Here is a 144179-nt window from a genome sequence, read left to right on the forward strand (position 1 = left end):
ATTCCAGTCTATGTTTTGCTAATCTGTTCATCATTTGAGTACTTGAGTTGTTCTACTTTTTGGCTATTATAAATAATGATGCTGTGAACATTTGTGTGAACATATGTTTTCATTTCTCTTGGGTAGACACCTAGAAGTAGAATTGCTGGGTTTTATGGTAGCTTTATATTTAACTTTTTGAGAAGCTGCCAAAATATTTTCCAAAGTGGCTGCACCATTTCCCATACTTGCCAGCAATATATGAGGCTTCCTGTTTCTTTACATCTCAACAGCACTTGGTACTGTCTTATATATCATAGTTGCTCTAATATGGGTGAAGTGGTACCTCGTTGTGGTTTTAATTTGTATTTTTCCTAATGACATACGGTGTTAAGCATCTTTTCATATGATCAAATCAAAACTTATAAAGGCTCTGCTTGGATAATGCATTAATTAAGATGCAGGATGTAAGAAGATAAGTGGAATCTGCAGGAAGGATAATAGAGTTGCAGTAAACTGTCTGCACAGCACTGGGTTGCATTTGTCCAGAAGCCAGCAAAAAATTTGAGGCAGTACCTTAGAATTTAAGGCAGGGGATGTAGGTTTGGGATGCAGCTACACAGAAAAGGCAGTTGAAATCAGGAAACTAGGGACAGCTGGGTGGCTCAGTGGTTGAGCATCTGCCTTCGGCTCAGGTCATGATCCCAGGGAGGGATCCCACAGGGAGCCTGCTTCTCCCTCTGCCTATGTCTCTGCCTCTCTCTGTGTCTCTCACGAATAAATAAATAAAATTAATTTTTAAAGAACCCTAAAATCAAACAAAATAAATCATAAAAAAAGAAATAGATGAATGGTATACAAAGTTTTAGGAGACATAGGAGAAACTGGTGTCATGGATGCCATGGGAAGAAAAAAATATTTTTTGCTAATGTTAATATTTTATTGCACTTTAACAAAAATTATTTATTTATTTATGAGAGACACAGAGAGAGAGGCAGAGGGAGAAGCACCCTGGGCTGAAGGTGGCGCTAAACCGCTGAGCCACGGGCTGCCCTTTTATTGCATTTCTTTGCAGACTTTTCTTTCATATATAAATAAATAGCAACATCGGATATCATATCATACATGTTATTTTATAAAATTCCATTTCCACTTAACCTTACATCATGAACATTTTTCCATGCCATTAGTCATAAAGTTATATCTTTCTAAAAAGGATTTTATGTATGTATGTATGTATGTATGTATGTATTTATTTAGAGAGTGAGTACGAGGAGGGGAGGGGCAGAGGAAGGACAAGCCGACTCCACATTTAGTGCAGAGCCTAATGTAGGGCTCAATCCTAGGATCCTGAGATCATGACCTGAGCTGAGCTGAAATCAAGAGTCAGAAGCTTAATAGACTGAGCCACCCAGGCACCCTAAATGTTATGTTTTAATGACTATTTTTAAAGTATTTCATTGCAGTTAGATACCATAATTAATTTTTCCCTTTTATTATATATATATTTGATATATATATGTGTGTGTATGTCTGTGTGAATATATATATATATATACATATATATATTTTTCCCTTTTTTGGACCTTTTATTTGGTCCAAATAAATTCATTTTTATTTGGATTTTTAGGTTGGTTTCTTCTGGGGGGACTGTTTTATTTTATTTTATTTTATTTTTTATTTTATTTTTTTTGTAAATTTTTTTTATTGGTGTTCAATTTGCCAACATATGGAATAACACCCAGTGCTCATCCCATCAAGCGCCCCCCTCAGTACCCGTCACCCAGTCACCCCCACCCCCCACCCACCTCCCCTTCCACCACCCCTAGTTCGTTTCCCAGAGTTAGGAGTCTCTCATGTTCTGTCTCCTTTTCTGATATTTCCCACTCATTTTCTCTCCTTTCCCCTTTATTCCGTCACTATTTTTTTATATTCCCCAAATGAATGAGACCATATAATGTTTGTCCTTCTCCGATTGACTTACTTCACTCAGAATAATACCCTCCAGTTCCATCCACGTCGAAGCAAATGGTGGGTATTTGACGTCTCTAATGGCTGAGTAATATTCCATTGTATACATAGACCACATCTCCTTTATCCATTCATCTTTCAATGGATGTTTTAACATAAATAATAAACATTCTAGCCTAACAATATTTGTGTGGCTCTTCAATGACTTCCCCAATATAAGTTCTTAGGTATGGGAATATTTTGGTCAAAACTTATGAAAACGACTTGAAGGTTCTCTTTACATGCATTGCCAAATTCTCTTCCAGAAGTATTTTTCTCTCCCCATCAATGTATGGAAGTAATGAACATCTGCTGACTGCTTTTGAGCATTTGTGTGTTTTTTTTTTAGTTTTTGAAATTATTGTATTTTTAAAGATAAAATTTGTATATTTTTAAGATGCACACCATGATCATTTGTCATACATCTACATAGTATGACAAATCATTACAATCAGATTTTGAAAAAAACAGGGGGAAACCAACAATAGCAGATACCTCACAACAGCAGAGAATGCTGAAGAAGAAATGAATATTGGCTTCAGCAACTAAATATCCATTGGTGGCACCTGAGAGAGTACTTCTTGCTTGGAGACAGATACTGTTTTGTAGTTCCCAAGTACAAATGGTTTTTGCAATTTTTTTTGGTTACAATAAATAAAAATAAATAAAATAAATTTTATTGCAATTTATTTTGATTCCTGTGAATGCCTTGTAGTTTTGGAAATTTTTTATTATATCAGGAAAATTTTTTAAACCTTCAATTTAATTTTCCATTTTTTTCAGGGATGTCAATTTTTATTGCCACTATTTTTTCTTCATTTCTCCTTTATCCATACTCCCTCTACAACATCTCATACTTCATTTCCTATTTGAGGGCTTGAATTGAAGTTCTCAGGTAAACAGCTTCATAAGTGATGCTGTAGAGACAAACCAGAGATAGGCTGTCATCTGTATAAAGAATAAGCCTTTGGGATTCAGTCTGTGGGCTTCCATAAATATCAAAGTTGATTTTTGTTTTTGCGTGTGATGAGAATAGCATTTAATGTCACCGTTTGAGTCATTGAATGGATGTCTGTTGAGCTCATTACTGTTTCTTGTTCAGAGAACCCTTTATGGACATCCACTCCATAAATTTATTACCATTCGTGGGAAAATATTTGACCCAAATACTCTCTGCTCCTCTGTGACATGGTTCATAATTCTATCACAGTGAGCTGTTTCCTTTTCAACCGCAGAGATACACAATCCAGTCATTCCAGATACACATAAATGCTGTTATTTCTTTTATATAGTCTCAAACTTGAGCATGAATCTCTTGTTTCTTTTCCCTCCTTTCTGGTTTCCAGTTTGAGAAATATCTCTCCCACCTTCATGTTCAACAAGGTAGCCGGTCCTAAAGCTAGTCATTCAGGAAAATCCAGAATGGCCAGAATTCTGAAAAAGAACTTCTCTAATTCTCTTTGGATGGTGCATATTTAGTATGATGTAGGAAGCCAAGTCTCAGTGGATTTCTATTTTCTCTGGGTGGTTTAAGTGAAGATCCTTGCTCCTTGGTGTCCCTTTGTTGTGCATATTTAGTATGATGTAGGAAGCCAAGTCTCAGTGGATTTCTATTTTCTCTGGGTGGTTTAAGTGAAGATCCTTGCTCCTTGGTGTCCCTTTGTTATGTTGGCATAAAAAATCCAGACACAGTAATTTCTGAGAAGTTGTAAGGTCAAATCTATTTTATGACATCTTTTCCCAAGTTTTGATAGATCTTCTTTATCTCTCCCTCAAAAGGGCTCCTTAAAATTTCCCAATCGTTTCTTTATAGTTACTCCCAGGTAACTCTTAAAATGTTTCTGGTTGAATAATAAAGATCTAAAGGTCTGAAGCTTCTTGGGGAAGAGGTTCAGGATAAAAGTAATATCCTAGCAATTATTTCTAGTCATATTCTGACTCTTGCTGAAGAAACACTATTCCAAGGCATAGGGTTTTTTTGAGTGCCTATTTAAATTCATTATATTTTAAGGCCATGTGATTTTCAAAAATGAACTAGAAGTGTTTGGTAAGAGATGTTTTTCCAAATATTTCTTTGTAGGACACATCTGGATATTAAATGAACTCATAATCTATAACATAACTCTGAAAAGAACCTAACTAATGCATATAGTGTGAATTAGCTAGTTTCTTAAGACTTGTGTTACAGACACACAGTTTGCTTAAGATAAAATAAGAGCTTAAAATCACTTTGTTCTTTTTTTGAGGTATAATTGACATATAACCTTATATTAGTTTCAGGTTTATAGCATAATGATTCAGTATTTATATATATTGCAAAATGATCACCCACAAGTCACCATACTAGTTACAGTATTTTTCTTGTGATAACACTTTTAAGATCTACCCTTGGCAACTTTCAAATATGCAATGCAGTTTTATTAACGGTAGTCACCATACTGCACATGACATCCCCACGACTTATTTATTTTGTAACTGGAAGTTTGTACCTTGTAGCCCCATTCACCAATTTTACCCTCTCCTACTCCCCACCTCTGGCAATCTCTTTTCTGTACCTAAGAGCTTTATTATTTTTTCTTCTCCAAATTTTTATTTAAATTCCAGTTACTTAACATACAATGTAATTTAGTTTCATGTATAGGATTTAGTGATTCATCACTTACATACAACAGCCAGTGCTCATCACAAATGGCCTCCTTAATCCCTATCACCTATTTAACCCAACCCCCTGCCTACCTCCCCTGCAGTAAACCTCAGTTTGTTCTCTGTAGTTGAGTGTTTCTTGGTTTGCTCCCCCCCCCCCGCCATGTTAATTTGTTTTGTTTCTTAAATTCTACATGAGTGAAATCATATGGTGTTTGTCTTCCTCTGACTTATTTCACTTAGCATTAGCATTATTCTCTCTAGCTCCATCCATATCTTTTTGCAAATGGCAAGATTTCATTCTTTTTATGGCCAAGTAGTATTCCATCGTGTATATAAACCATATCTTTTTTATCCACTCATCAGTTTATAGTTTGGCTTTGTAGATGATTCTGCTATAAACATTGGGGTGCATGTATCTCTTGAATCAGTATTCTTGTGTCCTTTGTGTATCCATGAACTTTAAAACCACTAAGAATCCCAGCAATTCATCCAATATGGAAATAATAAGAAATTAGCTAAAGACTATCTCAGTGAAAATAGGATAGTCAAATTAAAGTGGGCCTTTTCCAATAGAATATTTTTAGAATCACAGGAATGATAATTAGAAATAAAACAATTCCCAGTTTAGAATATTTAAAAATTTGGTCACTGTAAGAAAGACCACAGATGTGTTTCTCCTAGTTTAACAGGAGAGGCATTAGTATCTGAGTCAGACAGAATTCAATTATGCTATTTTTCTAAAGACTTTATTTATTTGTTCATGAGAGACAGAGAGAGAGGAGAGACATAGGCAGAGGGAGAAGTGGGCTCCTCGAGAGGAGTCCAAAGTGGGACTTGATCCCCCATAAATCCCTAAAAGAATTTTGAGGAATTTGTACTATGTAAATCAATTCAGCATAAGAAATTTCTGAAAGTGACAATTAGTAAAATAAGTAAAAACTGCATTAATATTATCTATAAATATATTTGAGAATAATTTATGTGCTTGGTTAAATATATCTAAGACATACTATAACAACATTTTCTTATTTAAAATATAAATTATCAGTACACCAAGTAGATTACAAAATACCTTTTTCCTTAAATTCAAAAGTGGTATGACTAAAATCAGACACATGTTTTTCGGTTGATTTTTAATTTGTGGTTCTGTATTTCACAACAATTTTTAACCAACACCATTTGTGACAGTGTTATGCATTTTCACAATGGTTGGCCAATCTTTCATTCCGATGAACAACTTAATGTTTCTTGTTTTTTTCTCAATTTTTAAAATAGTTTAGTGACTGTGTAAGTTTTGAATCCATGATGGTACCGTCATACTTGGCTTAACCAAAGAACCTATATTTTTCTAATATAACATATTTGTGATCTTGTTAAGGGAAAATTGAAGCCATAATAACACTCTACCTGTTATTATGGAAACAGAAATTCTTTTCTACATTTTTCTTTGTCATATTTAATACTAACATGATAACATAAAATACATTGATTTGTTACTTGTATTCTCATCTCTTGGCTTGCATTACCCATTGCTTCTTCTCTCTTTTCTGTAGCCACTCACCAAATGTGCTACTGCGTTAAGAGATGCAGCCTTTGAAATCTTGACCTCTTCAGTTCTAGGCCATACAGAATCATTAGCATAATGTTCCTCAAACACTGTCATCATGCTTTTCTCCTTTATTTAAGAGCAGTTAGTAACTTTCTAGTGCCTGTTGTATCAAATATAAAGCTTTTATCCTAAGAGTTAATATTCTGTCTTCATCTGACCTTTTTCTCTTTTAGCTATCTCATTTCTTCTTGCTCTTTGGCACAGTCTCTCTGATACTTCCAAGCCATCTGGTTGTTATTAGCACACAGGATTGGCTTCTAACTGCTTCTCTGCCTGTGCAGATGTCACTCCCTGAATCACTGGATGCCCACTGCTTCCTGAGGCACTCTGGTCCATCTTTGGATAGGTCAGAGAGCTTTTCTCTTTACTGACCCGAAACCAATTATAGTACACAGTGTAAGATTTTTACTTTCATCTTTGTATGTATGGCAGTCTAATGAGATCTTCCTTCTTAATTGTTTTGCGTATGCATCTTACGTCCACAGTGACACTGTTGATCAGCTATAGGGAAGAGCTTTATATCTGGCAATGTCGCATTTCCATACCCTGATCTACCTTCCCACCACCCCAGAACCACAACAGTCTGAATTCTAACTCTATGAACAGTACATGTTTAATACATATCTGATAACTAAACTATTTTCTAACTATGGAATTATTTACATGTGAAAATATATATATTTAAGTATACATATCAAAGCATAACAGAATCTCTATCCCAGAAATGATTCTATGAATTTTAACAAAACAGATAGGATACAAGCCTGATCATGTGCCTACTCACTCCCCACATGAGGGAAAATGCTTAAACAGTACTAATTGTTTCAGAAAACATTAGATTTTGCATGTTTTTCTATAATTGGTTAACAGAGACAATGTTACATTTTGTATATGTATCCAGACCTAAAAGGGCTTGATTTTCTAAATATATGTTCTAGATCATGGAACAATTGGTGTATTTAGTTCTATATGTGCAGTTTCAAACAATGCAGCAAAAATATTGATAGCTTTACCTACTTTTTATACTGTGAATGTGAGAAATTATCTTGGTATTGTTACTGCAAAAAAAAAAAAAAAAAAGACAATTATCTTTTAAAGAGCCTTTGTAGCCTGACCTCTTATTAGCAGCTCTAAATTGTTAACATCCTCAAACGTCCTTGCATTTTGAACTATTTCAAAAATTGTTTCCATAACAATTTTAATTGCATCTTCTGTGATACTATTTTAGTTATTGTAATCAGCTACATCATATAATTAAATTTCAATCAGAACCTTTAATGCTATGCGGTGATCTGAGAGTTGACACTTATGAAAATGTTATGTTTGTGTGGGTTTCTTCTCCTGACCTTCCCCTACCCCAGCAAAGTGACACTTACATAACAAGGACGACAATTGACCATGGAGAAAAAAGGTTGCTTTCCATTTGTCCCTCATTATGTGGAAAATATTGCCCAGGAACAGCTTGGTATGGCCATCATCAGTTGACGTCTGGTAGAAAGCTATGGATATATGGTGATAGAATTTTCACTAAGGCTGTTACTTCTCTTGTGACCAATAAACACTGAATTATTTATAGAATGGCTGCTTAAGGTTGGGAATGTACCTCTGGGCCACACAGGTGATTGGAACTCTCGGGTTATGGTTGGCATGGGGTGCAGTGGATGGCACAGGTATGGACACACAGTGGGGAGGGCTCATCTATAGCCCACATTGCTCTATTGTACTGCTTTGCAGGTCCTGAATTATCAGCAGTGAATTATTCTTTTTCAGTTCTTATTATTACTAGAGTTTGTGAAAGCCCACTTTTATGTCTTCCCATTAATCATCTATGTAATTTTAGAAGGCAAATTCATGAAGCTCAGAGCTAATTATGCATTCTATTATGCTTTTAGATATCTGGATGAAAGTCATGTTCCAACGCTCAATCCCTTCCCTAAAACTCATTTCCACAAGTGATGACTTAATGATCTATTTACTTTAAAGGTTTGCCTTTGGGGACAATGATTATCCTGGTTAGCTCATTTGAAAGAATAGACTTCTCTTTCATGGAATCTGTAAGTATTTAGAAAAATCATTGTGCGCTTTGAAAATGCATTTGATACAACGTGTTGAAACCTGTGCTTTGACAATCTCTAGATAGAGAGGACCCCTTTATACCCATGCAGAGTAGGAGAGCCATGATGTCCAAATTCTCATTTCCATTTGTTAAACATGGAACCAACCAGCTGTGGAAGCAGTGCGGAATAGGGCAAATTGCAGGTTTCTTTTGCAACTCCAAAGGCAGTATGTGTGAATAAAAGAATGATAAAATGATAGAATTCTCAAATAGGGTGATTACTAATCAGTTTTCCCTGACCCATTTTGTTCTTCTACCACAAATAGCTAGTCTATCTCATTATATATAACTACCTAGCTAGGAATGCAAACTAGCTTCACATGTGACTGTCAATTTAGTCCCTTACTTTCCTTTTCTTCTGTGCAGTTTTGAAAAACATCAGTCTTTGGTAATAACATCCATGACTTCTAGGTATAGGTTATATGTTTGATTAGACTAAAGCAATATTTTCCTATGTTTTTAACAGCAGAGTGCAGTATTTTGCAAGGAGAGATGCCTTGTGAGTTAGGATACACTCAATTCTTTTAGACTGTGCTTTTTCTGAGCTCTTGTGATACAGCTGAAACAGAATGTGTGCAAAAATCCTTCTGCTATAAACTCTACATTAATATTTGCTAAAACTTATTTCACAAGCACTACTTCAAGCAAGTTCTGGATTTAGTGTGAACAAAACCAGAGTGGATTTCAGGTGAGGAAAGATCGTCTTCCTCTAGATGTCGGTGTCCAATCCAGAACCACATTTGCGGCAGAAGATTTCCTTGTTCTGGGTCAGGAAGCCTTCCCCCACCAAGGAGACTGAGCACTTCCCACAGTTAAAGCATTCACTGTGCCACTGGCGGTCTTGAAAGCAGATAAACTTGGCACCTGTGAGACCTGTAAAGGAATTGGGGGCAAAGAATATTCTTCCAAATGAATAGATTAAGCATTCTATCAGGTACTCTTCTAGGAACTGTTGATAACAGTAGTGAGCAAGACTACACAGAGGCAAGGAACCTAAGAAGGAATGTGGCTTCCCATGTTCCTGTGTCCAACTGGGAATGTCACCAGAGGAAGTTCCTCCGTTGAGATCCAGCCTGATTCCCAAATTTTTCCATAATCTACAAAAGTAGGTAAGAATCTGAATATACAAACAGATAAAGATCGCCTAAGGCAGATAAAGAAGTACAGTACAATGTACAAAGTACAGAGGGCATAGATTTCAGTCAGGGATATCTACGTATGAATATCTTCTTTCTCTTTTTGTGACCATTTTCCTACAAGCAAAATCAAGATACAATAAAATAAATGTATACTTCCTAGCCTGCTGTCTGATGTTTTAATGACTTTGAGTTCTCTTTCCTCTATTTCTGCTTAGTTTTACTTAAGATAAAGTTCTCTGGTCATACTGTGGTTTGGGACACAATTTCCAAACACTCCAATAGAAAATTTCATTCTGACCATTATGTAGCTAGCCTAACATGATGACCTTATTACCTTGCCCAAAGACAACCTCAGCCTAGGCTTGCAACAAAGACCTGTGAATCTGATCATTCTGGCCACTGAGGCCATGCTATCCAGTAACTAGTCTTTGCCAAGTGCCTTGTCAGCCTCTACCACTTCCGCTTGGGCTTCACTTGAGCCATAACATTTTGAAGAAAGGTAGTAGAATTTGAGTCTTCAGTGAGAATCTCTTTCTCTATTCCTAATATGCATCCAGGCTATAGTTTAAGAAATTGATTTTGAGGGCTTAAACTATGTTAGCCCTACTCTGTGAGTAATGAGCAAACCATGGGAAATTCGTGGCATGATGATCACTTAGAAAGAGCTTGGGAAATAAAGACCCAAGGCATCCCATCCCTACACCTTTTCTCCTTTTCAACTCCTCAAAACCACATATAATTCTCAAATACTCCATTTGAGGAAGCAAAAAAGGTGAATAAGCATTATTTTCAATAAATGCTCCATAAATATGATAATGAACATTTATTTCCATTCTAGAAATGTTATTTGATGTCTTTACATATAATTTACTGGTTTATAGATAAATGTACATCAAATTTCTTTACTTCCTTTGATTAAATGTATAGCTTGCTTATTTGTGATGCTATCATCATTACTCGCTAATAAATCAATAATGAACCAGTTAATTCCCTGAATGTTATTCAAAACATTAATAAGCCAACTGCAAGAATCATGTTCTATATATGCATGAATTATCTCTGTTCATAAAACTAATTATTACACCTCTTGCATTTTGATGCTCATGAGTTTTTCTTAATTTTATTAGTACGCCTGTAAAAGTGGTAAATATAAAAATATTTTCTAGAATTTTACAAATAAGAGAGAAAAAGAAGCACCTGGTAGTAGGAATTTTAAAAGGCAGAGTCAACATTTGAGACGTTTATAAATTATTTCAGTTTTGGATACATTTATTCCCTCAGGTCATGAGGGTCATTTGCATTAAGAAAGTCCCCTGGGAAACCCATCTTGGGCACCTGTTTTGTTTGGCTTCATTTATCACTGAGAATTTAGTAGAATAAGAGCTAGCGTTTGTTGAGCACTTGAAAGGGAGTCCGTCACTATTCTAAGCCATGTACTGCTTTACATAGTTCTCACCTCACCTTCATGAGTAGATATTATCATCAACTCTACTTTGCAGACAAAAATTGATGAATAGAGAGATTCAATCACTTGCCCAAATCAGCCAGCTGGCTGATCTGGGATTCAATCCTAAGCCATCTGGCTTCAAAACCTATGCTCTTAACTTTCCCAAGTTCAGTCTGAATTTATCTTTTGTAAAGACCATGACCAGAAAAATTAGCATTCCTTTCTGAAGAAATAACATTTGAAATTTCTTTTAACACAAGATAAACAGAAATGGCAGGAGCTAAGATGTTAGCTGTTCAACTCCTCATTTGCAAGTAAGGCAAAGGAGGACCTCAGTGGTAAGTTTTTCACCCATGGTCACACAGTAGTCTGGGACAGAGGCAAGACCAAGGTCTTTACTCCTGAGTCTAGAGCACTTCCCACTACGTCAAGCTGCTTCATCTATCCCAGAAAGTTTGAAAGGCTAATCCTATCTTAGAGGAGAAAAACATTGTTATACCTTGAGTTTGTTCAAATGAATCAAATTTATTCTGATGGGATTTAAAAAATTCACACCTGAGACTCATGGGTAGATTTAGTTAATATAAAAAAGTATTTTGAAAACACCCTAACATAGTTTTTAAAGTGACACATTGTTTGCATGAATGTGCAACTTTCAAAAGATAAACATATAACAGCCTAAGAATTCCCTATGGTACATTAATTCAAAGAGCTTGATTTTAAAGAAATACTATTGCAAAGCATATATATAAAGAATCAAATTAAGAAAACCCATCAAATGAGTTGGAAGTTTTTGCAACCATTTAATCTTAGGTGTCTCTCCTCAGAACCAAGAGATTATGATAATTATTTAAAAAATGATTTTTTTCTAAATTAAATACATAATCCTGTATTTGGATTATTTTTGGGTCAAGTCAGTGGTTCTTGATCATATTTATGTTACATGCAGGGCAATGAGTTTTTTTCTGTCTGAACCTGAAAGGGGCTGGGCTCAGTGATTGACATGAAACAACCCAACAGAAAAGTGTCCCTTAGATACGTGAATCTGTGATGGATCAGAATTGAAACTCCTCAAATCCAGGGCTCACATGGGCTCTTTGCAGGTCAGTATTAGTCCCCTGAGTTCCCAGGAAGTTTTTAAACCCATTTTGAGTTGTTGAATCTTCTCATTTCTTCATGAAAGCACTTTTTTTTTTTTTCTTTTCTGGCTAGTTCAAGAAAAATGTTCTAGAATAGACCAACTGCATGCCTTGGGCTGTAATTGCAGATTTACCAAGGTGATTTTTTTGAGCTCCCGGTACTGATACATTTCTGGAAGTCCCATTTTCTAAGTAAAACTGGTAGACAGCAGATTATTCTTTTGATCGTAGGAGCTGTCAGATGTGTAGAAGCAGGGGAGTAGAGTGGTTAAGAGCCCAAGCTTTTGAGCCTGATAGTATGGGACTGCCAACCGAATCCAGTGCAAGGGCTGGGAAGGTAACAGAGCTGAGGGATGGAGACAAGCTGTGGGGTACAGAGAACTGGGGCAGCCGCTGAGCCAATGACAGAAATCCAGCTGGGGAACGTGAGGACAGTCTGATCACTCTGGCAGGCTCTTCATTTGCTTTTGGCTGCAGAGATGGGTTATAACACTAGTTGTTTCCAAACATATGCAGGCCAAACAAAACACCTGCCCACCAGCCGTAGCCCTGGACCAGGTCAGATGCTGAAAAACATGGTGTCCTGTGCAGACAAATGGGACCTTGTCTGTTTGGGTAACAATCTCCCTCCCCTTGCAGGTCAGTGGAAAACTGCTTAGCTGGCTTTGCAGTGAAACTCTTTTCTTTCTTTGAAGATGTAAGAAGATTCAACTTTTATTTTGTGATATATTTGAAGATGGAGGAGGAGGAAAAGGATAAAATAATCTTTAATTCTGTGTTACATAAACTGAACTATAAGAAATGAAATATGGTCCAAGAATCCTAGGAATAGGGAATAGAAGTACAGTTCTGCTGCATTATTAAGTAGGTGACTATAAATTGCCTAAAAGAATAGCTCCTGGGTTTTTCAGGTCATGCCAACTTCATTTTTTTTTTCAACTATAGGATTAGCACTCTGGAAGTATTTCTTAGGAAAATTTAATGCATCATTTTACCTTGAAAATCTTTTTAACATGAATCAATTTACCCATTTGTGATATTTTCAAATCACGTCACATAAATGTATTCTGTTCCTTCAGCAGAATGCTATCTTGTTTTATTTCATCTATTCATAATTAAAATGTATTGCAAGTGGATAGAGAGAAAAGAGAATGACACACTTGTTGGAAGCATCTTCAAATTAAGTCTAATTAATTCCTGACCTCTGCTAGCCTAATTATTATAGCTTCAGATTTTTGTACAATATTTGCATTTAACTGAAACCTTTTCTATTTTAGGGCCCTTTGGCCTTGTTTGGAATTAAGCAGGATTTTTATTTATAGGTACTTTTCTCCCACTTAAATCTTTAAATGTCGGGCCTCTTCGTGAAGTTCTTCTCTGATCTCTCAGCTCATCCTATTCTCTTTCTCTGAAATATTACTTAAGTCATTACTGTTAGGTTTAGTATTATTTACCCTCTATAGAACATGGCTCTCCTAATTATGCTCTCCTTGAGGGGTCTAATATTTATATTTATGTGTGGGTCCCCTTGTGTGAGGATCTCAAAATATTATCTTTTTTTTCTTTCCTTCCCAAATTAACTATCTATAGCATCTACATGCCATAAATGTCCCGTCATAGGACCATATTAAACTAAAGAACTCACCAGTGATAGGTTTGGTGCAGGCTGCACACTTTTTGGCATAAAGGTGGTTGTAGCAGTCCAAACAGAATGGATAATCATCTCTGGACATAAACTCCTCTTCACACAGCTCTTTCCTACAGCCACTGCACAGAAAACACTCTTTATGCCATGGCTGGTCATGAAACGTTATCCCACCTGAAGTTATCACCTGCCAAAAGATCACAAAAAGGCAGTGACCATGACTATTGCGATTCAAACCTGTCGTGATCCTCTTCTGTGTCCATAAGTGGTACTTTGGACATCCTTGTGTCAGGATGTCCTTTCCCTGTGATTTTTTGGAATCAATATGAGAAGCAAAAGGCTATAGGGATTAAAGGGAACTAGCAAGAAATATCCTAATTTTTTTTCCTACAGTGAAATAGAAAAGATCAGGGCCATAATGGACTCAGGAAAATGAAAAAGAAGCTGACCCTTGATTCCTTTTCCCCTCTTTCTCTAACTTTCTTGTTGGGCTTCAAAGATCTGCCATGAGCACTAAGATCTTTTCTATATCAGGTTCTTATTTCCATGTCTAACGTTTAGACATGCTGAAAAAAACCACTTTCCCCTGAAAGCTGTATTCCAGCCATAGCAGCCCTAAATGGAATTGGTAAGCACCAATATCCACCAATAATGACTAATATTTCTGAAGTGAGCTTTCAGTCCTCAGCGCTGTACTAAAAGGGATGACCTCTTGTTTTGTTCTTAACATCTGACACAGCCAGGACGATTATCTTTTCCCCTTAAAGAGGTGTAGAACCAAGTGTTAGAGTGGTCAGGTCACTTGCTAGGTGACACAGAACGAGCATGCAAACCTACACAGTCTGACTCCGTAGCCTGTGTGCTTAGCCAGTAAAACTATAATACTGAGGCGCAGTTACTTTTCACTAACAAACAGCTGCTAAATCCTTGTTGAAAGAACAAACACCAAGAAGAGAAACATCGGTACAGCAATTCCAGTATTGTGTCTAGCACAAGTGGGGTGCTCTGGCAACTGTGTGAGTTTTCAACTTTAGAACTAAGCAATAAGCACAGCTTGCATGTTGAACCTTAATGGTTAATGTGTGATATGCTGGGGTTTTGTCAGAGATGCTTATTATTCCTCCATTACATTTTTTTTTCTAAACCAGTTTAATCCATGGGTTGTACTTTTTAAAAAGCCGATGCATCTTTATTTAGAATCAGAGGGTAAAGGATGCCTGGGTGGCTCAGTGGTTGAGCATCTGCCTTTGGCTCAGATTGTGATCCTGGGGTCCTGGGATTGAGTCCTGCATCAGGCTCCTCATGGAGAGCTCTGCTTCTCCCTCTGCCTATGTCTCTGCCTCTCTCTATGTGTCTCTCATGAAAAAATTAATTAAAAATCTTAAAAAAGAATCAGAGGGATAAATATTGGACACCTATTCTTGGGTAGCCATTCTTAAATCACAGTATCTTTCGAACCCATGGCTGTTGAGTTCCTGGAGTAGCTGTGGCATCTGGAATGTGTTGATATACTATCCGAGGTGATTCCTGTAATCTCTGTATTAACTGGATATAGAAAATGTAGAGCCTCTTCTAAGCCATCTTATTGCTGAAAAGTTAAAAAAATATTGTCTATGATACATGCTTTTGAAGAGATTATTCTAAAGATATTTTTGAATCTTACAACAAATATATTAAAAATTAAAGATATTTGATAGAAAAGTTATTTTTCCTAAAGGAAAAAAATGTATACTATTCTAAATAAGTAAATGGGAAACATAATGGTGTATGTGAACTAAAGCAATTTAAAATACCCCCTACTGATTTCAAATGCCTCACTGCAGGCACAGCAGAATTCCAGATTCCTTTGATTTGTTTGGTCAAATTATTAGCAGGCGATGCTTAAAAGATTCCAAACTTGAAAAATGTATTCACAACAAAATAAAACTTGATATATATACCAAAGACTGTTTAATTGGGGAGAAAAAACTCTGGAACATTAAAAATAGTTTGCTTATGATTATGTTCCTTCTGAAGAGGCACGCAGGCTAGGATGAAGTCAAATATCTAGACGTGGTTTTTGCCATTGGTTGATTCCAGGATTTGGATCAAGTTTCTTCTCTGGCAAAGTGGAGGCAGTATTGGTTTTGTGCTTAGTAGACCATAGCTGATGAATCAGAGAACACTCTATATGAACTTCGAGGAGGTTGACTTCAGAGCACTTGTAGTTTGGGAATACTTGTTTTTGGTAGAAAGTAGGTTTTATTTATTGATTGATATTTATTTATTTATTTGGGACGGTGGCAAGAGGGAGGGGGAGAGAATCCCAAGCAGGCTCCATGCCCAGCAAGCAGCACAATGTGGGGTTTGATCTCAGGGCCCTGAGATCATGACCTGAGTCAGAATCAAGAGTTGGACCTTTAACTAGCTGAGCCACCCAGGCATCCTAGAAAAGAAGTTATAGTTTCACAAAATAAAAATGTTTGAAAAAAGTTCTAAGGGTCTGGTTGTCCAAATTTATTTTTTTATTTTTTTATTTTTTTGCCTATTTTGTTTGTTTTATTTGGTCTTTGGTTTGAGTCGAAACATTGTTTTTCTTCAGCTTGGATCATTTGGATCAGAACATTTATATCCAGCTTTCCTTAAATGACTTGTGGTTTTAAAAATTAAATAGAAAATAATCTGGCATGTTGTGATCTGTCTACTACCCAATATAAATATTTCACAAAGTTTTGATGACTACAAATCATTCTAAATATAGGACAGGCTCCTATAACTTGGGAAATGCCAGTGCTTTGGCTTCAAATAGTGCTTAGCATGGATGTACTAGAGAAATTCCCCTTCTCAAATCTTTATAGCATTGACAGACACTTTATATTGTATGCCCAATAAATGATTGTAAGATAATTCCAATGTCTCGTTAATATTTTACCTTATCTTTAAGAGACACAATCTGAACATGGCCAACTTGGCTGTCCCACAAAACAGTGAGATAAATCTACCACTTTATTTCCAGCATCTGTTTCTAAAATGTGTGTCATCATGCATGGGTGGCTCAGTCAGTTGAGCATCTGACTCTTGATTTCAGCTCAGGTCATGTTCTCAGGATTGTGGGATTGAACTCTGTGATATAGCTCCATGTTGGGTGTGGAGCCTGCTTAAGATTGTCTCTCTCCCTCTCCCTCTCCCCACCACCATCCCCCCCCCCCACTGTGTGTGCTTTCTCTCTCTTTCTCAAAAAAATCAATCAATCAATCACATGTCATTAATGCTGGCAATTCTTCTGAGTTTCTTTTTAAAAGATATTTTATTTATTTATTCATGAGAGACACACAGAGAAAGGCAGAGACATAGGCAAAGGGAGAAGCAGGCTACCTGCAGGGAGCCTGATGTGGAACTCGATCCCAGGATCTCAGGATCATGCCCTGAGTGGAAGGCAGACACTCAATCACTGAGACACCCAGGTGTCCCTTTTTTTGAGTTTCATATATTGCAGGGTCATAGGATCTGAGGGTTGCTTGAATTCATTTCCTAAGTCAGTGTTTCTGGTTGAATAATGGAAGTCTCTGGGTATAAGATGGTTTTATATCAATAAAATAAAATAAAACCATCAATTGATGGTTACTATCAATTGTAATTTCAGCCATCATTATAGTATGATCTAATCATTATGACTGGAGTTTTATTGATGCCTCTGCAAATGCAGTCCTAGTATTTTCAATACAAGTAGAAAATTGCTGTGCACATGCACTCCCATAGAAAGTGGGAGTGAGATGTCTAGCTGTCCAGATGCAATTATACAAATGGTCTTGAGATCTGCCAAGGCAGCCCATAGATCAAAAATGTTTAGACACGACTGCTTTCCCATCACAATTTATAGTGTTATTTTAAACTGTATGATGCCTCATGGGTCAAGGATTTTTTTTTCAAGCACATCAATATATAGTTTATGAAATACAGACAGGTTTTTTATCAAGGTTATAGAGATGAGGGACTTTTTCACATAAAAGCTTAAAGGCTAAAAAAGAATTGGACAAAGTTTACTTGAAAGCATGATGTTTTTCTTATTGGAAGATATGTTTTGAATGGGTATCCAAGTCAAAAGGTCCTAAATGATGCTTTGGAACTGGAACCAAACCACCTGCTGCCCTTAGTTCTCTTTCTAATGAATTTCCCTAATGATCTTGCCAGTCTCTTGATCTACCTATTTACTCTTTAGAAATATAAAAGCTTCAAGCCAAGAAGACATTTGTGCTGCTGGGATATAATGTGAGAAGTTAAATATCCTGTTAGAATTGGCTCCCTTAGTGACTCTGTGAGACAAATTAATATTTCTCTGAAACTAAATGTATCAAAAACTCTTTTCTAAGAAATATCTTGTATTCACCAAGAGATATGTACCCTCTGCCAAAATACATGAAATCTTGTGTGTAATAGCAGTGACCACAACTGGAATATCTTGAGCTTTTGTGATATTACATTCATGTTCCGGGTGGAGTTTTATGATGATAACAATAGGTGACCATCTTCATTGTGACACGTAGTGTGCTTCTAGACATGTTGGAATTCAAAACTAACATGAATGTCTAAAGACAGACATGACATGATGGTATTAGTTCATTCTGAGTATATAGTGAAGTTAAAAAGCAATGGTCTGGAAGGTTCCACAAGCTTTATCCTTTTTAGATAATTACCTTCTTACAAAAGCTGCAGTAGTGCGCAAACTCCTTCTCAAAACATGGCACACAATAATTGCCACTCTCTTTCGAAATCAAAGGTTTAGTTCCTATTGGCTGTCGGCAATGCTCACACACAAAGCAGGTTTCATGCCAGTAGTTTCCCTTAAATTCCATTTTGCGGGAACCTGTCCCCCCCAGATAAGAACTGTTAGTACAAATGAAGTATCATTTTACTTATTTTAAGTAAAGATATGTCAAATTACTTAAAAAATATATTTTTAACATTAAGATGATAAACTTAATTGCCTTTACAGAAAAATAGTGTTTTGTTGGCTTCTAAGACATTTATCTGAAAAAAAGAAAGGTAGAGTTCAGCCATGATGTTGGTGAATCGCTCTTTTACTGAAAACTGTGCTGTTTAAGCTACAATTTGAGATTTGAAAGTACAACTAGTGGAGACTCTGAAGGGCTGTGTGTGGTTTAGATAGATTGGGCCATAATTATCAGTACTGGGATATTAGGACTGCCTGAGGCACAAACTCTTGAGATTGATGTTGTGTAGTTATGGTCTTCTAGAAGCTCTTTGAATTCTTAATAAGAAAATGAGAGAGAATCGTGTTTTATGCTGCTGTCCATAGGGATTTAGAAGAGAATCAAAATAGAGAAAGTGCTTGCCTGGAAGTATAATGATATACATGAATCCTTGTCTTGCCTAAAAGGAATAAAGATGAGGGGCCCTCAAATCATTTTTTGTGCTGCTACAAAATGATGGTTGGCCCCATTCTCCTATGATGGATTATGCTTCCTGATGCCATTGTTTATGCCTAGGACAGGGTGTTTAATGCTTTGTTAGTGTTATTAGTTTAGATTTTATATTTATTCTATGGCTCAGATTGTGGTTGAAAATGTCTCTATAAATTGACTTCATGAAAATACATAGAACACTGTAATTTACCTATACAGAATAATTACCCAGAAAGAATAATCCTTTTATTTCTAAAATACACAAAATGAAATAAAGAGATAGCAAGACAGATGTCTTTCTCGGAAGTAGGGTTTTCCTAGCTACTATACTCTTCCTGTGCTTGGGTGTAATTCAAAGTGTTGCAGTTTCAGTTAGAGACTGGAACTCCCTTGGGATCTTACCAGGCATGATGGTCTTCTTGCAGTGGAAGCACTTGGAGGAGCACTCATTAGAATAGCACTCCGAGCACAGCAGGCGCTCATCCTTGGCAGCAAAAGGCTTTTCCACCAAAGAGTGATTGCATTTGGCGCAGTTGAAGCATCCTTCATGCCAGTGTCGGCCTTTGTAACAAAGATCCTTTGAGACAGAAAATATGAGTTAATTAAATGTGCTAGTGACAAAATAGGTCATTTTATCAAACAAAACTGAACACTCCTTGGACTCTGGTGTCAGTAGTGTGTGTGTGTGTTACTAGCTTGAGGGAAAGTTGTCATTGATACTATTACCCATGGAGAGGATACTCTCTGGGGAAGTTAAGAGCTAGAGCCTTGGGGTCTCCTTAGTTGGCCACTAAAGACAGATGGAAAATAAACTCTTTCCTGTTTCTTCAAATTACTTCTTGCTTCCTCTTATGAACTATAAGAGGGTTTTTTTTTCCATGGGAGTGATTTTTATTTTTAGGTTGTAATATCCTATCCTTGTTTCAGATTACACAAAATCTCAACACCACAAGACAAAGACAAAAAAGAAAAAGAAAAAAGTACAATAATGTGCATTGCGGGAGGAATGGGCTGTATGAGGGCACAGTGCACTTAGTGGAGATGAACCTAATCTGAAGCCAGAAAATATAGGCTTTTGAATCTCTACCCTTCCAATTATTTATACATTTATTTATGCTCATGTCATTCCAGAGATAAACCAACATCTTAGCTGTATGACTTTGGGCAAATAATGTAACCTCTTTAATCTTTAGCATCTTAAAAAATCATTGTGAGGATTAAAGTATTTGTTATATTTTGGAGTGCTAAACACAGTACCTGGATACAAATGGTAACTGAAAGATGCTTATATCTAGTAGTAGAGCAATTCAGTATTAACAGTTAATATCGAAGGAAATGAGGCATTCCAAAGCATTCGTCTGTCTGTTTGCATGCAGTAAATTGAAGAAAGACCTACCTTGGAATCTGACTCGATTGGTTCTTTGCACTCCTCACAATAGTTAGAAAAGATACGATCGTAACATGAAACACAATATGGATTGTCATTCTTTAGTACATACTTCTTCCCAAGAAGTGATGCTGTGCAGTATTGACAATCAAATCGAGCAGTTGTCATTGTGGTTCAGTCCTGTGAATAAGAAAATGATTCATGTACATGAAAGCAAATTTTTTTATAAGATAAATTATGAAGGAGTCAAGCACTTGAATGAATTTATATCTTAAGCAAAAAACCACCAAATTAGGAAAATATGCTGTAGTCATGGTGACATTCAGGGTGATTTAGGAAAGGCTACTCTCCCATTTTGGCAGTTCCTGTGTGTTTTGCTAACAAAATACATTAAGCCAGCAGCCAGATTGTGAAAAACATCTTGTATTCATCATTCACTGATGTGAACTTCAATGAAGATGTGGTATGTGTTGAAAGAGGATGGTTTCACCTCAAGGATATATATATGAACTGTTGATAGGTCTTTCACTAACTGTCATCACTTACTAACTTGCTGGAGAGTTCTGGAGCCAGAGTTCCCTGGAAATCACAGCAGTCTGAGGTGGAAGTTAATAATCAAGTACATTGTAATCTTTTAGGCTATTCTTTTATTTCTCAGATCTTTACTGGGCATCTAATGAGGGTTTGGCACATTAGTCCCAAGATCTTCCTGTAGTATATACTCTCTTTTGGGACATTGTCTTTACTTGTGGCTTCAATCTCCCCAAATGTGCTGTGGACTCCCAAATCTGTGGTTAAAGTTATCCTTGCCTCCTGGGCATCTCCATTTAGATGACCCATGCTAAACTGGCCAAATAAAACTCCTTAGCAGGTAGGATTTAGTCCAAGTGCTGGGTCTTCATGTTTGCTGTTGAGCAATTGCCCAGATATGGAAGTGCGTGGAAACCATCAGTGGTAGAAAAGAACTCTGTGCTGCTTTGGGTTTTGGGATTAAACTAAAATTATATAGAATGGTTAATAGCAGGAGTATCTTGCTGAATGAAAAGCTGATAAGAAACAGAAATCCAAGGCAAGGATAAGAAAACCATTAAAAAACAGAACATATGGATTTTAAAAGGTTTAATTAGGCATTGAACATGAGTTTTTCATTGTCACCTAATTACTGATTTTCTTGGAAAATGAGATTGGTTATCTCTGGGTTTACTGGAATATATCAGGAACTATGAATATTTTCTAATTCTCTACCTCAGGAATTTTTTTTAAATTTTAGCAAAATCAAAAAATCAAGTAGTTATTGTAATGCTTTTTACAGCATTTTTAATGCTAGTTTTTATTTACTACATTCAAATTGTATTCCCATACATTTTTGTCTTCCTTTATTTTATTTTTTTTAAAGATTTATCTATTTATTCATGAGAGACACAAAGAGAGAGGCAGAGACATAGGCAGAGGGAGAAGCAGGTTCCATGCAGGGAGCCCAATGTGGGACTCCATCTCGAGACTCCAGTATCACGCCCTGGGCTGAAGGCGGTGCTGAACCACTGAGCCACCCAGGGATCCCTATTTTAATGATGTTTCCAGCAGACTGTCTTGCTGACTATATATTGTCATTAATTCTGTATGTAGCAGTTTTGCTATATTGTTCTTCACTAACAGAGAAAAGGCTGGAGATTTGGAACATGTGGGGTTTTTTCCCAGGAAAGATGAAAATTCATAGTAGAAAGTTCCCAATGGAACATGCCAAAATTATCTGCAAGGAACATTGAATTCCCTATTTGATTAATTCCACAGAAATGTCCCTTTCAAGTGAATACAAACACACTCAAAGAGTTATTGAGGGCTTGGAAACAGGAGGAAAATAGATCTGTTTCCCTTGGAAGATTTTAAAATGTGAGTTTTGTTCACATTTACAGTGATCATGCATTTGTCTCTTAATAGTGAAATAAGGGACATACACCTTTAACTTTCATCACTTAGTATAGAAAATGCCATTTTCATTATTAGAACTTATTTGGTGTTAGATGTATATAAAGCATCCTACTTCCATTTTGTGAGGCTTTTAGTAACCTATAAAATGACGCAACTGAAGAGATTACAAAACTGGTAGTATTTCAGCACTTTAAACACAACATTACAATACCTATATCTCATTTGGTGATCAGGTCAGGAATCTAAATATCTAAAATTTGAATATCTGAATAAATATTTATCTTAGAAATATATAACTATTGATACCAAAATATATATCAATAAATAGAAATACTTGTCTAAATAAATAAGTATTTATTTATTTATTTATTTATTTATTTATTTATTATTTGGACTTTTAATACAAGCAGTTCTAAATAAGGTAGGGGCAGGCAGGAGAAGCAAAAGAATTTATCTAATCAGATCATTTTTTACCTAACCTTATTCTTTTCTAAACATCATTCTGTCCTTTTTCCTTTTCTTTATCCCTGACATTAATATTTTAAAATACACTGGGAATAGCTTGTGTCCTAGAGCAGACCAAATGGCTTGCTTTTAGTCATTCCCTAACAGGTAAAGCTGTAAGACAGAGGATGAGGACCATGTGATTCTTGTCTCAGGAGCCTGCCTCTCAGGGTTAATTTGGCAAAGATACTGGGAAATTTTTTTCTTTCAAAGATTTAAAAGCCTTGAGCAAAGCTGATCTATCATTGTGAACCATAAGAAATCTTAATATTGGGCAGCCCCGGTGGCGCAGCGGTTTGGTGCCGCCTGCAGCCTGGGGTGTGATCCTGGGGACCCGGGATCGAGTCCCACATTTGGCTCCCTGCGTGGAGCCTGCTTCTCCCTCTGCCTGTGTCTCTGTGTCTCTGCCTCTCTCTCTCTGTGTCTATGAATAAATAAATAAAATCTTAAAAAAAAAGAAATCTTAATATTAACAATGTAACGCAGTTGGAGAGCATTTAACTTTTTTAGGTATGAACTCAGAAATGCTAATAATATCAATATCAAGTAGACATTTTTGTCAAACTCATTTCAAAGGGATTATAGATATCAGTGAAATAGATTCTAGGCAAACTTCTTGTAAAACTGTTCTGTAATTATACAACAGGTTAAGTACAGAATTTTGATCATTGCATTTTAGAAGACTGCTTTATATATATATATATATATATATATCAAAGAGCTAACATATTTAAAACTAACTAAATACCTCAGAAATCCAATGTCATGACTGGACTTGGCTTTCACTTTCCAGTTCCCTATTTTATTTTATTTTTTTTTATTTATTTTTTTTTCCCTATTTTATTTTAGATTTCTACCTAAAAGGATATAGTTTGTTGGCAATAGTTTTTCCATAGCTGAGAATGCTGTTTCTTAGATGTTATTTTTTAAACCAGGAATAATTTTGCATCGTTATATGTTATGGTGAATTATTGATTAGAAGGCTAATGCTATGAGGAATATATCCACTTATATTTTTACTATGCTGAGCAGAATTAATAGATTCACAAGACATGTACTTGAGAGAATGTCAAACAGGAGAGACGCAGAGACTTGATGCCTGGTATCTTTAATATGCTTTTGTTTGCAAGGTATCATACATCATTCATTTACCCATGCAGTCAATAAACATATAAGTATTTTTTTATTTGCAAAATAATCTGCCAGAAGTTGTGAAAGACATAAAATAGAGCTGATTCAAATCCTATCCTCAGAGAACTTATTATCTATAACTAAGCAAAAATTAGGAAGTGATGAGGGGAAATGAAAGATTGTAAGAATTTAGAGCAGTGGTTCTAAACACAGAGTGCACATTAGAGTTTAAAAATTTCCAAAGTGAAAAAAAAAAATAAATTTCCAAAGTGCAGGCAGCCCGGGTGGCTCAGCGGTTTAGCGCTGCCTTCGGCCTAGGGCGTGATCCTGGAGACCCGGGATTGAGTCCCATGTCAGGCTCCCTGCATGGAGCCTGCTTCTCCTTCTGCCTGTGTCTCTGCCTCTCTCTCTCTCTCTGTCTCTCATGAATAAATAAATAAAATCTTAAAAAAAAAATGTCCAAAGTGTACCCCTACCCCAAACCGATCAAATCAGAATTTCAGGAGGTGAAGAATGAGAAAAGTATTTTTCAGTTCCCAGGTGGTTCTAATGCCCAGTAAGGTTTGTCCAATGGTGGTGAAAACCACCAATTTAGAGGAGGGAGAAGAATTATCACTTTTATCTAGGAAAAATCCAGGAACAACTTGGAGAAGGTGGAGTTGAATGAATCATGCAGTAGATATTATGGGTTGGCTCTTTCAACCTTGGCTTTACCCTCCTCACTGGAGAGACTGGGAAGCTAAAAATATTTCCTGGCTTTTCTTCAGCTAGTGTTCAGGAGGCAAATTTGGCTCTGCTAACTCAAACCATGTGTGTAAACTGGAAGATGGGAGGGAAATGGAGGATATGTGCCTGTTGCTGTTGATGCTGGCAGACTGTGTCAGATATGTGAGTGGTTTCTACTATTTTGAAATGCCTGGACTCAGGTTGTCCAGGGTTCAGTGACTAGAATTTTGGCTGTGAGAGACAGTCGTAATGGTATCAGCAGCAGCTGCAGCTGGCCTCTGGATTACAGAGCAGAATGGAGGTAGAGGTAGGCAAAGAGCAGCCTCTCCTACCCTTGGTATTTCATAATAAAAATACTACCATATTTGGTATCTAGTGTTCCTGTTTCCTGAGTGCCAAGTATTGTATTAACCACTTTATGTGGATCATCTCCTTTAGTTCTCACTTGACTCTATAGGAGGGGGTCTATTTTTATTATCCCCATGAATAACATTATCCCCTTAATAAAGAAACCAAAGCTTAGTGAGGCCAAGAGCACCTAGCTGGTAAAAATGGGAGACCTAGAATTCAAATCTACGCTTGTCAGGAACTAAAGTGTAGAATCTTAGCCTGTGCAAACCTGTCTTTCCCTGGAGATGTGGGGAAGGACATTTAAGATAGAGCAACAGAATTAGGGTAGACATTCCTACTCTATCCTCCACAGGCTCGGGAAGTGGCAAGCAATTTATTCAAAATGGCTTGCAGGGCACAAGAGCCAGATATTGAAGGACAAATTGGAAAGCTAGACTGGGCAAAAATCATCAATGGTTTAAGTTTCAAGCTAGAGTTGAACATTTTTTTTTCTTTTTTTTTTTTTTTTTTTTTTTTTTTTTTCATTTTTTTTCTATAGAAAAGAAAATAACCACTGATGAGGGTGGGGGGAGGGGAAGAGGGGGAGAGAATCCCAAGCAAGGTCCTTGACCAGAGCAGAGTCTGACATGGGGCTCAATCCCAGGACCCTGAGATCATGACTTGAGCTAAATCAGGAATTGGACACTTAACTAACTGAACCACCCAGGTGCCCCAGGAGAATTCTTATTGAAGAAATAATGGCCAGTCTTCCAAAACTGACAGATTACATCATGTTACAAATATTTTTTTAAAGAGATTTTATTTACTTATTCATGAGACACACACACACTCAGAGGCAGAGACACAGGCAGAAGGAGAAGCAGGCTCCATGCTGGGAGCCCAATGTGGGACTCGATCCTGGGACTCTAGGATCAGGCCCTGAGCCGAAGGCGGCGCTAAACCACTGAGCCACCCGGGCTGCCCTCATGTTACAAATTTAAAAAAACAAAACAGAGCAAAAACTACAAACCTTAACCAGGCTAAAAACACACACACTGAGGCATCTCAGGGTAAAACTAATAACCAAAGGCAAATAATATCTAAAATATAGGATTCAAAATATTACTTTCATTGTAACAACATATTAAGAAGCTACCTACTTCTCAATAGAAAAAATGGAAGCTAGGCAATGGGAAGATAAGGTAAAATTACTGAAAGAAATTAGAAGCCCACTTATAGACTCTAGACTTATCTGTCTATACTCAGATAAAATAGCTTTTCATAATGAAGGTGAAAAGAAAAGACATTTTTCAGACAATCAGAAACTGAATATATCCACAGTGAACCCATATTAAAATAAATGCCAAAGACCACTTTTCAGGCAAAAAAGCTTTGATCTCAGATTGAAGCTCAGAGATGAAGAAAGCAGTGAAAAACAACAAAAATTATAAATATGTAGGTATATTTAAATAAATATTGACTACATGGAACAACTTTAAAGAATTAGAAAATTTGGATAAAGTGGAAAACTTCTAAGATAAATAAAACTTTAAAACTAATATAAGAATATAAAATTTCAACTAGTTGGTAACTATCAGAGAAACTGAATTTGTTATTAAAAGCCTATGCACACAGTAAAATGCAAGCCCAAATAGCTTCACCATTGAATTTTACCAAGCCTTAAGAAATGGCACCTCTCTAATAAAACTATGCCAAATATTATAAACAGATAATATGTTAATTTTGAACCCATTAAAACTCTGATACCAAAATCTGAAAACATTAATGAAAAGAATTTATAGGCCAATTACACTTATAATAAATAATAAATTTTGCAGACACACAATATTTCCTCAAATGACTAACTGGTCCTAGTGATATTGAAAATATTAATCATATCATGATAAATTGCTTTTATCCCAGGAATGCAATTTTGGTTTAAAATTAAAAAGAGGGCAGCCCGGGATGGGGGGTGGGGGGTGCTCAGCGGTTTAGTGCTGCCTTCAGCCCAGGACATGATCCTGGAGACCCAGGATTGGGTCCCCTATTGGGCTCCCTGCATGGAGCCTGCTTCTCCCTCTGCCTGTCTCTCCGCCTCTCTCTCTCTCTCTCTCTCTCTGTCATGAATAAATACAATCTTTAAAAAAATTAAAGTAAAAAGAGAATCACTCTATTTCACATTTACCGAGAGAGAGAGAGAGAGAGAGAGAGAGAGAGAGAAAGTCTTAGAATTATCTTAGCAGATTTAGAAAAGGCCTTTTCAATTCATTTAAAAAAGTTTTTTTAAAGGGTTTTATTTATTCATTTAAGAGAGAGATAGAGAATGAGCAAGGGGGGAGAGGGAGAGGGAGAGGCAGACTCGAGCCCAACTCTGGGGCTTGATCCCAGGATTCTGGGATCACGACCTGAGCCAAAGGCAGACACTTAAAACAACTGAGCTACCCAGGTGCCCCGACTTCAATTCATAAAAAAAAAAAAAAAAACTTAGTAAGTTAAGAACAAAAGGAATTTCCTCAATGTAATTTAAAAAAAATATAGCAAACATATTTATCTAATGGTGAATGCTGATAGCTTTTACTCTGAGGTAAGAAACAGGAAAAGAATCCTTGTGATCACCACTTTTATTTAGCTTTATGTGAGAAGTCTTGGTCTGTGCACTAAGATGAGAAAATGAAAAATATCAGAATTGAAAGGGAACAAATAGACTGTCATTATTTACCAATGACCGATTTTGTGTGAGGAAAATCCAAATGATTCTATAATAAACAAATAAAATAAAAAAAAAAACAAATAAAATTTGTAAGTGAGTTAACAGAGTTGCTGGATAAAGCATCTATATACGAACATCAAATTCTTATAACAACAAACAGAAAATGAAGTTTTAAAAATATGTCATATATGGTACCATTAAAAACTCCTCAAATACCTTGTAATAAATCTAATAAGCATATATTAGACTGCTACATAGAACATTTTGAAGAACTATAAAGAAAACCCAATAAATCAGGGAAAGAAAAGATAGGCCATCTTCATAGACTTGGAAATGCACTATTGTGAAGGTGCTATTGCTTTTCTATCCCTTTTGGAATACCAGAAAATGTCTTCATTAGCTTGTAATAGGGAAAATTTTCTTTTTTAAAAAAGATTTTATTTATTTATTCATGAGAGACACAGAGTGAAAGGCAGAGGGAGGAGGACCCTGGGATCACAGCCTGAGCCAAAGGCAGATGCTCAACTACTGAGCCACCCAGGGACCCTAGAAAAAAAATTTCTTAGACAAAGTAGCCACATAGGGAAAATTTAATAAGTTGGATTATATTAAAATTAAGACCACTATTTAAGAAATATTCAAGATAAGAGAGTGAAAATAAGAACCACAGAATCAGAGAAGGTATTGCAACTCATGAATCAACAAAGCAGTCATATCCAGAACATAAAGAAATTCTACAAATCAATAAGGAAAAAATGGACAATCCAATAAAGGAGCAAAAGACTTGAATAGATACTACACAAAAGAGGATGTCTAAACACTAACAAAAATGAGATTGTGCTCAATCTCATTATCACTGAAAGAGGGTTTAACAAGTTTCTTGATAGAAAACCAATATACAAAAATCAACACAATCCCTATGTGCGAGAAATACAATGTTAAAAAATACCATGTTTGGGGCACCTGGCTGCCTCAGTGGTTGAGCCTCTGCCTTTGACTCAGGTTGTGATCCCAGGGTCTTGGGATCGAAACCCACATCGGGCTCCCTGCAGGCCTGCTTCTCCCTCTGCCTATGTCTATGCCTTTCTCTCCATGTCTCTCGTGAATAAATAAATGAAATCTTTAAAAAAAAAATACCATGTTTGAAAGCAATAAAAATAATACTTGTACTAAATGTAGCACCATATATCTAAATTTTATGATTGTGAGAAGACTTGTCATATGAAATCTAAAAACTTAAAGTTGTTAAGGAAATGTAGTTTAGGGGATCCTTGGGTGGCTCAGCGGTTTAGCGCCTGCCTTCTGCCCAGGACGTGATCCTGGAGTCCCGGGATCAGTCCTACACTGGGCTCCCCGCGTGGAACCTGCTTCTCCCTCTGCCTGTGTCTGCCTCTCTCTCTCTTTCTGTGTCTCTCATGAATAAATAAATAAAATAAAAAAAAAAGGAAATGTAGTTAAGAACTGGATAAACCAAGACCAAGTGGGACAGAATGGAGAACCAATCAGATATGAAACAAATCAGAACCAAATCAGGTCAGATAAATATGATAGATTTATTTTTATATACTTATATTTAAAAATAGTGATATATTTGACATACAAATAATGATATTTCAGTTTAGTGAATGTAAAAAAAAATTACTCAATGAATGATCCTAGAATAATTGGTTACAAAAAATTGAGTTGGATTCCTACCTTACATTATACTCAAAACAATTCCATTATCAATATGAAAAGCAAAACTTATAAATATAGGATTAAATTTCTATGATCTCAAGTTAGTGAATGTTTTTTAAAAGATGCAAAAACACAAACTATGAATGAGCAGATTGACAATTTGAAAAAAATATTGGTCATTGAAAGATGCTATTAAAAGAGAACCACAAAATAACAGGTTAACAGATGATATTTGCCACACATATAAATGACCAAGGATTAGAATACAGAATATATAAAACACTCCAATGAATCAATAAGAATTAAAAAATAAGGGATGCCTGGGTGGCTCAGCAGTTGAGCATCTGCCTTAGGCTCAGGGTGTGATCCCGGGGTCTGGGATTGAGTTCCACATCGGGCTCCCTGTGGGGAGCCTGCTTCTCCCTCTGCTTATGTCTCTACCTCTCTCTCTGTGTGTTTCTCATGAATAAATAAATAAAATATTTAAAAAAAAGGGCATAAAAATAAGCTAATGGAAAAATGGGCAAAAGATATAAGCAAGCATAAGTATTTACCCAAAGGATACAAAAATGCTGATTCAAAGGAGTACATGCTCCCCAATGTTTATAGTAGCATTATTAACAATAGCCAAATTATGGAAAGAGCCCAAATGTCTATTGACTGATGAATGGATAAAGAAGATGTGGTATAAATACCACATAGTAACATGGAATATTACTCAGCCACCAAATAGTGAAATCTTACCATTTGCAACATGGATGGACCTAGGGAGTATATTATGCCAAGCAAAATAAATCAGTCAGAGGAAGGCAAACACTGTATGATTTCACTCATATGTAGAACTTAAGAAATGAAACAGATGAACACAGGGGAACAAAAAAAGAGAGGCAAACCATAAAACAGACTCAATTATAGAGAACAAACTGAGGGTTGCTATAAGGGTGGTGGGTGGGAGATGGGTTAAATGGGAGATGGGCATTAAGGAGGGCACTTGTCTTTGAGCACTGGGTATTATGTGTAAGTGAAGAATCACTAAATTCTACTCCTGAAGCTAGTATTACTATATGTTAACTAATTACAATTTAAATAAAACTCAAAACTCAAAAAATCCACACAAATACATAGGAAATGTTTGATTTCTTAGACCAAATTGCTTTTATAGTTTGCATACATATATATTCTTTCCTATATGTGAAATGCTTAATTTTTTTAAGGATTTCAAAACATGAGGTGTCAAATAAGTAGGGTAGTATGCTCACCCTCATAAGAAATTATCCTTTCTTATGTTTGTCAAAAGAGAAATAATCTACATGAGTGTAGCAATATCTAGAGAGAGCTTTGCCTGCTAATGGTGGTCAGGGAAGTTGTTCAAACAGGGAGGGGGGTCTGGGATGCATAGGGACTGAATCAAAATGAACCTGAGGGGGACCATTTTAGATGCAAGAGAGGGGGGAATAGAATACACAGATTTTGTATTCTTTCTCTCTCACAGTACCATGGAAGTGTGCAAAGCAAAAACATGGTTACAATACGCATGAGCTTTGTGCATGAACATTGTGCAAATCAAGGACAACCTGTATGTATCTTATTACTCTCCTGTCATGGATTACAAGTTTCAAAAGTGAGAGGGATTTTCCTTTCTGTGGTGGAGTTGAAATGTACAAAGATATAATTTGAGCCTCTGGTTTCCAACAATGTCTTTATTGTCAGCATATTTTTGAGGAATTTTATTGACTTGAGGTAGTTGAATTACCACCTATTTTTTATTCTAAATATAAACCAAGTACAACTTACACTGTGTTCTGATAACAGCTTTTTGTTCCCCATGGAGGCAGGTAATATATAAAATCATCACATTGATTATAATTCTTAAAATAGAGGATATACAATAAATGGTATTTAAGATTACTTTTGTCTCTAATACAGGATTTGTAAATTTTGCTAAGTAGATGCAAATAATGCAGTAACTACTACTTTGGCACATGTGTAAAAGTCCACTGTTCTTTAATTCAGCGTTTCCTAGAATTTCTGGCTTAATTTCCATCTGATTATTCAAAGGACCTTCGCTCAGTCTATATAAATACATCTATGGTCCTGTGAGAGTGCTGCGTGAGTATTTCAATTGCCCATACAGGCTTTCATTGAATCAGTAAAGTGGTTTTGTTTCTGCTTTTCTTTAGGGAAGAACTTGGGGAGAAATTAAATCTAAGTGGTGTAAGGAATATTAAAATCCCCTTGGGAAGTGTTAGTAGTACCAAATGTTTAAGTCTTTGAAATTTGTGAGTGATATACCAAACTTCAACAGAAACAGAAACTGGATGAAGAATCTGAATTCCAACTCTACTTAACTGAATTTACCTGTGATTTTCCCACTTAGGATTTTAATTTGAATCGTTGCTGGGATGGCCAGTCAGGAGCATTTTGGAGACCTCACTGAACAAAGTCTATTTCTCTATGCTCTATGGTTACAGAAAGCATCTGTAGTGCATAGTTCTATAATCACCTAGTCTCCTGAGGCAAGTGTTTGCATCATTCTCCTCTCCTCCTCCCTGCCCACATGCCCTACATGTTTACTGGGTACCACTTCAGAAGCATCCCTTAGATCTTAGCTTAGGACCTCTTCATATCTCTGATGGGTGGTAGTGGTTTACATTGACCTGAAGAGATTATTAATGATTTCTTCCTCTCTTGAGTAGAACCAAGCACATTTCTATTGCGTGACTTTTGTCCTCTAATGATAAGCTCAATTTCCCATAGGGAGTTCTAGAATATCCTCTACATGCTCAAGAAGAACCTTTTTCAGACTCCTCTGATCATCTCCCCTCACTGGAAAAAACCTCCAACAGCTCAGTTTTGATTATAAAATGAAATCTAAGCTCCATTTGTTAGCATAGAGACCCTTTACTACCTTGCTACCTTCCCCCTTCTTTCCAGCCCTTTCCAGACCCAGCACTGCCCACCACACCCACACCCCACCTATGCATTAGCCACTTCTAGCGACTCTTTATTTTTCAAATACACTATATCCTTTTATGCTGTTGAGGCTCCACTGTGGCTTTTCTTCTATGTCTAATACCTCCCTCTTTGTCACACTGACCTTGTCTGCCTGATGCTTCTCCTCATCCATCAAGGTCCAGTCAAAAATTCTCCTCTCTGTAGTTTTCTCATATCCCTCAGGAAAGAGCTGCTGCTCTCATTAGTTCAGACAAATGTCTATTTTTCTTTTGCCACATTTTGTGATGGTATTTTTGTCTCACGTGTGTGTCTCTCTCACTTGCAAGCTACTCAAAGAGTAAGGATTTGCTTATTTCATTTGTGTACCTCAGATCTAAGCATGGCAGGACCTCACAACATGGTTTATGACTGAAAAAGAAAATGATTGGAAAATGTTTTGGTCTCTAAGGGCTTGGGGTCCAAGACAAGTACTGATGAAAACATATACACCAAGAGAATTCTATAAACAGAATAAAAGATAAAGTCTCAAGTAGGAAAAGAGTTAAGAATTTTTATGCTATATGTCCACTGGAGTAGTGAATTCATTTATATCTCTTATATATGTGGCAAATACGTCAAAGGACTGAAAATGAAGGTGAGGGAACAGAAGGTAAAACCCTAAGGGCCTGTTTGTGGCAAGGAGAGTTCTTTCACTTTCCCTGAGAGGGCAGCTGAAGAAGACAGCTGGATGGCTCTTCCATTACCAGCCGAGGAAGATATCAAAGAAACAGCAGAAATAGAAGGTTGATCTGTTGATATTATTAACGTGTTTTTCTCTAAACTAGGGGCACTAATATGCTTCTATTAACAGTTTGGTTTTTTTTGTTTTTTTTTTTTTATTTTTTATTTTTTATTTTTTTATTTTTTTTAACAGTTTGTTTTTTAAAAATTTATTTATTTGAGAGAGAGAATGCACAGGAGAGGAGGGGCAGAAGGAGAGGGAGAGAGAGAATCCTGAAGCAGACTCCCTGCTGAATGTGGAGCCTGATGTGGGGCTTGATCCCAGGATCCTGAGATCATGACCTGAGCCGAAATCAAGAGTTAGCCACTTAGCCAACTGAGACACCCAGGTGCCCCTATTAGCAGTTTTTGAGCTGTTGGATTAGATACTTCAATTGTCTGTTGGAAGTTACATTGGCTTTTTCGAGTCTGTGCACATAACATTTTGAGACAAACCATGTCTTTACCAAGATCACCAAGGTCTTTGTCTTCTGACATCTCTGATGTTAGTTGAAATGTTGTTTGAGTGACTGAATTTGACAAAGTTTGGGGGAGTTAAATGAGATATATGAAAAAGTAGATCTTCCAAAGTCTGTGTAAACTAGGCCAGATGGGATAAGTGTATGTTCTACAGCAGAATAAATCAAAATGCACATATTTTAAAAACATGAAGGGGTTAGGATAACTGGAAATAAGTTCTACTTTTAGGTTTTTCTTTCTTTTCCTGATTCTGAGGGCTGAGTTCAGCAGACCTGCATGTACTTTCTTACCTGTTTTTGCTTGTAACCCAAGACATAACATATTGAGAAGAACTAGGTTAAAAATCAGAAACTGTAGATTGTTGCACTGGTTGCTTTTGCACTAGCATGTAGCTTATCCACTGTTGTGGAAACCATTTAGCCTTCTGGCCCTTATATTCCTTAACTATAAATGAGAACAACAATAGCTGCTCAGGATCCCACCCAAGAATCGAGTGAGATGAAGAATGGGAAAGTCATGGGTAAGTTAGCTGTAGGTGTACTTGACTTGATGGAAAATGTGCAATGATAATTGTAGTTCCCATTTTGAAGAAGGAGGCTATTTTCTTTCCCCCTCAAACACTACTTTTTAAAAACTCAACAAACAATTTTAAAAATAACTGAAGCCATAACTTCAGGCCATCAATCAAAAATAACCTAAAAGAAGCATCATAGAATTGTGGTGGAATGTTTGATATTAGTCTCTAGGGACATATTTGCAAGCCCAGTTTGTTGGAAGCTGAATGTCTTGTGTGGAGAGGTCAACTACGAATTCTCTTGAGAGCTGATGAACTACTCTCCCATGAAACAAAACAGCTGACAGAGCTTTCCATCTGTTTAATTTGTCCTATGGATACTAACAAAGAAAAGAAAGTGCTTTGATGGTTTTCTTGGGGGGATTACATTCAGAATCACTTAATTAAGGCAGCTATTACTGAAATAGTAAAATATATCATGGTAACATATAACTATATTTTATCAAACATTATATTCTTTAAAAATAAAAGAATTAGAGCTCTTATGAAATATATAAGTTTAATGCTATCCTTGATTTTTTTTTTTCCCTCACTGGGATATAAGAAAATTTTCGAGGGCAGCCCGGGTGGCTCAGCGGTTTAGCGCTGCCTTCAGCCCAGGGTGTGATCCTGGAGACCCGGGATGGAGTCCCACATTGGGCTCCCTGGGTGGAGCCTGCTTCTCCCTCTGCCTGTGTTTCTGTCTGTCTGTCTGTCTCTCTCTCTCTCTTTCTGTCTCTGTCTCTCATGAATAAATAAATACAAATCTTTAAATAAAAAGAAAGAAAAATTTCAAGACCAAAAGAAACCATTCCTTTTATGGTGAAACTATATTATCTAAACCTCTTTCTATTCAGATCCCAATTTTCTGGTTTTAAATTCATCATCAAGTTTGCTTCTACAATTTTGATCACAACGGAACCACAGGCACTTCAGTAGGTATAAATTGAGTTTCTCTTCTACTTCCTGCAAAATTGCTGTTATTTCAGTAAAAGGTGTTCTGGAAGAGTGCATCCAGTTCCCAGGTGGACTTAGGGTCTGAGTAATGATCCACATCATCCTCAAAGTCTGGTTGAGATTCTAATTAAGTGCAGGGTTTGGTAAACAAAGGGACAGCACTAAAAGAGACAGTTTATCTAAAAGTATTTAGCATAGGGTCAGCACATGGTAGGGGTAGGGTGAATATTTCTTATATATGAATCCCCCGAATCAACCCCATTTCCTACAGATGGAGTCTATGAGGACACTGTGGATCTAATATAAATGTTAGAAAGTATTTCCCCTGCCTCCTCTATACTTTTTGGAAAATTCAACAAATTCTCTATGGAATTCCTCAAGGGTAATAATTGTATCAGTTTGTTTTGTTGGTCTTCCTTTCATCTGAAGATTACCTTCATCATACTCATTAAGTACTATCAATATGTAAACACTAATAGCTGTTTTCTGAGCACTGAGGAGGGACCTCCATTGATTCATCTATTTAACACTGTTTCTATCTGCTTCCCCTTGCATCTAATGACAAATACAAACTTATTTAGCAAGAAGCGTGATCTGCCGTTGTAAAAACTAAGTCTACTGAGGAAGGACTGAATCTGGAGCCTTGACCGTGTCTAGACGTAACACACACTAATCAATGGAATCACTGCTATAGGACCAAGTGTTTGAGTGTACGAGATCACATGAAAAATTTGCTATGGTCTGGGGAATTACTTCATCAGAGAGGAAATACAATGTCTTTTTTATTTTTTTTCTTTCCATTTTTGAGTTCAATATCATGTGTTATAAAGAGATTGTGAATTGATCATTGTAAAGCCAAGATGGCTATTTTATTTTCCCAATGTTTTAAAATAGCCTCTAATTTCCCTCCATAATTAGTGATGAGAAAGCTCAATCCTTGCTCAATTAATTCACTTTAAGAGGATGACAAACATGTTCAATTTAAACAATGGCTTGAGAGCAGGTTATCTTAATAACCATGGTTCTAGGCACTGTGCCGAGTGCTCTAATCATCACAGGACCGTCGATTCATCTGAACCTATAAAATCTTAAAATAACTAAAAGTACATACTCCTTATAGGTGAATCAAGCAAAAAAAAATACTTTCTGTGATTTTCTTTAAACAAATATTTTTTTAAAATCAAGAAATATACCATTGTATTCTGATAAAACAGTATTAGAAACTATCCAAGAAAATGAAGAGTGTTCTTTATTTGGAAGGTAGCCAATATAAAATGAGATATGTATTTTTTATCTAACAGAGCCTATAAGGTTGTTTTTAAAATCCATGACTTACTTAAATGACAACTCCAGTTAAACAAATTAGGAAGAACTTTTGGCCATTTAACTAAGACCAATAATTAAGATTTCACAATCACATAATTCTTTCCCGAGAATAAGTCAAGTCTAACCATACAGTGTATTGGCTTTCATATATCCTGGCATTAATGTCCATTATAGATTCTGTTGGTTTATGATCTTCAAATTCATAAAACGCAATGCTGAAAGATGAGCTCCTTTTTGGACCTTCTGAAATAAGGACAACCTGTCAACAAGTTCTATATTTCATCTCAGACTTAAAGCTGACGACACTTCTGAATTTTAAGGTATATAAAGGCACATTTATAAATTGTATTATGAATGTTTAATGATTGCCTTATGTGTTTCTCTTAGATATTGTTTACATTCTACCTTGTATTATAAATGTTCTGGAGGTTTGTTGTATTTCTTATAGTCATAATGTCACTGAGAGCTACCACTGTGTCTTACTCATTTCTGCACTCCATTTGAAGCCTAGGAGTACCTCATACTTACTGGGTCAACTTCAAAAATGTCTTGGATAAAATTGATGGTAATTATTAAAGGATTTCTATTTTATTGAAGTAATGATGGCTCAAGAGCAGCTACAGCACCTCCAGCTTTAGAATTTTCTGCTGGGCGCATCTTATGATTCCTCAGTGACTTGAAGCACTCTCCAGGCTTCTTTTTCTTGATTTCTGGAGCTGAGGCGCCAGATACCCTTTCTTTTCCTCTGAACTGATAGGTCAAATCAAAGGATAACAAGGATCCTATCTCTTTGCAAGCCTATCAGCAGTTTTGCAGATGATTGTAAGCATGGAGTAGGTATTTGCTCTTTCTTTGGATCTTTTTATTCTGTTTTCAAAATTAATAGGTCCTGTAGCTTTTTGATTCCAACTGAGCGTATTGAGGGCTGGAGAGAGGAGGTTTGGACCTTTGATGGGAGGAGCTCATGGACCTGGGAGGATACAATCCCAAGCACTTCCATGAAGCCCAGCAGCCTGTTACTAAGGGCCGGTGATAAGGCATATGCGCTCCTTGTCATATGCATGACACTTCTAATTTATCGCCAAATTCTTTAATTATTTAATTTTAAAAAGTTAAAGTTATTTGAGAGGGAGCAAGAGTGAGAGAGAGAGAGAGAGGTAGAGATAGAGAGAGAGAGGAGCAGATTCCCTACTGACCAGAGAGCCAGACTCAGGGCTCAATCCCAGGACTCCGAGATCACGACCTGAGCTGAAGGTAGACCCTTAACTGATTGAGCCCCCCAGGTGTCCCTATCATCAAATTCTTAACTTTCAGTTGGGTTTTTGGGACGGGTACCAGTAACATTTTATAAAACCAGTTATCAGCAAACTGTTTGGCATTTTGGCAACACCTAAATATACATATAGTAAAAAAAAAAAATGGCATTTTTATTCTGCCTTGCAGAAATAGAATATTGTAAATGATATCCATAAACAATGCTTTGGAGCAAATGAGATAACATATACTGAAATACCTTACAAACAATGATGAGTTATCCAAGTATAAACATTGCTGAGGAGGAAAGTATATAGAGATTAGAGAAACTGTAGATGGAAAATGACAAAATTTTAAGAACATCTATAATTTGTTATCCTAATAATGTAATATATAGTATTGATCAAAACTAATCTTGGCTTCTTATCAACTGACATTTCACTTAAAAAATACTTAGAGTCAGGGGGCCTGGGTGACTCAGTTGGCTAAGCATCCAACTCTTGATTTCAGCTCAGATCATAATCTCAGGGTCATGAGATCCAGCTCTATGTCCTCTGGCTCAGCGCTGGCTGGGCATGGAGTTTGCTTAGGGTTCTCTCTCTCTCTGCCTCAACCCCTACCGCGTCCCCTGGGCTCATGCACTTTCTCTTAAAAAGAACAAACAAACTTAGAGTCATTCTTGAAGAATCCATAAGACCCAGTGTGATGAATAGACAGGCAAGGTGGGGAGATTCACTTTTTGCTCTATATAGCCTTTTGTACCTTTTGTATTTCGTTCCAAATACATTCATGGCCTATTTTAAAAATTAAATAAAATCTTAACAGAAATATAAAGACTAAATTTATTTCACTGTCTTGTTCCTGATCATAGACTATAAGAACTAGAAGAGATAGATCAGTTCAACTCATTTTACAGATATGGAAACTAAATACTGAAGATGGTATTCATAGTTACTTTCCAGAAAGATTAGGAAAAATGGAATATATCTTCTAAATAAAATTTTGTAAGCACCCACACTGCTAATCAAAATGAATTTTAAAAATCTCACACACTACTTTATTTACCATGTTTGTCATTTGCATGCATTTTAGCAAGCTTCTTTTTAGACTTGATTACGACTTTGTAATGAGTGACCTATAAAGGACCAGGTGGTTAAACAAACATGAAAGATTTTAAGATCGGCCAAAACTGGATACCAGTTTCATGGCCCACTTTAAGAATCTTACATTTACCACCATTTTGGTAATTTTTTACAATTTGTTTCTCAGCTCTGCTTTGTGAGACCTTGTTTTCTCAAGGAGAAACAATTCACTTCCACCCTCCAGTAAATTAGTTGCACAATCTTGTCTATAATAGTATACTTAAAAAAAAAAAAACTGACCATCAGAACGAGGAGGGTGAGGAGGGAGAGCCCAGGAGAGAATTTTGGGAAACTCAGTAAAAGGAATCCCTATGGATACAGTAAGATATTCAGAGATAAGGCCTCTTACTGCTGCAGTCATTTTGATATTTTTGCTTCTCTATAAAAGCATGCTTCCGATCCAATCTCATTTTTACAGAACCACTAAATCTAGGAGCTGGGAGGGATGTTTTGAAATTCCCCAGTTTGTTCCTCTCATCTAATAAGTGAGAAAAACTGAAGTTCAGGAAGGCAAACTGACTGTCTTTTAAAGCTGACAAAGTAGTTAGTGGAAGAGCTTCCACCAGAGTTCAGATTTCCAGCTCTAATGGAAGCCGTTTGTTGTTGTTTTCATACATAGATAGACACAGAGCTTGTATGGAGTGACAGCTTTGGTTCCTGCTGTGATTTTTCCCAAAGAAGAAAAAGAAACAAAAGCTCTCCTCATTTGTATCTGGCACTCTAGGGTTGAATTACTGACCAGGTAACAACCTCACAAGCATAAACAGAGAGAGGTGCATCCAGTAGCTCAAGCCAAGCTGCCTCTAGCTGTACAAAAGAAACCAGTTCTCCTCAAAAGCAAGTACATGTCCCCTCCAACATTCAAGGCAATTCAATTTCAATTTGGCTTTTGTTTATTATAGTTATTATTGGTTTACTCTGGAGTTGGGAAAAAAATCCAAAACCACATTTGGTTTCATTTTCTGCATCCTCACCTAAAAAAAAAAAAAAAAAAAAAGAAAGAAAAGAAAGTAATGTGTGTGTACGTGTGGCTTGTATGTTTGTGAATATGTGTGTGTGTACGTGTGGCTTGTATGTTTGTGAATATGTGTGTATGTGTGGCTTGTATGTTTATATGTATATGAATATGTGAGGCTATGTGTGCTGTGTGGTGTGTGTGTGTAGGGGGGGGTAGGGTGTTTGGGTTGGGGATGTGGGGCCGGTGGTGGAAGTTGATGTTAACTAGTTTTTCCAGTGTTTCTGCCTGAAGCAAAATAATCTTCTTCCTACAACAATGTGATTTAAAAAGATACAAGGCAGTACTATATCCTGTGCTTTGGTGATGACACTAATCGATAATTTCAAACTACTCTCTTGACAGTTTAAAATTTATTGGTGATGGAGGGGGTGACAGTGATATTTAAAACCAGCTTTAATTTAATTTTTATCTGTTTCAGTCTCAGAGATTTAGACAAAGTGGGTTCTTGGCATCTGTCAAAGGAAAATGACCGCAGTCCAAGTGCTCACTGGCTCACTCGGCAACCATGGTTTACACCTACATGGTGTGTTGATCTCAGGTTGCTCAAAATGCTAATTTTGTAGAGAAAGTAAATGAGAAAATCTGTTATCATTCCCTTGGAAACCAAATGTTCACAGTATTGACTGACAAACATTGGTTAAGATTTAGCATTATTTTCATTTTCACCTGAAGCATTACTCAGTGTATGCATTTTTAAGGCACACCAGTGTGTCACACACGCAGAAGCAGAGGCCTCTCCTGCCTTGTTCAGGGCTGTGTCCCTGGCACCTGAAACAGAGCTTGGCTCAAATATGTGTTGAATGAATGCAGGAAGAAAGATGTAAGATAGTTTGACCACAGAATCTTAAAAGGTTTAGAGCCAAAGAGCCATTCTCCTCCCGTTTTATAAATAAAGGCCAACCCGGAGGCTTTAAATGCCTGGGGTTTGAATCACACTACTTCCTGTGACCTTCATAATCCAAGCTCGTTGGCATAGCATTCCAGACCTTTCATAATCTGGCTCTTCCATTTTTAAACCCAACAATATCCAACAGCCATGGCCCCTACTCTGAGCCATCCATGATGCTTGGCTCTCCGTACTTCTCACAAACAGTTCACCTTAGCTCTAGTTAATCATCTGTCTTTCCTGCTCAACAGTGAACTTCAGGCAGGACAGATGCTCTGTTCCCACCAGATTCCCGGTGTCTAGCATATTACCAGCATATGCTGAGTATTCAGTAAATATTGCAGATGGAAGAATGAGGGCAGAAAGGAGAGATGAAATGTGGAAATACTTGGACAAATGCATGGGGTGCTCTGGAAGTTTCAGGAAATTTCTAGAAAACTTCCAAGTAAACCTTCTTCTAGAGCTGTGTCTCGAAGGTTGAGTAAGGCAGGTCTCTCTCTAGGAAAAGGTGGGGAAAGGTTCCTAAGCAGTGGGGAGTCCACACGGCTGTGGAGGTGGTGCAGTAGCATGCCGAGGGGTATGGATGACAAGCCGGGGAGCAACTATGAGAGTGGCTTCAAGGACCATACCTGGAGAGCAGCATTTCAACCATAGCTGGACAAAAAAAAAAAAAAAAAAAAAAGTCACTTTGAAACTAAACTATCTTTACATGTAAGAGCTTTGAAAACTCAACATACATTGCTACAAATATTTTTGGCCTACTGTTTTCTTCTTGGTCAACTGAAGATCACACTTTGTAAAAGCAGGTGTATGACATCACTGCTAACTAAAAATCTCTTACTTGGCATTGAGGCAATTCACATTGATGGACTTAAATTTATAAGAAACCAGGAATGCTTTTTTGAATTCAAAATCATGAGAGAAAAAAAAATCCTATAAGAACTCTTCATTTCTTTAGGTTTCTATACTCATCGTTTAAAGGAATTTCTCTTTCGAAATTATGGGAATAAAACATCCCTCCCCTGGATCTCGGATTCTATTACACTTGAGCGACTTAACTGATAACTGGGCAAAGGGTGTCCTCTCGAGGGTAACCCACTCTCTCCCCATCACTGTGGTGGAAATTGCCAGTGCGCAGGTGGCAACTGCCCCCCGCCCTGGAGGGAGCCCACTGCCCTGTTCAGCCCAGGGAAGGAGCCCACGTTCTCTTCCCACCCTGGGCTGGGAGGGGTCGGTCTTGGAAGAAACCTTGTTTTCCAATTCAGCTTTAATAATAATAAAACTGATAATGAGTTGATTCACACAGGACACTGTGTCTACTTCGCAATCGTTTTAGAACTCTAAAAGTAGAGACACATGATTAAATGGGACTTGCAGATCCACACGTATGTCACAATAAAAGTGGTTTTATTCCTCAGTCTGTTATACTGTGTTGAATGCATACACGGGGAAAGGAGAGGAGAGAGGTAATATATATATACACCAGCTTTTATTTTTTTTTTTTATTTTTATTTTTTTTTATTTATTTATGATAGTCAGAGAGAGAGAGAGGCAGAGACACAGGCGGAGGGAGAAGCAGGCTCCATGCACCGGGAGCCCGACGTGGGATTCAATCCCGGGTCTCCAGGATCGCGCCCTGGGCCAAAGGCAGGCGCCAAACCGCTGCGCCACCCAGGGATCCCCTACACCAGCTTTTATTAATTATTTTATAAATTAATTAATTATGGCATTTAAAAATTAGGATTTTCTGGGGGCGCCTGGGTGGCTCAGTCTTTAAGTGTCTGCCTTGTGCTCAGGTCATGATCCAGCCCAGAGACTGTTTCTTCCTCTCCCTCTGCCCTTCCCCGCTGCTCATGTTCTCTCTCTCTCTCTCTCTCTCTCTCTCTGTGCTCTCTGTCTCTCTGTCTCTCTCTCAAATAAATAAATAAAATCTTTTTTTTTAAATTAGGATTTTCTGATTATGTTAGCTTTGTAGTTTAAAACTTAAAAACAAAATGAAGGAATGCATAGCATTCTTTCTAAGCTCTTGGCTCCGTCAAAAACCAAAACAGAATACATATTCTAATTGCCTTATTCAGAATAACTGTTAATTCTTAGTTTAAGTGTGTTTGGGAATTTAACTTAACTATTTTCTCTTTAGGTTATAATTTATAAGGTTTTTGGATTTCAAGTAGCAGTTTCCCAGGTGCATTTTGGATAATGGCATACATTTATTTCTATTAATCAATTTTTTTCAGATCACCTGGGGTTTAATTGAATAACATCATAAGTGAAGTATCAATATGTGTTTTAATAATGATTTATGGTTGGAGTGCCTCGGTGGCTTAGTCAGTTAAGCAGCTGCTTTTGGCTCTGGTCATGATCCAGGATCCTAGGATGGAGCTCCCACATCAGACTCCCTGCTCAGTGGAGTCTGCTTCTCCCTATCCCCCTGTCCCACCCTCATGCTCTTGCACTCTCTGGCTCTTTCTCAAATAAATGAATAAAACCTTTAAAAAAATGATTATGGTTTACAAAGTGCTTTCATGTATATTCTCTGAAACAGTGATTTTTCAACATTCTAGTTTAAGAATTTATTTAGCATCTAATAAAAGCTATTTACCTCTTCTTAAGAATGTATATATATGCTTGTGAACACAGAAGCTTCTCAAACCTGGTGAAGCCAGGGTTCTTGAAACCAGGCTTCAGATTTGAGGTTGCTAACTCTAGCCCAAGGACCAAAATCTAGCCATTGCCTGTGTTTGTATGGCCTGAGACTTAAACACAGCTTTTACATTTTTAAATGATGAAAAAAAAAAAAAGCCCCAAAGAAGAATACAATGTTTTGACATGTTAAATGATATTAAATTTAAATTTCAGTGTCTATAAATGAAGTTTTATTGGGACATGGCCACACTCTTCCATTTATATACAGTCTATGGCTTTTTTTAAATTTTATTTTTATTTTAAGTAATTTCTATATTTACTGTCTAACTCTTTACAAAAAATGTTTACTGATCCCTGATATAAAGTTTCAAAGTATATTTTTTGTTTTTTAGTTATATTTTGTTGACTGCATGCTTAAGTTTAGGATTTGAAAAGGACTTCTACAAGCTGCTTAAAAGAATATAAAATTATTAACTGACTTTTAAAATAATACTAGAAATTATTAATATGGTACTTGAAAAAGTATTTAATGACATGGCAAAATGGTACCGATGTTCATTTTAGTAAAAAAGAAAAAAAAGTATGCAGAGAATAATAAGTGTGATCTCAACCACATAAATACTATTAAAGAGTAGAAAACAAGTTTAGAAAAAATTATGCTCAAATGTTAGGCCTCTTGATTGAAGTTATGGATTTTTAAAAAACATTTTCACTGTTCATTACTTTATAAAAATTGTACAATGCATTACTTTAATAATAAGGAAAAATAAAATATTGAACACACTTAAGAGTACAGTTATTTAATTAAAAAAACTCTCACAGATTAGAATCTTCAGTGACAGTATAACTATAAAAATGTTCAAGAGAATGGATTAATAGAGTGAATGTAATTATAAGACCAGAAATCATTTTGAAAAATCAAATCTTATTTCATTTAGGTAGTATGACAAGTTGGTGTCAGATTCTTTTATTGTTTTCTGGATGCAAATTATACTCATGAATCTGAGAAAGAAATGTTGATCTTCATGTTAAGACACAGTTTTCCACAAAATCGAAGCATTGTTCTATACTGAGAGGCATTTGGTCAAAATTTATGATAGACTATTTCTTGTTCATAGGAGACTCAGGAACTGGCCATCCACTTAATGTAGAGATTCATGCTCTAAAGAAAACTGAACAATTTGATCAGTTTTTCTTTAGGTGCTATACTGGCTTGGTCTACTTGATGAATGAATGAGTGAATATATGAATGAATGAATGACCTCCTGTAGGACTTTTTGGGTCTGAAAAAAAAGTTTGATATCTCGATCTGGACAACTATTAATACTCTTTTCAAACATTAGGAGTTACATGACCATGTTAATTAAATTGTCTTATGAACAGCTATAAAGAATCATTAAAGAGAACAGAGTTAAGCTGGAAGACAGGAACCCCGAAGCCCATTCCCCACCATCTTCAGTGTTATAATTGTGATTAAACTGCAAATAAACTCAGAGAATGTATTCTTTAACATGAAGGGAGAATCTGATACATCAAAGTAATCTACTGAAAAATAAAACTTAGGATCCATTTGGTGAGTACTGCTCTGGCAAAATGAATTAGCAAAGGAGTATCTCAAATCTTTGCTAGTAGCCACAAAAGTATTACAGAAGAATTTGAGAATAAAAATAAAAAATGACTTTTACTGTAATACAAAATTCTACAAAATGGGTGCTTTTATTTCATCTTTAAGGCAGGGAGGCAAACTCATTTGTCTGAGTTCATAGGGCAATCCACAGGAATGGTCCACGTGGACCAGACTTCAAAGCCTTGACTCTCTTCTCTGTATCACACTATGGCCATTTCATTGACTTTTTAACCTTGTTTATTTATTCTGTGAATTTGAAACTTTTCCCTCCCTTTCCAGTGTGTTAACAGTCGAACCCAGAAGAGATTTTGGAGGGTTACATCCAATATTTCCCTTTTTAAATTTATATTTTTTAAGATTTTATTTATTTATTTATTCATGAGAGACATACAGAGAGAGAGAGAGGTAGAGACACAGGCAGAGGGAGAAGCAGGCTCCACACAGGGAGCACAATGTGGGACTCAATCCCTGGTCTTCAGGATCACACCCTGGGCTGAATGAAGGCGGTGCTAAACCGCTGAGCCACCCGGGCTGCCCTATTTCCCGTTTTTAAAACCAGATCTTAAAGCTTTCTGTTCCTTGTCTCCATTTCTCATTTTACAGGTCTTTGGAAATGTATCTATAAAATGCATTCATTCCTTATCGATCCCTGCAGCCTACAAAAGAGTGTGTGAGATACTAGAAAGTCAGCAAGAATTGCCACAGTCCTTTAGTCTACAGACACAGATAGTCTTTTAGGAGATGCAGATAAATAAGATTATAATGTGAGACCAGAGGACACACCAGTAATGTGAGAATACGCAAAAGTGGTACATAATGTGGACTTGGGGGGAGGGTAGTCTGTAAATACTTCCTGAAAGATGCAGCACCTGAACTGTGAGATCTAAAAGATGAGGGTGACTGAATTGAGTTAGGTCTGTGTGCAGAGGGCTCTGCCAAAATATGCCTATAGAAGCTTGACAGAAAAGAGGCATTTGCTCTATTCTTAATTTGCTGAAGATCATTCGGTATGAGTGAGCAGTAGTTTGTGTGAGTGTGTGTGTGCACACATGCACATCAGTGCCATAGTAAAAATTGGTTTGGAGAAGAATGGAGAGGCAATGTTATTTGAGGTCTTGACAAGTGTTAATACTCTGTACTGGGCAATGTTGCAAGTAGTTTTTATATGAGGTGTTTATTCCTCATAACAAACCTAGGAAAAAGGTATAGCATCGTAATCTCCACTTCATATACAAGGAAAAAGAGACACACAGAGGCTACGTGACTTCTTCAAGTTCCCAGACCTAGTGAGTGACACAGGTGAGACTTGAACTCCAGCCAGTGTGACATGAGAAGCATGGTCCTTGGATAAGTATTATCAGCTTCACCTGGAAGCTGGTTAGAAATGTAAATACTCAGGCATCAACCCAGACCTACAGAACCAGAATCTGCATTTTAACAGAGACCAGGCCCTATCTGAGCTCCTTAACCTCTGAAGAGATCTATTTTGATCCCCTATGCTGTTGTTTCTCCTTAACCTTGAGAAGGAATCTGGACATTATCTTAAGGCCAATAGGGAGTCAAGGGAAAGTGTGAAGTGAGAGGTTGGCAAAATTACATGTGTGTTTAGCCCAATTGTTGTAGGTCAATCGTTCTGGCTTCAGAAAGGAGAATGAAGTAGAAGAGGACAATTCTGGAGGCAAGGAGACCAGTGAAAGGGCTACTGTTCACCAAGTGAAGGAAGATGGCAGCCTGAAATCAGACGGTGGTAGTGACATAGGAGAAGTGTAGGAGAATGCCCAAGGCAGCCTTGCCAGAACTTGGAAGATGCTTTGGGTCTCCAAAGATACCTAAGTTGAGGGAGGGTAGGAGTTAGTTCCCCAAGTTTCTGGCTTGAGCAACTGATTTCATCATGGTGTCATTTACTATATAAGAGTCTAGGGGATCCCTGGGTGGTGCAGTGGTTTGGCGCTTGCCTTTGGCCCAGGGCGCGATCCTGGAGACCCGGGATCGAATCCCACATCAGGCTCCCAGTGCATGGAGCCTGCTTCTCCCTCTGCCTATGTCTCTGCCTCTCTCTCTCTCTCTCTGTGACTATCATAAATAAATAAAAATTAAAAAAAAAAAAGAAGAGTCTACAGGAGGGAAGTAAGGTGGGGTGTAGAAGAGGGAAATGATGAATTTACTTTTAGATTAAATCATGAGATTTGAGACTTTGGGGCAGCTAAGTAGAGCTGTTTAGCCAGCTCCTAAAAGTGCACTGGAAACCATAAAAAATGGCAGAGAAACCATGTAACTTAATTGAGCAAGTTGGAATGAAGAACTTGCTCTTAGGGCAAGTCCTGGTTGTCCTTGATGTTCCTCCCTCCTCCTTCATTTTGCTCACTGGAATCCAAGCCTCCTCTGGGTAGTTCTGTATCCAGCGGACAATAGCTCAGAGAAAATATCTCCGATCTAGATTTTGGATTCATTAGCCTATAGAACAGATGATAACTGAGGCAATGGAACTCTCCAGAAAGAGAAAAGGAGTCCAGGATACAGAAGAGGAGAAGGGGAATCTGCACAACAGACCGAGAAGGGTGGTCTTGGTAGGAGAGAACCAAGGGTTTGGGATCATGGAAGCCCTGTGTCGAGAGTGTCTCAAGGTGCGGAAAGTGGGTTAAATTGATTTGAGACACTGAATAGATAATGGGAAATGTCTGCTGGATATAGTGATATGCTAGTGATTGATAAGCTCCATGAGAGCTGGGGAAAACTGGTGAGGATGAAGCAGACTGCAATAGACTGAGAAGTGGGACTCAAGAAGAGGTAGAGATTAATAGAGTGTAGACAACCCTTCAGGAGATTGATCTATGAAGCTGAGGGAGAGGACTGGAGGAGCTCAGTAATGGAGCAGAGGCGTTTTAAGACAGGAAATGTGAGCATGTTTAAGTGCTGATGGGAGGAGCCAATAAAGAAGGGAGGGTTAAAGACTGTGAGCCCTGAAGTGAGGGTGTGAGGTAACGGGCACCTGTTTAGATCTTTCCTTTTATGTTCCAGTAGGCAGGTATGGAGATTGGGAGGATGATCAGAGAAACAGGAAGACCTCTCTGCAGCTATCTGTTCCACAGTCTGGGGTCTTCAGTGGGTTAATCCTATCACCCTTCCATCCTAAGCCTTGCTGTCTACAAAAGGAATTGTTCTACTACTTGAATACTCCACTTTTATTTCCATGACACACAGTATGGCCATGAATGAACTAAGCACCTGCTTTAAAAATTAACCCTTAATCTAAAATCCTCGCCTTAGCCTTACCTGTCTTTGGATGAGGACAGTTTAGAGAGACAGTTGAGGTGTATTTCCACCTTAATCTTTTTAAAGATTTGGTGAACCCCCACACTGGCACCAAGGTATGCCTGAAGCTGAGGTTTCTGGCTTCACAGAAAACAGTGGTTCATAATCAGGACCCCAGAGAATACTTGAGGGCAGATTTCAGGAGTCTATCAACCCCACAAATGTCATTAAAAAATCTATTTGCAATAGGCATTCTTGTTGTTTTGTTTTGTCGTATTCTTAAGGGCATCTGTAGTCTGTGAAGATAGATAAATGCTCAAACTGATCATTTCCAGGGGATCAAAAGGTAACCAAGAAAAATGATGACAATCAGAGAGGAAAAAGACAATTACAAGAATACGGAAATACATGTTAGTTTAACTGACATCTGACTCAGAACTTTCCATGTGAACCCAAGTATCTGGTTTTCAATTCTAAGGAATCATGTTTCCTAGATTGAAAACATAAAAAAACAAATCAAAGTTCTTCCAGTGTGTTCTAGAAGAACATTTATTTTCAATATTACAGTAGAAAGTGACGAGGCTTGCCTAAGGAACCCAAATTAATCCACCTTTTTTCAAAATGTTGTTGGCAAGTATAATAAAAATGAGAGGTAAACTTGTCAGTGAGGTGATGTGACATTAAAATGCAAATGTGCTGCTCTTAGTTAGGTAGGACAGGCTCGGAATTGGCAACTAATGATAACATGTGGAAATAAATAGAGCAAGTGTGGAAAACAGACATCGGAGTTTACCTTCCCCATCAAACATTTTGGATCATGGCTGCAGGCATATATCATAACAAATATGCTATGAAATACCTTGTTTGACACATGTTCGCAGTATTTGTGTTAAATATTAATCTATAGCCTTCGCTAATGAAAATGCTAGCGTTTATACAGGATGATATTGTGGATGTGAAATGACAGCTAAAATGACTTGAGGGTTTTCTTACGTTTTATTTATAAGGATTACACATCTTACTAATGATGTTTTTTTAGTTTCCACATTTTTGAACCTCAAACTGACAGCTGAGGAGTTGCATTCACTTTGCAGACGGCTGACAGACAGTAAAGAGGGCCTGGCTAAAAACTGGTGAGGGAGAAAGTGTAAACATGTGGGATGCGTGTTTTTGCTGAAGTAACACTGTTTGCTTCAAGAAGCAATGCTTTTGGGATACCTGGGCGGCTCAGCAGTTGAGTGTCTGCCTTTGGCTCAGGTCGTGATCCCGGGTCCTGGGATCGAGTCCCCCTCAGGGAGCCTGCTTCTCCCTCTGCCTATGTCTGCCTCTCTCTCTGTGCCTCTCATGAATAATTAAAAAAAAAAAAAAAGCAATGCTTTCGATTCCTATAACACATTATGTATTTGTGTTGGTCAGACACACAGATATTTATTTCACTGCAGTCTTCGAAAACCTCATATTAGGTACGGTCTTTAAGCCTGCATCTGGAAAGTAGGTGGATTTTTCTTGACGATAGCAGGACACTCAGTAACTCACTTAAAAACTGTAAGTGATTTCGAATGTCTCTGGATATATAGACTCAGCCATAAAATAACTGCAGTAATAAAGTTAGTCACTTAAATAAATTAAGCCAAATAAGTCCCCAGAATCCTGCCATCCCCTTTTTTTGGCAACAAAGGTATACCCCCATGTATAAAGACCATTTTCACAACATAGGAGGCAACTCTAAAGAGTTATCTGACCACTATGTGGCCTCCGCATACACATTATTGAAATGTGAAATCTGAAAAACTCAGCTTATAAAATTTGACAACTGCTGGCTCAACTGACTTTTGAAAAGTTTCTGAAAAACTTTGACATACGCACTTACTTGCCAAGTAAACATAAGCAGTCACTAGAAAGTCTATAAGAATGTCTCATACTTAAAAAATAAAATTAAAGCCGAAATACCATCTAAAGAAACACAAAGGAAACATTACAGAAAAGAAAACAAAACTTACTTTTTCTTGAGGCTGCTTTTTCCTGTGATTTAAAGAGTATGAAAGGAGAATATGTGATGACTATTTTTTTTCCTCCAGCACATTTAAATGTCAACTCCAAAAGGAACAGAATGGACCACGAGAACTATCTGAGGGTCCCTCCCAATTGCAGCCTTTTCAGCTTTGCAGAAGGAAATAGGAGGGTGAGTGGGTTTCCTCCAAGTCTTGTGATATGCACATAGCTGACTCCTACTGGGCTGAAAAAGCACTCCTTGTCAATTTTTACTTCGAATTGTAACAAATTCTCTGCAGGATATCCTTAAAGGGAAATCCTGCCAAAATTAGTATTTGGAGTATCTGGATAAGCTCCAAAAAGTTTAAAATACAAAGTGCATATACAGACAACTCACATACATGCTCAAATTTCCACTACCTAGGCTAAATTAAGGGCATATTTAAATTTTTTAAAAATTTCAAAAAGATGCTGTATTTTCTTTTTCCTTGATTTAAAAAAATTTTTTGTTTTGTTTTCTGATAACTCTCTGAACCTACCTTTTTGGTTAGAAATGGTTGCAGTACAGAGTTTTCCGGTTGAACCATCTGGAAAGAGAGGAGGCCCCATGTTCTTACCTGCAGAATTTTTGGTAGCTTGAGAGAGAAGCCCTGGGTTGTGGCCCCTATCACTGCCTTCTTGGGAAGTTTGGGAACTTTGAGCCTTGGATTTGACTAGAATAACTCCAGGTATTTACCTGCTTCCTGAACCTGCACTGTGGACTCACCGTTGCCTGCTTCTGCCTATTGCCCTATGAGCTGGCAACAATTGTTACGTCACAGCATGGCTGTGTGACTTCATTTAAGCAGAGACTTGGTCTTGTGAAATCTTCAATTAAAAAAATAAAAAGTGGATAGAGATTTCGAGAGTTGGATCTAAAGAAATGTTTGAATCTTGAACTAATCCAGAATATGTGGGTCAATTTGATCCATAAAGCAAATGACGTTGGCTCCTGGACTCTACTTGAGGCTGTCTCTTCGTTTTGTAAGATGAGGTGAGAGAAGAAATGTTCTGCCTTAAGTTCATTTATTCCCAGACAAAAGCTGTTCTTATTCAAAGTGCTAATGGGAGTATATACTAATATTTTATGAGATCGAACTCAGGTATATACAATAAAAAATACCTTGAGTTAGGGAAATGCAAAACCGGTTGACTGTGTGCATTGCTCTTCACCCGAATTTGATGATTAAGATATGAAAATTAAAAAAAAAAACTGGTGAGCAGCAGCCACAGATTGATGCAGTGAAAGGACACAAGTATGTTCAACTAGTAATAGATTCTGATCCTCATGATACTATTGCAGGCATTATTTTTATCCTTTCATAGGTGAGGAAGTGGAGTCCTGGAGATATAAAATTGCATATGTTCCCATCTAATTATGGGGCCATTGCCCTTGTTTACGCCTGTGCTCCCTAAGAGGGTGATCTACATTCACTGATAAAACTTCTAATCCTGTTTCCTCCTCAGACAGTTCCAGAGGTCTTCCACCTGGACCATTTCACCAAAAAGCTTCATGATTAAGTTCATCAAAAGGTCTTAATCGGCACTCTCAAGGGCACTGTCATTAAGCTTACCTGAAATTTCTCATTTCTGGACACGTCTGTTTCTTCTTTGAAATTTGCCCTTGGTTCACTAAGTTGCACTGATTTCCTCCTTGTGCTCACCATCCCGAGCCTCCTCTCCCTTTATTCATCTCACCCTTCCCCAGAGCTTCCTCCACAGTTGAGTGTGCCTCTCTGTGCACTGACCGTTGCGTTCCTTAAGGAGACCATTAGTAATGATAGGATTCCCACACCTGTACTCTCAATCGTTATCACTAAGGTCCCAGACCTATATCCTGTTGTCTGTTGGCCTTTGTCTTCAGGTCCTCAGGCACCTCAAACTGGAAAGTCCCTAACAAACCACCTTCTTCACCCCTCTCCAAACCTGCTGGACTGCTGGAGTTCCTCTCTCAGGGTATGACAGAGTCATCCAAGCCATCATCTTAGACTGTCCTCACTCATTCTCCACCAACCTCATTCATCCCCATCCCCAACTTCTGTTGGTGCTACTTCGTTAGATCTCCCTCAAATTTGTCATTGTCCCTGCATTCTGGTCCTCATATTTCTCACTTGGATTACTTTATCAGTCCTAAAATGATTGGTATCTGCCTCAGTTTGGTCCCCTTCTGTCATTTTGTTACATGACACTGTAAAACAGTATTTTAAAATATCAGTTTATCAATTTTATAATTTGATACATGCTTCTTGCAGAAAACCTGTAATAAGAATTGAAAAAATAAAGAAAACTTAAAATGACTTGCAATCTAAGAGACAGTCACAACCCAAATCTTAGCCCAAATCTCTTTAGAGTATTTTGTATGCACGCATAGAACTATAAAACGAAATGTTTTTGTAAATGTATTTATGCAAATGTTTATACAGTATATTTAATTAGAAAACCAAGACATTAGATATAGTTCTGCATCTTCTTTCACTTAATATACTGTGAATGACTTCCCAAATCAAACATTTTTAAAGTGGTTGTGAATAAAGGCTACAATATAATGAAACACATGAAATATATTCTGGAATAGTCCTCTTCTGTTTCCTTCAACATCAGAACTAACCCTGAGCGTTTATAATGTATGAATCACAAGGACTTAGATTTCCACAAGAAAGGGGGAAGGAGAAAAATACACAACACTCATTTTGGGCTAATTTCCATTGATTAGATATTAAACTACTATGTATTCTTACTTACCACGTGTCCTGCCTTCAAGCAATTATCCAATCTCTAAGTCTATGTAACAGAGTGAAGTTAAAGGTACATTTTAGGTGAATAGACAGGCTTAGTAGGAAAGCAATTTGATCAAGTGCTTTTTCTTCACGCTGAATGTCAAGAAACATGAAAGAAAAGGTCCCTTGGGACCTTTGTCTTAGCTTGGCTAGGCAGAGAAAGGGTTTTTTCTTTGGTGGATTAACCTCTAAATAAGCAAGAGTATTTCAGAGCCAAGAAGACCACCTCCCTTCTGTGCAAGACAGGTTGGTTGTCCATGCTCCTCTTCGATTACAGGCTGGGAAAAAAGATTTCCTCACATTAAGTTCACATTTTGCCTATCAGACAGGAGAGACACTGATTTCACAAATATTTTAAAGTTTTTGGTAAGTTGTCAAACTAACTTTGGGAATGGGTGGTTTTTCTAAATGACAAATCTAATTCCCTTCTTTTCCTGGTTAATATAATTGTGAAAACGCTCCCCTTGTTTTCAGGAAAACTGCCAACATTTTTCTTAGCGTACATATGAATTTCAGGATCTCTCTCATCTCTTAGCTTCATCTGATACTACTTCCTCAGACCGTTTTTCATATTTCTCATACTTAGGGTTTCCCAAATGTCTATTTCATATTAGTTCATGTCTTAGCACTTCCAGATCTCTTCTCTCCCAGAAACACCTGCCTGCTCTCCATTCCCCTATTTTCAGGAGGCTAGTCCTACTTTTCTTTCAGGACTCAGTTCAGGTCATCTCTAGCCAGTTTAGTTCCCTCCCTGCTGTGCAAGACAGTTGACTTTCATTTCTTCCCCCACAGCAATCCCTGCTTACTTCTCTCAGAACCTTATTAGTTGTTGATCCTTGCCATCTCCTTGAAAACAAGGTGTAGGGGCAGCCCAGGTGGCTCAGCGGTTTGGCGCTGCCTTCGGCCCAGGTCATGATCCTGGAGACCTGGGATCGAGTCCCACGTCGGGGTCCCTGCATGGAGCCTGCTTCTCCCTTTGCCTTTCTTTCTATGTGTGTCTCCCATGAATGAATAAATAAAATCTTAAAAAAAAAAAGGTGTATTTTTTATGATTTACATTTGTACTTTAGTACTTAGCAGTCAGACAGGATCCAGATTGCTGAGCCAAGGATTTAAATTCACCAGGTCTCCCCTTTCTTTCATCACACCACAACATAATCCCTTCCTTCCTGGTTTTTAAACATGTGCCAAGGTTAAGTCCTACTACTAATCGCTGAAGAGAAATAAAGGTACAAATAGAGGTACAAATAGAGGCAAGGCTGGTAAAATAAAACACAACACTGGGAACTTATAAAAATTTAATACATGTTTCTAGTAATTATTCTTGTTTGGTGATGTAGATGGAATAAACATGGTTTTTGAAAGCTTGAAAGTCAAGGTTTCTTTTTTTTTTTTGATGGTTTGGCATAAGTCTCTCTCGGTTTCTATTTATTTTTTGCTTAGTGCAGTCTTCAAGGTAGAACAACTTGTGTGAATCCTTTGGCCATTTTAATGGCCACTTTAATAGTGGCCCCAGATTTTCATGGAAAATGTACATCCCAGAGTTTACCCATGTGTGTTTCTTTCATCTCCCATATACACTAGAGTAAAGGCTTCACTGGTATTTGTCAAAGAAAGCAAATCTTCCTTTTGTCCCCACCTCTACCCAACTCACAGGTTAGTTCTTGATAGGAAAAAGAAAAAACAAAATCCCATGTGGCCCTGGGTCAAGTAGCATTTCTGGGGAAGGAAGGAACTGTTTCTTCTCAATCTGTAGGCTGCACTAGCACTGGTGCACTTTGACCTCATCCTTGGTACTTTATGGTCTAAAACATATTTTCTAAAAGGTTCAAGATGGTTCTATATTCAGGTTAAGCAACTTCTACACTTATTATTCTGATTCAATATCAATGTATTTTCTGAAAATTCACTGTAATTTTGATAAGATATGCCACAGTTCACTGAATCCTTCTGAAGGCCATAAGTGGGTTTCCCTGGACTCTTCAGAATCACATGGTCTGGAGATGGAACACATTATTCGATTATCTCTATAGTATCTCCAACAGTAGAAAGTAGCAGATAGCTGCACATTTCCTGAAATCCAGCTAACTGAAAATGATTTACTAAGGTGAAATGGTTCATGAAAGGCAAATGCTCAAGAGATGAGATACTGAGGACTATGGAACTATTTTTGTGTAAGAAAAATAAAATCTTTGAAAAATGTTCAGTATAAGAATTTTAAAATGTAAATGTTACATATATGCACAATGCATTCTAGTAATTAAAATAATGGAAGCTTCAAAGTACTACAAAATTTAATAGAAACAGGCAACTTTATTTTTAATAACATTCTTAAATCTGCCCAAGATCATAATAATCATTTAAGAATTTTTATTTTATTGAAATTAGAATTTTACATACAAAATCAGCTATATAACTTTATCTTCAAAAACGATAAAAACCGTTCTTATTTACTATGGAAAATATGAACCATTTTGATAAATGAAAAAAATTAATGTGAACAAGAGAGAATGGTTTTCTTTTCATTTGCTTGTCTCTCATATTTTTACTCCTACAAATTAAGAAAGAAAGATTTTATTTGCTTCGTTGTCTATGATCTAGTGTGATACAAATGTGGATTACTTTGGTATCTGCTGAAACATAGAGGATAAGGTTTTTAAAAGACTGAAAAAAACATGAGGCTCGTTGTTCAATATTTTGAAAGTTGAATAAAAACTAACAAGTTTGTGGTCGCAGAGAATTTGTCATTTTTCTTCCTTTGCCCATATGAAAATACATTAATAGAAAATTATCAATGGAAAAACATTTTTAAATTTATGTTACATTTCTATCAAGTTTAATAATAATGCTTAGTTAACAATTATATCAGTTTCTTTCATTCAGTATTAATACTTCGTCTGGAATTAGAGGTAGACTGATACTGGTATTCAAATATTTTGAAACAAGAGTTTTAAATGATGTATAAGGAATTACATAAAATAGTACTTTTTGTACTTGAGATTTGACTTACTATATTCAAAATAATTTTTTTTGATATATAGTAAATTGTTGCTTAAAACTCATTTGCTTGAAATTATTACTCCAAGGAACTGTTACTTTTAACTACTAATAGTCTTCAGATAATAAGAAATCTATTTTCTCATAAGGATTTTCATTTTGGGGGGAAAAATGTTCCAACGACTTCAATGCACCTAGAGATCCTACCACAACAAAGAATTAGATGCCAGAGTGACTAGTGATATAAAATATAACATTTAGAAATGCAAATTGGGTTAAAGAAAAATACTTGTATCACATTTTTAGTTATTCTAATGTTAAAATGTGACTTATATCTCTTAAGAAGTAACTTTTATCATTCCTCTCACTCTCTAGCATCTTGTGTTAGAATAGACCACAACAGTGTGTGAGCCCCTCTGGTATTCTTCTGCACCTGCAAAGACAGTCCCTCAAACTACCAACCACATAAAAGTCCACTCTTGTCAGGGGAGATGGGAGGCTCTCTGCCAGACCAAGAGTATAGTAATAAATTTTCTTTCTTTCTTTTTTTTTTTTTCCAAATTTCTGTATTTTAGGTTTGAAGCACTCTTTTAATTTTAAAATCCACGATTTTTATTTCTGACACCAAAGGGTTTTCTTTCCTTTTTTTAAAAAACATGACCACATTTTAAGGTTCTGCCTAATATATATATAAATAATGTCACTTGAAATCTAACAACACAACGAATGAGTCCTTTTCTAGACATGACAGATATCAGAAAATTTATTCTTCATTCAGCATCTGAAAATAAAATAAACCTGAAATGGTAATTTTTAGAATTATGTGAAAAAGAAATCTTCCATGGTTGAACCCAATTTACAAAACTTTCACATTTTTATAAGATTTACACTAAATACAACACTACTATTTAAACTGAATTATGTGTGTGTGTGTGTGTGTGTGTGTGTGTGTGTGTGTGTGTAGGGGGGTGGTGACTGGGGCGAACCGAGGATTGTGAAGTGAGTATTTTTTGGTAACCAGTCACCTTAAACTTTGGAAAAAAATTATTATTATTATGACAAAAGTAAATTATGGTCATTATTCTTCTGTCACAGATGATTTCCTGGATTTGAGAATAAGGTCTTTAATGGATGAAGAAAGTTCTTGAAGCTCTTTACGAGTAGCATTGCTGATATCTTCTTGTTCTTTGTCTAATTCATCACTTATAGGATCATCTCCCTGTCCAGTCTTCTTATTCTGACTAACTAAATGCTTTACAACTAAACCTTGATACTTTACCAAAAGAGCATGCTGATCCTGTGGAAAGATAAAGGAGAAGAAACTTTAACAAACATCATTTAATTTTCTGTGGAACAAGTGGATTTGTTAACCAATACACAAAGAAAGTCTTCATTTTTACAAATCACTGGCCACATAAGTAGAAAGCTAAATCCAGCAAGGTCCTTTGCTGGCAAGTGGTTTACAGGTTAGGGATGATAAACATGAAAACAGATCATTTAAATGTAAACTGACTTAGCTAGGTTCTATCACCAGAGATTAAGTCAAAATGATTATGGAAGCTCAAAGAGCCAAATTATTTTTGGCTGAGAAATCTCTCAGAAGAATTTGTGCAGGGTAAGACTTTTTGAACTGATCCTTGAAGGACAGGTTACATCTGCATAAGCTGCAATGAAAGACTTCTTTTTTACCATAGATCTTATAGAATCCCGAAAGATTCCTAAGCTATGCTAAGTTTTTAAAATCAATCTTCTGATTCACTGTTCACATTCTTGGAACAGGAAATCACATTAATATGTTTTGTGTCTTATTGTTCATAATGATTCATATCTACCCGTTCAAAATATTCAGAATCTGAAAGCTTTAAAAGTTTCAAGTGCATGCAAAATGTAATACCTCTGGAATTTTACTATTAAGAAAAGCAATGATCTGTGGGACACATCTTCCAGGTGCATGGAGCATGCTGTGGGTTGAGAACTGAAACAGAAGGACTGCTGTGAGGTGCAGAATAAGAGCAGGGTCTTCTGTGACTTTTAGCTGCTCAACCAGTGCTTGTCGATGCTGGAACAGTATCTGCCTAAACAAAAATAAAATCACAAAAACACATTCTCGTATTTTAACAAGCTCTCACCAATTTTAGTTCTTCCCTTCTGTATTCATTTTTAGCTTCTCTAGTTTAATTATCTAGCTCCATGAACATCTTAAGGGACATTTTAAATATGAAATATAGACACACTTAACCCTAAATGGTGTGGATAAACTAATATGCTAGAAAATGATAGGAGAAAACTATATAGCAGGGATCTTCAAAGTGTACTTTTTATTTTGAGTTACTGGGGATCAAACAGAAGTGCACTGATGTAAGTAAGATGTCCTGTGAAGAAGGTCTCAAAGCTAGTAGAAAGTTCCCAGGCTTGATCAACTATGGCATTAGGGGAACCTTGCTACTTTATCAACATGGGCCAGAGGGGGACATCTACGCATTGAATTTGAATATGCTTGAAGGTTTGTAGCCATTTGGATACAAGAGTTCTCTGTGCAAGATTCAGATAGTCAAATTCCACCTTCATGTCACACATCTAAGAATTTATTAATCATATAAGATTAATTCGATGTTACCTTTCCCTTTTTTTGTCTCCCCTTTTCACCATAATATCACAAGCTTCTGCTGCGGAATCCAGACAAGAAAGAAAGTCTTCTATGCTCTGAAATAGTATTTAATGCCATGATTTACTTTTATTAACAGGCTGCCTAAAGAAATATAGTCATTTAATAATGTTTTATAATTTTACACCCTTAAATACAATTTTTAAAGAGGTCATTTTGTCATTAAACTTGAAATTGTGATTTAGGACTAAAGAGGATAAAATGTTCCCAGCCTCATCTCTCAGAGAGATTTAGTTTACATTTATCCTGATAAAAATCTACTCAAAGACCACAAATTCTAGCCCGATTATCTAAACAGAATCAAACTTTACTTACCTTTTCATTCAGAGAGCTATGGAGTTTTGTGAGAGCTACTTTGGTTTCTTCTGATAATTTACTTAAAATTTTTTTTCTTACCTGTAAGGGGAAAAAATTCTTTTGGGATTATGACTTTGACATGTTGTAGATATAAGATTAAACAAAAGAAAACAAAGTATATTTATTATTATAATAGGACACTGAATGGAACTTATCTTTGTTTTTGAATTTTAGCTTTCAAACTAGGAACAAAAATATGTTAAAAACATTCTACAATCTGAGAGCTAGCTGATAGCCCATCAGACAACCAGGCTAGATAAAGCCCTACTAGCCCCTTTCTGGCCCAGCAGTGTTAAGAAGATGGGGTGGCGGTGGAGGGAATGGGGATAGACAAAACCATTCATCCTGTGGGAAAAAGAGAATTTGGGGTAAGAGGCTACTCTCTCTTTTCCAATGGAAAAAAAGAGTATTTCTCCCTAATGCCAGATGAGGGGGTTCCTACTCCTAAGTTTAAGAATGCCTATAATAAACTAGAGAACTTGCTCCATGGATGGCTGCTTTTTATACTATATGGTGTGTGGAATCTTTTCAGCACCCCTCTCCACATAGATGTGCCTCATGAAATTTGGTGGCATTCTTCATGAGAGTCTGATGGCCCTATCAAGTGTGAAATTTCTAGTGGAGGACTAGTGGAATGGTTTGGCTAGTGGGCCCTGAACATTATAGTGAGTCTTGGAAGTGCGGGGAAACCTACTGACTCACTGTCACATGCCACACCAGTTCTTCTGTAGGCCCTGAGGGCATGGGACAGGACCCCATGTATTTCCCACAGCAGAGATTGGTACAGAGGCAGGTTACATGGAATTATCCAGGCAGTTAGTTGGGAGATTCACTGGTCAAGGTGAAGAAGGGAAGGGGGATAGTACTTTGCTAGGGCAGAAGAGAAAAATAAATGTATCTCTGTTTGGAGGTTTACGGGGAGGTTCTTGCTATGAGGGGAAGCCACATGCTGAAAAACAGCCCCCAAAACAACCTACACCGCCTATGTGGCAACAGACACATCATGAGGTCACACAACATTGGGCCTAGATCATAAATAGTGATATGCAGTCATTCCTATAAAACACTTATGCCTCCTTCATTTTTCCTAAATCTCCAGCTTTAACTGGAACTATAAGGATATAGAAGAGAAGGAGGAGTGTTAGGGACAGAACACATAACTGGGAGCCACAGCTCTACCTCACATTTTGAAAAAGGAAGAAATGAACTTTGAATTTAGTTTGATATTAGCATTTTAACAAGTAAACTACAATTCATCTAAATATTGAAATGAGATGGGGTCACTACATTAAAATGATTGTAAAGTTATGAAATCTGGCCAGAACATGGTCAAGGGATCAGCAACTCAGCAGAAAAGGGGATGTAACATGACAATGATTAGGAAAAAATAAAAATGTTGATTCCAAAGGAATTAAGCATCATTATTTTCAACAGACTGGTTATATTACCAATTTAAACTAAAAATCTGATGGATATTTTTCTTCTTAAAAATCCTTTCCTATATTTTATATACTTTCCTTTAGACTACTTCCAATGTGAGAAAATAAAATATGCTTTAGTTTCAAAACATAATACATCAAGAATGCAAGAAAATCACTATCATACTTCACTTGTAATAGCTGCAGGATCGTCTACTGCCATCATTAAATCCGAAGCTAAGAAGTTGAAAATGAGGTTAGTGATATCAGTACACACTGTCTTCAGCAAGTGCTTTGTAAGCGCAGCCTGTGTATCATCTGGAAAATAAAGGTGCTTTATTAAAATGAATGTCCAAGAACAACTATGAAAATCAATGAAAAAATAGTATTAAGTATACCTGTAAAGAACTTCACCCCTTTTTCAAACAGCCGTATATTATTGTACAGGTTTGAAACCTCTTCTTGCAAGTCCTTTATTGTGCGCTTTCTACCAGTTCCAGAGGCAGAAGTTGAAGACATGAACACTGAACGTACCACCTCGAGATAAGCTTTGTTAAGAGGTCTGTGCACAAGATAAATATATTTAGTGTAGTAAAACACACTGTGTTTATACATATAAGAAATTTTGCTTCTATGGAAATAAGCCTTAAGAAAAGACCTCTATACTTTTTAAACAAATAAGATGAATTTGGAGAATAACTCACAAGAATTTGTCTTCAATCCTAGGATTTATAACTTAAATGCATTATTTTTCTCAATTTTAAAGTACTCAAAATTATTGCACTAAAGACAGTAAGAACAGCAGTAACAGAAGTTTAATTCAAATTCAATTCAAAGTAGTTTTTAGAAGTTAGTTTGGAGAACAGACTATAAATCTGTTCCCCATCCTTAGGAATATTCCAATAAATTTTCAATTTCTGAAGTACTATAAAAGATATTAAAAACTTTTTTTAAAACCTTTCATGCTCAACAACTTCAGAATAGATTGTTTTAAGTAATGGTAAATGGTTAGTAGTAACTACTCTACTTTTCAAATGTGAAAAATATGATTATGTACTGTATACATGCACAAAAAATATTCAGTGAAATGAAAAACATCTCACTACAAAAGCTGTTTCTAAATTCAAAGTCAGATGCACTGGGTTCATGGATTACATTTATAGATGCTTACACACTGGAACTAACTTGAGGGAAAATAATGTTAGTTAGTAATGGTCAAGTTATTCACAATTTCTTTTACTTCTTTTTTTTTTTTTTTTTTAAAGATTTTATTTTTTTGAGAGAGAGGGAGAATGTGAGAGAGAGATCACAAGCGGTGGGGAGAGGCAGAGGGAGAAGCAGACTCCTCACTGATCCCAGGGCCCTGAGATCATGATCTGAGCTGAAGGCAGACACTCAACCAACTGAGCCACCCAGGTGAGCCATAATTTTTTACTTCTGTATAATAATAATAAATTTAGCTTGGCTCAATTGCGAGCTACTGCTGTCTAAATTTATTCTTTGAAGGCAGTTTGTTACATTATTTCTCCCTAAAAGTGCACTGTTTACTCTCTGTCAAATCTAGATAGAAACTGGTCTTTTCTTTCTTTTTAGCTGTTACCTTTCATGCTACATCAGTGAGCATCCAGTGATGGGTGGTAGTGTTTTTCTCCTAACCAGGACTGCAACAGCAGTGATGGAGGATGCCTTTACACTCTCACCTTTTATTTCCCACACTGCCTCGCCCAAAGCACTTACATGTTTGTTGACACGAACAGCCTTTATAGGCAAACAAAAGCTGGAATTTGGTGGCTACATTAAATTCTAAGCTTTGAAGAGATCTGAAATTCTGTAATTCTATAACCTTTGTGAAAATTTTAGTTAATAACATTGAATTTCTATCATAAAACAGAAAAATACTTTTTTATACTTACTTTATTAAGAACTCAGCAAGTTCAGAAATACATTCCTCTGGGGCATCTTGTATATGTTTTCTTAAAAAGTCTTCAATCTCATCCTGGAGCATGAAAGTGATCTCTGGCTTCTTCTTTCCTAGAGTAGAAATGAGCAATGGGAAAAACAATGAAAACATAAAGCAACCTAAAAGCAAAGGAGGTTCATTAACATATTTACTAAGGTAGTAATTCATTCACAGCTTGCCTTAAAGACTCTGATATTGCCAGTGTCAGATAGCAATAAGCAATGAAAACAATTTTTGAAATAAGATATATAGAGGTATTTCTTTTGAGTAGTAACTTTCTAACTTTATTTAATGACTATTTACTGAGTTAATCAAAAAATAGTAAAGATGAATTAAACTTCTGTTTAATCATCCCTAACTTGGATGATGCAAATAAGTGGCAAATCAAAACAATGAGCTGGACGGAAAAAAAAATCTTTTAAGAAAAAGATAACTTCTCTTTGTTGAACAATGTATACCGAGCAGAATTTCCTTCTTTACGAAAAAATGATTAGTTAGTAAAAATCAAATCATCCTTATAATTTACGGATCTTCAGAAAAAGTCTCTAATCATGGTAAAGTACATCTCCTGTAGAATTAAGCTAAAAATTGTCTCTTGGGAAAGGCACAGATGAAAAAAAAAAAAAAAAACCTCATAATTTTACACTTATAATTTATTTTTCTTCTTACAAAAATAATTCCATGCCGGAGACAATTTGTATGCAGCTACTGTAATGGAAATAATTGTTAAGTGTGGAAATGTCATGCCTTCTCACCAACTTGGATAAGCATGGGTTGCAGACAAAGAAAGCTAACAATATTTCCTATTATTAATATGGTACAAATATAAAAGTGATTATTTCCAGCTAAATTTGGTTTTTGCAAAACCTTACAAATAAAAACTAATGAAATAAAATAAAAAATAGCTCAAAAATCAATCTTCACTATGTGTCAAGATCTAAGCAGCTGACATTACAGCTTTAGAACAGATACTTTAGAAGATATACACTAAGGTGGTTCTCCTTTCTTTTTGAGAGCTGCTATCCATTCCTGATCTTTCACATCACATAGTTTCTGCTTTCTCTGTTTATTTCCTGCATGTGTTTTACAAGTTATTAAATTATATTTCCATATAATTTAATCTTTCACACTGAGTTGATGCTGTATTTTAGCTGAGAACCTAATTATATCCCCCATTTCAGAGATTATAACACAACTCCTTTTCAAAAGCACTTGAAATTATATTTTTTTAGGTAGAATGGTTTTACTATCTTTATAGCTCCTCTCCATAATTTGTGCACAAAAGAAGTATCATATGCCTCATTTAATGATTTCTTAAGGCTACAGATATTAGAGAAATATTTTATTAAATGCCCCTTCTCTCCCACCCCTAGTACATCTGGAGAATAGAGAAAGTCATTAATCAATGAAAAATTAAAACCGACACAGGACAGTCTTAATACTATTTAAAATAAGAACAGGGCCAGTAGTTTCTATGAAGATAGTTTTAATTAATTAATATTGTTTTATGCATGTTGAGAAGAGTAGCTATTTTTTACCTATCTTAGAATACTTTAAAAATCAATCTTAAGCAATTCTGCTATCACTAATAGTAGCACATTAATAGCTGAAGCCATGGCACCTGATATCTACACCTCCCAGCTCTAGCCCATATATAATGACATCTGTGGAAGGGGGAAAAAAAAATTCAAATTATCATCATTTCAAGTTTTCTTTTATTAGGGAAAAGGTAGAGGGAAGAATCATAGTTTCATTAAGTAAGTTTATTTAAAACACAAGCATAAAAGAATCATAATTTTGCTTAGAAAAACTAACATGTCTCTTGCTAACTTAACAGTACCAAACACTAACAAGTCTCCAAAAAGGAAGATGCATATACTTGATTTTCCCCCTTACATAGAAGCAACCAATTACATGTTACCCTAAAACTTAAACATGCATAAAACAAATGTTTCCTACTTAGTCAGAAATTCACTATTTACAAAATATTGTAATTTGTTTTGTATGGCAGTGGGAAATCATAAAAATGACTATGCAAGTTGAAACTGTGCAGTGTTAATAAACAATGGGAAAATTTATGATTGTTCTGTGATCTTTTAAAAATGTCTGTGAAAACGCTGAAAGCTCTTACTGTTGGTTATAAATGTAAAGGGAAATAAAAAAGAAAACTAATAATAGTTTAAGTAAACTATATAATTCAGCTCATCAGAAACACTGGGCAACAAAGTATTTTATTTCTTTGTAAAAAACTTATCAAAAACAGTCTGACTAGTGCTTGACTTCTTCTCATCCTATAACTTACAAGACAGGGCAAGCATCTTTTCTATGCCTTGGTAAGTTGTCATACTCCTTTTTTAACTTGGGAACACAGTTCACAGCATTTTATCCCTTGCCCTTCCAATGTTGTGAAACATCTCTGAGAATTCTTTAATATGAAGTTTCTGCCAACTTCACATCCTCTGAGACATTTTCATTCTTTCTGTCACAACCACTCTCCCAGCTGACGTCAGTAAGTGCATTTACACAGTTCCTTGGGCTGCATACCTAGTCTCTTGAACAGTGGCAATGGCAGCATTCCCACAGACAGCTAGTTCTTCTCTAACACCATTTATTTGTGATCCATATTTTGTTTCCAGTGTTATCACTTTTCATTTCTTTGCTGCATTTTCATCTTTGGTGGCCAATTCCCCTTTGATTATCCATTTTGTAAAATGTCATATGGATTCATTGATAGGAGGCAAGGACGTAACATGACTACATGGTTTGTTGTCTGTGCATAAAGTGAAGAAGGGACACACAGTGATCAATCACTGACAAACTCTGAAGTATGTGATGCGACTGTCATGGCTCAATGATGCATGTGTGTTATTTATGTGCTGATCAATGGATGGAGGAGCCAGCAGCAATGTCTGCACTTTATGCAATTACTCAGTTACTCCACCCTAGTAATTAAAATACGAACCGTGTTGTTGGAAGGCAGGTGTCATCAACTCAACTATGGTAAATGAATTTGTGACCACTGAAACTGGGCAAAGAAAGGACTTCTTGTATAAGCTATATATCTAACTCTATGCATCTTAAGAAAATGTTTACAAAATCACACACATACAAAGGAAGAGTAAAACAAAGCTACACACCAGTGTGAGATGACTCATCATCACTATCCTCTTCTTTTCTTCCTTTCTTCTTGATTTTTTTCATTTTGTACTCTCTAGCATTGCCACCACCACCTCCTCTCACACTTCCACTGCCCTCTGGTGGAAAATGATATTCATTAGTATTACCTAACTAAACAACCATTTTTAGAAAATGGTGACACTATATTGTCATATTTAACTTTACAGCAGAATAATAAAAGCCAAATAAGTTTTAGCTGCTACTTAAGGTTGGAGATTTTTTTAAATTACAACAGAAGTTCTGTAATTCAGTCAATAAAAAATTAATAAAATGTTAAATCTCTTGAATTTGAGCAACTCAGATAGCTTACCTGATCTAAATGCAGTCTCTTCTCAGTCTCTTCTTCCTTCTGTAAGGATACCTCTTTTCTGTAACTCTCACTTTTTCTTGGCCAAATCCATTCCTTTACCACTTTTTCTACCTTCTCCAAAAGAAATGTGCCCTCCTTTGCTCATCTCTGTTATCACAGCCTCATTAATATCCCCTATTACAGTACTTCACAAGTTTAATTATCCCTAGTTTTGTCTTTTTGGTTGAAAGATAATTATTCATGTTTACAGGGGACATCCTGAGTCTCCCACCATCCAGAGAGACAATGAAATTCTTGAGAACAGGGAGCATGTCTCACTAATGTTTGTATCCTTAGGATTAAAGCAATGCTTGACACCTTAACATGTGCTCAATAAATGCTGCCCATGAATGTTAGGTTGGATGAGTAGAAAAATACAGTTATCGATCACCTGTTAGCTAAATAAAGACTTAAAAAATACAAATTATGAGACAAACTAAAACACTAAGTAAAAGTAATGTTATTGAGATACTTCTCTGCTACTACATATTTAACATTTAAAGTATCTACTCAACAAAATAGAATAGTTATCTAATAATGGGATTGAAACACTGAAAAATATTAAAATTATATTTCTTCATAAAAGATTCATTTATCAATAAAGTAAAATAACATACAGATCTTTTTCTAGATTCTAAGTACAATTCCTTTAAGTTTCCTCATGTCCTATAATTATAAGTTATATGAATGTATTTCCTTTGCTTTAATGAAAGAAAAATACAATTTTCAAAAGCACAAATCTAAGGTGAGTGTGCTTTTTACATTTGGCAATAAATTTCTTATAGGGAAGACTTTTCTATTTGACATTATTCCATGCACTATACCTAAACTATTGCAATATGATAGTACTATCACTGAGATGATGACCAGATAACTCTGAATTTTTAGAAGGAAATAAAACAGACTAGCTATTCTGACATAAGTGCAACCAACTGATTAAGGTGAATTTATATCTTCAAATAATATGATAAGATATGCATGGCAGTGAATACTATTATGATTTATTGGAGTATAATTTTCCCAGAAAAATACAGAGAAATTTCAAAGTATCAAAATGGAAAGATTTTGTAGAAAAAGGTTTTTAAAGAGTAAAGAAACAATCTCAAAGAAACAGGAGCAATTTCCCACAACAAATAAAAATGAAGTTTTTATAATAATCTTTAATATAGCTGTACTAATGAAACATGTTGAATATCTAATTTCTTTAACCCCGATATAGAATAAACTTGCTTCTACTATTAAAAAGTATGGAAAACATATGTTGATTTTCAAGTGCAAGTTACCAGTATACCAGTACTACCTGGAATAATTTCCAGTGACTCTTAATTAAAAAAAAAAAAAAAAAAAAAAAGAAAAAGAAAAAGAAAAAGGGAAAGATCTTGGGAAATTCATTTATTCAATAAATATTTTATTTATAGAGCATCTATATATAATACACCAACAAGTGCCCAAAGGACTATAGAAACAATAAACAAGATGGACAAGGTTTCCAAACAATAAAACACATGACACTGATAAAAGCAATACAAAAAACTATATGATAATATGATGGAGAGTGACCATGTCTATTCCATGTCAATAAAGCCTCTCTGAGGAACTGACATTCAAAGTTGAGCTCTGAATGACAAGAAGAAATTTGTAACCTGAAGTTTGAGAGAGAACATTCAGGTAGGAGTGACTAGTGCAAAGGCTTTTAGATAAACACAAACTTGCCAAATTTGAGAATTAAAAAAAAATTGAAAGGCTACTGGGCTAGAACATAGATGGTGAGGGAGCAAACAATGGGAGATAGGCCAGGTCATGAAATGAACTTGGTTCTCACAAAATAAAAAAGAAGAAGTAATCACTAATATTTCCATTTTCATAAACAAAATTTATCAGAAAGATATGGTTAATATTAGCAGTTAAAGATGAATCAAACTTCAAAGGGCCTAATAAATGCAGAGTTCACTGCAACAAGTAAAAAACCTCATCTTTCAATCTTCTTTGTTAATAATAATTTATTACCTGTTGCTTTTCTCCTTCGTTCATCTTTTTTATCTTTTTTACTTGTATTAATGCTTTCTAAAATGGAGACTTGTTTCAGATCTTCTTCAGTGATTAAATGAACAGGATTATTTTTCATTTCCTGAAATAAAACATACTTTTCTTGGTAAGCAAAAATATTTGGCATTACAGAAAGCATAAATAGAAGTTATTTACATACTCAATTATTATTACTCATTTTGATTGTTCTTGTTTGATCTCATGCTAAGAAGAACTACAGAGCCTGATTCAACAGTTGCCAGTCTAAGACTATTTCTCCTTGCCAAAGATCAGTCTCTCCTCTTGCTGTTCTTGGCTTTTTGAATATGTGATCATATAATGAAAAATCCTATCTGGTCTGTGAAAAACTGATCATATATCAGATGCAATCTTCTTCTGCTGATTTGGCTTTTTTTTTTTACCTCTGCTTAATAGGTGATCCTTGCTCTTTTTCTTTTTGAGGCTCCCAAATCCAGTGCCACTTGGATACCGGAGATTACTAGAAAGATTAACAAAATCTCCATCCTCCACCCTAACAGAACAACCATGTATGATGAGTTGCATACTTAATCATATGAAGTGTTTTTATTTCCTCTGGACTTAATCTTGATCTCAGCTTTTAAAAAATTTGTGTTAAGAATAATGAACTATTTCCATGTTCAGAAACTGTTTTTTCATCATGGGACAGGGTTCTAAATCTGTAGTGACAAAAGTACATTTTCATAAAAAATGGTATTTCCTTTTTGGTTTTCTGAATAAAAAAGAATGTTGACAGTTCAAACAATAAAATCATCTTTTTTTCCTGAAGTTATTTTTGTAGTTGGAGGGAGGAGAGCAAAGAAAGAAAAATTGATGACCATGTTTTTATTTTAGTGTAAATAAATAAAAATAATGTAGCCATTTAAGGACTTGGAGATATTATGTACTAGACATTTTGTACATATCCCTCCTGTATTTAAATTTATATTTGAGAAAGGAGGCATCATCATTCTTTCTTTGAAGATATAGAAATTGGAGGTCTATTTGTCCAAAGTCGAAGACAGTAAACAAGTTGAGACTGGCAGGTTTACTGTTATCAATCCTATGTACTTTTACTCGTCTCTGATGCTTAGCAGGCAAGATGTAGAAAATTGTCTTTCTTTTTAAAAACTATTAAAGAGCTTTAGACTAGAGATGAATACAAATTATTTATATAAGCTCTCATAGATTTATTAACAGTCTAAGATAAATGGACTTGTTCTCCCTATCCGTGAGCAGGCTTTTTAAGTAGATGGGACTGTTAACTAGAATCATGATTTGAATAGACATTAAAGCAGACCCCGCAGGACCTATGCTTCTAAACAGTTTGACAGCACTTGCTCTGAGGGGCTAATCAATTTTTGATAGTAACAATTTTTCCCCTCAGTAAGTTATCCCATTTGTGCATCCCAAATAGGTAAAATTAGTAAGGCTCTATTAGATTTAGTAAATATATAGTGTAGCGATTGATAGATGTACTGTGTATTCATACACAGAATCCACAGACAGCACTTCTGTGGATTTTAATGTGGGACCAATACCCTTAGGTGACTTAATTATGAAGTGTATGATTTCATTTATATGATTTTCATTTATAAAATTGGCTCCCTAAATTCTAACTTATATATCCTGATGGGAATGAAGAGGGGGAAAAACAAATTGAGGAGGAGAAATAAAAAGGAATGATGTATTAAAGGGAAATGATGCATGAAACACAATGCTCATTTCTGGGTATATGCTGCTTACTCCATTTTTCAAAAGACATCAGATCACTCTAACATGAAAATCCTGTTAAGATTAGTGGGGGAAAGGAAATCTGGCATACCTTTTCAGCTTTCTGGTGCATCAGTTCACTGAAGAGTTCAATACAATTATTTATGAATTTTTCACTGACTACGACTGTGTCGCTAAAGACTACAGCTGATGCCTGCTTGCTGAATGCTCTCATCACCTGTTGAAGCAACATCCCAGCATCTTTGACTGATAACGAACTGGGTAACAGAGGCTAGAATCAGAAACAAAATGAAAACAAATATAAATATAATATCATACAGATAAACCTTGATAACCTCCTAAATTATATTTCTGCTTTCATGATCACTTGAGCTCTGGAGTCATATACTCTACTTAGTCTCCCTAACATCTCTGCTCTTATGCCTAACAGGCATCTCAAATTTCACATGTCCACAACAGCCGCCGCCTACCCCCCAACACCTATCTCCCATCCACCCTTCGCCATTGTTCCCCCATTTCAATTAATGGTACTGTTCTCCACGCAGTTGATCAAGCCCCAAACCTACATGTCACACTCAGTTCCTTTCATAAACCCATGGGTAATCCACCATCAACTCCTGACAAATTTACCTCAAAACCAGATTTCTTCGTAGCTCTTTGACCTATCTGAAGTCATTATTTTCATGAACTATCTCTCCCGTAGGAAACCTGTGTGAGCACCACATTCCTAGCAAGTAAAATGGGTTCCTGGCACACAGATGGTACTTAAATTTGTAGAATGAATAAATGAACACCTAAATCTGGAATCTCTGGAAATTTGTTTATCTAAAGCAAGTTAATTTTTTGCTTTATGAAGAGAGTCTGGGTCTTGACTAGTAGATAATGGATTGGCCTCTTGTTCCTCTCTCTTCACCGGCACTTATCTTTCTGGCATAATAAAGGCAGGTCATACTGAATACTGAAGCAAAACACTATCAGGGCTGAAGCAGCTCATATTAATGAATGGATAAGGAGTACACAACTGCTAAAAATGCCTGATGCCTGTAAAGTTATAAATGTCTGGATAAAATTGTGAGAAATCTCATTAATTTATGTATGGCTCATATATGATATATGATATATCATATATATATGATATATATGATATAACTCATATATGATATGAGTGTTATATTATTTGCTTGAGATTTATAAAATTCTGGATGTTGAGTATCCATATATAAAAGATCATTCTACCTCAAAAGCTATAAATTCTTTAAGCATAATTATGATTGTTTAGGCTATAACACTGACTGCTAGAATTTGGCTACGAAGCCAAGATTACCTTTATGTATCCTAACACTTAAAATAACTACATACTAGTGAGTATCAGTTCTCATTGGTTTAAAGCAAAATTAACAAGAAAAAGATAAAACATACTGCAATATCAACCCATGTTCCAGAGCTGATAGCTTCCTCTACTGATGCTTCCACCTGATCCACAAGTCCTTGACCAACACAAGCTGCTTTCAAAAATAAGAGTTGTGTTGTCTTATATCTTTTCTTTATATAGCTCACAGCATCTGGGATTCCAAGTCTGGACAAAGCATCAAATTCTAGAAATATATCACAAATAGAAATGGAATGGAATACATTAGAACAGAATTGTCAATCATTTACATCTTTTAGAAATCTTAGAAAAAATAATTTCTACCAACACCTATTCTTTGAGAATGCATCTTTCTTTCCTTTCTTTTCTTTCTTCTTTTCTTCTCTTCTCTCTTCTCTTCTTTCTCTTCCCCTCCCTCCCTCCCTTTCTCTCTTTCTCTTTCTCTCTCTCTTTTTCTTTCTTTTCTTTTTCTTTTCTTTCTTTCTTTCTTTTAGAATAAGGCATAGAAATATACCACAGCCTATTCCTTGGTTAGGCAGCTACCTTCCCAGATTTTTATTACTAAACATAGCTGTAGAAAAATTAGTTCAGGGCAGCCTGGTTGGCTCAGCGGTTTAACGCCGCCTTCAGCCCAGGGTGTGATCCTGGAGTCCTGGGATCGAGTCCCACATTGGGCTCCCTGTATGGAGCCTGCTTCTGCCTCTGCCTGTGTCTCTGCCTCTCTCTCTCTCTCTTTCTTCTCTCTCTCCTCTCTCTCTCTCATGAATAAATAAATAAAACCTTTAAAAATAAATAAATAAACAAACAAAAATTGGAACTTATTTTGCTTACTATAGCTAATTAAAGGTATCAGACAACTTAGGACAAATTGTTTTACTGTTCAGTCTAATTTAAACTAGTAAGAGACGTAGCATATAAACAAAACTAAAAACAGAAAAAATACTTAAATTTATAGCCATTAAAGTTACTGGAGATATCTATTGTCCTCTCTGTACCCAAATAAGCATATTTAAGAAAATTAATTATAACGAAGTTCTAATCCAAGTCCATGGTTGAAGAAACTGAAAAGTACATTAAAGAAAACCAAGGAAACATAAGGGCAGAGCCCAGTATTCTAGCATAGAATTAAATTGTTTGAACATTAGTGTTTTATAGGTTTATTTATTGAGAAAGCAACTGATCTCTTACATGATTTGACTTGGGTTATGATCAAACTTACATATACATATGTAATATATATAAGTATTATATATATGTATATATATATATTTGTTAATTGTATTAATGGCTAAATTTAGTCAATCTACTTTATCCAAATGACAGAACCTCAGAAACAGAAGTCAGAATAGCTTCAGGGTTTCTGAAGAAGTGGATGATCCATGCTCTAAATTAAGATCAAAGTTATCAAGTCATCAATTATTACATGAAGAACTTTACACTGTAAAGCTGACAGCTAATAAAGTATTTCCAAGACTATGTAATGAATAATTGGGCAACTTATTTTTTTTTTTTTTTTTAATTTTTTTTATTTATTTATGATAGTCACAGAGAGAGAGAGGGGCAGAGACACAGGCAGAGGGAGAAGCAGGCTCCATGCACCGGGAGCCCGACGTGGGATTCGATCCCGGGTCTCCAGGATCGCGCCCTGGACCAAAGGCAGGCGCCCAACCGCTGCGCCACCCAGGGATCCCAATTGGGCAACTTATAAAACATAATAAGTATAATTACTTTTCATGAATTAATATATACTTGAAGTTGTAATAGTATCATATCACTGGAAGGCTGGTAACAATACCAGCTTTTGGCTTTTCTATAACAACTGTTCTAAAAACTATGAAATTAAACTCAGTTCCAAAACCAACAAAACCTTGCAATTTGGTTACCTTTACACCCAGAGAGAACCATTAAAATCTGCTGGCAATGATAAAGTATATGTATACGCCTTGGACTAATACAATACTTTCTAAGAATGTGTGTAGTATTAGAAGTTTTAATTTTAAAGACAAAAAGAAATAGTTACCTAGATAGCCATTCTGTCTGAAAAAGGAATCCACCCAAGTACTCTGTGTTCTGGAGTAAATGTCAGGGACAAATACTGCTTTATCCTGTCTCCCACCAACCACAGTGCCTCGTAAACGTCCACTATTAACAAGTTCTTCAAGCACAGCTTAAAACAAAACCAAACAAATACAAATAAATCAGAGCCAGTGTAAATGTCAAGAAGTAAAATACTTTCACAATTTAGTTATTCTTACCCTTTAAAAAAGCAATTTAAAGTTTAAATTGCATAAATGAAGACATTGTATTTCAGACAAAACTTTCCTGCCATGTATGAGAGTACTCAGGTCATAAATTTAGGAAATTTTGGCAACTAGCTAAAGGTGCTGAACTTGTAACTCAAACTAGTTAATATTAACATTGATTTTTTAGTTTGAATAATTTTGGGGAAAAATGCCATTATTTATCTTATGATATGTTTCAAAGTGGATAATTAAACACTTTGAGAATAGATAGTACCCAAGTACTAGTGTTACCAAGTTCAATTTTCTCTTATTTAGAAAACCAAAGACACCTGGATCACATTACAATCAACTATGTGAAATAAAGCCATTAAAATTTTTATAAGCTATTATATTTCTACTGTTTAAATTGCAACATATGTAAGAGAAGTATAATACTGTGGTTAAGAGGATGAATCTGGAACTAGACACCCTTTAAGTCCAAACCTCAACTCTATTACTTCCTCACTGACAAAAACTGGGTAAGTCATGTTACTTATGCCTCCATATTCTTAGCCATGAAATAGCGATAATAGTAACTGTCCCAAAGAATTGTTGTATTCAAGTAAAGTGCTTGGAATAGTACCTGGCATATAATAAGCATTCAGTAAATGTCAACTAAATATCATCACCACCACCACCACCACCACCACCACCACCACCACCACCACCATCATTATCATCAAAAGACTGATGAGAAATGGACAGTACTGCCATTAGCATAAAATATATGCTTTTAGTTAACTAAAACATTTAACTAAACATTTTATTGATTAAATTTAAACCCCCCCTGAAAAAGACAAAGCATATAGGAAGGAGTTATTTCTAAGCGACTCAGAAAGCAGTCAAAAGATGCCTGGCAGAGAAATGTTTATGAAAATCAGCCTTTTTCAGAAGTAAAAATTAGTTTACATGTGAGTTTCTGGATTTTGGTGCTGAATAAACTATGATACATTAGAAAAGTCTAGATTTTTCAACAGACTGCAACAATAATTTTAAATTTTGTGACTGTACAACACAAATCCATGCTCTAAATTAAGATCAAAGTTATCAAGTCATCAATTATTACTTGAAGAACTTTACACGATAATTAAATCCTACCAATCTCCAAGTAATAGATTCCAATATGTTACATTTTTAATTTTAAATGTCTTAAACAAAAAATTTAAATTTAACTCCATATTCTAAAAAAATATAGTGAATTAAAACTAACTTTTGGTTTTATAAATGAATTTCTTTTCCAGTCTTCATCTTAATTCTATTTGCACAGGTATCTAAGCCAAAAGATTTAAGTCATTTAAAAAAAATTATTCCAGCAAGACTTTAAAAAGCCCCTCAAAACCTGATTAAGAGCTTCACAAACACATACATAATGTAGGTAATGAACCAAGACTATTTTGAAGATAATTACAATGCTGTCTGAATGCTAAAAAAATTATCTTGACTGGTATTATCCTCTTTGTAAAAACTTATTTTTTTATGTCTTAAAATATTTATTTGTTTAGTGAGTAAGTAAGCTCTATGCCCAGTGTGGGGCTTGAACTTATGACCTTGAGATCAAGAGTTGCATGCTCCACTGACTGAGTCTGGCTGGCATCTCTAAAAATTTTTTAGACAAACACTATTTACGTTCATGTTAGAAAACATAACAAAAATCTAAGAAAAAAAGTGAAGATTATTCTTAATCCTAAAATTTTAAGCCTCTCTCTATAAATGTATATGCATAACATTTTATACACACACACAATTTTTTTAATTCTACTCCTCTGAGGGTAGCCAACACTAAATGTTTGGTGGATATAACAGATATATACATGAAGATTGGTATAGAGAACTTTTCAACTAAAACAACTTTAGTTATGTAAATTTTAAGATTAAAAGAAGTCAAAACATTAAAATTAGTAAGCTTTATAGTAACAGTCTATCAGCAGCTAATTAAGTGACATATAATTTAAAGCAAACTCACAGTAAAGCAGCTGCTCTTGAAATCCATATTTGGAAATGAGAGAATTCACTGCTGTAGGCCTTCATGGAAAGAAACAAAAAGATATTCTTACTCATTCTAGAGTTAAACTTATTTATGAATTAAAAAATAATAGTTTGCTGAATTTCAGGGGAATTGATTTATATTCACAATCCAGGATCAATTCACTTTTTCACCAAATTTTTACCTCAGATTTAGTGATATCTAAATCTGTTTTTTTTTTTTTTTTAATGTTTGTTTTTCTTCATTCAAGTCTCTCTGGGAGGCTCTTTCTCCACCTGGGCATAGCCAAGTGAATGTTATCTAATTCTATCTGAAGAGAAGTGAAATCATATATGTAGTAAAAGAAATCTGGCATGATATACTCTTAAGATTAGGTGGGTGACTGGGAGGGGTCCACTTAAAATGCTCCTTTTTGCTTATCACTATTTTCTGTAATGTTTCTTTACAAAAAAAAAAAACAGTTTTAATGGGGTACAACTTACATATCATAAATCCAACCAACTTTAAGTATACAATTCAATCATCTTAATAAATTTATAAAGTTGAGGAACCATCACTATCTCTAAGATCTTGAATCTTAGAATGTTTCTACCATCCAAAAAATTCTTCACAGATGTTTGGAGTTAATTCCTGCTTCTACCCCTACTCCTAGAGAACCACGGATCTACTTTCTAGCTCTATAAATTTGCCCTTCTAGAAATTTCATATAAATGGAATCAAAATGTAGTCTGTCTGGTTTCTTTCACTTAGCATCATTTTGAGGTTCATGCATGATGAAGCATGAATCAGTATTCACTCCTTTATATTGTTGGTTAGCATTTTACTGTACAAAGATCCCACATTTTATCTGCCCATTAGTTGATGGACATATGCATTGTTTCCAGTTTGGAGCTATTGTGAATAATGCTGCTACAAGCATTTGTGTTCATGTCTTTTGGTGGACATTGTGGACATCTCTCTTCATTTCTTTTAGGGAGATCCCTGTGAATGCTTTTCTTTTATAATAATTATCTTTTTTTTTAAGTAAGAGAAATTAAAAGGAAAATGACATAGACTTTCTTTTTCTGACTATATATTTTCCCCTATTCATTATAAGCCAATTATGCCTGTTTTCTGGTTTGAGTTTAGTCTATGTTTTTATTTTAATGCATATAACTAAGGGACTTTTAAGTTATTCCAAATACTAAATTCTCTGTTGCTGATTATTTAAGATGTTATGAATTCTTTCTATGACAAACTTGGGAGCAGAAACATTTGTCTTGAATATGAATTGATATTTAAAACCCCTATGTTTGGGAATTTTGACTAAATTATTATTTTTACCAAATTCTTACGTAGATTATTTTTTATTAAATTGGTTTATCCTACTTTTTCAGCTAAATTATCTAGAGTCCCAAACCAATCAGGTCCAGTTAGATGCTTGGTGAAGTTTGCTCTCCTCTGTTTATCTCTGTTTATTACAACCTTCCTATGTTTTTTTTTTTTTTCCTGTCCCCTTCACCTGAACACATCCCTACAAAAATGTAGAAGGCTCCTTGAAGGACTTTATCTTAAAATGTATGCACGTGTAACTTATTGTGGGTGTTTAGCAAACGTTTAATTGAATTGCGCAAAATACCTAGTTTTTGTACAATAAAACTCAGTTGTTGAATTTTTATTTCAATTTAGAATACAATGTAGTTTAGTATACCTATATATCTCACCATTCTATCTCCCGTTCTTCTTTTGGCTACCTATAACAATAATATATACCCTTCTAAAATCAGAGATACAAGTGTTTTCTCTAAAGTTAGACCAGAAAAGTGGGGGGTGGGGAGTTCCTTACATATAAGAGATAAATATGATGACATGGTACATTAAATGGAACTGTCTGGAAGCCATATAGCTTAGCAATATCTTCTGAGGCTCAGAATTTGTTCTGCCTTCATGCTTTGATAATACCTCTGCACAGAGAAACTCAGGGCTACTGTGAGTAAGAAAAAATATTATTTGCCAAACCTGATGAGAACTACACTCACCACAATTAGTCAAAGAAAAAAGATAAATATCTGTCAATAGGAAAATATGCTCTTAGCTTTTATTTTTTGATCTAGTAATAAATGCACACAGTACAAAAAAGGTACAAAACGGAATCCCCTTTCATTATCAGTTACCCCATTCTCCCAGAAACAACTACTCTTATCAGTTTCTTGTGTTAGGAGGGTGCAAGCTGTCAGAGCCTATGTCGGGAAAGAAGGGCATCCACACAGGGAAGAGAAAGCTGCAGCAGCAATGGGAAATCAGTTACATAAAGGGGAATCATTCAAAAAAGTAAATTTAGCTGACCCTTGAACAACATGGATTTGTTTTGTTTTGTTTTTAAAGATTTTATTTATTTATTCATGAAAGACACAGAGAGAGAGAGGCAGAGACATAGGTAGAGGGAGAAGCAGGTTCCCAGCAGGGAGCCCAATGCAGGACTTGATCCCAGGACTCCAGGATCATCCCCTGAGCCAAAGGCAGATGCTCAACTGCTGAACCACCCAGGCATCCTGAACAATGCGGATTTGAACTGCATGGGTCCACTTTACATATAGAATTATTATTTTTTAAATATTTATTTATGAATTTGAAAGAGAAAGAGAGTAAGAACACAGGAGCACAGGGTGGAGGGGCAGAGGGAGAAAAGGTCCAAGCATACTCGTGCTGAGCACAGAGACTGACATGGAGCTTGATCTCAGAACCCTGAGATCACGAAATGAGCCAAAACCAAGAGCTGGATGCTTAACCAACTGTGCCACTCAGGCACCACTATATGTGGATTTAAAAAAAAAAAAAAAATATATATATATATATATATATAGGGCAGCACTATAAATGTATTTTTTCTTATGATATTATTTTTTAAAAGATTTTATTTATTTATTTGAGAGAGAGAGAGAGAGAGAGAAAGCAAGCACCAGTGGGAGAGATGGGTAGAGGGAGAGGCAAAAGCAGACTTCCCCTGAGCAGGGAGCCCAACTTGGCACTTGATCCCAGGACCCTGGATTCAAGCTGACGGCAGACACTTAAAGGACTGAGCCACCTAGGCACCCCATCTTTCTTATGATATTCTTAATATTTTCTTTTCTCTAGCTTACTTTATTGTAAGAATATAGTATATAATATATAAAAGATGTGTTACTCGACTATTTGTCATTGGTAAGGCTTTTGATAAACAGCAGGCTGTTAAGTTTTGGCGGAGTCAAAAATTATTCACAGATTTTCAACTTTGGTGTGGGGGTTGGTGCCCCTCACCTCTGTGTTGTTCAAGAGTCAACTGTATATTAAGGATGACAGGAACTAGGTTTCTCAGGGTCCAATAAGGGAGTTGCAAATATGAAAATGAGAAAACTAGGACAAAACTAATAGGGGGCTTGGAAGGGAACTGGAATTTTCAGTGTGAACTCATGGTTTTTGATAAGTATAAAAATACAAAAATATAGATATATAGAGGGTTGTATACACATGTTTACATGTATCCCTTAGCTTATCTGCTAAAAGGACTTGGGAACAATGATGACCAGACAGCAATAAGCAATTTAGTGTCCAGAACTTGGGTTCTAAATAGTACACTCTACTAAAAAGAACCAGGGTTTCTTGGGGAAATGGCTGATTCCAGGTTTGAGACAAGAAAAGTACGAACGGAGCCTACAACTTCTTGTTGTACTAGAAAGGAGTGCTCCAAGAATGATGGAGACATATTAAAAGGACACAGAAAAGAGACTGATAGGTGGCCCAATAGCTAAATTAGAGCCAATTAAAAAATATCTAAATAATGATGATAATAGATTTCAATTCCACGAATTAGATAGGGAGCCATGAGTCATAGTGATTTAAATAAACTGAAAGTTTGATTAAAAAAGCACAGTAACTTACAAGATCTCAAATTGCCCTCCACACAAATAATTAATTATAAAGGAAAAACAAGTAGCTTTATGACAAGCCTAACAGATACCTCCTTATTAAGAAGTTATAATGCACACTATCAGTAACTAGAAAAATCTAAACTGTATACCACCTGCTAGGACTCAATGACAAGAACACAGAACTACTTTGGTTACATTCCTGTCAAAGATGCATAACCTGAACATCAACATGAAAAAATAGCAGACAAGCAAAATCGAACATCTTATAAAATAACTGGCCTGTGGTAGGTATTCAAAAGTGTCAAGGTTATGAAAGTAAAAAAAAAAAAAAAAAAAAAAAAAGACCAAGCAAGCATTCCAGATTGAAGGTGACTAAGGAGACATGCCAATTAAATGCAATATATGATTCTGAACTGGGTCCTTTATAGTAAAATACATTATTGGAAAACTGGTAAAACATGAATGAGATCTAAGGACTAGATGGGAGGAATGTATCAATGTCAATATTTGATGTTTGAATTATAGTTATGTGATTATATAGGACAATGCCCTTGTTGATAGGACACAAACTGATGTATTTGCGGTGATGGATATTATGTTAGGAACTTCCTCTCAAATGGACAGGAAAAAAAGATTCTTCTGCAATTTTTCTGTAATTGTGAGATGTTTAAAAAAAAAAGGAAAAAAGAAAACAGTTGCACTAAATTGCAAGCTTTCTCTTCTAACCCAGTCTTTTGGACCAGTGCCTTGTGTGTATTAGGTGCTCAAGAAGTGCTTTTGATTTGTTGAATGACCAAAAGAAATCACTGTGGCTGTCTTATAAAAAATGTCCTGGAAGGTAATAAGAGTAGAAGAAGGGAGACTGGTTAGAAAGCTACTAAAATAGTCCAGTTAAAAAATGGACTGATCTGGGGGGAATGGTGATGCCACACAAGTAAAGATAACAAATATTTAGAATACAGAATTCAAAAAGCCTTTGTTTTCTGAAAAAGGGGGCACTGAGAGAAAGGATGATGTAAAGGATGACTCCCAGGTCTGTGGCAAAACCAAATGGATTAATACCATTTACTGGTAAAATGGAAACACAAGTGGAAAAATAAATTCAACTAGGGTAGAGTGGGGTAGCTCAGGCATAGTGAGCTATTTTAAATATGGTGAATTAGAGGGATTTGTAAAACATTTCAATAGAGATGCTGTGTGAGTAATAAGTCTGAAATTTAAAAGAAAAGTCAAGTCCCCTAGGAAGACAGTGACAAATGAAGAAGAAAAGGTGACCTGAAACAAAACAAAACTTTAAAGGCTAGGGAAAGGAGGAAAAGCCAAAATAAGGTGACTTATAAGGTATAACCAAAGGAAGTAAGAGGAAGGCAGTAAAATGCGATGTTAAAAAAAAAGAAAGAAAGAAAGAAAAAAAGAACATTTCAAGAAGGAAGACATAACTGGAGTTAAATGCTACTGCCAAGTCATGTAAAACATGTTAGAAAGATTTCATGATTTGACATTGCTTTGTAAGTTGGTAGAAGCCAGACAGGTGAGTTGAGAAGTGACAGAAGGTCTGAAAACTGAGACAGTAAATGTAGATATCAACTCCTGAGAAGGTTTATTTTAGGAAAGGGACAAACAAGGTGATAGAGTAGAATATGTGGTTGAGAGAGGTTTGATTGTTTTAAAATGGGAGAAATCTGGACTCAAAAACCACTGAGATAAAGTTAATGACCCAGGAGAGAGGAGATACCTGAGAATGTAGGTTTTCTTAATTCCGTATTGGAGAGTCACTCAGGCTCCAAATATTTCAGAAACTCTTACTTTAGAGTAAGAGTTTAATTTTCTGCTGCAGCTCATACGGTAAAAGTTAAAGTGATTTTGATATTAACATTGTTAGTCATGAGAATTGTAGGATGTCATTTAGTGGAAAGGGCTCTAAAATCATCTAGCCCCACCTGAGGCTCAAAGGAGTTAGGAGACTGACTTATCTGCTGCAGCTCTTACGGTTACTTTGTGATAGAGCTGGGACCCAAGGACTTGTCTTTAGACTGCAAGCTCCTTCCATGACCCCAGGATGACTTGATATACTGACCTGGGTATTCTGCAGACCTGCATCTGGGGTCATAAGGGTGATTAACATAGGCAGTGAAGGATATGTGGGCTGGGGAGTGTCTGGCTACATTCTAGGGCTCTGGAATCCCGAACCCCAGTCACAGAACTCTATCTCCAAGAACCGAGGGGAGGGTCCTGAAGGAGACTAATAAAAAAAAAAAAAAGAAAAAAAGAAAGAAAGAAAGAAAGAAAAAAGAAAAGAAAGCTGATAGAAAAAAAAAAAAAACTGTAATCAAAGAAATGTAAAAATATACATATTTTCAAGCAGGCTTTAAAAACAAAAACAAAACCAGGCTCACCGGGTAATGGCACTAAACAGCCCCCGGATGCGGGCTTTATGTCGGGCTACGAAGGCTTCCGTGAATATTACTCCTCTGTTATCAAGATCGATGTGTCCATTAATGATTCTACCTAGTCGCTGAGTTAGTGCCTGGGGGTAAAGGTGCAAGTTTTTATTAATCTGAAAGAACAGAATTATACATAATACAATTGTATAGGTTTTTTTTTTTTTTTTAAGATTTTCTTTATTTACTAATGAGACATAGAGACAGAGAGGCAGAGACACAGGCAGAGGGAGAAGCAGGCTCCATGTAGGGAGCCCGATGTGGGACTTGATCCCAGGACCTCAGGATTACACCCTGGGCCGAAGGCGGCGCTAAACTGCTGCGCCACCCAGGGAACCCTAATTGTATAGTTTTAATGAAGTCACGCTACACACTGATGTTGTATTATCATTATGATTGAGAGACTTCAACAAGTACAACAAATTCATAGGATATATAAGACTTAGTATCTAGGAAACTTCATCATCTCAGAATAGAACCAAGAATTGAATGAGTCAAATAGCTGGTATGTTAAAAGGCTTTGCTACTCGCTAAGAAGGGCTATTTCTAATGGAAAATAAAAGTGACCGATTAACCAATTTTCTAGATACAGGCAGCCTGAAACATACAGGCAGCCAAGACATGTATGTGGGTCTTGAAGAAGACTCTGCTTGGAGCTTCAAACACTGAGTGAAATAAATGTTATTCCAAGATTCTGAAACCTAGGGAAACATGAGACCTAAAAAGTTATCTTCTCTGATGCAAATATTAACAAGTGTATCTGTGCCCAGAGATCTATACTCGCAGACAACAGACAACAGGATTTCCTAGTAATCCCAAGGGAGTGTTTCTCCACAGCTACAGTATGACTGCGGTCAGGTATATCTGAAATAAGTCTGGGTATATATCACATCCCAAGAGGAGTTAAAACTACTCAAGGCAGCCCCCTGGCTGATACTTTTCTGGTATAGAAACATGCATCTCAAACAACTTCTTAATGACGTTTTAGAGTACTGCCTGTGATATTCAGAAAAACTAGAACTGAAAAATTTTAAGAAAACATACACACTTCCAAAATGTATCAACAGCACAGTTTTATAAAAAAATCTTTTGGGTCTGTACTGATACTTTTTAAAAGTGTTTTAAAAACATATTCTTTGACCTGTGATTAATATATATTTGCTCACTTAAAATAGAACTTAGTCTCCTGAAATGCTATGTAAAATAGGTCTATATTCAAATGGTCTTTTAGATGCAATTATAGGAAATCACTCTCTCAAAATGGATGAGTAAATATGTCTGTATTATAAATTAATCTCATGTAATTATGGTCTGATAAATTTTTTAAGCTGGATTTTCATAAAGTGATATATACCTAAGAAGAAGAGATTTGGCTTTTCTCTTATTTATTCCAGTAAATACAAAACAAAATCATCATTTATTGAGTACCTCCACTGTGCCAGACATCTCACTAGATATACCATCAATATAACCTTACTGGAGTCTATGAAAAAGACAATCATTTCCATTTTAAAGATACGTAAATTGACACAAAAAAAAGAGTTGAAACAAATTTCCTAACATTGAATAACTAAGTAGTGGCATAAATGTATTCAAAGTCTGTTTTACTCCAAAGCACATGCACTTTCCACTATACAAAATAGATGTCTATAATTCTAGAGTGTCAAACTATTTTAAGAACAAAGAAGTAATCATTTCTAAATGGTCTCATGAGAGCCATCAATATATAGGAAATATCCCCAAACACTTGCAAAACATTAATTTATGGTAAGAAAGTCTAGTTTTTTTTCTTTCAACTAAAATTCTTTACCTGAAAAGACATTATACTATTAAGAAAAAATACCTGTGTCAGAAAGTTTCCAGGAAGATCATAGGTTTTACATAGCTCTGATATGGTGACCTGACCACTTTCTTGCAATTTATCATTAACCTCTTCTGCTAACCGATCCAAATAGTTCCTAATAGTTAAAAAAAAAAAAAAATTAGGAATAATGCTTTTCCTCTTTTAAGTACAATAACATATGCCCACAAAAGAGTGAATAGGCTATCTTTAGGTAAACATGATTTATGACTCATATTCTGAAAATTATTTTTTTCTTATAAATGTAACTAAATGGAAGGTCAACCAAATGACAAATGCCGGCATTTTTTAAACAATGTAAATTGTGCAATCATTTTTCATTAATTTTTTGGAAGAAATTTGTTTTCAGAGTTAAGATCAGATATAAAGACTGTAAAAATTACATTCTGTGCTGCTTTAAGATAATAGAAAAAAAAATCAAAGTTTTTATTATTTCCAAGAACTCCATACAATTAAGCACTTACTTTTTAAGTACAATGATCTTAACAATGAAAATCAGCATTATGAGAGTTCTAAATAAAATGTCAAACTGGTCACAATTGTTTTAAATTTAAACACTATTAAAAAAAAAGAGAAAAAGAAACACAAAAAAAGTGCTCTTATATGCTGTACTTACTCATCTATCAGTTGTCCCAACACTAGCTGAACATGTTTTTCTGATTTTACAATGTCACCAATTCTACTTTCAATATGAGTCAGATCCACATTAATTACCTAGAAAATAAATAAAATTCTATAAGTTGTAAGTTCATATCGTCTCTTCTTAAGTTTAAAGTTACATATTAGAAATATCTTTTTAAAAACTTGCTTTCTCTTAAATGAATTTCAAATCAATTGGAAGTATTGTGAAAAGTCTCAGACAAATAAAAATTTAGAATCTTGTTAACTTTCATTTCTGAACAACTACATTTTCACTTGCTAGGAAAGCTTGCATTAAGAAGCTATAGTTTCATACAATAGGCACCTTTTATAAAAATTTTCTAGCTTCTTAAAACATAGTGTATCTTGCTGATGACCTGCATGCTATATTTTCTAAAAATATCTTCTACTTTTAAAAATATTTTTCTATTCCTTCCATAAACTAAAAGCACATAAACGTCAAAGTTATTTTTCTCTCCAAATTACATAAACCCAGTAATTACATATAATGACAACTATGGGTTTATTTGGTAAAGGATAAGCAAATAACTGAGAAAGAACTTATTAAATTGATTAAAAGTATTAGTGAGGACTATGAAACTATTTCTTCACCAACATTATACAAAATAGGATACCAGTATTAGTGAATACTTTAGTCATAGTATCAAAAAATTGAGAAAGGAAAAAAATTTATAAATTTAAAATTTACCTGTTGCAGATCAACAATGTTTACTCGACCTTTAAAAAAAGACATTTATTGATTTTATATTTACGTGTAAGACACACAAGCCAAAAAATACATTTCAACAGATATTTATCTGGACAGTGGAAGTCCTCCTTCTACAAAGGAATAAAGCCACAATAATTAATGTTTTCAAATACAAACCATTAGCTAAATAATAAATAAGTCTTTATGGCTGGAGGCATAGGCAATAATTTATTTTTGAAGTTTCATTTGTCACATAGGCTAATAACAAATGAATACACAAGTTGCCCAGGCCTACGGATTTAAGATTTATCTCCCTTCACAATTTATCTGTGACCAAGGAGATACAACTAAATTCAGATGAACTTTAAAAAATTTTTGGAACAAGTAGATTTCCACCTATTGGCAAAAGAAAATCTGTCAAGTATTCTAAATTATAGCTAATATTTGATTAGCTAACCATGCAGGAAGATGAACCAACACCAAGGGTATATTTGATAACATCTAATGAGTTGTTTTCATAGTTGCTTCTATTTTAACCAAATAGTGCTCAGAGTTGCTTAGTAGTTTGTTCAAATTTTAAAAAGACAAAGAAAAACAAAAACTTTATGTGTTTCTACTAGCGTTTCCTACAATATAATAGGTATAGCACTATATTGTTTCCTAATTTGCAAATACTGAAAGGTAAGTTTTTAAGAGTGTGGTAGTATTGCTCTATATTTTAACAATCTGCAATCTTTTAAAATCTCTGTTCTCCTTTCATAATTACCACCTGATAATAGATAGCTTACCCTCCCAAGTCATCCAATAAATTCATGAATTATGGATAGAAACAGTTGATTAATTCACATACAGAACACATAACTCATAATAATAAAAGATGCTATTTTGTAAGGTGACAATATTTGACTTCATTTAAATTATATGATCTTCTTTACCGGAAGCTATTAAAAATATCGAGGCTGATTTTTATATTAATAATTGGGAAGGATGTCTTCTATCCTCCAAATAATTTATTATTTATGTTTTAAGGGTTTTCCCCCCCACCTTCAAATAACCAGAGGAAAAAAATAAGGAATTACTTACCACCTCGGACATGTAGCTCATCTCTCATTTCTTTACTAATCTGAGCTGGTGTAATATATTCCTTCCCATCAAGTGTGTGAACTACTTCTAGCTGTTTTTGAGCAATCAATTTATTCACAATCTCAATGCAGTTCCGCTCTGACAGCCTGAGAGAGACAAGAAGTTTTATTATTTATTTTTTAATAAATTTATTTTTTATTGGTGTTCAATTTGCCAACATACAGAATAACACCCAGGGCTCATCCCGTCAAGTGCCCCCCTCAGTGCCCGCCACCCATTCACCCCCACCCCCCGCCCTTCTCCCCTTCCACCACCCCTAGTTCGTTTCCCAGAGTTAGGAGTCTCTCATGTTAGAGACAAGAAGTTTTAAAATGCACTTGATATATTTGTGCTTAACAAAATTAACAATGTATGAAAAAAAAAATTTTTTTTAAAAAGCCTGGGTGAAGAGGCACTATACATTACAAAATCTGTATCTTTTATTAGTAAGCCATATAGATTCAATAAGTCTAAAAAAATAAAAACAACTCTTGGGGGGTAAGCAGGTTGACATAAACTTCAATCGTGCACCTAATTGGTACAAACCATCCTATTACAGAATTTCAAGTTTGCTCTGTCCTCTGCACCTGCTTCTACTCTTCAAATCTAATTAGAAAGGCGAGGACATAGAATTTAGGTAGAAAAAAGGTCTGCCCTTTTACCTCAGTTTCCATTATAAATTCAGTTAAAAAAAACAAAAACAAAACGAAAGACAAAAAAAAAAAGCAAAAAACACCCCCAAAACCAAACAAAGCACACTTTTCTTTTAAACTAATAGTGTAATTGCTTCACTTCTACTACCATTCGCCCGTAGGCAGGAGACAGGGCCTGGGAAAACCAGGACTGCAACTGTTATCCCAGCACTTCAGGATCTGCCCTGGTTCGCTCTCAGTGCTACACAAATACAGTATTAAGGGGTTAAGGTCTTCAAGCCCCAGAAGGCACAAAAACATCAAAAGGTGAGAGATAGAGTCAACGGATTCCAAAAAAAAAAAAAAAAAGGGGGGGGGATTCTATTAATATTGTATATGTGTTCCGTAATATTAAAAAGCAGAGCTTTTAACCCCTAAGCTTGATGGCTCTGCGAGGAATGTCCGTGTCCCAGGAGTCCTTACAAAAACTGACAGATGGGACCAGGGGCCCGGCCTAGCACTGCTCTTCCGGAGGACAAAAAAAAAAAAATAAAAATAAAAAAAAAGGCAAGATGTTGCACGAGTCAACACAGCACTTGCTAAGCGCTGTATGTTGGCGTTGGAAAGTCCTGGGAGCGTCGGACAGGCGAGGGTGCCACGGGACTCCACGGGTGATTAAGGATGCGACGGCGCTCGTGGGGCTGGGACGGCTCCACGGGGCTCAGGCACCAGCTCGGCCGTCGGGAGGGCGGGGCGCGCCGGCCTCGGGCCCCGGCTGCCTCGGGGTGGGGTGGGGACTCCGGGGCGTAGAAGCTTTCGGGCTTTTCCGCCAAGAACTATGCCTGGAACCGCCGCCCTCCAGGCTCGGGAGGAAGGAGAAGGCAAGACGCGGTGGCACAGGGTGGGTGGGAAGGTGCGGGCTCCAGAGCCAGGGACCCCCCGGCCTCAGCTCTCATGTGGCTGCCCAGGGGCTACTCAGCAACGGAGAGGGAGGGTCGGCACCTCTGAGTGGCCTCGGCGAACTGCGCCCGCTGGAAGTCAGCTGCCAACCGCCTGATCTCCTCCCAGGCGTCCGCCATCACGGCCGAGCCGCCGAGAGCCGCCGACACGTCAGCCCAGACGCGGCGGGAGCCGAGGCGGAACGGGCCGCGCGGAGGGACAAGAGACTCCTCCCCCGACGCAGAGGCCGAACGCGCGCGCCCCGCGCCGGAGGGGCGTGTCGGAAGAGCCGCGGCCCCGCCCACTCCGAGTGGGCGGGGCTTTGCGGGACGGCAGGTGGCGAGGTTCTCGCCCCGACAGTGGGAGGCGGGACGCGGCAGGTCAGCAAAGTGCTACTTTAGGTCTTTTTGTATTCTAACTCCTGTTTCAGGGCCGTGATGATTGGGTTAACCACTTTTCCTTTTCTTCTGCCCTTCATTTGTGTTTTGGAGAGGGGCGGGGAGGTGCCAGCAATTAGTATTCTCTCTTCTTCCCTGGCTATTAGCAAGAGCAGTCCATTGGGTAACGTGGGCACAGAGCAGTTGTACCTTTTGGGAGACAGTAATGAAGGTAGGTACTCTAATTTTTTTTTTTTTTTTTTTTTTTTTTTGCAGTAGAGGTGACTAATTTGGTTACTATGAAGGCTGGGAATTGCGCTCATGTGCTTCTAGATTTAGAATGTTATTCTTATCTATTTCTCCTGTGGGGGAGATTGACTCCATCAAACAATGAAGAAACAGAATCATACGATAATACTATATATATGTATATATGGCTACGAATGAAATGGAGGAGGCAAAGGGCACGTTTATTTTGCTTGCCCCTGCATTGATACTAGGAAAAGTTAAGTATTTACTCTGGAGTCAATTTCACGTCCCTTTTCACTTTTATACAAAGCTATCCACTTTAAAAGGAAAAAAGAATTCGTTCCTTTTAACTGCATGCACAATAGAGTTGGTGAAGGGGAATTGTTTCAGTTCTTTTCCAATCTCAGTATCTTATTCAGGGTGACTCAGATCCAAAGCCACAAAGGTACATGTGTGGTAAAGTTCCCAGCTTTATTTAAAATGCAGAGAACACAGTCACAAAAACCTGTTACTAACACCAAACAGTCGCATAGTCTGGCAATGTGATTGCCAACCAAGAGGTGGAACACCAAAAGTCAAGAAGGTAACTTCTTGAGGAGGGTAGGGGGTGTTGTTCCAAAGGGCATCAAGCTTCAGAACAACCAGAAACATTCATTCGTGTAACAAAGACTTGTCGAAGGTCTATCAAATACCATGGAGTACATTGGTTGGTAAGGCAGACATGATCATGCCGTAAACAACTTATAAATCTAATAAAGCATATATTTTCTTAAAAAAGTACTTAGTATATACTATAAAAAGTATAGCAATAGGACACACAAAAGTATAGTGTGCCATGTAACCACTTGGCAGCCAAACTTCTTCCTTATCATACAAGACTCTGGCAGCCTGGCTTCTACTTTTTGGCAGCATCAGCTACTGTCCACCACATGTGAAGTAATGGGCTAGACACACCAAGCCCTTTCAGGACTTCATATCTTTCTGGAATGCTTGTTCCATACATCACTGCACCATGCTCCCATTTATTTATTTTTCTATGATGTCCCAGATTAAATAAAACTCTTTAGTGAAACCTTTTAAAAATTCCTACAGTTATTCCATGTGCAGTGTCCCCACAATTCTTTATTCAAGCGTCTCTAACAGCAAGCAAAACTATATTGCAATTTTTACTTACTATACCTCTAAATAGTCTGAGTCTTCGATGCTCCCTAGCATTAGTATGATAACTGGTTCATAGTGCCTGGCATATTTCATGTATATTAAGTGAATAAGTCACTGGAAATACTTTGGTGCAGCGTTTTACTTTGGTATAATAATAACATTTACATTTATTCTTAAAGGGCAATAATTCCTAAAAAAGGATAATTCATGATTGTGTTTTCTAGTGATGAGACTAAAATTATAGCCACTAGCAAGATGAAGCTATTTAGATTTTAATTAATTAAAATTATATAAAATTATACAACAGCGAACAAGTGGAATTTGAGATTGAAAACACAATGTAGTTTATATTAGCACCCCCCCAAATGAAATAGGCATAAACTTAGCAAAATACATAGAGATGTATGTGAGATAAACTATAAACTTTGATGAATGAAAGCAAAGAACAGCTATATAAGTGGAAAGGCATTCCATGTTCATGGATAGGAAAACCAAAAAAAAAAAAAAAAATCTCATATTATCAAGATGTCAGTTCTCCTTAACTTGATCTATGATTCAATGCTATCCCAATCAAAGTCTCAAAAAATTATTTAGTGGATATCAACAGACTTATCATGAAGTTTATATACAGAGGCAAAAAAAAAAAAAAAAACAAAAAAAACAAAAAAAACAAACCAGAATAGCCAATACAATATTGAAGGAAAATGAAGTTGGGGTACTGACACTACCTGATTTAAAACTTACCATGAAGTTACCCTAATCAAAATAATGTTGTATTGATGAAAGAATAGATAAATGCATCATTGGAAAAGAATAGAAGTTCCCAAATAGACCCATAGAGATATAGTCAACTAATCTTTGACAAAGGAACAAAGGCAATGCAATGGAGAAAAGATAACCTGTTCAACAAATGTTGCTAGAATAGTTGGACATTCATACACACACACACACAAATGAATCTAGATGCACAACTTACAGCCTTCATAAAAAGCCTTCATAAAAATTACATTTGGATCACAGATCTAAATGTAAAATGCAACTAGAAAGCCCATAGAAGATAACTAGAAAATTTAGATGACTTTAGGTATATCAGTGACTTTTTAGATACATTATCAAAGGCACAACACATGAAAGCAAGACTTGATAAGCTGGACTTCATTAAAATTAAAAACTGCTCTGCAAAGATGTACGTAAGTCAAGAAAACAGAAGACAAGACACAAACTGGGAGAAAATATTTGCAAAATATATATCTGATGAAGGGCTTATCAAAATATATGCAGAAGTCTTAAAACTCAACAGTAAGAAAGCAAAGAACTCAATTAAAAGATAGGCCAACGACCTTAACAGACACCTTGCCAAAGAAGGTATACAGATAGCAAAACAACGTATAAAAAGATGCTCTGCATCATGTCATCAAAGAAATGCAAACTGAAATGAGATACCACTACACAGCTAGCAAAATGACCAAAATCCGGAATACTGATGAGGATGTGAAGCAATACGAACTCTCATTTGTTGCTAGTGGGAATGCAAAAAGGTACAGCCACTTTGGAAGACAGTTTGGTGCCTTCTTAAAAAACTAAAAATACTCTTACTGTGCAAATCAGCAATTGCACTCCTTAGTATTCACCCAAAGGAGTTGAAAACTTATGTGCACACAAAAACCTACACACATATATTTAAGGCATCTTTATTCATAATTGCCAAAACTTGGAAGCAGCTAAGAGTTCCTTCGGTAGGTGAATGGGTAAATGAACTGTGATATACCCAGACAATGGAATATTATTCAGCACTAAAATGAAGTGAGTGGTCAAGTCCTGGAAAGACATGGAGGAACCTTAAATGAATACTACTAAATGAAAGAAGCCACCTGAAAGGGCTACATGCTGCATGATTCTAACTATATGACATTATGGAAAAGGCAAAATTATGGAGATGATAAAAAGACCAGTGTTTGCCAGGGGTTGGGAAAGGTGGAGGGACGAATATGCACAGCAATGAGGATTTTGAGGGCAGAGAAAATACTCTATATGATATTATAATCATGGACATGTGTTATTATACATATGTCTACACCAATATGATGTAGGACACCAAGAGTGAGCTTTAATACAAACAGTGAACTTTGAGTGATTATGATGTTAATATAAGTTCATCAATTGTAACAAATGTTCCTCTCTGGTGGGGGACTTCGATAATGGAGAGGCTATATGTGTGTGGGAGCAGGGATTATATGGGAAATCTCCATACCTTCCTTTCAATTTTTCTATTAACCTAAAACTATTCTTTAAAAAATTGTCTTTAAAATAATTAATAAAGTTTAAAAGCTAGTTGTTCAGTCATAATAGCCACCTTTCAAATGTGCAATAGCCATATGTGGCTCCTGGCTATCTTATGGGACAGTATAGAAAGCCATTTTCACTTGTACCAGTTGTGTTGGACAACTCTGGTTTAGACCTTTGATAAAGGCACATGTTTGTTCACTGAGATCGTGAGACTCAAAACAAGGATCTGCACCTGGAAACCATATACCTTAATCGCAGTAACAGTTGTTTTGAAGAGGGAGTAAGAATGTGAATGGGAACTATTTTAATGTTGGCTAACATTGTGATACAGAGTTGAGGAGCTTTAAGTAACCTAATGTATGAGTAGAATAGTAAACAGTACAAGTGGCCACTGAATAAGAGATAAGAGATTCCTTTTAAGAACAAGCTTTATGTAGACTTCAAAAGCAGAGCTTCAGTTCTGTAAAAAACACTTTCTAACAGCTTGTCTAAGTCAAATGTTGACATGTATATTATGTGGGAAAGACTCAGGGTCTTTTCAACTATACTAGGTACATGATTGTGACACCATCCTCGGATTCATTTTAAATTCAAAGACTAATAAAATATTCTAACATTTGTAATATAGATTGATGGCTTCTTTGATGATATAAGATGTGATATTCTGAAGTTCCTGCAAGATAAAATTTTCTGCTAATAAAACTTGAAGCATTTCCCCCCTACTTTACTAGAAAATGATAAAGTTTGAAGTACTTTCTCTAACTCAACCCAGGAAAATAAACCCCAACAACTGCAAAATGTGTACTGTCAAACAAGTCATTGCAGAAAAATTACAAAGACATGTGTTAATTAAGTCACTGTTATTATCTTATTTTAGTTAGGGACTTAATTACCTTAATACCACCATCAAACATGGCAGTAAAATCTTATACATAGAAAGCATCAATGCATTATATGGTTTCATTCATTCGGTGAATATAAAAAATAGTGAAAGGGATTAAAGGGGAAAGGAGAGAAATTGAGTGGGAAATATCAGAGAGGGAGACAGAACATGAGAGACTCCTAACTCTGGGAAACGAACAGGGGGTAGTGGAAGGGGAGGTGGGAGGGACAATGGGATGACTGGGTGACAGGCACTGAGGGGGGCACTTGATGGGATGAGCACTGGGTATTATACTATATGTTGGCAAATCGAACTCCACTGACAAAATATACAAGAAAGAAAGCATCAATGCCTTAGGAAACCAATATGATTTTTGGGTGGAAGAAAAGCAAAAAGGTCAGAAAAAAGGTGAATTGAAGAACTAGGAATAAAGGAAGCAGGAAGGTATAGGGGATGGAATAGTTAACAATATCTCTACAGAGTCAAAAAGAATGAAAATAAATGGAAGCCTATTGGCTAGTAGAATAAAAAAGGTTATGACTTTTAAGAGGAGATTTTTTTTTCCTACTCTGGTAGCGATAGAAGTCAGATTGTAAGATACCTATGAGCAAATGTAAATAATGAGAGCAAGAACAAAGAGAGACCTGATCAGGTCTTGAATGAATACAAGATAAGTCAGCGAAAAGAGAGATTATGATGATGTTGAAGAGGTAGGCAGCAATCACTCAGGGATCACAGAATCACAGCATATTAGGGCAGGAAAGGCTCTTCAGATCATTCATGCTAATATCTACCCACATAAATAATTTCTCCACAAGGCCCTGGCAATTTATGTACTTTTTGCTTGACCACTTCAAGTGATGAAGTATTCCTTTTTTTTTTGCAAAGTAGGTTAGTCCACTTTGGGACAGATCTAACAGAAATTCCTTCCTTATACTAAAGCAGGATCTGTTTCTTTGTAGCTTCCATATTCTTTCCTTGGGTCCACAGAGTGACTCTAATATATTTTTCCCATGACAACCCTCCAGATATTCAACATGTCCTTCCTGTTTTCGTTCTCTAAGTTAAACATCTCAGACCCTTCAATTATATCTCCTGGCAGAATTTCTGGACCTCTAGATATCCTGGCCACCCTCTCTTATTGGACTCTAGTTTGCCAGTATCAGCTGTAGAAAGTGATGCCCAGAAGAATATAGTATTTTACAAGTAGTCTGGCTAGAGCAGATAACAGTGAGATTAATTTCCCTAGATATTATATTTCTTAATTGGACTCAGCTTAAATAGAGCTGGGGATGAACTATATCTGACTGGTTTTTATCTAAATTGTTATCAAACGAGGTTTAGTCAACTCTACCTGAAAAAATTAATTTCACCTTGTTAGCTTTGACCCATTCATTCATTCATTCATTCATTATTTTAACAAATAGTATTTGAGGTCTACCATATGCCAGGCTTTGTGGTATGCCTTGAGGATACCAAGAAGCACAAACTGTTTTAACCAATTGAGATTATTTCAAAAATCAAATGTCATTCAATATTATTATTTCTGCCATCCCTTATCATCTACAAATTTTAAGATATAATTAAGTTTTTAAGTTAATTACAAAATTGATTAAGAGAGAAACAAGGATATATACTGTGATAAACTGATGACACTGGTGTGTTAGGATCCTAGATTCAAAAAATTTTAGAGCTAGAAGGAACTTTAGAGATATCTAAAAGTCTGATTCATTTATTTTATAAAGTAGAGTTAGCATGTACTTTTGAGTGTGATTGTCTTAAATACAGATTTCTCTTTTTGTTTAAGGGGAAAGTCATGGAATGCCAGCTTGTTTGTGGAATTCCAGATTCAAATTTATCAGTCTTATAAGGAGCAAATTTTTCAAGACTTATTCTTAAAGAACTCATGCTATTTTTTAATAGTCACCATTTTCTTTATCAAAATCCTACAAAGCCATCTATTTAAGAACTTATTTCAGAATTTTTTTGCTTGCCTATATTTTTCATTTTCTTCTCATTCCAAAATGAGGTCTAAAATTCTGTTTTGATATTTCTAGGTTTTGTTGGGGGGTGAGGGAGCAAGTTTCTGTTCATTGTGACCTTTCATCTTTATCAATAAAGCAATAACTGTTATCCCTCTGGTTCACATCACTTTATCATTGGTACATAATCCTTTATAGTGTGACCTGTGGAGTCAAATGCATGTAAATACTTTATAAAGTTATCTTTATATTTACTCACCCCCTTACTCCTCACTACTGTTGTGACTGTATTGTCAGGGTTTCATTTTAGAGCCATATTTTTGTGAAAATTGTTCTGCAAATACATATATTTATTCCACAAACACTAAGTATTCTTTTGTTTCCAAGGGAACAAATTCCATATTATTCTTTTCTGGTTTTGTTCTCTCTACCCCATCACCAATTTCTTCACAATTCCGTATTTAGAGTCAGACTTACTAGCTCCAGGCATCACTTGCTTTCCTATGTATACTTTTCTACAGTGTAACTGCCAAGCAAAATGACAAAAAGGCAAATTTGCAAAGGAACAAGTTAGTGTTATTGTTGTTGGTTGGGTATTGTTCTCAAAGGAGCTGAAATTCTTCTATTTTATCAACAAAATGTGGTATAAAGGAATATATTGGCAGTGTGTATCACCGCTAAGGCAGAAGTATGTAGAATGCTATGTGAATTTAATAGTCATAAGGACACATTCTAAAAGAATACGTAGTATCTGTGTTTCCTGCCAAACAAGGAAAAAGTCACACTGGCTCAAATCTCCAGGAATGACTTGTATGTTTCTTGTTCTTCTTGGTATGTTGTACTATTTTCACCCACTGCTAACATCTCACCCTGGCAACTGACTGATCTGTATTTATGACTGATCTCTGTATCTATGAGTTTGTTTTATTTTAGATCCCACATATAAGTGAAATCATATAGGATTTATCTTTCTCTGTCTGGTGTCTTTCTTCTTTATCTCTTACTCCTTCTCCTGTCTTGGTTTTCTCCTCCTCCTCTTCTTCTCCCATGTGTTATTTAATAATTACACCAACAAGATGATATGTTATAAAAAGATTGAGGACTTGTAGCAGATGCCACATTATAGCAGCAGCAGGAACAACATCGGGGAAGTTGTTAAGAGCCACAGCTGGCATCGCTAATATTTACCTTTTTAGATTCCATTCTGAGGAGATTGTTTCTGAGAGTAAGTTCTGGTCAAGCTCCTAAAAGTGCCAAAATCAAGGGTAGTTGGCATCTCTCCAAGTTCATGTGCAAGGTAAAAATGTCTTCAGATATATAGATGCACAGTCTATAGTATTACAAATCTTTAAGGCAATTCTTATATGCTCTTACTTTGTGTCTTTGAATCTTAGAATCAGTGTTCATATTTTAAGCAGATTGTGTTTGTATATGAGAGAGATACTATTGCTGATACTTGCTATTCATCATAGTAACTACATTCTAGTGTAATTTTGACATGGATTAAACACTTAATGTCTTGCTTACATCTGTTTGACCATAGCAATTCCTATTGATTTCATTTGGTCAGCAAATACACGGCGCAAAGCTCACACTCTTCCTTTTAGTACTCAGGATAGACCACTAATCAATTATGGCATTTGTCTTGCTAAGCCTGGAAATTCCTGAAAATCCTTCTCAAACAATGTTCCAGCCAACTGCTAACATTATATCAAAGTTGGCACTTGCTATGAAATATACTCCTCATTCTAGAGCAAGGCCATATCTCTGAGAAATATCCCAATGTAAAAAGACCTCTGGGCAGTGGCATCAGAACTATAAGGATCACCTATGGAGTATGTCAGATGCCTTTCTGAGTGGGGAATTACACCAGGAGAATCAGATACAGAACCCAATTTCTTAGGAGCCAGGAGAGAAGATAATTCTGGTTTGGACTTAGAGTAAAGGTAGGATGGAAACAAAAAGAGAAAACATACTTTGGGGCTCTATCTATAAATCTACAAATTGTCTATGTGGCCACCACTCAGATTCCTCTTATTTTACTAAGTGTTTTTGTTTGTTTGTTTGTTTTCCACAATGGTGTTTAGTTGTGATATTGTAGATGTTCCCTGGGGCTAATGATCCAAAGTAGTGAAAGGGAACATCTTTGTTTTTAGTTTTGTTTAACCATAACATAGAGGAAGGAGCTTCTTAAAAAAGGGAGTTCATTCTTTTCCTAGTGGCTCTCACTGTTTGGTCTCAGGAAACTTTTATGGTCTTAAACACTCTGAGGATCTCTCAAAGACCTTTTGTACATGGGTTATATCTATTAATATTTACTGTTAAAGTTAAAACTGAAATAAAATAGTTATTGAAATGACTACAGTAAAATGTTAACATAGATAATATATATATATATTTGTAAAATTGATCTGTAGAACAAAAAATTTAGTGAGAGGAGTGGCATTGTTTTATGTTTTTCCAAATCTCTTTAACATTTGACTTGTTAAAAGAAAATTCAGAGAACTTTATTTGAAATGAATATTTTATTGAGCAAGCAACAAATTATTCGTAAGCAGGGAGACATCAAAACTAAAAGTGGTGGAAGCATGGCTTTCAGTGGTTACAACTCAGTTTATAAAGCATAAATAAGGAAGTGCCTTGTTTTCTGTTGTGATTTGTTACTAGAAATTATATACCTTTTAGGGTAGTAGCACTCTATTTGCTGATTTGCTTGCCTGTCTGCTTACTTGATTGACTAGGAAGCTATAAAGTCATGCTGATATGAAGAAAGGATAAGTTTTATTTAAGGTCAGAGTCAGCATTTCTGTAAATCAGGACAATTTTAAACTTTGATTACATGACTATAAATGTTTGGTGTTTGGGTATATTCAGACTGTGCCCTTCATTTTGAGGCTTAATGGAAGCTCCTTAATTCAATTTGTTATATATCACATATCATGTAGTCTCTGAAAAACTTCACTGTATACTCGTGAAAAAGACAAATAATGACTTAATGCCATTTTGAAAATAGTTTTGACCTCACAGACCCCCTGAAAGATTTTAGGGACATCATCATTCCTGACTGACCCTTTCAGAATTGATGCTTCAACCCTTTCTGTGATAAATGCTGACCTGAAGTAGGATGAATGTATAAAGTCTCTTGCTAGGGCTGTCCTTGGCATTTCATCATTTAAAAGTATTGGGCCTGAGGAAACGACATAATCAACTGAGATAATTCATTCAATCCAATGTTTATTAAAGATATTTTCATAACTTTTACAATATTTATATTCATAATTTAGAGAAAGTATACCCCCAAATACAAGTAAACATAGAAAGTCAAGATCTGGGGAAAAATAATGCAGGTATTCAGGTATCCATATAGTTCTATAAAGCTGGCTCATTCATTGATTTAATACATATTTACTGAACACCTATACTGGGCATAGGGGATGCATGAATGACCTTCATTTGTTGTTGCCTTCATTTGAGCTTACATTCTAGTATGACTTGTACCCCAAATATGGCTTTTGGCCAAACAAAAACAAAAACAAAAACCAATCAAACAAATAGGCCAATTATAAGATGATCATTGGCCAGAGAGTGAAGAGGGATATTCAGGGGGAGCAAAGATTTTTGGAGATTTACTAAATAGTTTTCCAACAGTGAATGTCACAGTGGACTTTGTGAAGCTATTTATTATAGCCTCCATGATTGGAAGCTGAGAAAATGAGAACAAAATGGAGCTGAGAGTACCACAGAAACTGCTTTCTGTGAAACAAATATTATCATCCGTTTTTTGTCCATCTTATAAGATGGTGACTCTAAACTGAAATTACTTTTCTTTTTTATATCTGCATTTTCATAGTATAAACCTTTATTGGTCCATTAGAACTGTAGTACTGCCTACCAAAGATTAGTCCCAAGTTTCTACCTTATAGCAAGAGGGCCAAGAAATGTGGAGAAACACAGGCTATTTGATGGGAAGTAAATGTCTGATACAGCTGGTACATTGAGGGAGTATTTCTTTAGATGGAAAGTTTTTTGTTTTTATTTTTTCCAGAATGAGAAAGAATGGTCTGTGTTATGGAGTGAATTGTGTTTCCCCCAAATTTATTTGTGAAAGTCGTAATCCCAGCACCTCAGAATGGGACTGTTTTTGGAGATAGGGTCTTTAAAGAGGTTATTAGGGTACAATGGGGTCATTAAGGTTGGCCTTAATTCAATATGACTGGAGTCCTTATAAAGAAGGAGATTAGGACAGGAATGCATGGAGGGAAGATCATGTGGGGAGGGAAGAAAGCCATCTACAAGCCAAGGAGAGAGGCCTCAGTAACCAAGCCTGCCCCACCTTGATCTCAGATGAGAGAAAGGGAGGAGGAAGCAGAAGGGTGGGAATCAGGGAGAAAATCCCAGAAATGGCAGAAAAGTATGAGATAAAATCACAAATGTATGGTGTGTGGTCACTTAAAAAATAGCATCAAAAGATATCCATGTCAATTCCCTGGAAACAATAAATATTCCTTTGTTTTATTTAATTTTTAAAAGATTTATTTATTTTAGAGAGAGAGAGAAAGAGAGAGAGAGAAAGCATGCACCCACACATGTGGGGAGAGGCAGAGGGGGAGAATCTCAGGCAGACCCTCCACTGAGCTCTGAGATCAGATCATGACCTTGACATCCTGACTGAGCCAAAACCAAGAGTCAGAGTCTTAATCCACTGAGCCACCCAGGCACCCCTGTGAATATTACTTTATATAACAAAAGGTATGATAAAGTTAAGTCTCTTGAGAGAAAAAATTTATCTTGGATTACCTGAGTGGGCCCTGACCAGAATCATGTACATCCTTATGTAAGAGAAAGGCATATAGAAAGGGAGAAGGTAATGTGATGTAGTCTCAAGCTGAAGAATGCCTGTAGCCACTGGAAGCTGGATGAGGAAAGGAGCAAATATATTTCTGGTGTTTTAAGTCACCAAGTTTCTGGTAATTTCTTATAGCAGCCACAGAAAACTAATAAAAATGGATTAAACTTGGATATCACAAGGGAAATTTCTTCCTTTTAGACATGAAGTACAAAAGTAGTGTTGGTTTATACATTAATTATCTTGGAGGTGGTAAAGTAGTTGAAGTAATTAAGACTACCCATTTTGTAAGTAATACTGCCTCACAAACTTCTGATTTCTTTTATTTGGTAGAGGCCCCAGAGTCTAGACTGAACCCCAAATATAATAGAAAGCCTTGAGATTCTAAAAAATCTTTTGCTAACAACCTTTTACCAACAAACAGTAAAGCTTCTTATTTTACTTCATGAAGCATTTAGTTACAAAAAAAAAAAAAAAATCAGACAGTAAACAAAGGGTCAGTAATGAAATACCCAACTCCTCAAGATACGCATGTTTTTATAAGTAAAGTTAGAAATTTCCAATTGCTTTTCCTGAGGTCAAAACAACATTCATAACAAGATTGCTTCTTTGAAATTCTGTAACAGTACAACGTTCTAGATTGTGATATACTGCAGCATAGCAGAGTCTAATGGATTTTCCTCATGAAAATCTATAAAATTGCTACGATTGAGCACTGCTTCAGAAATTGGTAAATACATTGTTTATCTAAAATCTTGTATGTGTTATCATACTTACTCTGGCAGGTGGGGGGAAAATTTGGGTGAGTGTTTATTGTTAGCACAAGAATGAATTAGTTTTCCAGTATGAGTTGGCATCCCATAAAATCCATTCACAAAATAGTTGCTTACTGGAGTTTTTCATCATTATGGCTGAGAAAGAGAAGCACATCTGTGCTCTTTGCAGTATGATACATTCATCTTTCAAACAAATGATACATACTAGAATGGATTGGGATATGAGAGAAAAAAAGATCAGTATGTAGTTCTACTTGAGACCTTGATTCCAACACTAGAGACAGAATTGAGATTCAATCCTATAGCTTCACCGTGAAAAGCCACATAACCATACGGAGGCTTCACACATTTCACTTCTGTCTATGATGGCTTTCTTTTGAGTAATTTGGTAGAGAAAACAACATGAAAAAGAAACATATTTAGAAATCCTCGAAGTTTTACTAAGTATTTGTTTAGCTTGGCTTCAGAAATTTGATACGCGGCTGTCTTAAACAAATATGAAATTCTCTAAGCATACAACATGAAATCATGTTCTAAACCTGAAAGCGTTTTTTCTTCCTAATGGCATTTTTTCAGCAACACACAAGCCAGACAATGGAAAGGGACATGTGCGCTCACTGTAATGAGTGACTAGAAGGTGTGGAAAAACCAACCACCAAGGACATCTTCTAGCACTTCTTGAACCCCAAAGATTCTTTACCTCTATCTCTTACGGCCCTCACCTGTTTCATATCTCTTTTCAAACATCAGCAACCTGTCTTATAAGTCACCTGGGTTTAGGGACAATGTTATTCATTTTTGTACTCACACATGTATATAGCTCAGTGCCTTGAGGTGAAATATTAAATTGTCACATTATACAGTGATTATCACAGTAGTCACTTACCTGTTTTGCTGATTTCAGTTTACATTTTTACAACATACTTATATTAAAAACATAATTATATTAAAAGCGTGCTTCATGCCACACATGCTTTTAAAAATACTTAGTGGCTCTGCATTGGTCAAAGCAATGAAGTAGAGACTTAAAATTCTCCTGAAATAACCCTATATAATCTCTCCCCAAGTTACTGCCCCAGCTGTATCCTAATCATCCTCAGCACCTTTAATGAAAGCTGGGATCCAGCCACATGCCACATTGTTGTCCTTCTCAAAATCTGCAGGATGACTGCAGAGCTCTGAAAATTTGCACATAATAGTTTGTCTTTCTGAAAGGCCCTTTCCTCTCATCTTTATCCCTGGCCTTGTAATTTGCTCCCTCCTCTGTGCTCTGATAGCGTAATCTGCTCTCCTCCTGAATAATATAATGACCTTAGAAAACTTTAATTTTTTCCACTTAAATAATTTTTAAACGTTATTCCATTATTTTATTCTCCAAATTAGTCAAAAGGCATAACATTTTTTTCCCTCTGAGTTTCATCTTACCCATCTACTCCTTCTTTCTTGGCTCAAATTCCTTCATTATGAAATAGATTCATTAGTAATACTCTCTGCAAATAGCCATCAGTAGTAAAACTATCGTAGTCTTTATTTGTTCATCAGCAAATCCCATTTGATCTTCAAAATGGCTGCAGAATCTGACCTCTTTTACCACATCCACCACCATCATTCTAGTCTTTTTCAAATGGGTGATAGGAAGACCTTGCTACCTGATATCCTGCTTAAACTCTTGTCCTCTCAGTAAATATTGCTAATTACCTCCCAAAGATACATTTTCCCCTCTTATCAAAAATCATATCCTATTATATTGGAGTGACATAGTAATGAGCTAAAAAAAAAAAAATGACATTTCCTTATCTCTCTTGCAAATGAAGTGGTTGAGGAGGTGTCAGAATTGTCTCTGGTTGTCTCTGCTTGGAAGGAGCTGATAAATCTGGGAAGTACACTCTTTTTGTACTTCTTCCTGCATCTTAATGCCTATCATGTGAAAGTGGTAGCAAGAATTTCAGCAAAGTCTAAAAAGTAAATCCAGGAGAACTACTGAGACTTTAGTACTGATATCTTTAAGTAATAGAGTCTATATTAGCAATCTCCTAATTGATACAATTTAAGACTACTGCCCACAAAGCAGCCAGGAAAATATTTTTAAAATGTTGGTTTGTAAGAGAAAACATAAAGAAATATTTTTTCATCTCTGAGTAGATAAAAATTCTTTATACATTACCTCCCAAAATACTAACCAAAAAAGGAAGACATGACAAATTGAAGTACCTTAAAATTAAAAACTTCAATTGAGTGATAGCAATAAATATTGAAGACACAGTGGTAAAAAATAGTTTTGATACATATATATGACCTGGAATTTATATGCAAGAAGTATAAAGGACTTCTACAAATCAGTAAGGAAAATACTACAACCCAGCAGGAAAATGAGCAAAAGACTTAATAGGTACTTCACAAAAGAAGAGTATCTAAATTACAATTAATCATATGAAATGTATTCAACCTCATTAATTATTTGGCGATTGCTAATGAAATGAAAGTGAGGGTTGCCTGGGTGGCTCAGCGGTTGAGCATCTGCCTTTGGTTTGGGTCATGATCTTGGACTACTGGGATTTAGTCCCACATCAGGCTCCCTGCATGGAGCCTGCTTCTCCCTCTGTCTGTGTGTCTGCCTCTCTCTGTGTGTCTCTTATGAATAAATAAATAAAATCTTTAAAAAAAAAAAAAAAGAAAGTTAAATGCAGTGAAAACTAAGGTGATGATATAACAATATACATCCATCAGAACAGCTAAAATTAGGACTGAAGGTACCAAATGTTGATGTGTATGTGAAACACAGCTAGTGGAAGTAAAGATACAGCAATTTAGAAACACTGATTGACTTCTCTACTAATTCTGAATATAGTGAATATTTTATACACTAACAATTTTACTCCAAGGCAAAATCCAATAGAAATGCATATGTATTGTAGTAGGCTGAATAGTGCCCCCCCCCCCCCAGTAATGTCTACATCTTAATCCTCAGAACCTTTGTTACTTTACAAGACAAAGGGATTTGGCAGGTGTGATTAAGTTAAGGCTATTGGGATGGGGAGATTATCTTTGATTATCTGGATGGGCCTGAGATAATTACAGGGATCCTTGTAAAAAGACTGTAGGAGGGGGTCAGAGTCAGAGAGAAGGCAAAGAGTGGAGTGATGCAGCTATAAGCCAATGAATGCCAGCAGCCTCTTAAAGTCAGAGGGACAAAGTATAGAATATCCCTGGAGCCTTCAGAAGGGACCAGACCTACTTACATCCTTATTTTATCCTACACACTTCATTTCAGACATCTGAACTCAGAACTACGAGAGCAGAAATAAATTCTCTGTGTCCTGGAGCATCAATGATGGTCACATAATACTTGCTGGTCTTGAATTTCCACAGGGAGATATCAATGGTGATACCAGGTTCATGTTCAGCTTTCAGTTTATCCAAGACCCAGGCATACTTGAAGGAGCCTTTTCCCATCTCAGCAGCCTCCTTCTCAAATATTTCGATCGTTCTTTTGTCCATCCCACCACATTTGTAGATCAGATGGCCAGTAGTCATAGACTTGCCCGAATCTATGTGTCCAATGACAACAGTATTGATGTGAGTCTTTTCCTTTTCCATTTTTGTTTAGGTTTAGTGGTGATTTTCATGACACCTGTGTTCTGGCAGCAAACCCATTGCAAAAAAGCTCTCTCCTCTTCTTCTGAGACTTCAATTACACATCTGTTCAAACTTTTGCTGTATCCCTATGAATGTCCTGTGTAATTTTGTCTATTTTTTTCTTCCTTTAATTTCTCTACTTAATTCTGTACATTTTTTCCCAATCTATTTTCCAGGTGACTTATTCTTTTTTCATATATGGCTAATTTACTATAAGCCCATATATTGAGTTATTGATATTCAGTCATTACCTTTTCTTCATATCTAGAATTTTCATTTGAATCTTTTTTATAATTTATACTTGTCTACCAATATTATCCGTTTTACCTTTTAATTCCTTAAAAAAAATCTATTTCCAAATTCTATTAGTTGTATTTCCTGTTTGTTTCTGTTATCTGTTTTTCTCTTGGTGGTGATCATGTTGTCTTATCTCTCTAAATCTTGTTTATTTTTTAATGGAAATAGCACATTTAACACAAAGTAATATAGCTAATTTAGGAGTATGATGTTATTTTCTATCAGAGAGGATTCATATTTTTTTCTCATTCTAGGTAGGGCAAAAGAAAGAATTTCTAAATACAACACTGACTTCTTGTGGAATTATTATTCAGATTTATATAATCCCTATCCTAGAAATTAGAATAATGCAACCATGGGTATCTGGCAGAAGCAAATAAAATTACTCTCCAGAAAGGTCCAGATTTAATTTCAATCCCATCATTATTTCCATAGATTTAGATTACCTGAGCTCAAAATTCAGAATTATAAAACACCTAAGAAACAAGCCATCATGAGTGAGGATCAGTATGAACAACAATAGAATTTTAAATTTGCTACAGCATCTACAGGAGTTTTTGTTTTGCTTTGTTCTATTTTTTTTTTTTTTTTAAGATGGGATAGACTTAAGTATGTTTCTAGGTCAATATCAGAATAGCTTTGGATGGAAGAGTCAGGGGAGATAATTGACAGAAATCCTGGAGCACACCAGAAGAACAGAGAACAGAGGTTGAAGGAAGAGGGCCCATTCATCCCGTGAGGAAGGGAAGCTGAGGTTGAGATATGAAATAAGCAAGGACAAGCCCTTGACTGACTTCAGGTTCAGTTTTCTCAATGTAATAGGAAGACTGAAGGAGGTGAGAGTGAGTAGTGGAATTGGAGCCTTGAGGACAGAGGTAAAAGTTTAGATTTTGCATGGAGGACAGGAAGATGAACAAGAGAAGGACTGATGATCAGTGTTGAGTGGCTGAATGTGGACATGAGAATTTGAGCCGTATTCATGTTGTGAGGTTGTGGCATTTTATGTCAGGTATGGAAAGATGGGAGAAGCTGTAAAAACGAGTCACAACCAAAGGCATATTTAGAGCAAGGGCAAGTGATAACTGCATTTTTTCAAGTGATAACTGCATCAAGAAAAATATGAAATTCTTTTTAATATTCAGATTTTAAGAAAGAAGGAGTTGTGTATAGGAATTTTGAAAGCTTTTGTTGAAGTTGAAGTGATTATAAATTTTAAAGTTTTCAGCTAGAAAGAGTAAACATTAACTATCCAGAAAATTCATTTCCATGAATAGTTACTGGACAAATGAACTCTTACTGAATTTCTTTAATTTTTACTTGATCATATTGATTGCCAGAAATTCTAAATTGTTTTTTCTCTTTGCAAAGCATAGAAAAACAACAACAACAAAACAACCTTAAAGCTCTTTTAAACAATGTATTCAGAAACTGGTTAGATACTATGCATGTTAAGTTTGAAATCTTGACAGCCAAACAATCAATAAGTACATGTATGAATTTTAAGCGATTTCCTCCATCATCATTTTAATGCAACTGGAATCATTCACTCTGTTAGGTGCTCTAATCACTTATTGATTTTCTGGTAACTAGCATGGCAGCAGCAACAAAAGCCTTACCACATTTCTGTCTAGAATTGCTGCTGTATCACAGCACCTGCTGTGAGGAAAATTAAGTATAGATGAGAGATCCTTGTTGATTTTACTCCCAGCAGGTTCCACATGAAAAAAAACAAAACAAACAAAAAAAAACTTTAGTCCAGGACATCCTGAAACAAAAAAATAAGGAGAAATAAAGGGGATCTGAAACAATATAAAAGGTAAAATAAGTTGAAAAAGTAAACAAGGTAAGACATAATTTTTAAGAATTGTGAAATTCAGAGGCTGAGAAGAAGGGGCATCCCCAATAATGATTTGGTGAGAGAGGTAGGCCTGGGAAGTGTCCATAGTCAAAGGAAGTTGGGAGTTGGTCTGACTCCAGGGCTTTTGGCATCTCATATAGGTCTTTGGCAAGCCAGTCTCCTCTGGAGGCTGCTAACCGCTTAGTACCCCTCAGGGGGAGCTTACAAAGAGCATTAGGTAATACAGAGTCTTATTTAACTTAGCTGCTACATTTAGTTTTGCTACTAAGGATTTCATAAGTTGCCCATATTTTCTTTTTGTTATTTGAACATTGTAATGTTTGTTTGGAAAGACAGTGGGAGTTAAAATGAGATATATTTTAGGCAAAGGAACCTCTAGCCAAACATCTTATAGACTCATTATTTTGACTTAGCATAGGAAGCTCAAGGAAGCTATTTCCAAACCACCCGGTTGTTACATGCTACTCCCTTGACAGCCTGCTGCTTCGGTCCATCTACTCCCAGCTTGTCTCTGCCTCAGGAAAAGGAAGCACCTAAGGCAGAGTACCTGAAATTCAACAGAAATATGTTTACCAAAAATATGGTTAAAGGAAGTAAATTTTTTTGTTTATGAGTGTGACAAAGGTAACAGCTCCTTCCAAAAAACAGTGATATAAAATGAAAAGTCCAAAGGAAAAGTAAAATAAGCATCTTAGTGTTTAAACTTCTCATCATAAAGTCCTGATGCTTTATTTTATAGGAAATCCACTTCAGTCTTCATCCAGAGGCTACCTTTTTTCCCACTTACGAAAGGCACATGGGGTAGGTAGATCTAGACAATCCTGAGAAATCCACTAAACTACAGACTGCATTAGGGAAGAGATCATATTTATCTAATTCAATTTTGTGTTTCCAGGGCCTAGCATATGCCTACCGCACAATAGAAGTACAATAAAAGTTTGTTGAATAAATGAATAAGTGAAAATTAGGGGGAATCAGGAAATCTAGATCTTTCCTATTACCCAGGCCTATGATGTATCCCAAGAGACCTGAAGAATCTCAGTTGTGATGCTAACAGCCTTGCCTTTTAGAAATAATCAGAATGGAAAATATTTCACTTTTTTTCTGAGGTATGTTAGCTTTGTGTTGAATGATCTAAAATGTGAATTTATAACTGAGAATGTTGGCAACTACTTAGATCGAAAACAAACTATATTCAAAACCATGACCTCCATGTAGAAAAATAATATACTGTTATTGGCTTCTTAAGCCAGGCTTATTTTTAATGTGTCTTGCATCTCTAAAACATAGACTTTATCAAACTTAACTCTAAGTTATGATGCATATAACCTAAATATTGTGTCAACTAAGAAATTTTTGATCAAAGTAGTAAGCTTCTTATTGCCTTAATTCAGTATAAGGCAGCCAGACTCCAGAGACTAATCCCATGAGTGTAGCAATAGTCCTTGAGTGGTATAGATTCCTTTTGTTTCTATTTCTGAGAAAGATAATGAAGAGCAAGGTAGCTGTAAACAATAGAAACCTCTTCTCTAACAACGTGATCTAAAGTGAAAGCAAAAACATGTCAGGATATTATTAGTATGTGTTGTAAGCAAGGATGTGTGCCAGAGAATAATCTTTTCATCTAGAATGAGAAAGCTAACCATAAAATATGTTGATTAAGAGCACAGACTCTGGAGCCAGACTAAGGTGCTTACACCCTGGCTGCACCACTTAGTGGCTATGTGATTTTAGTAATACTTAACCTTTCTGGGCTTCAGATTCATATGTAAAATGATGATAATCTTATTACCTATATAACAGGTTTGTTGGGAAAATCAAATGATTTAATATGAAACTTTCCCAGAAAGTGCCTAGAATATCTTTAGCGTTAAGTGTTTGGCCTCCTATCCTTTCTGATAAAGTAACATGGAGAACTTTAATCATCCTTTGGAGAAACTTTTGTTAAAGGAAAGAGTTGTTGTGCCCAAGATTGCGAATCCGAGAAACCACCAAGGAGTCGACACCGATGCAAACACACGAGGGTTTATTTACAAGCTCGAGCTTGGGTCCAAGTGTACCCGACACAGCGGAGCAGGGACTTGGACCCCGAGACTAAGAGGCGTAGCAGCTTTATAGGGACCAGTGGCCAATGGGATACACAGAAAGTTGCACAGTCATGTCGGTCCACACGCAGGTGGCCAATTGAATTACACCTTACCCTATAGTATCCATCTGAGCTGGCCTGTTACTTTGGTCAGAATTGGTGCGCAGTTTTGGCGGGCACAAAGCAGGGTTACATTGTTATGAGCCGATTTTGGATTAGGGTGTGTCCAGCAGCTTGACTAGGGTGGGGCAGCGCCTTAAGCAATAAGCAGGTTATGTGGGGGGTCATACAGGAGGTGGCAGGTGTAGCACAAAATGGAGTTAGTCCTGCTCTGCTTGTCCAGGGGTAGGGGATTTTTGTTAAATTTCCTGGGTCCCACAGAGTGACGTGTAACCATGTCACTATTAACTTCATCAACACCTTGGCTGTATTCTCTGTGCATTTGGGCAATCATTTTACCACTGTTTCTGTCCTAAGATGACTTTATTTTGGTGGATGTGGAAGAGATTTAGGGAATTGGAGACTGAACTCCTCAGTATGGCTCTTTCTTGGCTTAGACTAATGTACCTGATTTGAGTAGTCACCCTCTTGAATAGAGAGCAGTCAGCCCCCAGGAGTCTAGCTGTCCCATCTCCCACTTCTTTGCTTAGGCTTGTTTTTCCATGTAGGTGACAATTTTGGATCTAAGACACCTCTCAAGCTTGTTCTCTCTAATATGTACCCATATCTGCCCACAGAAAGCAGACATTCATCTTTATGCATGCTAACCCCAAAGCAGTAACACCTCTCCTTGCCACCACCAAAGCAACCTGCCCGCGTGCTCTTGCCCTCCAGAGTTGCTGGCAAGAGGCAGTCACTAGTCCATGTGGCTCTTCCAACCCTGGGCATATATCAAGTTCTCTGAGTGCTCCTCTTAGGGACCATCTACCCCACCTAGGCTCACAGAATCTCAGTAGCTATCTCCACAGAACCCCTCCTCCTAATCCTTTCTTCATTTCCATGGCTAACCCATCTATACTTTCTGCATGAGCTTTAGAGTTGTCTAATTTTTGACTACACCACTTTGAAATGTTTAAGTTCTACTGGATGTTGTCCCTTAACTTATTTTAATATCTAGTGTTCATCAATCATATTTTGGTGCCTCAATTAAAATTTTCTATTTTGTTCTTTGATAGAAGCAAAACTTACTTCAGTGAGGATGTTAATGATAGATTTTTTTAAAAGCTTTTTATCTAAAATTTCTGTTTCCTGGAAATTCTTTTTACAGGGTGTGCTTTTGTTCTCTGTCCTTCATCCTGGCCGTTTCCTCAACAGTCTGGTGGCCCCTGTCTGCTCACATTTCAGAGTGAAATACAGGTAGTTGACAGGAAACCCTCTCTTCATGTACGTAGACTGACTGATGGATTTCTCTGTAGCGTAATCCAGCTGGGCAGTTTCACTGCAGACAAGAAAGAAATTCCCCAATCTCCTGCTTTTGAGTTATGGATTATTGAAATTGGATTGCCAGTTTCTCCAAGCCAAGAAGTAGAAGGGTATTAGGGTTTCACCACTTATAATGACTAACACAATCTGTGGAATCAGCTCTACCACCTTTGTAGAAGTGACATTTAGATGAGAACCTGAAGATTAAGTTAGGTGATCCATCTAGGGAGTAGAAAAGAGACTGGTTTAGTAGTGGGTGCAACATATTTTAAATCCCTGAGCAGATGTGTTGTTTGGTAATTTTAAAGATTTGAGGTGTTACCAAAACCCAATGGGCAAATAGAGCAGGTAAATTGGACTTTAAAAGATGGATAGGGGAGTGATTGTGTAAGGCGTTAAAGACCATATTTAGAATTCTGGATTGATTCTAGGTGTAATGAGAAACCATACAAAGATGTTAAGGAGAGTGGCATGATTAATACAGGGTTTCTAATAAAATAACTCTGGCTGCTGCAGGGAGAATATATTTTAACAGAGAAAATTGTGAGTCAAAGAAGAGTTTAAGGCCCTTGGGAACTAGAGGCTGTTGCTGTAGTTCAGAGTGATGACTTGAAAATGAATGCCAAGGATGGAATTCTAATCCCAGTAATTGTAGAGAACTGGACTGACCCTTCCACAAAAAGCAATTATAATGCATACACATACATGCATTTGTGTATGTACAGTTTGAATGCATTGAAAAATGGCCAGAAGCAGGTAGAACTTAAAGGTTTAACTCTTAAAAGAAGGCACCCATACATACTGGGTGAAATTCACATTTGTATAATTTTTTTAACACAAGCCACGCACCATCTGCATGATATAGAATATCTACACTTAAACAGAAAGCCAGAATCCTACCGGTTTGAGAAATGAGAAGATAGAGTTCAAGGATGCCAGAGGGACCAAAAATTTAGAAGAACCTCTTGCAAAGGAGGAATTTATAGAGAAAGAGAGACTAAAAGTATGAAGATGAACTCTCAAGTCCTTGGCTGACTTCTGAACCAGCTATGCATGGGGGAGATGCCTTGAAGTCCATTAGAAAGTAAGAGCTGAAAGGATGGAAAACTGAATAGAAATTTTAGATGCTTCTCAAAGCAGAGAAGACAGAGTTGAGTTTGAGTCTCTTTAAATTAGGGAACTTGGCAAACCCCATGGATTTTCCACCCACCCACCCCCACAAAGCATAACACTAAGCCCCCACATATTCTAGGTGATTATCTAGTAATTTAACTTCCTTCCAGAACAAAAATCAACACTTTCTGAGGAATAGATTCCAGCATTTCTACAATAAAACACAGTACCTAATATATAACACAAATTTCTAGACAGGCAAAAACCCCACAAAAGAATGTGGCCCATATTCAAGACAAAAAAGCAAATGAGTCAGATGTGAAAACTAGCATACACAGACTTTAAACTTGATTTTAGAAATATGTTAAAAGACCTAAGGGGAACAATAGCTATAAAGAGTGAACAGATGAGAAATGTCAGTAATTGTTAGTTCACAACCTAGGGAGTTCCCAGGGTAAAATTCAAAACTGGCCCCCATACAAATAAGGCAAGTAGAGACCAGGTACAGAGACACAACACTGCAGGTTGGTAGGTGATAGTTTTAACAAGCAAAAGAACTTACGTATGACTTGGTCATCTGCAAGACGAGTAGATCTCCATACCTACCCACCAGAATTTAAAGTTTATATAGAAGCCTTAATGGGGTTCAATCATACTCAGTCCAGGTAGTTTGAACAACACACTTCCCTCTCACGTCTGTGTCCTTGCAATGGGGACAGTGAGTTGAATGTATATTTCAAGGATAGGGAAGGGAATGAGGAGCCTCTGATTGCTTGGGTTCTGCTCACTAGTCAATTAGCAGTGATGTCCTTTTGATGACCTCCTGCAATAGTAAAGAATGAGAATCTTTAAAAAACTAGAAATTTTAGAATTGAAAACTTCAGTTTCTGAAATGATAAAAACTCATAGAATGGGCCTAACAGCAGATTGGACAAGGTAGAAGAGAGTCAGTAACTGGAAGACAAGCCAATAAAAATTATTCCATCTGAAGAAGAGAAGGAAAATCAAGATTGGAGAAGGAATTAGCATAGCTCCAGTGGCCTATGGGATGATATTGAGATGTAACATAAGACTAGTTTGAATTTCAGGAAAAAAAAAGGAAACATAGAATGGAGAAAAAAATGTTTAAAAAAAAACAACAGTGTCTCAAATTAAGTGAAAAACATCATCTGACGGATCCAGGTAACTCAGCATTTTCCAAAAAGGATAAATATACAAAGAGGAACCACACCTCAGGCATATCATTATCAATGTGTTGGAAAGCAAGCATGGATTTCCATCATGTTGCATACACAGGAATGGTGATATGAATGGTAGCTGCCTTCTCATTAGAAACCTGGGAAGAGGGATCCCTGGGTGGCGCAGCGGTTTGGCACCTGCCTTTGGCCCGGGGCGCGATCCTGGAGACCCGGGATCGAATCCCACATCGGGCTCCCGGTGCATGGAGCCTGCTTCTCCCTCTGCCTGTGTCTCTGCCTCTCTCTCTCTCTGTGACTATCATAAAAAAAAAAAAAAAAAAAGAAACCTGGGAAGACTGAAGACAATAGAATGGCATCTCTAAAATACAGAAGGAAAAATAAAATAGTTTTTGAGCTGGGGTTGTATGTCCAATGAAAATATATTTCAAACATGAAAATAGAAATATTTTCAGATAAATGAAAGCTCAGAGAATTAATTCTCAGTAGGACTGTACTTTCAGGAAATACTAAAGGCTGGTCTTCATGCCAAAGAGAAATAACACCTGATGAAAATTGGACCTACTGGGAAGAAGAAAAGAGCAAGAAATAGCAAATATGTATGTAAACATAAAATATTACGTTTTTCTATTCCTCTTTTATGTATAACTGACTGAGCTTCATGACATTTATAACACAAGTAAAATATATAAAAACAATGGCAAAGAAATAAGAGGTAGTTAAGTGGAATTTTACTTTCACCAGATTGTTAATTTTACATGAATTAAGACACCATTAAGCCTAAGTAGACTGTGGTAAATTAATCTCTAGGATATCCACCCCAAATAATACAAACAGATATAGTTAAAAAGTCAATATATGAATTAAAATGAAATACTGAAAACTCTTGGGTTAACTCCTCTTACCCCCAAAGAAAGTCAGTCAAGGAGGAACTGAGAATCAAAAAACAGGACAAATAGAAACCAAGTAGCAATATATCCACAACTGCATTAAACTTAAGTGGTCTAGCAGACAAATCCAGAGGCAGAGTTGATGACAAGAGAAATGAAATTGAAGGATGAAACAGAGAGATGGGTTGGTAGTAGATTCTGACCAATGTGGAAAGTATGTATTGTGAAAAGTATCTGATATAAACTGATACTGCTATATTTATATATTAGAACTTACACAGATTTATCAGGCCTAACTTTCCAGTCACAAACAGAGCTCACAATTGCTAATGGTTTACTTCATTCCCTGCCTCCACTGGAGACTAAAGCACCTACCCAGGTACTAAATTATCTCTTTCTTTTGTATGTTTATAGTCTGGAAGGCATTGAAGTACCTAAAGGATAATAAAACAGGAGAACTGGGGCCAATATACCCTTGGTTATTTCTTTCCAGAGTTATTACTTTCCTTTGTATCATCCAGCACAATGTAGTATGTATCTATTTTTAATGACACCCAAGGGATAAGATTCCTCTTGGCAACTTAGTGCAATGCTTAGCAGGTTTCTCTGGAAAGGAATGTTTTATATGTAGCACGAATCTCTTGTGTTGCTCTTTGAGTTTATTTGAATAAATTAAGAATTTGTTGAACACCTGCTATGTGCAGTACACCGAGGGATGACAATTAAAGGCAAAACCAATATTAAAAAATGTCTCTATCTCTTACTAAATTTAAATACCTGTGTGGAGAGAGCTATATTCAAGTAGTTAATTAAAAATATAAGAAATATGACAAATATTAATTGACTGGCATAGACAATAAATGCGATATAGGTCCCTGAGAAGTATGGACAACTGTGAGATGCTCTGGTTAGGGACAGCTTCAGACAGAACATGAGACATCAAGGGTAAGGTTCAGACTGATAGAGAAAAGTGAAGAAAACTGAGGAACAGTGCTATGTGCTAGTGGAACTACACATCGTGCTTGAAAACAAAGGGACAACTAGCCTACCTACAGAGGATTTGAGTGGCCATGCACCAAGCCCTAAGACAGGAAAGGTGAGTTAGGTAGAGCTTATGGGAGGCAGTGGATACCTGTTAGGTTATTTTTACTGTCACCAGGAAGCCATTGGCTGTGGTTGGGGAGAAATGTAATATGGTAGACATAGTATGAAAATTAACCTAGTTATGAAGAGTTGCCCAGATCACAGGCAAGAAGATTCCTCTTATTTTGACTTGAGTATAGTCAGAGGAAGATCTAAGTAAAGCAGAATTACATGTGAAAAAAATAGTAAGTATATTAACTCTAGTCCACCTTTATAAAGCAGATAAGGAAATGCTAATATTGTTAATTGTGGAAACATTCCAATGACAATATTACACATTGTTGAGTGTCTGTGAATTTTATCTTAAGGAAATTTATGTGACGTTAGTTATGATCTTTTAGTAATCATACACTTATGTCTTCTAATAGCCCAGAACTCAATTTAGATGAACTGCCCTGGGTCCCCAGGAGAAGGGCTCAGAATTTAAAAGTCTGTCATTGCTGTGACTTTATTATCTCTCCTTTGTTCACGGGGCATAGAAGCTTTCTATAGAAATGCAATTTTTTTTATTAATAAAAATGAATTAATAATGCCTCCATAGAGGCTTTCATTCTGTATTTCATTTTGGTTTCAGGCTTATTTCAACCTTCTTTGTGATAAAGTGGAGGCACATTTTTATCTTTACTTATTTGCTGTGGAAAATTTATGTAACTCAGATACCAAAATATCTAGTGCACCTGAAGGAATATGGAAACTTCAGAGTGCTAATTGGCAATATGGTACATCACCAGATAAGCACATCAGATGGAACTCTTGAAAAGAGATATCAAAAGCCCCTTTCTTCTCCTTTTCTTGATAACAGCTCTCTTTATTATGAAATACTGGGGATTGGGTCATAGGCTGAATTGGGAAGGAATTAGAGAGGATATTTTAATGTGAAAAAAACTTTAGAGAGAAATTTATTCTTTTGAGCTTTTCTTTTGATAGTGTATCATCTACACCTATGATGCTGGTAGGCATCATAGTCAGTAAAATTCCCTATGAATTATTCTGTGCCTTGCTTATGTCACCCTAGTGTATCAAGAAAGCTGTATATATCAAAGGGGGCCCTCGTAGCAATATGGAATAGGACTCTGCAATGTGATGATGTAATGATACTACCCGTTAGATCATTTCAGGTAAAAATTTGATAATTAGGCTGGATGTGATTTATATAGTACTACCATGGATGAAAATGTTAGGAAACCATTTAATTCTGGCTTCTTTTCATTTTTGGCTTTTATATATTATTTTGAATCATGTGTGTTATTAAGATTCAATGAAGGCAGAGATATTTTAATGTTATCCAGAATTCTACAAGCCTGCTGCAATTTGGGTACGTTATAGATAGTCAGAATTACTGACTTTTAGATGAGTGAATCACTGTATGTTTCAAAGTAATTTCATATGTAGAATAAAGTTTAGTAGTTTTTAAGATCTAGCTCTTAAACTGTTTTCCTATTCTCACATAAAACCTAGCTTTAGACAAACCATTAGAAGAAATCAGGGAAAATTTTCTCAGAGAAAGTATCCTGCCTGTTAGAGTCTGGAAAAACCTTGGCCAGACCATTTCCATCATGGGAAAGTTCCAGGATAATTATTCTTGACGAACCTTTAAGGACCGTGGAGAGGGTAGCCATTCAGAGATGGCAAAGGGTTATTTTGTCCTCCCTCCTCTTGTTCTGAGATTTCCCATGAATACATTTTAGTTTTCATGAAATAGAAGAATCCCACATATAAATATGAAAGATGGATATGCAATTATTCACATGTTGACTTTCATCTGCATCTCACAATGGTTTAGAGATGTCTTAGTTTGGCACGGCTCTATTTCTGGCTATTTTCCCTTGCATTTGTTGAGTGTTTGTGTATGTCTGGGTTTCTAATCTCAGGCATGCTTCGCTGTGCTTCCTTATTTTTTCTCTTTTTGCAATTTCACGTGGATAATGAATCCTTTTCTCATATATTTTGTCTATTTATTTGAAGTAGAATATTAACAAAAGCCATTCAAAAGCATTGCTTATCACAGATGTTATAAAATAGCTTGAAATACTCAATTTAGTATGGAGTTGGCAGAGAAACCAGAACCTGCTTTGTATTCTCTGCAAAAGAGTTGTATAGTCCTGAGTTTGACTGTAGCAGAGCAAAATCATAAGATAGAAAAAAAGAGAGGAACTTCTTGTAACTTATACTTTTCTTGTCCTTGGTCTAACCTTCCAGAACAAATATGGTACAGTATTATTATGATACCTGTTCCTAATTGAAATCTATAATTTTATTGTGGTTGCATTTAGACACATGCAGTCAAATTCTATCCTGCAAACTGATGGTTATCAGAGGGAAGGTTGTGGAGGGGTTAGATAGATGATGAGGATTAAGGAGTGCAATTGTGATGAGCACTAGGTGATGTATGGAATTATTAAATCACTATCCTATATGCCTGAAACAAATATAATACATACACTATATATACTGAATAATACATACACTATCCGGTATGTTAGCTAACTAGTGTTAAAATAAAAACTTAAAAAAAGTCCTATCTTGTTGTGAACATGGAGACCCAAGTTTCTATGTTCTCTCTGAATGCATTTTATGCTATATGAGAATTCAGCCACTAAATTGGGGGGTTGTAGTGATCATGCTACTTCTCGAGGATAATTGGGAAATTGGATTGTCACTTGGCTCAGTGTCTAAGGAAAGGAATGCCAGCTTTGTTCATTTTAGATTTCCAAGTGTCTGTTGGACTATAGCTAGGACACTGTTTGGAAGTTAAAATTCTTTATATTTTTTCCTAAATGTGACACCTTTCCTCAAATGACCGAAAAATATCTCTGATACCACCACGACTTTGCTTCATTCCATTCTCACTCTGGTTGGTTGCAGGTGGTTGAGGAATTGATTCTACTCCCAAAGTTTGTAGATGAATGCAAAGTTGACCAGAGTATAGGGAGGGGTTAATGATGGAAACAGTAAAAAAAAAAAAAAAAAAAAAGAGAAAGAAAGAAAGAAAGAAAAGAAAAGATAGAAAAGAAAAGAAAAGAAAAGAAATATGCCTAACAAGAATCAAAGGCAGTTGCAGTTTATGAAAGTGTCATGACAGCAAGAGAGATTTGAAGGCTGGAAAGGAGGCATTGGTCATGTATTAATGGAAAATGTGGAAAACTTCAATATATTTATGGTTGGACTTTACCCCTTGTGCATAATGAGTGATATTCTTTCAAAACATTCTTTCTTGTGGAATGGAAATACTTTTCTTCTGATCCTCATGAAATTTCTAATTATAACCAAAAAACTTAACTAGCTGCTATGTCCTGTACTCTATAGTATAATTTAAATCCCTGAACACTGAAAATGGTTTTACACAAAGGTGTGTGCACGCAGAGACTTGTAGAGAGATAGAATGCCTGTAGATGAGGCTTTAGGAGAAGCCCAAGGCATATACCATCTGGTCTCTGTTCTCCTGAAGTGTGTGGTTTATCAGAGCACAGCAGGTGGGGCTTAGACACCCACGCATGGGTGGTAGGCCAGAAGGCAAGAGGTTTTAACTCCTAGATATTCCCATTCTGTTCTAAACGATTATTCCAGTCATAAAACAAAAGTACTGCATTGCTGTGAAAGTAACTGGTTTAAAAATATTATAGAGGATGCTATTTATTTCTACTTTGAATTACTTTCCTCTTTTTCTTAACCCTACTTATTTTATATAAATAGGTAAGTAACCAATTTACATTATTATTATTATTATTATTATTATTATTATTTTAAATGGCATTTTGAATGCATGGCCAAGTTCTATTCTAGTGGCCTTTCAATATCAGGGCCTTGTATCTTTATGAAATAACTGTCTCTAGGTGGCAGCATTTCAAGCCTTTGTAGTAACGTATTTTAAAATGTACAAAACGAGGTGGCTGGTAATGATTTGGAAGAGCTGCCTTGTTTGAGGAGAAAAATCCAAGGACTTTTTCAAATTTTAGGACATATTTGACATTAGTTGAAACCAAACTGGCAGGAAAATAACTGCCCATGAAATAAAATAAGACTGTGTTTTTGTTCACAGCTGGGCTTTCTAAAGATTATCGGGGGTGATTCTCCGTCCACCTTAACCTCTAGAGCTTTGATGGAAGGAGACCCTGTCCGTCCATCCTTCTCAGAGGGTGTGAGTGCAAAGAGCAATCTCTGCTGCAGCGTCTGTGTGGCTCCCTCACCAGTGTAGCAAAGGGGAGGAATTAGGACCCGGCCCTTAGTTGCAGGCCCCAGACAGGTACTAGGTTGGATGTCTGTCATTACAACTAGCATTTATTGCCTGCTTACTGTGTGGCAGCTTCAGTCTATTTACTTTACATATGTTTGCAGATTTCTTCCTCACAATAATCCTGACAGATAGGCACTGCTACACTCCACTTTGCAAATGAAGTGCGAAGGCACAGAGAGGCTCAGTGATCTTGTCCCAGGTAACACAGCTAGAAAAGCAGCAGAACTGAAGTTTGAAGTCAGCCTTTAGGCTCCAGAGATTTTTGCAATGATCTAGCATATTCTACTGTATAGTCCTAGCCAGGGAGAAGGCCTGGAAAGAGTGAGAAAAGTAGAGCGACAAGTAGAGCCACAAGTAGAGCACAGCTTTCATTGGGCTTAAGGGAGAAACACCACTTCTTTATGCTCAAGGCTCTGGAGGGGATTCTTCTGAAGGTTTGGCATCTATTTTCTGACCTGGTAGTTCAATTCAACATAGATTTATCGAGTGCCTCTTATGATCTAGGAATCATGTAAAGTGCTGGGGACAGAAAGGCAGATAAGATACAGATAAAACTACACACTGAATCTTAGAAAGGTGTTCTTTATTTTATAAGTGTCCTCTGATGGCAGTTCTTTGCTGATGTCCTTGAAGTAGCGTGATGACACAGTGAGAATGCAAAGCTCCAAATGCATGCTTGTTTCTTTGCAGAGGTCAGCCTCCATTTTGTGCATATCTCAAGTCATTCAGTGAAGTACAACTGAAGATGTACATATCATCATTTTTGTTTTGAACTCTGACTTCACTTGTCCTTTAAAATAGCAAATAGCACGTAGAAAAATCTATCCTCTGTTAAATAGTCATGCAAAGAATGACATGACAATACTGCCTCTCTAGCAATGAAGAGATTTTCTGAACTACTACCAGCAAATTCCATGAATTACTTAAAATAAATAAATGGAAATCCCATCCTTTAGCTGTTTAGCAGCAACTGAAATTCTTGATCCTATGATTACTTTCTACAAGTGATGTTGAAGATTAATTGGGAATTGGAAATATGAAAAGAAGTTGCTGGAACCTCACAAAGATGTTCACAAGAAGGACTTCAAAAGACTTATTATCTTCATCTCTAATATCTAAGGGTTAAGTGGCACATTTAGAGGTAGAGATAATTTGGGGCCACATTATTGGTATCACTTCAAGTATTTCATGATAGTAACAACTATAACCAATAGTTACTGAACCAGGCCCAATGCTAAGTATTTAACGTGTGTCATCTCATTTAGTCCTCTCAAACATCCATTTTTCATAAAAGAAAAGAGGTTCAGAGAGGTTACGTTTCCAAGGTCGCATAGCTAATATGGAAGAATGGCGTTACCAACCTGCAAGCTTTGTCAAAGTCCACACTCATGGCTACCTTTCCATGATCTCTAACAAAGTCATCTTATTTATTAACTCTAGTTAGTGCCCACTCATTCAGTGTATCACAGCCATAAGTCACTCCCAAATCCTTGAATTTTTGTGGATTTATTGTGATAAATAAATTCATCCCCTAATTAGATACTGTTACTGCTCCAGATACCTTCATTTTACAATTTGTCATAGTCATTATTTTACCTTCATTTGTGTTGTAGATTTCATTAGTGTCAGGATTAGTTATCTATTGATGATACAAATTACTTCAAAACTTTGTGGCTCAATGCAACAATCATCACTTATTATCTCTCCTGGTTTCTGAGGGTCAGGAATTCAGATAGAGTACAACAGGGATGGATTATTTCGCTCCATAATGTCTGAAGCCTAAGCTGGGGCTAGAATCATCTGAAGGCTTGCTCACTCTAGTGTCTGGCAGTTGATGCTGGCTGTCAGCCAAGGGCCTAGCTGAGGCTTTTGTTGGAATATCTATACATAGCCTTTCCATCAGTCCTGGGCTTTCTCACAACATGATGACTGGCTTCAAAAGAAATTATCTCATGACAGAGAGCACCAGTGCGAAAGCCAAATTACCTTTTTTTTTTTCTTTAAACTGTGTGTGTGTGTGTATGCAACTTTATTAAGGTATGATTCACATATTATTGTTTACCCATTGCAAGTGTATTGAATATCTTTCAGAGTGTATACCATTGGCATTTATATAAATGGATGCATAGTTAAATAAAATATATGCTTGTGCTGGGATTATTGATAAAATGAAGATAATTAGGTGTTCTGATAGCATCCCATAAGTCATTTCAGCATCTTGGACTATAGGTGCTTTATTTAAAAATATGGTCCTTGATTGGAGAAAAAGCATGTTGAATGCCTGTGCATTTATAAATACATACTCTATATATTTGTCAGGAGCTTTCTGTACCTGTGTGACTACCACTATTATGTGAATAGTTACACAAAATAACTGATATTGTGACTTCTTTTGTGACAGAGTAAGGAATTCCAGCTGTAGATACTACTGACTGGATGTCTTCTGTTTGCTCTTCTCACTTCATTGCAAACAAATCTCTGATGTTGTTCAGGTATATGACTAACATGTGAGTAGGGAAGGTGGAATTCCTAGCTCCAGGGAATCAGCAGTGTAGTGAAGCCCACATTCTTCTTTCATGCCTTTGGAGATGTGGTATGGGGGAAAGACACTTGGCAGTGTGACAGCCATGTTGCGGCCATAAGGGGAGAGCCAATAAAGTAGCAGAGAAGACAACTCAGAGCCCTGACAGTTTTGAGCAGCTATAGTAGCCAACTGAAACCTCTACTTCAAAGAGTCTTGATAAGACACTAAAACATCCTTGATGTTCAAGACATTTTAAAATGATTTTTTAAGATGTATTTATTTATTTGAGAGAGACAGACAGACAGACAGAGAAGAAAGGGACAGAGGGAGAGGCAGAGACAGAGAGAAACCCAAGCAGACTCCACTACTGAGCACAGAGTCTGAGGTGAGGCTCAATCCCATTACCCTGAGATTATGACCTGAGCTAAAACCAAGAGTGAGACTTAACTGACTGCAGCACCCAGGTGCCCCTGTTCAAGCCATTTTAAGTCACATGTTTTGTTACTTGAAGTGAAACTCCTCATAAGTGACAAAGTCCTGTGAAAAAAGACAAGTCATGCTTATTGGAAACAGAACAAAAGTATAGGACTACTTGCTTTTCATTAACAGCATTGCTATAAACTGTGACTAAATCTTAAGATTATTATAATTTATAATTTTTCTTTTGGAAAGTCAGTGTCAGTAAAAGTGTTTATATCTCCTGGGCACCTGAGGCCTAATGACTGTGTGTTAAAGAAATATTAAATTAAGATTAAACTAAAAAAAATAGTTTACCAAGTTTTGAACTTTATGCTTTAAAATATTACAGGAGAGGGACACCTGGGTGGCTCAGTGGTTGAGCATCTGCCTTTGGCTCAGAGCGTGATCCTAGAGTTCTGGGATCGAGTCCCACTTCGGGCTCCCTGCATGGATCCTGCTTCTCCCTCTGTTTTTGTCTCTGCCTCTCTCTTTCTCTGTGTCTCTCATGAATAAAAATACAAATCTTAAAATAAATAAAAAATTATAATAATATTATAGGAGATGGGAGCCCTGGGTGGCTCAGTGGTTAAGCATCTGCCTTTGGCTTGGGTTGTGATCCTGGAATCTCAGGAACAAGTCCCGCATGGGGCTCCCCACAAGGAGCCTGCTTCTCCCTCTGCCTATGTCTCTGCCTCTCTCTGTGTGTCTCTCATGAATAAATAAATGAAATATTTTTAAAAATTTAAAAAATAAAAAAGATATTATAGGAGATAAAGAGAAAGTTCTAAAGATCTGAGCAAATGATTTCGAAAATAAAAGGCTGGGGATTGGAAACCATAAAATATCTTTATGGAAGGGGCATAGACTACTAGGCTAGAGATCATTTTGTACTACCAAATTGTGTGCAGGACTCCCACTGAAGTCAATCAGAGTCATATGCAAAAATCAATGTCAGGTTTTCTCTGAAACCATAAATGAGAATAGCTGAAAAATCTGGGTTATTTCTTGATATTTGTCTAGGAGAGCACCAAATGTCAGGGAGGCCAGGTGTTTGATGGAAATGAATGTGCTTGATACTCCAATATTGCTGGACAAATTAACAAGAAAAAGAGAATTCCATTCACTGTCTTTTCTTAAACTTGAAATGATTTTTTTAAAGCCCTCAGTACTTCTTCGATAATTATTTTTTCCAGATGGTTGAGAATTTTAATGAATAATATTCACTCTTTGTAGAATGATATGAATAGCCTTTTTCTTTCCAATAATCTTAGAAAAATTCCTTTCCTTTTAGACCTAAACTTAACCTGTGGGTCAGAGGTTAACTTCTGTGCACTCTTGTTTCTGGAGTAGAAGGTATTAGCTTACTATGCAGTGCACCAACCACTTTATTATAAGTCTCTTTAACTGTTAGAAAGCAGGTGAGGAAGGGAGGGTGTCGCATTTGGCAATGTCGAGCCTCTGAAAATCAACCTTCAGAAAAATTTTGTCATGGAGTTTCCAGGGAATAATTAAAAATCATCTTCTAATGATTAAAAATCATCCAGATATGGTTATGTAATGTAAGCAGAAGTTGTGATTTGTGGGAAAAAATAATGCTTTAATTGAGGAGGTATTTGAAGAGCCAGTACATAGAATTTTTCTTGAAGTCAGTGTCATTTAGAACTCTTTCATATCAGTTGTGATAACAGAAGGAATTTTTTTTTAAATCTTGATTTTAATCTGTAGTTATGAAAATTTTCAGTCTTTACCAGGCCAATTCTGTAATTTATAAGCTCATCATTCATGGGGATAAGTGGTTATTGTATTTTGGTTGCTGTCTCCTTGTGGGACACACTTCATCATTTTTATTAGAATGTTATCACTCTATAGTATTTATTAAGTTGGTAACAGAGATTTATACTATGCATCATTTTAGGGTTTGCTGTGTAAGCTCTAAGGCAATTTTGATAAAAAGTAATAGTATTGATATACTGATGGAGCAATCTAAGTTTTTTTTTTGTTTATGTGAGAATCTTAAGAGGTTCTTAGTGGATAAGAACAAAGGTATAGACAGTCTCGGATTTGTAGACAGAGCCCTCAAGAAATCTGCAATTTGCAGGAAATGTGATTTTCATGGTATTATGTAGATTTTAGGCTTTACAGATCCTGTATTCAGCTCTCTTTTACATTCAAAGGACTGGAGGAGCACCTAAGAGGTCCTTTATCTTGTCTAGGACCATACAGTGGATTAGCAGAATAGGAAGTGAGGCCACATCCTCTGACCTTTGTCCAGAGGTCCATAGACCTTGTCATAATATCAATCTCAAAATTCTTTAGTAGTCTACCGGGGTCTATCATTTTATAGTTATATAAACCCTTGTTTTTCAATGACATTGCAGAGTTACAGGTTCAATTAAAGTATCAGCACACAAAAATTCCATTTATTATTTTTGTCTTAGAACAATCTTTAGGGGTGCCTTCATGGCTCAGTTAGTTAAGCATCTGCCTTTGGCTCAGGTTGTGAACCCGGGGTCCTGGGATTGAGCCCCATACTGGGGTCCCTGCTTGGCTGGGAGTCTGTTTCTCCTTCTCCCTCTGCGCCTACCCCCACTCATGTGCACGCCCAACACGTGCACATGCGTTCTCTCTCTCTCTCTAAAATAAATAAATTAAAAAAACATATATCTTTAAAAAGAACAATCTTTAAAATTTCAATGCTACTTCTGGCTCCAGTGTTTTGGGATTAAATAAACAATTGCACAGTCTACTTCTACTCTTCATAATATAGCTCCTCTGGATTGCAGTGGGCTCATCATAAAATGAGGATGTTGCTATAATTGATCTCGAAGGTCCAGCCCTAGCATTTTATTAATCTATATACAAATTCTACTTATTCTTTGGATGAACTCTTCCTGGTATTAGTATTTTATTGTGTTTCTCTCATTGGGTAATAAAGGCTTTCTTTGTGTATGTAAAATGATTTTAGGCATGAATGGTTAGAAACGTCTTTTTTTGGCAAATAGCCTCTTTATTCCTGAATTAAATTGGGTTTAAGACTGACCCTGAAGGAAAAACCACTGTAGTCTTTTAGAATATCCTAGAGTCTGGATTACAAGTCAAGGCCCTGGGCTAGCTTCTGTCTTCCATGTTCTTCAATACAAGTCTCTCTTTTCTGATCTCTCAGTCCTTAAATTCTGAAGTGTCAGAAATGCAGAGGAATTACTCATTATCCCTTCTCCTACCACCTGCAACTGTCTGCACTTACTGAACTGACATTTTGGATAAGCTATGGCCTTGTTCTCTAAAATTCCAAAGACTTTAAAGCCTTCTGTTGCCCAGTGGTCCTGGGCATGTCAGAGGTGGTCTGGTTACTAGGTGCTCAAAGACTTATCAGATTGTGATCATGGGCCTGGGTATGAACACTGATGGGTATGAAGAACACTGATGGGTATGAACATGCTCAATATCAATACTAGGGTATGAGGTAGGAGTCAATGGTGTTTGAAGTCCAGGTCCTGGTTTTTCTGTGTCAGCACAGTGTCATTGTGAGGGTGATTATACTGATGAGGATGGGGAAGAGAACTGAATAGTAATAGTTTACCCCAGTGGGGCAAATCTATGCTCATAACAGATACAATATAAGGAGGGAAAATTCAAAATTTACACTGGTTATGAAAAAAATATTAATTATAGTACTTCTGTGATCTGACTTTAATTTTATTTTTTGAGCAGCAAAAAATATTTATATATGTACATATATATGTATATATGTGTACATATTATATATAATATGTATAATCATATATATGATTATATATGTAGCTAAATATGTTACATGGATTTTATTGATTCATTGTTCAATTTTATTCATGTACTTTTGGTGTTCATATAATCTAGTCCTCCTCTCATGCAATGGGGTAATTGTTTTATATCTTAAAGGAAAATTAGATTTGCATCCTGACCAAGGTAATTCTGAGCTTAAAGGATATGTGTGAATGCTAATGAATGCCCATCTGAGAATTTTCACGTACATATAGGCAGATTTTTGAGAAGCATTTTGAGACAGAGAGCTTTTCTTTATTTTTTTTATTTTTTAAACATTTATTTATTTATTTATTTATTTATTTATTTATTTATTTATTTATTTATGACAGACACAGAGGGAGAGAAAGAGAGGCAAACACAGGAGGAGGGAGAAGTAGGCTCCAAGCCGGGAGCCTGATGTGGAACTCAATCCCGGGACTCCAGGATTGCCCCTGGGCCAAAGGCAGGCACCAAACCGCTGAGCCACCCAGGGATCCCTGAGACAGAGAGCTTTTAATCACATATTAATTCTCTGAGCAAATATTTTAAAATATTATCTTTTGTTTGTTTCTACATATTCATTGCAAAAGTAATGGAAATAGAGAAAAACTAAGTACATGAAAGAATTATTTACTCACATACCCCAGATAAATGAATGCTAGTAACATTTTGGTGTAAACTTTTATAATTTTTTTTATACACGCACATACTTTTTTTGGATGACAAATTGCTCCCAATCTATTTCTTTTGTTTCTACTTTAAAATATTAACTCTTCTAGGTCCTAGTAGATTTACCAAAAAATGAGAGTGTTGCTGTAATTGATCTCTGAGGTCTAGCCCCATCAATTCGATGGACTTTTAAAATTTTCACATGTTCTTTGGGTAAAATCTCTTGCACACCAACATAAAAATTCTTTTGAATCTACCATTTCATGCCTAAACAATATTTTGTGAATATTTCTATGTCATTGAGTATTCTTCTTCTTTTTTTTTTTTTTTAAAGATTTTATTCATTTATTCATAGAGATGCAGGGAGAGAAAGAGAGGCAGAGACACAGGCAGAGGGAGAAGCAGGCTCCACGCAGAGAGCCCGATGTGGGACTCGATCCTGGGTCTCCAGGATCACGCCCTGGGCTGCAGGCAGCGCTAAACCGCTGTGCCACCGGGGCTGCCCCCTTTTTTTTTTTTTTAAGATTTTAGTATTATTCAATAATATAATTTTAATGGCTTTATATTATTCTGATTATATCATAGTGTTTTAAACATTAAGGATATTTTTTCTAATTTTCCAGTTGTATTTTATGCTCAATTATTGTCTTTATAAATAAACTCTTATGCACATGTCTGATGATTTGTGTAAAATAAATTCTTAAGTGTATAATTTATAGAAATCAAAAGATTCCCAAAGTTCAAGTATTTTATAAGTGTAGCAAAAATTACCTCCAGAAATGATGCTCTAGTTTTTATACTCCTGAATTTTAGCTCAGTATATTGTTATTTAAAAATATTTAATGATCAAGTTTAATGTGATGACAAACTATTTTATGCTCCTTTGTTTATTAAATTTTTCATATATTTATTAATCACTTATTAATTTCTTTGCACACTTTTGTACTTATCTACTCGATTGATTTCCTTCGCATATTAACACCTTGTTGTAAATAGTGCAGATATATTTTCCTGAGTTTAGTCTCTGACACACTAGCTGTGTGATCTTGGGAATGATGTTTATTTTGCCTGTGGCTCAATTTCTTTAATATTACACTGATCTAATCCATCTCTTCAGTTAATGTGCTCTGCATCTGGGATGTCTAGGTAGGATTGTGACTTTTTAAAAAAAGTTTTATTTATTTATTTATTTGAGAGGGAGAGCATGAGCTGGGGTGTGATACAGAGGAAGGGGAAGAGAGAGAAGCAGGCTCCCCCCTGAGCAGGGAGCCTGACATGGGGCTGGATCCCAGGACCCCAGGACCATGACCTGAGCCAAAGGCAGATGCTTTATTGACTAAACCACCCAGGCACCCTGGATTGTGACTTTTTATTGGAGTGAGCACCCTTACCTTCCTACTTTTCTGTTCTTACCTTTGTACCTGGCTATAGAAGTGAAGTGAAATAACACTACTGTTGGCTGCAGGACTATTCTGCTCCTGAGTGTCAAGTTCTTTCAACAGCTCCCTGTAGAGGTCAAAGCCCCAGGTTGTCCCTCTGACTCTGCCAGTTGTTCAGGTAATCATGGCCTCCTGGCTTCTGGTACTAAGCACCACTATGTAGACTCTCATTGCCATGGGTATTAACAAAGCCAGCTCTGGGTCTGCCTCTCCCACAATCAGCCCTGGTCTTCAGCGGTCACCTACCAAACAATTTTTAGTGATGTTGGCCTCCTCTCACCAGTGCTTTCCTCACAGCCTTACTGAATGGTACATTGGTGTCCTGTTCTTCCAGTGGAACATAATCCTCTGATGAGTATTCCAGCCTCAACTAATACATTTATTCCAGCTCACCCACCTCCCTGAGCCGCTTTATTCTTTACTACCTGTCAGGCAAGTCAGACATTACCACCTCATTCAATGGGGGCCATCACTTTCCTTAGACTTCCAGGAGCCATTCTGACAACAAATGTAGTCACTCCCTCAGGTTCCTGCCAAATTATTAGCTCTCATGCTCTGAAAAAAAATGCCCCAAATAGATAAATCCTGTTTTATCCAGTCCGATTATGGCAGCCCCACTTAGTAAGCTCCTTCTAAATCTGATACCAGATTCATTCTCCTGGCTCCCGCTGGTGTAGAAGTAGCTAATTCTTGCAGACCCTTGGGTGTATAATCCCTTTCCTTTGTCAGACCCAGCGTGGCCCCACGCAGGTTATGCTGGGATGCAGTCCTAGCCCACAGACTGGCAACCAGGAGAGGAAATACAGGCAGTTTCTGAGAGGTGTACTTTTTGCTTTGCATGGGAGGGGCCTCTGCAGCATCTTCCAGCACAGGGACCTAGGGATCAAGGTCTCAGGTTTTTCCACCCAGGGCTCTGACCTTAAGACTACAGAGCCTCCTTGCCTGAGTATTTAATCATCTGTGGAGTTCTGAGACCTTAACTTTCAAAGCTTCGATTTCCTGCTTGACTGTGTCTTCTCTTCCACTCCGTAAGCTATTAAACAGACCACTGGCTCTCACACTTGCCTTTAACTGCTTGTTCAAAGCGCTTAGTTTCCTGTTATTCCTCTGTAGTGAGCAAAACGATTTACCTGTAATCAACCAACTCTTCTGTCTTTATAAGTATGGTTCCTCCTTATCATCCAAATGCCTTTCAGGTCATTGTTGATGATTGTTAGTATTGGGCTGCCTTGTGCCAGGGACTATCCGTGTCCCATATACCACTCAGGATGGCATCATCTTTGCCTGCTGAGCAGGGAGAGACCTCATCCCCAAAACCCATCTTATTGCCTCTTTTCTTGGATTACAAGTGGCACCAACTGTGTTTGTTCAGGTCCTCAGGAAGCAGGTGCCAGGACAGAATTAGACACGTGTATTGGTCTCCTATGGCTGCTTTAACAAATTGCCATAAATCTAGTAGTTTCCAAAAACACACACTTATTCTCTCACAGCTCTGGAGGCTAGAAGTTCTGAGATCAGTTTCACTGGGCTGAAATTGAGCTGTCAGCAGAACCACACTGCCCCTGGAGACTCTAGGGGAGGATCTGTTCTTTGCCTCTTCCAGCTTCTGGTGGCTTCTGCTATACTTTGCATTACCAGCATCTTCGGATCTCTCTAACTGCTAATGTTCATGTTGCCTTCTCCTCTGCTTGTGTTTGTGTCAAATCTTGCTCATCCTTTCTCTTTTGAGGGCATCTGTAATAGCATTGGGGTCCAACAAGGTAATCAATCCATCATCTCCAAATCCTTAATCAATCACAGTTGCAAAGACACTTTTTTCAAATTAGGTACATTTACAGATTTCAGGGATTATGAACTGGTATCTTTGAATATCAAGAATATGAAACTATAGCCTTCTACAACATGCAAGACATGTATTGGGGAAGTAGATCAGTGAGGAAACAAAGGGAAGAAACTAGAGGCAGTGGAGAAAAGCCTTCACTGAAGGCCTGATGTCTCTGAAAGAGAGTGAGAAGGACGGGGCAATGTGTATAAAGTGTTTCAGACTGCAAGGTAATTCCAGAAACTTTGTGCAGGCTGGTAGAGAGTCCTTGAGTCCAAGTATTCCACTGAAAAGGTCCTGTGTCTACAGGGAGGGGTGTGTATCCATAAGCCCACTTGCAAAGTCACTGGCTCAGTGCAGCCCATGGGAATTGTGGCCTGGACAGGAATGTGGTGGTAGGGGACACCTGGGTGGCTCAGCAGTTGGGCACCTGCCTTTCAGGTCATGATCCTGGGATCCAGGATCGAGTACCGCATCAGGCTCCCTGCAAGGAGCTTGCTTCTCCCTCTGCCTATGTCTCTGCCTCTCTCTCTCAGTCTGTGTCTCTCATGAATAAATAAATAAGTCTTAAAAAAAAGAAAAAAAGGTGGGGATCCCTGGGTGGCTCAGCGGTTTGGTGCCTGCCTTTGGCCCAGGGTGCAATCCTGGAGTCCTGGGATCCAGGCCCATGTCGGGCTCCCAGCATGGAGCCTGCTTCTCCCTCCTCCTGTGTCTCTGCCTCTCTCCCTCTCTCTCTCTCTCTCTCATAAATAAATGGGTAAATAAAACTTAAAAAAAAAGAAGAAAGAAAAAAAGGAATGTGGTGGTAGATCCAGAAAAGCAACAGTTTGAGCCACAAGACAATTATGCTCCCTAAAGCAGGAGAGCTAAGCATGCATTTTCATGGCCACCACATTCATCTATGTTCCTTTTCCTCAGATCTTGTCAACAATCTTCAACTTTCTAAAGGTCCCTGACTAGTTAGGCAACCCATAGCCATTAACCCATAATCATTAGCGATTCACTGACTCCTACAATTTACTTATCCTGTGTAGACCATCTTGAGCTTGATTTTGAGTGGACCTGCCACATCAAATAAGGCCTAGTTCATGATGGGCAGCCATGGTCACATAGTCACCTGGTATCTTGTATCTCTGCCAGACTCAGTTCCAAGCTAACACCTGATTTTCAGATAAGGGCTGGTGTCGGAAAGAGATAGCATATCCTTACTCCCAGATTCAAGATCTGTGTTGTGGTTCTTCTATTTAGCTATCTGTGTGCCAAAGTCACTTCAAATATCACTGAATCTGTTTGGTTGTAAAGCTTAAATAGCAGTGCCACTCACACCACAGCTTGTGCCCAGTGTTGAGGCCTGTCTTACTCTGGAACCCACTTGAAACTGGCAGCTTTATATATTGCCTTGTGAATGGGTTAGGACAGCACATTCAAATATGGAATATATTCTCTCCAAAATCTGAAAAAAATCTACCATGCTCTGTGTATCTTTTTTCATGGTGGGAGTACCAACTGCAGACCTGCCACTAGACCACTGCTCCTCTTAGGTACTTCATCTAGGTGGTAGGTCTCTGAACTTTCAGGGGGTTAAGCTCACCTCACTGGGTATGCTTGTATATTTCAAAAGCATCTTCTTTTACTACTTCCTGATCACCAGGTCTAATTAGTATATTGCCATCAGTGTAATGAACCAGCAAGATATTCTGTGGAATATCAAGGCAATCAAGGTTTCTCTAGGATGTAAGACTGATGGCCAAGGGCTCATATAGCCTTGGGGTAAAAGACTGAAGGTGAATCACTTCTCATTTTCTCTATTACTTGGTGCAGAAAAGAAAATGTTTCCTGGGTCAATGACTGCATAAAAGGTGCCAAGGGCTGTTATGATTCGCCCCAATGGTGTTACCACATTGGCAACAACAGCTGCAATTGGTGTCACAACCTGATTAATTTTATGATAATACATAGGTATCCCTGAACATACATCTGGCTTGTGTAGTAGCTAAATAGGGGAGTAAAAAGAGGATATGAAAGGAATCATTACCTCTGCATCTTTCATGTCTCTGATGGTGGGAGTGCCAAGTGCAGACCTACCACAGACCACTGCTCCTCTAGAAACTTCGTCTGTGTAGTAGGTCTCTGAATTTTCAAGGAGTTTAGCTCACCTCCTTTTGGCATGCATGTGCCTTTCAAAAATATCTTCTTGTACTACTTCTTGATCACTAGGCGTCTGTACCATTCAGGGAAACAGTACTACTTTCAGTAGTGGAGGGAATGTAAAAGGACTTTTACCATAATGGCCCTTAAACTCTGGGTTACAGAACCGATCTGTGGACACTCCATTTTGGAGAAAAATAATAACAAAATGGGTCTGCAGTTCCAGTGGATCAACTCTGAGATGGTCTCGGGCCAAACCTCCACCTTACCGACAAAAGCTTTCTGACTGTCCAACCATGGTGGCATTCTAGGCTTTGGGGGTGAACATGAGTTCAGAGTAGTATCTGTTAACCCATGAATGTCTTAGTATATCCCTTTCTCTAGTGTATAGTCAGTCACCCTGGTGCATGGCCATATGTCCCTCTGGAGAAGGCCTGGAAGAAGAGTTTGGTAAATATGTGTGGCCACATGTGGGGTCTACCTCAAGCCCGCAATCAGGGGACTTTGGGTCTGAGAACTGGCTTAATTTAGGAACCACTTAAGTGGTCTTTTATCCCTACTATAATGACTCACATCAAGTTTCTGCCACTAGACCTAGAATTTTTTTCACTTTTGTGTGTCAAGCAGTATTTTAATGTCCGCCCATTTTTTATCCTTCAGAATTTTCATACTCAATTAGCCACCACCAGAGATCATTTTAGGTTAAAAGACTTTGATTACTGCTCCACCCCATTGGCTTATTATAGTAATTGCACACAGCAAGTCTCTAGTGATTAAACAGTGCCACCTGGTCTCTATCCATCTGGAAATGAAACGAGGGAACCCAATTTTATGATGGCATCTGCAGCCATCATCTCTGTCCTGCAGAGAACAACCACCATAAAGCTTTTCGGGGATCCTGGTCTTCCCCACATCAATGCAATTATTAATACCTTGGTAAAGGCAATGTCCTCTGGGCCCCAGCAAGTGGAATGGCTAGAGATGGCTACAAAGCTTGCATATAGTAGTTTTATTTGAACATTATCTCAAGTCTTAATACTCTGTTTTATTCTATGCCAGGGTCAAGCATCTTATCCTCACTAGCTCTAAGCCACTAATGAGCTCATACTTTAAATTTTATCCCTCATTTCTAGGTGCTTTGTATTTGGAATTTTTTTGCTGCTTATACAGTCTGTCTATATTGCAAGAACTGTGTTATTCTATGGTCTAAGATTAATGTTTATATTAGTTGGAATGCCATCTACATTTATTCATTATTTCATATTTCTCTTGACTACAGGGACCTTGTTATGCTTTAATTATCTGTTAAAAACTCCTTACCATATTATTAAGATTGTTTAAAGTATTTGAGCATAACCGTCTATTATCAACTCACAAATAAGTTTTAATCTTAGTCTTTTGTGTTTTTATAAATCTCTATGATTATGCTCTGCATTCTAGTGAGTTTCTTGGTATTATCTTCCTGCTTGTTAATTCTCAGTTTATATACACTCTAAAGTTTATCTCCTCCATTGCATTTCTCAGTCCAATTGCTACATTTTCTATTTCCAACATCTTAATTTAAAAAATTCACATGCAGGGCACCTGGGTGGCTCAGTTGGTTACGTGTCTGCCTTCAGCTCAGGTCGTGATCCCGGGGTCCCGGGATCAAGCCCTTCATTGGGCTCCCTGCTCAGCAAGAAGCCTGCTTCTCTCTCTTCCTCTGCTTGTCCCCACAGCTTGTGCTCACCCTCTCTCTCAAACGAATAAATAAAACCTTTCTTAAAATTTATATGAACCTCCTTCCCAAAATAATCTATAATACATGTGTGATGGACCGAATTCTAAGATGACCCTCAAGGTTTTTGTCCCTTGGTGAACATGCCCTGTATAATCCTCTCCCTTGTATGTAAGCATGTTTTTCTTACTTGTTTTTGTTACCCATCTCTGAGGAGTGGTTTTACTGTTGCCTCCACTCAGCCCTTTTTTTCCAATCTAGAACCAGGTCATATAATTTATTTAATGCCAATTTCCTGTGATGATGTTGGGGATGGTGAATACAGAGGTAAGGTGGTGAGGGAGAGAAAGTTGCCTGGTTTTAGGTCCTGGTTTAGAGGTTGTTCTAAATCCTCTGCTTCCCTAATTTGGACTATAATTCCAGGCAGTATTCTACAAGAATATATATTTTTTATTACTTATTATTTTTAAAGGTTTTTTTTCAGGACTTGTCATAGCCAAAATATAGACCCTGACTTCAAAAAATGAGCTTGGCATTAGTTTTATGTGGAACTTTTGGACTTCCTTTGTCCCCAATATCAAGTCCAGCCATTCTATGGATTCAGTCCCCAGACACTATTTTGCTTTTCTGTCCATTACTAGTCCAAATAATGTTAAATTGTTATTTAGTTTTCTCTTTTTATATTAATTTTCTGTCATTTGTATATCTCTGAAACAGAAACAGTTTTCACTATTTGAACTTATTTTGCCATTTTCATACAGTAGTCCTTCAGTATGGTTATTTTCCTTATAAAATGTATTTTGTTTGTTATTTCAAGTTCCAAATTAAACATTTTATAATTGAAAGAGGGAATTTAATCCGTTTATATTTATTGCCTTATAGGCAAATTTGAGCTTTCATTTATTTTGGCAGTGCCTAAGAATCCTGTTAGTGGACATGAGATGACTGCAAGAGATCTCATTCATGAATAGATCCTGGTGAATAAGTCCTATTCTTCTGGATTATTGTGTTGATTTTGTCCCTTGAGGATATTTGTAGATTTTTTAAAAAGTTACCATTGTCTTCATTACTAGAAGAAAATGGATTAATAAAACAGAGAATATAATAAGATTTCAACATGAAATTTAAGATAAGCAGACTAAACCTAGGTCTTCCTCAGAAGATCTTGACTGAAGAGTTGCTACTGATGCTGGCTGCTATCTTTACTTCAAAGACTTTTGGTGTATAAAAGGCAGTGGCTTATTTTAACTGTTTTCTCCAATTACTATCCAGGGCTCCAGCTCCCTACCTCTTGGATCTGATGAATAAATAAATTTTTTAAAAATAAAATTTTAATTTGGAGTCATTTTAGATTTATTTACCAAAAAATGAAAGACAAAGATAATACATAGAACTTCCATGTGCCCCTTAACTAATTTTCCCTTAAGTTAACACTGATCGTTCATGGTACATTTACTTTAGCTGAATTCTAGACTTCATTCAGATTTCATCAGCTTTTTCACTAATCTTCCCTAATTCAGGATCCCCTCCAAAATACTAAATTGCATTTAGTCATGATGTATAGATTTTAAAAACTAAATAACATAGATTCAAAACATTGGATTTTTTAAAAAAGATTTTATTTATTTATTCATGAGACAGAGAGAGAGGAGAAGCAGGCTCCATAGAGGAGCCTGATGTGGGACTCGATCCTGGGACTCCAGGACCATGCCCCAGGCTGAAGGCAGGCACTAAACCACTGAGCTACCCAGGGATCCCCAAAACATTGGATTTTTGACACTCTAGAGCAAATTGTAGCTGTATCTAGGATATTTGAATTTGAAACTATGATGCATAGGGACCACTGATGTTGCCTTCTGTGTAAAGCCTTACTATTTGGGCCATAGCATCATATGTAAGAAAGAATTTTCTTTTCATTTTTAAATATTTAATTATTTATTTTAGAGAGAGAGTATGAGCATGTTGGGGGGGAGAGTGAAAGAGTCTTAAACAGACTCTTTTGCTGAGCACGGAAATTGATGTGGGGATTGATCTCATGACCTTGAGATCGTGACCCTAGGACAAAACCAAGAGTTGGGTGCTCAACCAACTGCACCACCCAGGCACCCCAAGGAAGCATTTTCAGTCAGTTGCCTTGCCACTGTGGAGTGCAATGAAAGTGGAGAAAAATTAAAATATCAAGGCATTGGCATCATGTTTAGTTGTGCCTTCTTACAGACAGAGATTTGTTGTTAATACAGAAAGGAAGTATCAGGAATTCAGGACAGGTCAAGCTGACCCAAAGAAGCATCTCAAGATGGATGGCAGACCATTTAACATCCCAGAGAACTGGACTCTCTAAGCTGGTTTCCCTGGCTACTGGAAGATTCTCTCCTCAGTGGAGTTGAATGACCAATTGTTGCACATTTAAAAAAGGGGTCAGGGAATGAACTATGTGTTAATATTGGGGGTACATAGCTACTAAGAAGGGAAACTATTTTCAGATGCCTATAGGCAAATGAAAGAAGATAATCTCTACAAAGATACATACTGACTTATGAGAAAAATCTTAAGTTTGTGTACTTTTGAGACTCTTGTGCCCTTCCTAGCAGCTAGAAAGGGTGGAACTTTTCACTATTAAATGCTCTTACTCTTAGCTGACCAAATCCTCATAGGATTCAGGGGGAATACATAAAGTAGCACTTCATTCAGTCTTGAGTCAGACACTCCAACCTATAGAGTCCAGAGGAATTGAGGAATGGCTCCCCTACTCTATTCATCTCATGCCCCTGGCTTTTCAGGCTCAAGTCTAGAGCTGCTTTATGAAGCTTTCTCTCATAGTTACTGGGAAATTCAAAACCTATGCTTCTTTTGACCTTTTCTGCTTTCTCTTCACACCTCCCAGCTACCACTGGCCCCAGTTTTTTTCCTGTCTCAGGGGCATTATTATTCAGTTCTGTCTGATTCTATTTTATTTTATTTTATTTTTTATTTTATTTTATTTTATTTTATTTTATTTTTATGATAGTCACACACACAGAGAGAGAGAGAGGCAGAGACACAGGCAGAGGGAGAAGCAGGCTCCATGCACCGGAAGCCTGATGTGGGATTCGATCCCGGGTCTCCAGGATCGCGCCCTGGGCCAAAGGCAGGCGCCAAACTGCTGCGCCACCCAGGGATCCCTGTCTGATTCTATTTTAGATGGAGTTGGGATTGTGTGGGTGTGGGCAGCTGCACTTTGGATTGTGTGGAAAGGGAAGCTGTAAAGCAATCTAACATATTACTCAGACATATTATAGTACACATGTCCCATGCACTATTATGCTAAGAGCACCCGGGCTTCTTTCTCTAGCTTTAGTTGCAATACCAAATGTCTGCTTTTCTTCTTGCTTACATATGTAACAGGAAGCCAGAAGAGAGTTGGCATTTTCTAGAAATAAGGAATGGAACTTGGGGGAGTGGGATGAGGATGAGGAAAATACCTTGTTCCGACTTACTTATTACATGCTTTTACGTTCTTCAGACTTGTTAGCTTCTCTTTTATCCCCCTGTATTCCAATTTAAACTCAGTGTGTTGGCTTGTTTTCCTCCTCTGGTGAGTTGGGGAGTCTACTTTCTATTTTTACTGTACTAATGGCTATTTTGGACTTTTTATACCATATTTGAAGTTCCTTCTCTCTATTGAACAATTCTCTCAAAAATGAAAGAATGTTTACTGCAGAACTGAAATTCAAACCTAAGCAGTTTCATTCCAGCATTGTTGTGCTTAATTATTATGCTTGTAAACCTACACAATGATGTTTCAATCATCCTCTCATTTAGACTTTATTTTTAGCATTATTTCCTAGCCTTTTTAACACAAATTATTTAGAGTCAGATTTCTTGAACTGAGGTTACATACTCCTGGGATATTCCTGGCCTAAGTTTATCTTAGCCAGTAAACGATGGTTTGTTTTACTGGAATGCTGTTTCTCTGAATACCTGGGGAAATATTGTCAAATCTTTGTTGGCGTATATATTTACAAAAGAATCAGCAGAATCCAAGCTCTGTATGCATATTTGTACATTGTGCATCTATGTGTGTGTGTGTGTGTGTGTGTGTGTGTGTGTGTGTGATAGAGAGATGGGGGGAGGGAGATTACCTAGAAAAAAAGAAAATATGCAAAGAATATATGGAAACTTGAAACAAAGTGGAGTATGCCACAGTGCTAAAAACATGCTCATGCCATCCACTCCCATAACTTTTGCAAGTCTGTCAGATAGAGGTGCAGAGCTGTGTGCTAGTTTACTAAGTCTGTGGGGATTCGTATAAGTGTTTTTTTTTTTAAATAAAATTTGCTACTTCATGAAACATTGCTTAATTCCTCCACTTTAATTAATTACCAACCAACCAAACTCAGCTCCACCTATTGATCAATTAAAATTTGTGCTGAAATTGTGCTTTAATACATTTTAATTTATAAACCTAGGACTTTGCTTTCTTTAACATTCAATTAAAATGAGTCCCTTTAAAAAAATGTCCTCAGTTGTTAGTTTTTATTTTACTTTTCCTTTACCTTACCTAAGTATCCTCATTTACTTTTTAAAAATTTTTGAAATATATTTTTCTTTGAACCTGGATGTGTGAAACACAATCGTAAACAGAGTGTAAGCACAAAGCATCATAAGGAAATTGAGAACAATATGAAATCATCATATATTGTGGTAGATGAAGGCATTATTCCTAAGGTTCCCACAATGAACTTGACAACAAAGAAGATGATAGCTTTTTCCAAACACAACCACTAAGTTGATAGCAAGCAGTAATCAATCGAAAGAAATTTTGGATGTATTTAGATGCCAATTTAAAAGTTTAGGCTTTTATTATTGTAAAGATGCAAATGAACCTAAATTTCGGTATCTTTTATGTAAGAAAACAATGAGTGATAACTTCATGAAATAATCATTCTTTCCATATCATTAACAAAAACTGTATTCATTCTCTTTGTGCATGTAAGGTTTTTCTTTTTCTTTTTCTTTTTTTCCAATCTCCATGTTCAGACATTTTATCAGAATATATCTAAGTATACATTTTTCTCATTGATTATTCCTAGAACTCTGAGCTTTTTAATCTTTTGATTTGCAGACTCAGGTGTTTCTTTAGTGAAGAGCATTCTTTGATCAGCTTTTTGCTTTTTAACTGTTTCTTCTTTTCCATTCATCTTACCTTGGAATTCTTGCTTTTATAGGTTGAATATTTCATATTTGTCTTTTAGGGATTATCATTTGCTTCTCTTAAGTATCTCTTCCTCTTATATATGATTTCTCTAACTTTTGGTCTCCTACGTAACATATTTAACATTCATACGGGGAATATTACCTTTATTATGTTTCTTTAGACAACAACTTTCTGGTATTCTTTGGGTTCTGGAATATTTTTTCTTTATATTCTTTTAATAACATGCTATTTGAAAGACTGCTGCCTCCAGGAACGGGGAGCTAGCTAATTTAGACAAATAAAGAACACCTAAACAGATTTGTAAAACAAAGACAAGAGTTGTAAAAATAAGAATAAAAAATCTGATCGAAGGCACTGCGGAACTGCCTTCCTTGGTAGAGAGGACCTGCCTGGTTACAATATGAAGAAAACGGAAGGCCAGGAAAGTGTGTGTCAGACATTTGGTCTTGCCTTTTTCCCTCAGTCCACTTGCCAATTTGAAAGCAGTGACAGAGCCATGGAAGCTCTGCAGCACTTCTATCAATCTCATAGAATTAGCAGAACTGATACTGGAATTGGACAATAAGGAAGTATACCCACACACAAACTAGGCTTTCAGTTGAAACCCTGAAGGAGTACACCTTAGGAGGAAGAGTAAAAATAACATAGACTAGCGCTTAGAAGGTCCGACCTCACCTTCAAATCTTTTTCATCTGTGATTGGACTAAGGGATATCCTCATAGACTTATTCCTGGCAGAGAAAATGCAAATCAATTTTGGACAAAGAAAAAAATGATATCTTCAAGTGATCTTAGATATTTCTACATATAATTTGTAACACCCAATAGAAAATAACAAAACATTAAAGTAAAAGTAACTAACTAAAAACCAGGAAAAAACTAAACATGTCCAAAAGAAATGTAGATATTAAAGTTGGCAGACACAAATTTTAAAATTACTGTGTTAATATTTTAAGATGTTCAAGGAAAGTTTGATATAGTTGACTAGAAAACTATAAATTATAAAATACCTGAATGGAAATTTAAAAGTAAAAACCAAAATAAAATTAATTATGTGATCTTTGACTTTAACAGCAGATTGGATGCAGTTCCGAGCCCCCACAACAAAAAAGTGAGCTGGACAATAGGTCAGAAGAAATATCCAAAGTGAAACAAAGAGAGACAAGATGGAAAAGATACAATCGAAAAGAAAATATTATTCATGTGACATGGAGTTAAAAATGTCTACAATTGGAGTCTTTGCTGGGGAGGACTGAGAGAATGGGGTAGAAGCAATCTGTGAAGACATATGAGTGAAAGTTTTCCAAAACTGATGAAAGATACCAAACCATAGAAGCAAGAGGATAAGCCTTCAAACAGGGTAAGTATAAGAAAAAGCCCACACACTAACACTATTGCAAATGAAGACAGAGGTAAAAATCTTGGGAGAAACCAGAGAAAAAGATATATTATTTCAAAGGAGGAACACCAAGCTGACAGTTGGCTTCTCAGAAGACAAGGGAATAATATCTTCACAGTATTGCAAATAAATAAATAAATAAATAAATAAATAAACAAACAAACAACTACCAACACAGATTCTGTACCCAAAGGAAATATTTTTCAGAAGGGAGGGCAAAAAAGTCTTTATCATAAAAACAGAAACTGAAAATTCATCAGCTATAAAACTACAGTGAAGGAAATTTCAAAGGGCTATTATAGGATAAAAGATAAATGATCAGATGGAATGTTGGAGGTGAAGAAGAAATGAAACATATTAAAAGAATTAAATATTCGGTAAATATAAATGAAACTTGTCTTTGAAGAAATAGTAGTAATAATGTCCTATGAGGTTTTAAATATATTTAGAATTAAACAAAAATGACAACATCAAAAACTTAGTGTCTGGGATATGTTTAAGAAAGGTAATATTCCCCGTATGAATGAAACATATAATGTTTGTCCTTCTCTGATTGACTTACTTCACTCAGCATATGTTTCATTCATACGGGGAATATAAAAAATAATGAAAGGGATTAAAGGGGAAAGGGGAGAAAATGAATGGGAAAAATCAGAGAGGGAGACAGAACATGAGAGACTCCTAACACTGGGAAACGGACAGGGGGTAGTGGAAAGGGAGGTGGAAGGGGGGATGGGGTGACTGGGTGATGGGCACTGAGCGGGGCACTTGACGGGATGAACACTGGGTGTTATACTATATGTTGGCAAATTGAACTCCACTAAAAAAATATTTTAAAAAGAAAGGTAATATACATGAATAAATCTTTAGTAAATCCAGTAGTCAGACTGTGATCACAGATAAGAGTTCACTAGTTTAGCAATAGTAGAAGAATATATAAACCACACATTTAGTTATGGGGGAAAAGGCATTAGGCATATTTAGTAAATCCAAAAGAAGATAAAAGAGAAAATGCAGTACAAATAGAATAAATATTGACTAGCAGTTATATGTGAGGCACTGGGCTAGGGGTAGGAGATATATTTAATAACATATCCTTTGCCTTTACGGATTTTAGAATCTAGGTATTAGGGAGTGTTATAGGGCTGGTAGGAATGTTTGGATTCTCCAGAAGAAGACCTGAAAAGGATTTGTTTGCAAGGTGCAGGATACAATGGTAAGAGAATGAAGAAATGAGACAGTAGGAAATACAGCAATAATAGGTGTGCCATCAAGTAGCTATTTCTATGAGGTAATAGAGCTTAATTTCAAAGGAAAACATTGGGATATGGTGTACATGAAGCACCTTGAAAGTATCCCACATGAGGGAAAAGGGCTATCTTATTTCTGTCAATGGTTGGAGAGCAGTTTTCAGATGGTGTTGATTCCTTGGTGCTTCCAGGCTAAAGTTGTCTCCCAAGGCTTTGGAGAAAGCCGTCAAACAGATGGCTAGCCTGGTGTTTAGAAGTTAGGGACACTGGGTATTGACAGCTTTGGCTACATTCCATCCCTTCACCATTTACAGCCACTTTTTTTTTTTGCTCTTAGTAAGTGTCACTCTGCCTTATAATAGCCTCTTCAGGCTGGTGAACATTCAAAATTTCTATCAAAAATGATTTACATAGCAAGATTTGTAGGACAAACTATACTCTCTAGTGCAGCTGATGCAGAGACCACAATTCACACTCATCACCTACTTTATTTACTACCCATTCAATATGTTCCTCACCTTCAGCCAGCATTTCTGTTGATCCAGAATGCTTGGTGAGGGGGGTAACCCAGATCTTTATGCCTGAGGGATCTGAGACTGTGGCTATTGTACCCCTGTAAGGCATTGGTTGCTACAACTGTCCATTAAGAGTTGTCACACATGTGGAAGTGCTCAGAGGTAAGTCAGTGACTTTGCCAAGTCCCAGACTTTCTGCCCATCATCTAACAGCAATTCTATCTCCTCACGATAATCAGAGTAACTGATTATTAATTACTCCTGTTAATATAGCATAACAGCTCTTTGTTTTTGCCTCAGGGTCTTCAGGCATGAGGAGCTTAAAATTGCCAGGCATAAGACATAAAGTTAGATTGAGTGGAATCTTTGCTGTGCTTCTGATGGAAGTATCTCCTCCTCCACTCCTAGGGACCAGAGCCAATCAGCAGAGGCAAAAGTGGGGACAGAAAGTATAAATTCTCCAAGTGGATTACTGGGAGTAACATTTAGAAAACCCACTCCTATTTCTACATTTTGGGCTGCTGTTTTACATAACAGTAAAATAGACATTGGTTCAGTGTATATACTACACTTTGAAGGACAGCATTGCACACACAAGCTGGAATCTCAGCTACACTATTAAGGGACCATTACAGTGTTAAATTAGGAGCGCATATTTTGAGAGATGAAGTTTATGGTAAGACCAGGAGAGTCTGTGTGAATGTTCATTACCACACTGTATTTCCTGTGAAGTGGGTTCCTTGGCCTGTTAGTGATGTTACAAGGATCCCATGATAATAAACACTTTGTAAGTCCTTACAGAATGATGCTGGTAAAGGGACTTCCCACAAGGAGTGCGAAACTATACCCAGAATGTGTGCTAATTTTCTAAATTGCTGGCCCTGCCGGAGTAGACAAGATCTGAAATAACCAATTTGGTATCAAAGTAGCTGGTTGGTCTCCTAGTGGGGTGGTATCCTATTGAGGACATAATGTCAGTCTCCATAGCGATTCAGCTAGATTCCAGCAGTGACAGGAGCCAGCTCAGTAGAGGTGAGAAGGAGACTATGCTTCAGACCATGCACAGCTTTCGGAACAAAGGGTAACATGGTTTGGTTGGCCTTCCTGGGTTGATTAGATGTGAGACAGTAACCTTCTTTTCACCACACAAGCTCAAATTGAATTCTTCTGACTATTCCCTCATAACTGAGTATAAATCCCAGCACTCTATTCAAATTCAGATTCCTGGTATTTATTTGAAGTAGGTACATTTCAATCTTGGGTATATTGCTTGGTCTAAATTTTGTATTTTTAGGTGCTTTATTTTCAGTTTTGTACTTGTCTTATTTATTGTTGATTGTAAATCTGAGAACATAATCTTTTTTTCTTAGTTATTGTTTTTGGATTAAATTTACTAAATACTTTATATTATTTTAATAATGACAATAGTTATTATTAAACTGGCAGGTAATATTCTTGAATTATACAAGTATCGCAAGGGCAAGGATCTCTGCTGTGTTCATAATATATTTCAGGGACCTAGGAGAGTGCCTAGCACATAGTACATGTCAAGAAACATTTATTGACTAAATAGATTTTCCGTAATACTCTCACAGGGTATTGTTATCCTTTTCTTACTGATGCAAAAGTTAAGGCTGAAAGTGGTTAAATGACTTTCTAAGCGTAACACAGCCAGTGAATGGCAGAGGGAAAATTTTGAACTTAATTTAATCTGACTTCACAGGTGTCACTTTCTCACAACTCAGTAGAGATTACAGGGTGACCCTGATTGTCAGACAATTCATTGATTTGTGTTTCCTGATATATGGAAAACTCAATGGGGGCAGGAAACTTAACTTATCAGATTTTGTAGCCTCAGGAGTTAACAAATAGCTTGACACAAAACAGGCCTTCCATAAATATTTGTTAAATAAATGGTTCTGATTTACTCAAATAACTCAGGCGAGTTTACTGCCATGGGGAGTCTGACATTAAATTTGTTGTGTGTATTTATTGATCATGACAGTGCTCTTTGAGTGTAATCATTCTGCCAAAGTTTTCAGCTTCAGTCACAAAGGACTCAATGAGGTAACCTCAGACACAAAGAATGAGAGGCTCATTTACCTATTAATCTTGGAAATGGGAAGGTTTGGAGGAGAGAGAAAGATAGGTTCACAATCTTTTCCCAGTACTTGAAAGCCGCATAAGGATTTCTTAGCAGCTTTAACAGAAATACCACCTATAATCCTTGGTTAGAAAATTATCACTGACATCATTATTATTACTTATGGTTATGGTTATTACCACTGACTCAATTATTATTCTGGGTTGATTTTTTTTTAATGGTACTTGTATGGTCCCCAGTGACGGGAGTTTTTCCCCATAAAAATGAACAGAAAAGTCCTCCTTGAATTGGAGTTAAGTGGCTATATGTATTTCTAAACTAGCATATTCAGAGAAAAGAATCTCCTGTGCTTGTATTTGTTTTTTGTAGATCCTACGTCTTTTGAGATTTCTTATTGTCATGTGGGAATTAGCATTTGGTTTCCAGAAGGCATTACTGAAAACATTTTTTATTTTCACAGAATTATGGGCATATGTTTGTTTTGAAATATGAAAATAACTTGTACAGATGTAACAGAAATGCAGAAAAGGAACAAAAAAGAAAAATTAACAAACCTGTATTTATGGGGTCAAGGAAAATAAGAGATAGTAGTTCTAGTCATAAGGGTAAAAAAGAATTAAGAAAAATTATCAATCCATTTTATGTTTTGACTCAATAATTCAAAATAAGCCCTTATTTTCCCTAATAAAAATATAACCAAAAAATTTAGTTTATAGATCAGCAATAAGATTCTCAATATAATTATAGTGTAAGAATGGCGAAGGCAAGGAGAGGAACTTTTACTAATAACAATCAGACCAGCATGACAGATAGCCTTGGAATGCAGCCCTGGTGCTATGACAACTGGCATTTAAAGCAACTTCCTCAAATACTAGCAAAGAGGCAAAGAGAAATTTTACCTTATTTCTTTTACCTCAGAATTTTGAATGTCAAAAATGAGATAAAGGGGAAAAATACCACCAGGA

At 36.5% G+C, this 144179-nt stretch overlaps 2 protein-coding genes across 4 annotated transcripts; both read right to left on the bottom strand.

The window, feature by feature from the left end:
• Nucleotides 1-5580: 5580 nt before the first annotated feature.
• Nucleotides 5581-50584, bottom strand: FHL5 (four and a half LIM domains 5). Of its 3 annotated transcripts, XM_041763654.1 has the most exons (7): nucleotides 50382-50584; nucleotides 41486-41510; nucleotides 20529-20699; nucleotides 19535-19709; nucleotides 18404-18573; nucleotides 13731-13917; nucleotides 5581-9233 (listed from the first exon to the last, which is right to left on the bottom strand). In XM_041763654.1, the coding sequence occupies exons 3-7, from the start codon at nucleotides 20685-20687 to the stop codon at nucleotides 9070-9072; spliced, it is 855 nt and encodes a 284-aa protein (XP_041619588.1). In that variant the 5' UTR covers nucleotides 20688-20699; nucleotides 41486-41510; nucleotides 50382-50584; the 3' UTR covers nucleotides 5581-9069. The 3 variants fall into 3 exon arrangements, with proteins under 3 accessions (XP_041619588.1, XP_041619578.1, XP_041619596.1); XM_041763644.1 differs by lacking the exon at nucleotides 41486-41510; XM_041763662.1 differs by lacking the exons at nucleotides 5581-9233; nucleotides 41486-41510 and adding an exon at nucleotides 12691-12796.
• Nucleotides 50585-57098: 6514 nt separating this feature from the next.
• UFL1 (UFM1 specific ligase 1) lies at nucleotides 57099-87980 on the bottom strand. The gene is made up of 19 exons (XM_041763636.1): nucleotides 87818-87980; nucleotides 86145-86290; nucleotides 85062-85090; nucleotides 84330-84427; nucleotides 83696-83810; nucleotides 81808-81938; nucleotides 75504-75562; nucleotides 73279-73425; nucleotides 71309-71484; nucleotides 69981-70160; nucleotides 68120-68240; nucleotides 65724-65840; nucleotides 62540-62657; nucleotides 61025-61188; nucleotides 60814-60944; nucleotides 59167-59247; nucleotides 58804-58889; nucleotides 58081-58261; nucleotides 57099-57483 (listed from the first exon to the last, which is right to left on the bottom strand). The coding sequence occupies exons 1-19, from the start codon at nucleotides 87892-87894 to the stop codon at nucleotides 57265-57267; spliced, it is 2376 nt and encodes a 791-aa protein (XP_041619570.1). The 5' UTR covers nucleotides 87895-87980; the 3' UTR covers nucleotides 57099-57264.
• Nucleotides 87981-144179: the final 56199 nt, after the last annotated feature.

This window comes from Vulpes lagopus, chromosome 1 (genome assembly GCF_018345385.1).
Source record: "Vulpes lagopus strain Blue_001 chromosome 1, ASM1834538v1, whole genome shotgun sequence".
Lineage (NCBI taxonomy): Eukaryota > Metazoa > Chordata > Mammalia > Carnivora > Canidae > Vulpes > Vulpes lagopus.

Bases quoted from the DNA above. Each gene is read 5' to 3' on its own strand.
- UFL1 (XM_041763636.1), bottom strand. From the start codon at position 87,894: ATGGCGGACGCCTGGGAGGAGATCAGGCGGTTGGCAGCTGACTTCCAG. The intron at 73,426-75,503 runs GTGAGTTTGCTT...TTTTGTTTTAAG, and splicing joins TCAAGAGCAGCTGCTTTACT to CTGTGCTTGAAGAACTTGTT. The intron at 65,841-68,119 runs GTAATAAATTAT...ATTTTCCACCAG, and splicing joins ACGAAGGAGAAAAGCAACAG to AGGGCAGTGGAAGTGTGAGA.
- FHL5 (XM_041763644.1), bottom strand. From the start codon at position 20,687: ATGACAACTGCTCGATTTGATTGTCAATACTGCACAGCATCACTTCTT. The intron at 18,574-19,534 runs GTAAGATCCCAA...TGGGGGGGACAG, and splicing joins CAAGAAGACCATCATGCCTG to GTTCCCGCAAAATGGAATTT. The intron at 9,234-13,730 runs GTGAGTTCTTTA...ATTCCTTTACAG, and splicing joins CTGCACCAAACCTATCACTG to GTCTCACAGGTGCCAAGTTT.